Source organism: Cryptomeria japonica, chromosome 2, assembly GCF_030272615.1.
Source record: "Cryptomeria japonica chromosome 2, Sugi_1.0, whole genome shotgun sequence".
In the NCBI taxonomy this organism is placed as follows: Eukaryota; Viridiplantae; Streptophyta; class Pinopsida; order Cupressales; family Cupressaceae; genus Cryptomeria; species Cryptomeria japonica.
The window spans coordinates 635,954,069-636,098,247 of record NC_081406.1 but is presented as its reverse complement, the minus strand read 5'-3'; the positions used below and the strand labels follow the sequence as shown (position 1 = coordinate 636,098,247).

At 36.1% G+C, this 144,179-nt stretch overlaps 2 protein-coding genes across 4 annotated transcripts; one reads left to right on the top strand and one right to left on the bottom strand.

Moving 5' to 3' along the window:
* Nucleotides 1-40,224: 40,224 nt before the first annotated feature.
* On the bottom strand, nucleotides 40,225-101,072 carry LOC131055568 (fatty-acid-binding protein 2). 3 transcript variants are annotated; one of them, XM_057990037.2, is made up of 11 exons: nucleotides 100,823-101,068; nucleotides 80,773-81,395; nucleotides 80,400-80,640; nucleotides 68,797-68,872; nucleotides 68,580-68,682; nucleotides 67,290-67,358; nucleotides 41,614-41,650; nucleotides 41,407-41,481; nucleotides 41,164-41,215; nucleotides 41,015-41,059; nucleotides 40,225-40,862 (listed from the first exon to the last, which is right to left on the bottom strand). In XM_057990037.2, the coding sequence occupies exons 2-11, from the start codon at nucleotides 81,303-81,305 to the stop codon at nucleotides 40,765-40,767; spliced, it is 1,329 nt and encodes a 442-aa protein (XP_057846020.1). In that variant the 5' UTR covers nucleotides 81,306-81,395; nucleotides 100,823-101,068; the 3' UTR covers nucleotides 40,225-40,764. The 3 variants fall into 3 exon arrangements, 2 of the variants coding, with proteins under 2 accessions (XP_057846020.1, XP_057846027.1); XR_009108397.2 differs by lacking the exon at nucleotides 40,225-40,862 and having other exon boundaries at nucleotides 41,407-41,474; nucleotides 100,823-101,070; XM_057990044.2 differs by lacking the exons at nucleotides 40,225-40,862; nucleotides 41,015-41,059; nucleotides 41,164-41,215; nucleotides 41,407-41,481; nucleotides 41,614-41,650 and adding an exon at nucleotides 44,834-45,040 and having other exon boundaries at nucleotides 100,823-101,072.
* Nucleotides 101,073-107,479: 6,407 nt separating this feature from the next.
* Nucleotides 107,480-136,494, top strand: LOC131869017 (pentatricopeptide repeat-containing protein At5g39710-like). Its single transcript, XM_059215714.1, has 3 exons — nucleotides 107,480-107,554; nucleotides 108,024-108,441; nucleotides 135,986-136,494. Exons 1-3 carry the CDS (start codon nucleotides 107,480-107,482, stop codon nucleotides 136,492-136,494), a joined length of 1,002 nt encoding a protein of 333 aa, XP_059071697.1.
* Nucleotides 136,495-144,179: the final 7,685 nt, after the last annotated feature.

Here is a 144,179-nt window from a genome sequence, read left to right as displayed (position 1 = left end):
AAATCAAGATGCACATAAATCATTAAACTAGACTACTATCTCGCTACCACATGAGGCATACTCCATTGCCAAGTGACTCTCGCAAGGTGACAGGGGTAGGCAGAGAATACACACCCCGCCATCCCATGAGGCATAGTTGCACATCATAGAGACTGAGCAAGGTAAGAAACCATTATTCTTAATATCGGTAACCGCTACCCCACGAGGCATAATCCTTTGCCAAATGACTCTCACGGGGCTAGGGGGTAGGCATAGAATACACACCCCGCCATCCCGCAAGGGTTAGTTGCACATCATCAAGACTGAGTGGTGTAATAAATCATTCTTCTTAACATCTATCCCGCTACCCCACGAGGCATACACCATTTCCAAATGACTCTCATGGGGCGACAGGGGTAGCATAGAATACACACCCCACCATCTCACAAGGCATAGTTGCACATCATAGAGACTAAGTGGGGTTAGAAACCATTTTTCTTAACATAGATCCTACTACCCCATGAGGCATACTCCATTTTCAAATGCACATCATAGAGACAGAGAGAGGTAAGAAACCATTCTTCTTAATATCTATCCTGCTCTCGCGGGGTGATGGGGGTAGGCACAGAATACACACCCCACCATCACACGGGGCTTAGTTGCACATCATAAAGACTGAGAGGGGTAATAAACCATGTGTCTTAACATCTATCCTTCTACCTCGTGATGCATACTCCATTACCAAATGAATTTCATGGGGAAACAAGGGTAGGCATAAAATACCCACCCCGCCATCCTACCTAAGAGACATGTTCCACATAAATACTCTCACCACATGTTTTTTAAAAATGTTGTGGATTTGTACATCTTAATCACACATTGAAAATAATATAAACTAATATCAATGTTACACATTGCACCTTACTCAGGTGCAAGTGCTAGTTATAGCTCATATGGGCAGATGTCTAGGCACTATTTGAGGTTGCATACTCTAAAGTTGACATCAGACATAGCACCAATACATTGCATATTTCCTAATTCATAATCAGAAACAACAATCATTCTATTCCATTGTAGGTGATAGAAGAAGATTAGCAACATATTATTATCACCATATTAGACACAATGCTCCATAATATTATTGCTATCAGCAAGAAGAAGATCATAGCATACATTTCACATTGACACGCCAAGAAGAGCAAAGATCTCTCTATACTTCTACGAATAGGAACATCCATAATTCACACAATTCCTCAAGTCATACCTGATACAATAGTAATCTACCATACTAACCACACACACACACACACACGCACACACACACATATATCATATAATATTTTAAATAGAATTGATACATTATCAGTCTAGTAAGGATTTGTTATCAGAAAAATTAATATTTCATAAGAATTTAGAGTTTTGTAAAAAGGAGTTTCTTAAAATTGATTTTTGAAGTCCATTGTCCCATATTTCTGAATATTAACATTAAGGGACATTACAACTGACTAGTAGGGTGTCATGCCCCGCCATGAGGCCCAAAGGAATTAAACAAATAATGCAATGAAAACATGAATAATTTTTTTATATATATAGATTACATTACACATGTTTAGAGATATATACAACAAGATGAATAATGATACACACTTAACAACTAGCACCCATCATCAAGGCCCCATAACAATTTAACTCAAGGTTGAACATCATCCAAAAAAACCCAACAATAAACTTCTATACAAATTACCACATTGTTCATTACATAGATACAAGGTACATATTACATGGTTGAAGAATTTACATAAGATCATCAAATACATTACAATGGAACCAAGATGATACAAATCTCCAAGAGTCCCATGATGGGATGAATAAATAAATCAAGTACAATAATAACAGTCTTCAATATTTTCATGAGCCTCCTCGAACATGTAGCTAGTGGAGCCAAAACCCAATGGGTGTGAATAGCACTCCACCCAACCATGTGGTACCAATAGGTCCACCCCCCGCACTAGGAGGTATCAGTCAGACCCACAAGGCGAAAGCAAACATACAAAGGTACCAATCATGAACCACAAGAGAATACACAAAGATATACTCACAAGAGACTCACAAGAGAATCCACAAGATAGAGTATGCAAGGACTCACAAGAGAATCGATAAAACAGAATTCCACCAAAGGCTTACAATAGTAATGTAAAAGAAGACACCAAAGTCAATAACCCACACCTAGAGGCCCAAAGAAATCCACAAAAGGATAAACCAACATAAGTTAACCACCACTTTTGGAGTTCCATAAACAATCCACGGAAGGAATCAAAAGATGCAAGTTACCACTAGGTAGCAATAGGGAAGAGTGTCATCACTAGGTTGTCATGGGTTACCCTGGTAGGTCTTCACTGTTGGCAATTGACACTCATTGGATTCATATGTTGTCATTGATGGCAATAATATTCTATAGAAGGCATATATTGTCATATATCGGCATTTAAGGCATATACCGACAGATACCGGCATTGGAGGCATACACCGACAGATACCGACATTGGAGTAATCAGGGTCATCGCCGACACTAGCATCCAGCACTTCAGTGAAGCCGACATCAGTTTGGGATCCGAAAAGTTTTATTTGTAAAATCATTTTGTAATTATTGTATAGGGCCAACATTGAATATCTTTTGTAATGTAAGCTGATATAAGGCATATTGTTTGTAAAGAGTATATAAGTCGGTTTACTAGGTCATTTTGATATATGACAAGTAGAATATTGTGATGCGAAGGATATGTATGTAGGTCATTTGTATGTGAAATTTATATCATGCAATGATCAATAGATGGTTTTTAAAGCATTCTTGGAGGAAAGGAGATACTAGTAAAAGGGTTCAGGGTTTATGAACCGGTACAAAATAGAGCTATAACTGGAACTCTTTTTGGCATTGCAGATGCATTTTGTGAGTTCACCATTACTGTTTTATCTCAGCAGAAGCTTGTAGTCAGTGAGAATCTTTCGTGTTAAGAAGTGTGCTCTAAGAAATGTGTCTTCCTACATGTGCAGGTCCCCATGCTATGTAATATCTTTCATATGGCTAGTGAATTGATATTGTGGGTCACAAATCCCACCATAGTTTTTCCTCTTCAAGGCTTTCCATGTATAAATTCAGTGTGTTATGGTGTTCATTCATGTGGCTGGTTTATTTACTTCATGTTATATGTTTCTTCATTTACTGGTTTACATGTGTATGTTGTAATAAGGTAAAATCTTATATTACCGGCAGAACATTGATTCCCCCCCCCCCTCTCAGTGTTCTTGGATTCCAACATTCACTAGGTCTCAGCCCCCATCCTAGGTTACCCCGGTAACCTCTCCCAACCTTGGGGCCCCATACAAACACTAGTGGACCACACCAACCTTTCGAAGGGACAAGATTGGTGGAAGCCATTCACGACCCTTCTCTACTTACCTCAGCCCTATATAAGCACCTGAGCATAAGAGAGGCAACAAGAATTAATCTTTATTAATGTTATCTAGCTACCCACCCAAGTTCATTATTTAATGTTATCACTTGACTACAAAACTCTTATTGAGTTACCCTACCGACCACTTTGGGTCTCAGCCCCCAATGAAAGCCACTCCCCCTTAACTTGCACCTAGGAAACAAAATTCATCACAAGGTCTAAGACAACCAAAACACCAAGAGTCTAGACCCCTCTACCATAGAAAAGTTAGTTGGCTTGCTAGATCAAGATAGCATACATGGAGTATCCAAGGTAGGCTTGGAAACACCATCTAGCTTCAAATCAGACAAGGCTTGAACTCTTAACATCAAAAGAGAAGCATGACTATACATTTAAAAAAACATAAACTCCCCTCCTAAGTCTCTGGAATTCAAACACATAAAACCACACATCTGAGTATCCCCACCATGAAAGACAAGAATCAAGCAAAGTATCATAACGCCAACATAAGAAGATCCAACATAACAAAACATCGAAAAGGCCATAATACCATCTATACTTCAAATTAATATTAATTTAAAGAACTTGAGATCTAACCAATATAACTCATTTTATCCCTAATATTTGCACCATAGAACTAACGTATCATTATTCAAACATTTAAGAAAGTGTAATCATTCCTAAGATTACTAACATTAGGTGTTCATCAGCATATTATAGTCCTAAACCAAACTTATCCACATGATTGTTTAATCAAATAATATAACATAAGGATAAATCAAAATACATTTACTCTTCTCACAAATACATCCGATTACCAAATATATCTATTTTAACTATGTACAAATATTAATTCGCAAAATATATCTCTATACTCAACTCCAATTTTCTTAAATCTAATTATATCTACTCTTATCCATCACTACCAACTATATTAATCCTAACTATATTTATCCAGAACGTATCCCTTTTAAACATTATGTTATCTAAACAACATTTACCAAACTATAGAAGTATATATATTCTATTAAATATTTGACCTAAATTAAAATACATATTGTTGGTTAACAGATTTGTCCTTCGTAAATACCTTTTCAAAATGACTCCCAAATGCCCAAATTGAAAGATAAAAACAAGAACCAACAGTTGAGTCACTTGCAATGGTGAGTGCAAGTGCTCTCTAAATTTTGATATGAAGGTACAGCTCCCTTCGTTGGATAAAAATGTATATTTTCTGAATATGCTTTTAACTAGAAAGCAATAAAGGCAACTAACATCTGCTCATAGCCATGACATAGATGCGAATAGAAGATTTATAATGAAGTGAATGAATATAAATAAAACACGGTTTAATTACCCACACCCACGAAAATACCCTTTCCAATAGAATCAAAATGCCCTGGACTTTGATCGAGTCTCTCTCATGCCTCAAAGGACAAGGGGGGTTAGAAAACCCAAGCAAAGAGCTAACAACAGATTTCTTTCCAACATACAAATTATTTCTGAAATCAAAGTTTCAGAATTAAATGCATATACACATTTTTATGTAATAGAAAAGGCAATGAAAGGTAATTACAAGAGAAACAAGGCTCATAATAACCAAAAGAAAATATTGACAGATACGCAGATCGGCAAATCTTCTTTATTTGATCAATGCCAAAATGTGTGCTCATAGACTAAACACTATTGAAAAATAAAACTGTGTGGTCCAGAAAACTACATTGCCCTCTCTTTTTAACAGCAAAAAAGAAAAAGAAAAAAAAGCCTTGCTCTTTTCTTTCATTACATATATATAGCCTCTCTTTTTTTAAAGAGACTTTCGGTTACCAGTAACTGATTCTTGAAAAGATTATTAATTATTCTTTTCTTTTATCTTCTTCCCAACAACTCTTCTTTTTTTTAGCTCCAAATCTTTTATCCTTCATTCCTTTATAAGAAATATTTGTAGAAAATTTAAATTAAACACATCTAATTATGTGTTGATAGTTGGACATATTTTTTATATCTCAAGGATAAATTATTACCTGGATCTCCATTTCAAAAGAGTCCCCACCGTGAGCTTCTAAGAATTTTTTATAGACTCGTACTCATAGATCAATAACTTTAACACAATAATATTTTTCCAATTGCTCCAGTGAGGATTTAGAAAACTAGGTTTTATAAAAGATATCAAAAATTTAGTGCGATCCAACAATTGAATTGATAGTTATGTCCCCCGCACAGAGACTGATTTTTTTGTCTAAAAATAAAGACTCGAAAAATTCATGGTTACAGGTTGCATTGAAAACTACAAACAATATACATGCCAATGTTATTGGATTATTGAACTCACTGAATTTTGAACTCACACACTCTGAACCTACATCTGTTTAATCTGATGAATCTCTGAACTCTGAATTTGAACCTCTAAAATTGAACCTACGAACCTTGAACTTTAAACCTGCGAACCTTGAACCTGTGAACCTTGAACCTTGAACCTGCGGGGTTCAATTAGAAGGTTCAAAATTATAGACTTTGCCCACAATATGCTTCATTTGTCACTTTGTCTTCATATTTAGCTGCGCGTTGAACCTTTGAACCTTGAACCTTGAACCAAAGAAGGTTCAAAGTTCAAGTTCAATGACCAAAAATTATAAAGACCATACACTCATAAAAACTAAAGTTGCGATACAACCCGCTCTAGTTCAACTTGAACTTTGAACTTTGCAGAGGTTCAACCGACAAGTTTAGTTCAAGCAAAACTTCAATGAGATAAAAAGCAAGACTTACACAAGCCCTAACTAAATGAACACTCCTTATTTTGAGGACGTAGGAGACATAGTGCAAGTGAAAATATGGAGGGTAACACATATAAAAATGTATCAGCATTAACAAAATAAAGAATTGATCTGATAATATATATATATATATTATTCCACATAGAAATCAAGAAGAATTTATTTATTTTAAATACCACATTAAATAATTAACAAACTGTTATTTTTTAAATAACTTAGCAGACCACGCTAATGCCGAGATAGGGGTGGAGGTTTACCACCATGGTCACCCCACGGTGGTGGTGGAAATCCCACCACCCTGGGTGGGCTCACCACCACCATGGGAAATCCCATGAGTGGGTGGGATTACCCACCACCGTGGGTGCCCACGACACCCCCACATGCACCCATACAGAAACAATGCGCATAATTTTTTTAAAAAATAGAGTTCAGTAAAAATAATACATTTGAGTGTGTGTGTGTGTATATATATATATATATAGACAAAAAATCACAAAGGAATACACAGCGAAGAACATTGATAATTTCACAAATCCATGAATCCAAAAGAAAAACAGATTCACCAAAAATAAGATATTTTTCTTCAAATATAAAAGAAATCTTCTCATCACAGTAAATCAAATAGGCAAATTTTCATACAAAAAGAAAAGGATAATTTGCATGCAAGAAGTGAATCAAAACCCCAACCTTTTTACGTTCTCCGGAAAAAAAGGCAAAAGCAATAATCGCATAACACCAACCTAGAGAGCTCTGATTCAGAAATTTCAGCAACAAACTTCCAATACCCATTCCTCTTTCCATATTTTCGATTTAATCCAAAAGCTTCATCAAATTCTATCAACTCCTTCGTTGATTTCCCCTTCAACAATTTTTCCCCCAAATTTTTATATAAATACCCCCATAACCAGAGAAGAACCAAAAATGCAAAGAGAGAGAGAGAGAGAGAGAGAGAGAGAGAGAGAGAGAGAGAGAGAGAGAGAGAGAGAGAGAGAGAGAGAGAGAATTTCACGGCAAAACAAAAAGCATTTTCCTTCTCCCAATTTTTCAAAGATAAGCTTTTCCCACAAAATGTAACTCCCAAATGCAAGCAAGATTCTCGCCATAAAATCATTAATTATATGTTTATTATTTTGTATCTCCCACAAACACCCAAATAATTTAAAACTAAATTAAATAAATATTAATCTGCCTTATGAATTTAATTTCCAAAACACAATAAAATTCAAATAATTAATTTTCCTTTTTAATAAATTATAGATTAAATCATTTACTAATTTAATTAACCAAATATAATAATGCATAATTTTCAACTATATAAATTTATTTACCATTTATACTTAATTTCCTATAATTAATATTATTATTTTTCGCTAACAAAATATTACACCAACACAAGGGTAAGGGACTGAGACTAACCAACTCAAAATACCAACAGGACTAACTTTAACATAGCTGACTAACAAGGAACCGGGGTGCCTAACAGGGGTCTAACTGATATCTCTCTTTTCCACTTTACCATTGGGTTGTAGAGCACGCTCAAACCCGAAGATTCGGGTGGAGTCGATGCTCGGTACCTGACACATATACATCTAACATGAATAGGCACACCGATGGAAGAGAGTCGTGACAGTCTGTGTCCCTTCGAAGTGGGTGATGGAAGATCATCCCCTCGCACCCCATACAAACTTATACCCATACAAGTAGACGAACACAAGAAATAACTCATACATAAAGTAGATATGTCTGTATATGTTTGTCCAAGGTCACTACTTAATCATATCATCTAACATCTTATTCTAGAACCATGATAAAAAATCATCACATTAGAGAGTATCATCCAGTCATATAAGCCACAGAAGAATTCAACCAAAGTCAAGATAGGTTAAACAGAGCCTAACTGAGGGAGGGGCATTACATAGGGAACATGTAAATGAGGATATGATGGATGCCCCTTACCCACCTATTCCATGCTCCAAATGTAAGGATAAAAGGAAGAAGCTCATAGAGGATGGATTAACAAAATGCCTCATGAATTCTTGTGATTTAAGGTAGGTAATAAAAGAAAGGAATATTTTTTGGTGTAAATAAATATTCATTATGGATACTATTACACTTTACTTAAGTTAACTTAGGATAATGCATCTCTTCGCAGTTTGGATTTGAGACACTTAGGGAGGTGTGCACATAGGGATAGAGCTTGTAGGAGAAATTCCACTTTTTGTGGTCTTGTTTTGTTGTTACACTCCACATTCGGTGGGTCATTGTTAGAATATTTAATCTTTACTTGGCTTAGGTTTATTTATATTTAGTTTAGGATATTCCATTGGAATTCCTACATGTAATTTGTCCTCTAGTACATGTGTGAGGACAAGTCATTTCTTTTTTTTTCCTTTATTAAGGAATATTAGATTTCTTCCATAAGAGGATGTGCACACATGGCACACACATTTTATGAATGGTGGCATTCATAGATTTGGGAGTTATTTTGTAACTCCTCTCCTCATCTCTATTTAAGAGATGCATGTCTCCTCTCTCATTTCTTCTTAATGAAATTATTGTAAAGAGCTTCTTGCTCTCTCTCACACATTTTAGGCATTGCCTCATTCATAATATCACAAGGGGTTTTTCTTTGCTTTTCCCCTTTCAAAATTTCTTGTGCCTCCTTCTTCACATTTGGGTGATTGCTCCAAGGTTTTTTGCATTTCTCTTGGTAACATTTACTTTATCAATAAACTTACTTGGATTTTATTATTCTTTCCTTGCTCCTGTATTTCCTTTCATGGTATCAGAGCAGGTTTCTAATCCTTGTTTTAAGTTGACATTGATGAAGGTTACCATTCTGTGGAGTTCACCTTGTTGGAGGCATTCTTGAGAGGAGAAGAAGTTTTTTTTTCTAATATTTTCCATTGTGCAGGTTTTGGTTTCAGATTTTAATTTTTTTTTCAAACTTGTTAACAAGTTTGCCTGCAGATTTAATCTTTTATTCTAGTTTTTTTTATTAAAAAAAGAAAAGCTTTGGAAGGCTAGCCGCCAAAGTTTCTGGTTTTTTTTATTGTGAATAGTTTGGAAGGTTTACCGCCAAACTCAACCTCCTTAATCTGTTTGGTCGGCTTGCCGCCAAAACTGATTTATTATCCACCAATACATTCTCTGTTTATTTGCAGGTTCTAACAGGGTTCTAACATTCCTCTTCTTGCAGGGTTTTGATAAGGAAAAAATTCATATTGTTTACTTCATTTAATCTCTGTGTAACATCTCCTTTATATTTACGTTAAATTTCAATATCTGATTTATCTCTATAATATATACGCATCATTCTCTGTAATATCAATATTTGTGTTTTATCTCTGTTTTATAAATGATATTTGGTGGAGACTAAGTATTTGATCTCCCTTCCATCAGCATGAAACCAAATCCATAGTCCAGTTCATCCATACCCCGTACAGATCCATGTAACCAAACTTTCAATCACAGTTTCGTTCTCTCATTGCAAATCAACATTATTCTCCCTCAAAGATTTCACATTTGCACTTGTGATTTTTTTTCATACCCTTTCTTGCTTCGATAATCCTCTGTCTCAGTTATTGGTCACAATAGCTGTGCATGCATCATTATCAGCCAACCTCTTTGCATTTACTGATAATCAATGGGAATTTAGCTAGTTCAAGATTATCATCACCTCTAATCCTTCTCATTGTAACGTCTCTGCTTTGATTTTTAACGTCTCTGCTCTGAATTTTAACGTCTCTGTCTTTCTACATATTCTTTTTCGTTATAAACGTTTATTTTATTCTAACTTTTATCTGCCTAATTGTAACATGTTTCATTCAATTTACCTTCGTTGAATAAAATTTATATTCTTCTTTGATATTATCATCCTTTAACCCTCACGGATCTTTAAAAGTTTGAAACTTTTATAAAGTTTTTTTTAACATATAAAACGTTTCAAAACTTACATTGTGAAGTTTATAAAAATTTTAATTTTTTTTCCATATTCAACGAGTTTTAAGTTTATTCAAAAGTTTATAAAACTTTTAATATATACAAAGTTTTAAAAGTTTATGATTTTTTTTAAAATAAAGTTTTTAATATAAATAGTTTTATTTTGTTATTATGCAGATTTAAAGTTTTTTTAATACAAAGTTTTCTCAAATAAATTTTTTTTAAATTCAATTTTGTTATTAAAGATTTGAAAATAACATTTTTTGTTAAATAATTTTTAAATTGTTATTTAAAAAAAAAAAAGTTATTATTGAAATTTAGTTCAATTTTAATCAAAGAGGTTAATTTTTTTTTTTTTCATTTTAATCCAAGAGGGCATTTTTTTTACCAATCATACTTTGTCCTTTATCTTGCTATCATGTCTACTTTAATTCCTGAAAGTAAATTAAATAGCACTAATTATCATTCATGGAAAACACATATTTCTTTTATTTTTCGTTTCAAACACCTTTTGGATGTTGCAACTGATAAAACCTTTGAGCCCGCTACAACTACTCCTCAAGCCGACCAAAATAGATGGAAGGCTCAAAATGAGGAAGCACTTGGTTTAAGTGGTATTTCAATGGTTCCTGATTTGTATGTTTTAATTGGAAATTGTACAAAAGCGTATGAAACTTGGGAAATTTTAAAAACAACTTATGATAGCTCAAATGAATCCCGAAAAATTCAGCTTCAAGATCAACTCAAAGATCTCAAGTATACGGATTTTAAAACTATGGATGAATTCTTATTAAAATTTGATTCTGTTAATAGTCAATTAACTGGTTTAGGAGTTACTCTAGGTGATTTATGTTTAATTTATCTTATTCTAAAAAAATGTCTTCCTCGTCAATTTCAACAATTTATTACGAATATTCATGCTCAACTTGCTATTCCTAACTTAGCTACTCAATTAAATTATGATATTTTTCATAATTTATTACATCAAGAGGAAGCTAAATTAATTCAATTTGGTACTCTTAAAAATAGTGAACATGCTTTTATGTCTAAAAACCAAAATCATAATAATAATTTTAGATCCGATAATAATAATCATAATAATAATAATAATCACAAATCTTCTAATTATCAATCTCATTCTAAATCCTATCATAACAATTCTCATAATAATAATCATAATAATGCGTACAATAATCAAAAGAATAATTCTCAAACAAGACCCCATTGCACATATTGTGGGAAAGATGGACATATTACTAATAATTGTTTTAAGAAGCAAAATGGTAAAAAGCCCATGAACCAAAATAATCAAAATAATCAACAACATAAACCTCATTATAAGAAAGGTAATAATAATGGTAATTCATCTCGTCGTGAATTTACATGTACTTATAATGTTTCTCAACCACTTGAGTGGATTATTGATTCTGGTGCATCTCAACATGTTACCTCTCATAAAGAATGTTTTGAATTTTTGCATCCTAACACTTCTAATATTCCTGTTCAATTAGCTAATAATCATAGTTGCAAAGTTGAAGCTATTGGTGATGTGAATGTTCCTAATGGGAAATTACATGATGTTCTTTATGTTCCTGAATTAAAATCAAATTTGATTTCAGTTCCTAAACTTTGTCAAGATTATAAGATTAACTTTTATAGGGCCATATGTTATATCATTGATCCCAAAACTAATCATGTTATTGCTACTGCTAAAATAGATAGTGATAACTTATTCAAGTTCTATGAATTTGCTCCTCCAAAGTATTCCTTGCTTACTACTGTTGATTTTACTATATGGCATGAAAGACTTGGCCATCTCAATTCTGATTATATTTCATTGATGCAAAAAGCAAATATGGTTGGTGGATTGCCTCCTATTGTTCCTTCTCAAATTGTTTGCAATGGTTGCATGAGTGGTAAGATGCATAGGGAACCCTTTCCTCATGGTCAATCTTGGAGGGCATATACTAAATTGCATTTAGTTCATAGTGATCTCTTGGGTCCCATGGAGAATCCCTCCATCCAAGGTTCAAAGTATGCTCTTACCTTTGTTGATGATTTTTCAAGGAGAACATGGATATATTTCCTTCATAGTAAGGATCAAGTGCTTGATGTGTTTACTGAATTTCATATGTTTGTAGAAAGGCAATCTGGTTCTAAAATTAAGATTCTTCGTACTGACAATGGAAGAGAATATGTCAATAATGCATTTAATGCTTGTTTGAAATCTTTTAGAATTAAACATGAGCTTATCGTTCCTTATACACCACAACAAAATGGTGTGGCGGAATGGAAGCATAGGACCATTGTGGAAATGGCAAGATGTTTATTGCATGCTGAAAGTATGGATTACAAGTTTTGGGCTGAAGCTATGGCTTGTGCAACTTATTTAATTAATAGAACACCTACCAAAGTCTTAAAGGATAAAACTCCTAAAGAAGCTTGGTCTAGTAGAAAGCCCAATTTGCAGAATTTAAGAATTTTTGGTTCCATAGCTTATGTTCACAAACCTAAGGAGAAAAGAAAAAAATGAGATGCTAAATCTTCTCCTTTTATTTTTGTTGGTTATGATGAAAATACAAAAGGTTATAGAGTTTACAATCCTATTACTAACAAGGTAAAAGTTGCAAGAGATGTTTGTATTGCAGAAAAAGGCATTCATGATTGTTCTAAAGTGGAGGATGATGAACTTGCTCAAAGCAAAGTTGTGCTTGTGGAGGACCAACCTCCTTCTCTTAACCCTACTCCTAATGCATCTCTTTCTATTCCTTCTAGTGATAGTGATGATGATAATAATAACTCTACTCCTCATGAATCTTCTTCTAGTGATGAATCCATTACTTCTAAAAGAAGATCTAAATGGTTTAAATCTTTAATTCAAGATAGTGATGAATACTTAGCTAGAATGGATAGACTTCAAGCTAGAAGAGTTAATTATTGTAATTATGCTTTAATGACTACTATTATGAATTCTAATGATCCTAAAACATTTGATCAAGCTAAAAATCAACCACATTGGCAAAAAGCAATGAAGGAAGAATATGATACTTTAATTTCTAACCAAACTTGGGACTTAGTTCCCTTGCCTCATGGTAAAAATCTTGTTTTTTGCAAGTGGCTTTATAAAACCAAATTGAATGCTAATAATCAAGTTAGTAAATTTAAAGCTAGATTAGTTGCTAGAGGTTTTTCTCAAATTGAAGGCTTAGATTATACTGAAACTTTTGCTCATGTTGCTAAAATGCCTACAATTAAACTTGTGCTTGCTTTAGCTTCTAGAATGAATTGGCCTATTCACCAAATGGATGTTAAAAGTGTTTTTCTTAATGGTGATTTACATGAGGAAATTTATATGTCTCAACCTCCTGGTTTTATTAAAGAAGGTAATGCACACTTAGTTTGTAAATTAAAGAAATCAATTTATGGATTAAAATCTCCTAGGGAGTGGTATTCAAAGATTAATGCATTCTTTCTTTCTCAAGGCTTTATTAGAAGTAAAAATGATCCTAACTTGTATATTAAACATAGTGAAGATGATATTATCATTATTATCTTGTATGTAGATGATTTGATTCTTACTTCAAGCTCCAATACTTTGATTTCTGATATTAAGTTTCAACTTAATCAAAAATTTCAAATGACTGATTTAGGTCTTTTAACTTATTTCTTACGAATGCAAATTTGGCAAACCTCTAAAGGAATTTTCTTATCTCAAAGAAAATATGCTCAAGATCGCATAGATAAGTTTAACATGAATGATGTTCACCATGTTTCAATTCCTATTGAATTAGGCACTAAGTTAATGCTTAATATGCAAACTCCTCTTGTTGATCCTACTTTGTATAGACAATTAGTTAGAAGTTTGAATTATTTAACCCTTACTAGGCCAGATATTGCTTATAGTGTTGGTTTGGTTTCAAGATTCATGTCTAAACCTCAACAAACACACTTTAAAGTTGATAAAAGAATTTTAAGATATATTAAAGGAACTATTAATGTAGGTTTGTTTTATGATGCAAATTCTGATTTTACTTTAAAAGGTTTTACTGATTCCGATCTAGGTGGAGATCCCAATGATGGGAAATCTACTTGTGGTTATTGTTTTTTTGTTGGTTCAGGAGCAATTTCTTGGAATAGTAAAAAGCAACAATCTACCTCTCTTGGATCCACTGAAGCTGAGTACAAAGGATGCACTAATGCTTCTAAAGAAGTCTTGTGGCTTAGAAGACTACTTGAAGATTTGGGTCTACCTCAACACGAACTGACTCCATTATATTGTGACAACCAAAGTGCCATTGCCTTGGCTAAAAATCCAGTTTTCCATTCAAGGACAAAACACATTTCTCTCCAACACCACTTTATTAGAGAACAAATTGAAGACAAGCAAGTTTCACTCCTCTATTGCAAGGGGGAAGACCAAGTTGCAGATATTTTGACCAAGCCACTTTGTAAAGAAAAGTTCCAATTTCATTGTAAAAATATTGGATTGCAACCCGTTGAAGGGTTTGATGTAAACTCCCCAAGTAAAGCTTAAGGGGGGGTGTTAGAATATTTAATCTTTACTTGGCTTAGGTTTATTTGTATTTAGTTTAGGATATTCCATTGGAATTCCTACATGTAATTTGTCCTCTAGTACATGTGTGAGGACAAGTCATTTCTTTTATTTTCCTTTATTAAGGAATAATAGATTTCCTCCATAAGAGGATGTGGACACATGGCACGCACATTTTATGAATGGTGGCATTCATAGATTTGGGAGTTACTTTGTAACTCCTCTCCTCATCTCTATTTAAGAGATGTCTCCTCTCTCATTTCTTCTTAATGAAATCATTGTAAAGAGCTTCTTGCTCTCTCTCTCACATTTTAGGCATTGCCTCATTCATAATATCACAAGGGGTTTTTCTTTGCTTTTCCCCTTTCAAAAGTTCTTGTGCCTCCTTCTTCACATTTGGGTGATTGCTCCAAAGTTTTTTGCATTTCTCTTGGTAACATTTACTTTATCAATAAACTTACTTGGATTTTATTATTCTTTCCTTGCTCTTGTATTTCCTTTCAGTCATCCACCTCTTGTGGAATATTATATTATTTCTCCTACCTACCCCTAGTATTTCTTACCTACCCTTGTTTCTCATTGAGCCACATGTCATGATTGTGTGCTCGTACATCCATATGGCCTTGCCTATATAAGCAGGCCTATATTCATTGTATTGGTTAATCCAATTGATCATTTGCATATTGATGAGAATACAGTTTGTTCTTGTCATTCTATTATCTCTCTTTTTATGCTTTTCATTGTGCCCTTGATCTTGGCAAAATCCTACATGGTATCAGAGCCATTGGGGCTTCATTGATTGGTTTTTGGAGACATCGTGGAAGACTTCTATTTTCAGATCTGAGGAACTACCCTTTTTGGAGGCATCTTGGAGCATTTTCGACCTCACCATCGCGTCTGGGAGGTCATTTCCATAAAAATTGAATATAAATTCGACCATTTTTGGCAAAGATTTTTGGGGGTGGAGGAATCTTTTGCCCAATTTGGGCGGTACGGTACGGAATTTCGAATCCAAAAAAAATATATTATTTTTTTCTTTGAAAATTTTTCTAGTTTTTGAAAAGTTCTTTTGAAAAAAAAAAATTTTTAAAAAGGCGAAGGGGATTTTTTTTCAAAAAATAAATAAATAAATAAAATAGAAAAATTTATTTTGGGGGGTCCATAAACCCCCCCCGTCCCGCCGTATCGTTTTCTGCAGGCATTGCAGGTTGTGCAGCACTAGCTCAGGCCACCGGCGACTCCCGCACAGGCTCCGGCAGCCCCCGAAGTCACCGGTTCCGGCAACTTAGCAGCCACCGCCAACAGTGCCCGACGCTGCCCACAGTCGCCGCCCACCACTGTCGACTCCGCACCCAACCCTGTCGTGTTCTGCGTGCCGCCGCCCAGCTCCTGCGTTGCCCTACTCCCACGTTGTCAGGACCCCATTGGCCGTCGCCCACACTCGCTACTGGAGCCTCCCGCCGGCCCTCCGGCAGCCACCGTCGGCCCTCAGGTAGCCCTTCCAACCACCGCTTTCCGGTCGCCGCCAAAATTTTCCAACTGCCGTCAAACTTTTTCGGGAATGGACTGGCAGATTTCTGACGACCGCCAACAATCAGCGCCTAGTCAATTTTTTGGAAATTCACAAACCCCTCTCTATTGAGCTGTTTGGTTTTTTGGGCCAAATTTGGAGGCTCATAACTTGCTCAATTTTTCTCCTTTTTGGGTACAATTTTTTTTTATTTTGGCTAATTTTTTATGCTCTTCTCAGTGGTGTGGTTATTTTCTGGTTTTTGTGCACATGTTTTTTAGAATTTTTGGATTCTCTTAGTTGTACCTGTCCAATCCCCAATTCTGCAACTTCAAAGGCCTCGTTTGAGCTCATACGACCTCCTTTTCAGGTGCCATTTTTTTTAAAGTGCATGTTTTTTCATCTACTTTCATAATCTATGATCATATTTCAGAGATTTTGAATAGAAGTTATACTTTTAGATATTGGTCTTATTTGGAATATTTGGTACTTGTAATTTGCTTGGATCTTAGTTTAGATCTCTTGCATTATTAGTTTGAGTCTCTTTTGGTCTCATTGAGGCAGTTGTAAAATTGAAATTAGAAGCCCACTTTGCCATTTTTTACAAGTGGCCCACTGTATACGCACTAAGTATAAAGTGTCAAAATCATCACTTTTGGGGGGGTTCTTTGATTGAGTGAATTTGGGGGGGTGTCTTCCGTGATTGTGCCTCTCTTTCCTTGTGCTCTTTCATTTTTGTTGCAATGAGTCCTCATAAATTTCCACCTTTAACTCCACATAATTATGCATCATGGAAAATTAAAGTATGGAGCAAATTAACGGAAAAAGGTCTCACGCATTACATAGATGGAACAATAGTAGCACCACCTGATCCTAAGGCTGATCCTAATACTCAGTTAGAATGGCTCACTAAGAATTGCATGGCTCTTGGAACTTTGTGCAAGTATGTATCAGATGACCTCATCTTTCACATTGAGAAGTGCACAACAATCAAATAGGCTTGGGATATGTTTCAAAAATTATATGGTCAAGTTGATGAAATCAGAGGTTACAAAATTGACAATGAGCTCACCAACTTGGATCCCAAGAGTTTTGATATAATCCAAGATTGTCACCAAAACAAATGAGCTAAGAGCAAAGCTTAAGGAATGTGGAATTGACAAAAAGGATGCTCAGTTAATATTCAACTTGTTGGACAAGCTTGCACTAGAATATGCAGCATTTGTGTCTAGCTTCCAAACTCATCATTTGACAGTGGGGAGTTCCTATGTTATACCTTCATTTGATGCTTTCACAGAAAAGTTGATATTGGAACAATCTAGGTTGTTGAACATGGGGCTTCTCAAGTCTTCAAAGTCCAAGGCTTTGGTGGCTAATCAAGGGAATCAAGGAGGTCAAGGCAGAGATTCCAACAAGAAGAAGAAGCACTCTAAGTCAAAGCCACAACAGGAAAAAGGACAATCATCATCTCCATCACAAGGTGATTTTTCATCCTCTTCCAAGAAGGGGACACCACTTAAGAAGGATAAACCAACTTGTGCATATTGCAAGAAGTATGGTCATGATGAGCATCGATGCCACATAAAACAAGTTGATGAGTTAACTAATCTTCTTAAGAAAAATAACATCAACTTGCCATCCGCCTACACAAAGAAGGATTCATCTCCTTCCTCTTCCTCACATTCTAAGGGAAAAGGGCAAGCATTTGTGGCTACAACAGGTTCTTCACAACAATGGATACTTGACTCGGGTGCCTCATATCACATGGGTTCTACAAAGGAGCAGATTTCTTCATTGGAGCCTTCTAAGGTACCTCACATTTACATAGGTGATGATACACAAGTAGAGGTTGAAGGGAAAGGTTCAGTTGACATGGATGATGGAACTTTTGAGAATGTTCTCTATGTTCCTAACTTGTCTACTAACCTTCTCTCTATCTACCAAATCACACACTATGGAAATGGGAAAAAGGTTGAGTTTACACCAAATTTAGTTGTGATAAAGGAACTTGATGATGATGTCTTGGTAGCAGTGGGACAAGTCCATGACAACTCAAGGCTTTATTCATTCTCCCACTTTGTGCCAAGTTCGCCTTCTAGGGCCTTGCTTACTCATTCAAATTCTGAAAGTAAGCTATGGCATGAGCGGTTTGGTCACCTCAACTACCGCTATCTTCAGCAGCTAAGCACTAAAGACATGGTCACAGGTCTACCTCGAATCAGTTTTTCAGAGGGTGTATGTTCAGATTGTTCCATGGGCAAGCATCCCAAGGAGAAGTTTGATAAGGGGAAAGCTTGGAGAGCTTTGGAAGTTCTTCAACTTGTTCACAGTGATGTAGCGGGTCCATTTCCAGCACCTTCATTTAGCAAGGCCCGCTATGTCATCACCTTCATTGATGACTACTCCCGCTTCACTTGGGTCTACTTTCTCATTCATAAGAGTGAAGTATTTGACAAGTTTCAAGACTTCAACACTCGTATGGAGAAGCAATCCGGGAAAGTGGTCAAGATTCTTCATACAGATAATGGAAGGGAATATGTGAACAAGAGACTTGAGGATTTTTGTACACTTGAGGGAATTGATCTTCAGCATTCTGTTACATACACTCCACAGCAGAGCGGAGTTGCAGAACGCAAGAATCAAACTCTCAAAGAAATGGCTAGTTGTATGATACATTCACGTTCTCTTGATCCCGCCTTTTGGGTAGAGGCTATCAGTTGTGCCACACACATCCAGAATTAGGTTCCTCACAAAGCTTTGCAAGGTATTACTCCTTTTGAAGCTTGGGCTAGTAGGAAACCAATTGTGAGACATTTCAGAGTCTTTGGGTGTCCAGCATGGGCTCGCATACCTTCACAGAAACGCAAGGCATTGGAAACTCAGAGTCGGCCTTGCATATTTGTTGGATATCCTGAGGGTGGTAAGGCATATAGATTGATGGATCCTGAGATACATGAGGTGTTCATTGAGAGGAGTGTTCACTTTGAGGAAATCTCTCCTAGCTTAGCCTCTCTACCTCCTCCACCTTCCTCCATTGTGGATAGTGATGCTAGTGATTTAGATGATGAGACTCCTTCAACTTCGACTCGCAAGGTTACACCTCTGCAGGGTCCACTTGTAGTTGAGGAGCCTTGTTATCCACCTCCACCTAGACCTCGTTGGTCTTGACAGACACTTGAGTCCGCAGGTTCTCTTGTTGGGGATCCTTCAGATACACGAAGAACTTGATCACAACATCAGGATCTTCCAAATGCATTCATTGCTACCGCTTCTGATCCATAGACATTTAGGGAAGCATCAGGGGTTCCTGAGTGGGACCAAGCTATGGAGGAGGAGTATAGTTCCTTGATGAGGAACAACACATGGGATTTAGTCCATCTCCCTAAGGGGAGAAAGATGGTTTGATGTAAGTGGATCTATCAGACCAAGTTTGCAGCGGATGGTAGTGTGGATAAGTACAAGGCTCGGCTTCTTGCGAAGGTTTCTCCCAGGTAGCAGGTGTTGACTATACTGAGACCTTTGCGCTCATAGCCAAGATGAACTCCATTCGCTTGACACTTGCTATTGTTTCAGCTCATGGTTAGGTTGTACATCAGATGGATGTGAAGAGTGCTTTTCTTCATGGTGATCTTGATGAGGAGATTTATGTGGAGCAGCCACAGGGTTTCATCCAGGATACTTCCTTGGTTTGCAGACTAAGGAAATCTCTCTATGGCCTTAAGCAGGCCCCCATGGCTTGGTATGCAAGGATGGATTCCTTTCTTCTCTCCGCAGGGTTCACCAGGTGTCATTCTGATACGAATGTCTACATTTTGTGATAGGATGACTCTCACTTGATACTTGTGCTCTATGTTGATGACCTGATCATTACAGGGAGTATTGCATCCATCATTAGCAGAATCAAATCTGCTTTGCATGACTGATTTGCTATGACTGACTTGGGTCTTTTGCACTACTTTCTTGGGATAGAGATTTCACAATCACCTTTCGGGATTACACTATCGCAGCCCAAGTATGCTTTTGATCTACTTGCACGCTTTCATATGGCTGATTGTAAGCCTGCCCTGACTCCCTTTCTTTCAAGAGTCAAGCTTGAGGCTCAGTGTTCTTCTCCACCAATTGATGCCACTTTGTATCATCAGCTTGTGGGTAGTCTCATCTACTTGACCCATACACGCCCTGATATTTCATTTGCAGTTGGCATGGTTTCCCACTTCATGTAGGAACCACATGAACTTCATTGGAAAGCTACCAAATGCATCCTTCATTACATCCAGGGTACACATCATTATGGGATTCACTATGTAGCAGGCACAAGACTTCGCCTGGTTGGTTACACAGACTCCGATTGGGCTAGCGATCTTGATGATCATAAGTCTACTTCCGGTTACAGTTTTCACCTTGGTTCAGGCCCCATTTGTTGGCAGAGCAAGAAGCAACATGCTATTGCTCTTTCTTCAACTAAGGCTGAGTATCGAGGCGTTGTTAACGTAGCGACTGAGACCATTTGGCTCCAACAGATTCTCACAGAGTTTGGGTTCACCACTCCATGGCCGATAGTTCTACATTGCGACAATTAGAGTGCTATTGCAATCTTGAAGAACCCGGTCCAACACCAGTGGACCAAACACATCGAGATTCATATGCACTATATCTGAGAGCTGATTCAGGAGCAGGTCATTGATTTGCAGTATTGTCCTACAGCGGAGCAGATTGCTGACATATTCATCAAACTTTTCACCGAGAGTAAGTTCCCGCAGTTGTGAGCTCTCTTGGGGGTGCGGGATGTGTCATTATGGGGGTCAGCTGACTTCTCCTTCCTCTCTTATGGGGGGGGGGGACTTTTTCCTCTTTGAGGTTTTGTCCATCTTCTTTCAGAGTCTTTTGTACATTCATCTCTCTTTTGGGGGGGAGTTTTTCCCACTGGGTTTTCTGTTACTACTTATCAAATTGCCATTAGTTTCATATCCAAAGTCATACTATATATTCTAGTCAGTTAGTATTACTGAATCATGCAGTCGGTACACTCAGAGAAGTCGGTATGAACAGTCTAGTTGGTTACAGAAGAAAGCAGTCACAGAATGCAGTATTCACCGAGCTGTTTACCGAGTAAAGTTTCATGGCTACCGAGTGGTAAAGTTAACTCACCGAGTTGATATTCACCGAGTGAAACGTTTTACCAGATACATTGAACCTGGACATGCACATGAAAACGTGTTACAACATCAAGGCACATCTAACCGTTTTTGCATTGGGAATTGCACTATGAGATTGTGTATGATTACAAGATCAATCTAACCAATGAGATATTTTGTTTAGTTATTCATTCAAAGAATCTTTTGTAAGATCAAAGCAATGAATCAGATCACCGCTGTAAGAGATCTATTTATACAGCATGATTCTAGGGTTAGATATATGAGATGCAATAAGAGATAACAGAGTGTATGCATGAAGGAAGATTGTTACAGAGACACGGAGAGGTCACCAAGAAGGTTATCAATGAACAGTCGAAGAACAGAGTAAACAGAAGGGTTTACCGAGTTTCATTATGGGTTACCGAGGTATGCTACAAGCTAGGTAATCTTATTCAGAGCACATAGAATCTGCTTTAGCATTTCAGATGTAAAGTTGCAGATATTTGTAATGATTTTATTGTAATATTTTGAAGTTGTAAGAGAAACCTTTAACAGGGTAAAAGACTCTAACCAAGTCTATAAATTGTAAATCCTTTAGCCAGGTGCTACACTTATATAGTGTTGTAAAAATCCTTTAGTAAGGTAGATCTAATTGATCTTGATACTCCTAACAGGGTAAGCTATCAGAAATAGCTAAATGTAGCTCTAACCGAGCATTCTTTATTATTGCAGTAGTGAAGTTGTGGGTGCCATCCCCACTGCAGTTTTTCTCTCTAACCAAGAGTTTCTGCATGACCAAAATATATGTGTTATGGAGTGAAGCATGTATGATTGTTATCTGTTGATTATAGTTTTATTTTATGTTACTACACTATTCTGTCTATGTATAACAGTAAGGTTATTATCAGAGAAAAGTTTTGGAGTATTGATTCACCCCTCCCTTCTCAGTACATTAGCTTTCTATATTGGACCTAACATTTTCTCCCTTTCTTCATTTGTGAGAGATTGTTTTGCATAGTTTTGCTTGCATTTGTACATGGGTACCTATCATGGCCTAGTCATCGGGACCCATCTTGCATTGTTTACTTGAGTCTTCATTTCCCTAAGTTGCACTTAAGGGAGGGTGTTGGTGTAAATAAATATTCATTATGTATATTATTACACTTTACTTAAGTTAACTTAGGATAATGCATCTCTTCGCAGTTTGGATTTGAGACACTTAGGGATGTGTGCACATAGGGATAGAGCTTGTAGGAGAAATTCCACCTTTTGTGGTCTTGTTTTGTTGTTACACTCCACATTCGGTGGGTCATCCACCTCTTTTGGAATATTATATTATTTCTCCTACCTACCCCTAGTATTTCTTACCTACCCTTGTTTTTCATTGAGTCACATATCATGATTGTGTGCTCGTACATCCATATGGCCTTGCTTATATAAGCAAGCCTATATTCATTGTATTGGTTAATCCAGTTGATCATTTGAATATTGATGAGAATACAGTTTGTTCTTGTCATTCTATTATCTCTCTTTTTATGCTTTTCATTGTGCCCTTCATCTTGGCAAAATCCTACAATATTGCCTATAAAAAATTCAATGTCAATGATTCAATGATTAGAAATTATGGTGATAGTTAGAGCTCTTTGGAGCACTTTGGTTTCATGCTACCATGATTTATTGATTCTCTCAAGATATAACCTTGTACTTGTTTCTATTATTTTGCCCTTGTTGGATTGTTCTATGGGTGTGGTCGACCTCTTTTTGCCTTACAACTTGTTCCATCATGTAATCCTTTGTGGACTACCAAGGTTCAATGTTATTTATAGATTACTCTCTCTCTCTCTCTCTCTCTCTCTCTCTCTCTCTCTCTCTGTGTGTGTGTGTGTGTTATATGTATATACATATATATATATTATATATATGTATATATATATATGTATGCTTATATGTATATATGTGTTTATGGTGAAAATGGATAAATAATATTGGAAGACTAAATGAATTCAACCACAAAACCCTAGCCTAACAACAACAAAGATCCACCATAACATATGAAGATTACCTAAGACAATGCAAATCAAATGAAATCACAAAGATTATACCATCACATGTCCAATAGGGTTTGAATCTCCATTCTTCCTATCTCCATTGATCTTACTTGATATATTTGCTCTCAGATTTTATGTGTGCACAAGAGCTCAACAAAGAACGAAAATGTGGTTGCAAGTAGGCTTGATCACATATGAAAGTTCGAAAGCATAAAGTAGTCGGGTAGGGTTTGATAATGAAGGAAGCATCTCCTTATATAGAAGACACTATAAGAAATGGAGGGATAATATTGAGAGGTGTAAAAGATAAATGGTCGGCTATGATTAGAGGGTAGGTAGAGAAAATAAGAAAATAATGAGAGGGTAGGTAGTGTAGGAATTAAGAGATGAATGACATGTGTCATGAGCAGAAAAAGGCTAATGAATTAATTAAATAAATAAAGATTTATTTAATTAATAGAGGAAGTGGGATCAATTAAATAAATAAGATATTTATTTAATTTAGGAAAATGGTAATTTAAATAAATAAAGGTATTTATTTAAATGAGAAATAAGGCTAGAAGAGGATAAATGAGTTAATTAAATAAATAAATATTCATTTAATTAATAGAAGAATGAGGCTAAGATAATTAAATAAATAAAGATATTTATTTAATTAGATTGGACAATTTTAGGTGTCTACATTTTTCCCCTCTTTGAGACAATGCAGCTTGTTGCGTTGTTTCAAAGAAGATAATATGAATTGATACAAAGTTGCCCCAAGATGGGAATGATATGCCCCCTCGAGAGATTGGATGAAAATATTTGAAAATATCGTAGACAATCTCTCGATAAGAAAGAAAGGCTAGAATGGACTGACCGGATAAGATAGAGTGACAGAGTCATGGGATAAAGAAGACTGACTCGAGAGACTAGGGCTAGGGTAGTCTATAAGATAGACTATGAGGGGAAAACATCCTCATTGTCATCCACACATCCAAGAGATCAGAGTGCAGAGAGAGCATAGAGCAGTAGTAGTCAGCAGTGATGGAATTGGTTCACAGATTCGATCGCGTTCGTCGATATTAGAGGCCAACAGATGCAGGAGATCCGGTAAGTACTGCAAAACCTCCTTGTACTTTGCCTCATTAATTGTTGTCATTAATGCACGCTAGGTAGTGTAATAAATGCACTTTAGATATGTCAAGCTGGGGCAAAAAACGCTAAGGTGCATCTGTGCTGGTGTCAGGCACATCTATGAATGCAATAGCGTTTATGTCAAAAATGTGTGTTTATGTCTTCTAGGTCGAATCAACAGTTTTGTGATGAACATACACTGTCAATTGGATAAACTACTGAGAGGATACACTCAAGCAGGTCCTCTAAGGAACACTAGGATAGCGGATAGGGCTAGGATTGACAATTATGTGATAGAACATATGTTGCCAATCAGGAAACTACTCAAGAGGATACACTCAAGCAGAGGCCCTAGGATAGAATAGATCAAGGCACTTTGTGATAAACAGGGAGTACCAAGACATAGTACTTTGTGATGAACAGGGAGTACTAAAAAGAGCAGCACTTTGTGATGAACAGGGAGTGCAAATATGAGCAGCACTTTGTGATGAACATGGAGTGCAAATATGAGCAGCACTTTGTGATGAACAGGGAGTGCAAAACACGTAGTACTTTGTGATGAACAAGGAGTACATAGGATAGATAGCAACACTTTGTGATGAATAGGGAGTGCCACTAGGATAGAATACCATAAGCACTAGGATAAAAAAGCAGCATTTTGTGATGAACAGGGAATGCCACTTTGACTAACATAGCTGATTTGCTAGACTGCAGGAGTACCTACCTATGTTGGAGTCACGGGAGAGATTCCCATCAACTCAGAGTTTATGACCGGAGCTGACATTTGAGGATAGGGAAACAATTGAGTTTATGGGCTTGCGACATATTCTGTATGTGCCTGAGTTTCGGGCGAACATGGGGTTGCTGACTGCGCTGACTGAGAGATGGCACTCAGAAACTTGCAATTTTCATTTGCCGATGGGTGAGATGACAGTCACCTTAGAGGATGTTTACAGGATTCTGAGGATACCGATCGATGGAGAGTCAGTACCCTATGATCGAGACGGAGACAGGGATGCACTGACACAAGTGTTCCATGATCTGGGATTGGAGATGAGGGCTGGACACGTGGCATGGGACACAATGACACAGACTGGATTAGCACTACCAGCAGTACTAGCAAGAGTGATTAGTGGGTTCCTATGTCTGGATAAGGCGACATGAGGATTGGTTGTGGGATGGGGGGGGACTATTCAGCGCTATACAGAGGGTGAGATAGAACTGAGGGCAGGGAGGCAGGCAATAGAGGACACAGGGGCCGGATACGCCTATGTTCTGCGAATCGGGGAGGAGATAGGCTACTGGAGAAACCTATACTATGGAGAAGTGCCACCAGAGCATCGGGATAGGAGCTTCCATAGACTATCACGGACTGCGACAACCACTGGAGGGAGAGATAGGAGACAGACGTCTAGCAGTGGGGTCATGGGTCCTCCACCACCACCAGATAGAGGGGACAGGAGAGATTATCCTAGGGTGGGTCCTTCCAGGGCTCAGACTTCGTTGAGGCCAGGTGGCTCCGAGAGAGGGAGTTCATCATAGCCTTAGAGGGCTCCCTATGTATCATTTTTGTACCATTTTGTATGATGACACCTTCGGTGATTGTAGCCATATGATTTTGACATCATTGTATCATGACACTTATGATTATATATATATATATATATATAATCATATATATATATATATATATATATGAGATTCATCCTTGTGGCAGCTATATGCATGTGTACCTATGTGATGAGATGTTTCATGATGTATGTTTCTATGTGATGGTTATGATATGGATGCAAATATGTACATAATGAAATGCAATATTTTTATTCTTTTATGTTTTTATATGTTATGCCAATGCAAATGTGAATGTATGAAATGCAGATGAATATGATAATGCAAATAACTATGTACATGATGAAAATGTAAGATATGCTAACATGTGTTGTGTGCAGGATGTGATGCAATTGTGATATCTATATGTATGAATGAAATGCTTATATGTGGTAATGCAGGTGCAACTACATGAAATGCAAATATTTTTGGCGTGTCATTATACTCGGTCATGTGATAGCAGGCTACACGGACTCAAGAAGAACTATGGAAGTCAATCAAAAAAGGGGGATGAAAGATAGAAGATATGAAAGTGAATGAGCTTCTTGTGCGTTATCATCATTGAGCTTTATTATGGCAAGTAGGTTATGACAATCGAGGCATATGTTTGACCTAAAAAGTCATTGTACCCATTTGCATGGAGATCAGACAATTGCAAACAAGGAATGCCCCAGTTCATACTAGACTCACAGTGTCCTCATATCCTTGGACAAGTCATAGCATTACTAAGAGACAATCCACAAACAGCAAAATAAAAATAGGTGACGATATCCCATCCTCACCTTTCTAGTCAACAACATCCTGGAGATAAAATATCTAGTCAGAGACATCTCAGAAAAGCTAAAAGACATGTCACCAAAAAATAAAAAGAAAAAGAAAACCAAGACTCAAAACCAACATCCATTGTAGTCCTCAAGTTTAGTGTCTCTTGTCATTTGTATAAGTCTATTTGATTATGGTCACAATGTTTACTTTCACAAAAGGATAGATAATACTGAACCATAATGTTGTCTGAGTCTGTTGAAAGATTTGATTTGTTGAAGCCCTTTCCTGCTTGTCTCATCTGAAACTGACTGAATCCATGAAACTGATACTTTATTGCAGAGAATATGAAACTTTATTACAGACTGGTGATGCAAATGTTGCTTTATTGTGGATTGTGCACAGATAGACTGAAGAAAACTGGAAGAATTTGTACTCCTCATAACAGGTGATGCTCTCAGTTCCACACCCGTCACGAGACGTAGGATTTGCCTTAGCCACAGATGGGAGCTGATTTATTATGGATGGAAAAGGGTGAACATGAATGTTTATTATGAATGGCTAACCAATCTTAGGTAGATCAATAACAGCCCATGATGAGAATGGGTAAGTTTGTTATGAATGAATAGGTCGTGAGTGTGTGTAAAGTGAAAGGATGAGATGGAATCCTAAAGGAGGGAGGAGCAATGTCCCTACACATGGCATCGGTGACCCGGTTTTCACCATGGTACTTGCCTAGGGCGTTGTTACTACTTATCAAGTTGTCATTAGTTTTATGCTCAAAGTTATTCTATATACTCTAGTCAGTTACTACTACCGAGATATTCAGTCCGTATGCACAGTCTAGTCGGTTACAGAAGAAATTAGTCTCAGAGCATAGTATACACCGAGCTATCTATCGAGTATCATTCCATGTCTACTGAGCACCAAAGATGACACACCGAGTTGATATACACCAAGTGAAACGTGTTACCAAATTCATTGAACCTGGACATACATATCAAAACATGTTACAAGATCGAGGCACATAGAACCGTTATCACATTGGAAATTGCACTTAAAGATTGTGTATTATTTTGAGGTCATCTAACCAATGAAATATTTTGCATGGTTATTCATTCGATAAAACATGTTTGTAAGATCGAAGCAATGAATGGATCACCGACATAAGAGTTCTATTTATACAGCATGAGTTAAGAATTAAAAAGGTGTGTGCATGAGTGTAAGAAGACTGTTACAGAGACATAGAGGTCACCGAGAAGGTTTTCAGAGAACAGTCAAAGAACAGAGTAAACAGAAGGGTTTACCGAGTTACTATATGGGTTACCGAGGTATGCTATAAGCAAGGTAATCTGTTCTAAGCACATAGAATTTGCTATAACATTCCAGATGTAAAGTTGTAGATATTTGTAATGATTTATTGTAATATTTTGAAGTTGTAAGAGAAACCTTTAACAAGGTAAAAGACTCTAATCAAGTCTATAAATTGTAAAGCCTCTAACCAGGTGCAGCATTTAGTTTAAGTGTTGTAAAATCCTTTAGCAAGGTAGATCTAACAGATCTTGTTACTCCTAATAGGGTAAGCTATCAGAAATAGCTAAACATGTAGCTCTAACCGAGCACTCTTTATTATTGCAGTAGTGAAGTTGTGGGTGCCATCCCCACAGCAGTTTTTCTCTCTAACCAAGAGTTTCTGCGTAACCAAAATATATGTGTTATGGAGTGAATCATGTATGATTGTTACCTATTTGTTTTAGCTTTATATGTTACTGCACTATTCAGTTTATGCATAACAGTAAAGATATTGTTGAAGAAAAATTTTGAAGTACTGATTCACCCCTCCCCTCTCAGTACATTAGCTTTCCATATTGGGCCTAACAATTGGTATCAGAGCTTGAATCTTGGAAAAGGATTTAACTGCCTAAAGAGAAAGATCTTATCAATGGAAGGCTACAAACAATCTCGGAGGATTGTGTATCTGCAAGAAGAGTTGGATCATGCTAATCAAGTGATTGCAGACATGCAAAGGCAAATGCAAAAATCTCTGAAAGTGAGAAGAAGATTATCTGATGATTTGCAAGACTCTCAAGAGTTAGTGGAACAAATTGAGACATCATCTGAGAATAGTATATCTGAAGAAACTGAAGAAATCATGGAGTATTGAAAGAAAAAAACAAAGCATTGGTTGATCAACTAAAAGCAATGAAAAGAGAACATGAACATTTCAGCACACAGATGACTGAAAATATTGATGCATTAAGGACAGCCAAGGATAAAGTAAGAGATCTACAAAGAGAGAAACAACAACTTGAAGTCTTAGTATCTGATCAGAATGATGAAATCACAAGGTTGACTGGAATTCAACAAAATCTGTCAGATCAACTAGGTTATGCACATCATGAAGCAATTCTGAAGGATGATGAGAATCAAGCATTGAAACTTGAAGTGTCAAGGTTAACCGATGAGCTTGAAACAAAGAAGAAATCCAAAGAAACACTGAAGAAGAGTTATGAAGCATCAAAGATGTTGGATGAGAAATTGAATACAAGAAGACCCAACAAAGATGCAGGACTCGGTTACAAAGGAAAAGACTCTACCGAGAAGGGAATTCATACTACCGAGAGAGGAGAATCATCAAAGTAAGCTGAAAATAAGAAGAACATCAAAACAAAGAAGCCTATTTGCAACTACTGTGGAAATCAAGGTCACACTGCCAACATGTACCAAATCAGAAAAGGTAAGCAACCAAATGTCACTAAGTCCAAAGGTTATTGTTACAATTGCAATAAATATGGTCACACATCTAATCAATGTAGGACAAAGTCTGTAAACAATTATCACAAGGCAAAAATAGGGTTTTGTAAAAACTGCAATAGATATCGACATAGTACCGAGAAGTGTTGGTTTAAGCAAAAGAACTATATGTGGTCTGCACACCGAGCAAATGCTAGAGGTTACTGAACTCACACAGATCCTAACCGACAGTATTTTGCAGTACCATGGGATTACAATACAAGGATATGGTGTGAATGTTGTGGAAGATATGGACATATAAGTGCCAACTGTTTTATAAGGTTTGGGATGAACAACTGAAGATCATGGAGAAATCTTGGTATGGCATGTTTTCATTGTCACAAAGTTGGACACTTAGCTAGAGATTGCAGAGATCAATCTAGAAAAGACACTGAGGAAATAAAAGAAAAATTAAAGATGATTTGGAAAAAGAAGGAAATTGTGTCAAATGAAGAAAGCACCTTACCTACCGAGTTAGGTGCTCCTATTCCAAATTAATCGGTAAAGGTATGAAGGGACTGCATTATCTCAAAGTTAAATCTTAATAGTTCCTATTTTATTATATACTTAATTCAAATCTGCATAATTAAGATGTAATAGTAAGTTTGAAATTCTATCAAAGTCTTTTGAAGCACTTTACAGGAAACCTGTCAAGTCGGTGAATACAGGAAGTCTGTCAAGTCGGTAAATGAAGGAAGTTTGGTTACTTGGTTAAAGCGGAAAAAGGAAAAAAAGTTAAAGTGGAACCAAGTGCATTTAATGTTTTTGACCTAACTTGCACGGAGCCCGATAAGGCATATTGTGTACTTAAAAGCATTTTCGCGGTCATATTGTTGAAGAAAAGTTTTGAAGTACTGATTCACCCCTCCTCTCTCAGTACATTAGCTTTCCATATTGGGCCTAACAGGTGCCACCGAAGTGGTTTTCACCATTGGATGAATTTTTCTTTTTACTGTTTTTTTATTTTTTCAATTTTTTTGTGTCACAAGGTGCCTGTTTGCCAGGTTTTCACCAAGTAACGATTTTTTTTTTTAATGATTTTTTTGTATTTTGAATTTTATTTTTTTTTTTAATTTTGAATTAGGATACTCTGAAGAGCTATGTGTAAAACCTGCGAAGGTGCATGTTGTTCATAGGATCCTCCAAAGGTTCACCCTCTGTGGTTGAGAGTTGATATGCATCGGATCCATAGGTTGTTGTGATGATGTAAGGACCAAGCCAATTCGGTTCAAACTTTCCCTTCTTCTCTCTATCTTGCTGATTTTTGGAATTTTCTTTGAGAACTAAGTCACCTACCTCAAATGTGCGAGGCTTTACCTTGTGATTGCAATTGTGTCGTTCCTTGACTAAATGATGTGTACCTCGAGTGATTGTCTTCCTTGATAAAGGAACTGAGATAGAATTACTAATATGTGGACTACGTAGGCCCGTATGCGTGTCACCTAAAGAAGTTTGGGCATCCCTAATAACAAAGTCTCACGAGGAAGCTCCTTTAAAGGTCCATGATGTATCGCCAGAAGGGAAAGGATGTGTGGAACAAGTGGATGAGTTATGAAGGCTTATGATTGTGAAAAGAAGTGAAAGTAGGATGGTATGATGGAGACTTAGGATCAACAAGTATGCTTTTTGACTTAAAATTGTAGAAATTTTGCCCCCAGTTATTTTGATATTAGGGGAGATCAACTCTTGTTCTTTTTGCTTCATAGGATTTTTATCCTTACTTTGATTTTGGCAAAATCCAATAGCTTTTGATTTTGATTTGGACTAAAGGACTTCTCTTTATTTTTTACTTTTGGATTTTTCTATTCATAGCTTGATTTTTCATCCCCAATTAGTAAGGGATTTTGTAATTCTTGTTGATCCAAGTCTAGGAGCAGAGTGGAAATGGAATGAGTGGATGATATGGTAAGGCTATGTGAGCTCTCAAGAGGGCTAGCGATACACTCAATAGATTCTTTGTTGGAACCACTCTTAGAACTATTGATATCAAGAGTTGCTTGCACCACTAGAGGAGATTTGTATTCAGACTTAGTAGCCACAACACTAGGTGGTTCACACCCAATTCCTTGGCATTGCAAATTGTTTATAGATCATTCTTGTCGACTGAATACCTTAGGAGATAGTGGGAGTTGATCAACATGAAAGATATACTCACCACATCCCATGTCTTTAAACTTGAACTTTTCTTTTATCTCTGTTTGTTTTGATGTCGAAGGTTTCAAGGACTCTAGATCCACATACGTTGAGGATGGAGTTGCTTCTCTATTAACTGGAATTATTATTTCTGATCTAGGTCGCAGATTATTGCAATATATGAATGGATTTGGGTCAGCTTTGACAGTCACTTGAACTCCATTGTGTGGAAACTTGATACATCGATGATATGTAGATGGGACTGCGCTCATCTCATGAATCCATGGACGTCCTAGCAATATGTTGTATGTGAGATCTAGGTCTAGGACTTGACAAACCACATCCTTCATAACTGGCCCAACTCTGAGAGGTAAGGTGATTGTGCCCTTGGATGAGCACTCTTCGTCATCATATGCCTTTATGGTAATTTTGTTTGTAGCATTCACAACTTTTTCAGAATATCCCGATTGTTTAATTGTACTCAATGTACATATGTTTAGACCTGCTCCTCCATCTATCAGGACTCGTTTTATTTGATGTTTGTGTAGGAAGGCTTCAATGTGTAAAGGTGCATTATGTGGTTGGCTCATGGAGGCGTCGTTAGCTTATGTGAATGTAAGGGAGTGTGGAACAGAAAGGTATCCCGCCATGGCTTGAAACTGGTCCACGTTCAGATCAGTAGGAACAGAAGTGTCTCTCAAGATTTTGTCAAGAATGGCTTTATGTGTGGGGGATATGCGTAAGAGCTCGAGGATGAAGATAAGTGCGGGTGTCTTCCCTAACTATTCTACAAGGTCATACTCAGGTTTAGTTGATGAGGAAGCGGTGTTTTTAGCTGGAGCACCTTGCAAGGTGAATTTACCTCGACGAGTTGTGACATTACATTCAGAGGTAGGTTTGGAAGAAGATCCAATGCCTTTTAGGAAAATCTTGGGTCTTTGGGTAGGATTCTTAGGCATTTTGTCCTTGATGATAATAGTAGAGACATAATTGTCCATCGATATGTGATTGATAGTTGAATCATATTTATAGGATGCTCTGGTATAGTTGTTCTGCTCATCTGTGGCTTTAGCTTTTCCCTTGTCATGTTTTGGGAATGGTTCTTTAAACATTTCATGTTCTTGATTGGATGAGTGTCGTTCAATCTCAATGTCACCTCTATCAATGAGATCTTGTATGATGTTCTTCAGTCGATGACATTTTCCTGTTTTATGGCCCTTGCTTTTGTGATATTCGCAATATTCATTGTCATTCCACCAATTTGGTTTGACCTTTGGCTCATATGGAGGCATATATGGAATTGTTATTATCTTGTTTGCCACTAGCTTCTTGAAAGCTGACTCAAGTGGTTCTCCCAATGGGGTGTACTTCCTTCGTGATTTGGAAGTTGTTTGAGTATTCACTTGATTGTTTGTAGAGCTTGATCACGAAAAAACGATTTTGGGTCGTACTATATTGGCATCAACAACACCATCATTGACTGTGTTCTTGGTTTTATTCCAAAATCTTGGCTTGTCTTTTCCTTTAAAGTCTTCTTTATTTTCTTTGAATATCTTAATTATTATTGTTCAATTAGGACCTTTTTCTGTCGCTAAGCCTTTTTCAATGACGTCCTTGAAGGTGGACAAACGAGCTTTTCTTAAGTCATAACCAATGTCTTTATTAACATTTTGGGTGAACATCTCTACCATTTGTTTTTGTGGAATTTCACAAGAGCATCTGCTGGCTAGATTCCTCTATCTTTGTAAAAATGATGAAAAACATTCTTCATCCTTTTGTTTGGTGTTGCACAAAGTAGTGACTGATATGTCTGTCTCTATGTTGTATGAGAAATGTTGGATAAAAGCCTCTGCTAAATCACCCCATCACTTAATTTCAGGTGGGAGTTGGGAGAACCATTCCATAGCTTGATCACCTAAGCTCTGTGAGAATAATCTCATCAAATACGTCTCTTATGATGCTACCTCAATGCAAGCTGTGAAAATTTGTCTTATATGTGCCTTAGGATCCCCTTTTCCTCTGTACTTATCAAACTTAGGTGTCACAAAGTGTGTAGGAAATGGAGGCATTGAAATGCTTTTGTCAAATGGATAGGGACACATGTCTCTCATTGTGTAAGTTGGCTTCGGTGCATTTATGTCTGTTTTCTTTTGTAAGTCCTTAATTTGTTGTTCCAAATTGTTCTTAGGTGGAGATCGACTTCTTGGACCATACCCCATGCTTGAACCATCGAGTGGAGGAGGAGCATACTGCATATATGGATGGTATTGGTCATACACATTTCATATGGAGGAGGTCTATAATGATGTTGTATATAAGGACCACCTGGTATAGAGTCGTGATGAGGAATGGAATATATGTTTTGTCCATGTATACCATACTCTACAGGCATGTCATGAGTTTGTTCTAATGTGTTTCCCCCAAATTTGATGTGGGGTTTCCCTATGTTCAAATTTTGAACATGCCTTTGGATATCCAATTGCTCTGGTGGTTGGTCCTTAGAATTAGCATGTGATTGAGTATATTTTTCTGCATAAGACTTCCATAATGGTCTGCGGAGGTGAGTATCATATGCTTGACCATGTGTGTATGGGACCTATGGTTTTTGAAACAAAGATGATGGTGATTCAGGCACAAGATGTGGTCCTCTATTGCCTCCACTATTAGGCCTCCTTTGATCCATGTTGAGGTGAGGTTTTTGCAAAGGTCGATTTTTCATTATTTGAGACATGTCAAAATCATGAGGGATCTTGGCTCCACTTTGTGCCATCACTTGTAAGAAGTATTGGCTATCTCTCCTCATTATTTCCTCAACCAATTGATTGAAACGGGGACCCATAATGGAGTCTTCCACTTCTGCTGAATGTACTGAAATGTTGTCCATATTGTCATTGTGTGTCATTGTTGTTTGTAGTGTCCATGTTCTCAACATTTGGAATGTTTCTATAGGCATCCATGTCAAGTAATGTGGTATGATCAGAATTGAAAAAGACATCATTGTCATATTCATAAGAACTCATGTTTGCGGATTCTTGAGCCTCTTTTGATTCTCTCCTAGATTTTTGGGAACGAGTTTCAACCATGAACTAAGTCTTGACCAAGATGTGATAGACTAGATGAAAATGGAAAGAGTATGGAAGACCAAGACTCGGATAGAATGTAAATGAATCTGAGGTGTACTCGCAATGTCCAAAGTGTAAGACCAAGTATGTATGTAGTAGAGTAGGTGTGACTTCCAAAGAGATGATAGTTTCTCTTGATGAGGCAAGTTGACCTTGACTCTAAGTAAGACCAAATGAGACCCAAAGGTGATAGACCTTGATGAGGGACCACTTAGCAAACTGTTGGTGTATGTAATGTGTTGACAAAGTATGATGAGGACAAGCAAGTGACCTTTTGACTCAAGTTTAGACAAACATGAATGTAATGTAAGGTGTAAAGCAATTGTGAGACCCAAAGACAGGTTGAATTCTAGATGAAAACCTGAAGAGATAGCTTAGGAAGCTTAAGAATTCTAAAACTGATTGCTCTTGTTTATTGGACTTTAAATTTTTCCAATTTGTGAAGTTGTTTTGTTGTGACCAAATCTGAAATTTTGACTATATTTCTGTGACAAGAGGACACAATGTTGATGAAGACTCAATGTTTGCAAGTGTTTAGGCTCAAAAATTACTCAAAGAAAAGTGTGTTGTTTGATGTAAAATTGTTTTGCATACACTTGAAGACACAAAAGACACAATGTTTTGATGTTTGGTCTTAAATGTTTGATAGTTCAAAATAAGACAAGCACAATTCTTATGGTTGGCCAGGACAATAGTTGTTGATCCCACATGAGGCTACGTTATTCAGAGCGGATACTTGGATGCTTGACCCCACTGGCTCCACCCTCAGCACTCACTTCTCGGGGCAGCTAAGCATCAGTCCCCACGAAAAACTCCCGTGGCGAACTTTGTATCTCTACTAAGAACCGTATGTGTGTGGGTTGCTCTAGAGGTCTGACCTCTTGCCCCAGCAACTAGAAGGATTTTGGCTTCTAAAACAAAAAGGTGCTAGTAAGGGCATCCGCTCGTGTGGCCATACATGCGGCACTTTCATCTTTATAAATACAGAAGGCTCCCAGCTGGTAGGGGTTACGCCCTACAACTGATCAAATAAATTTGATCAAACGGGTTTATGGGGAGACATAGTGTCGGTATGAACTAATCAGCACACGTTACCTATGGCTTTCACCATGGATACAATTGTTTATAGTGGTTCGGAAGAGGATGGTTTTTCCTCGCTACCACTTGGTTTGTTCTCTCCTCACTAGTAGTCCTAATGACCACACGGGGAGACAGACCCTCTAAAGATTAAACAAAAAGAGCCTATTCCCCAAGACACAAAAAACACTGGTTCAATTTTAGTGCACCAATTGAAGTGTTTGATAATCTATGAAAACAAGGCACACAATAAAGATCAAAAGAAAATCCTTGTCAAGGTCCTGCAACAAAGATTTGTTAGTAGTTTGGGTTGTTTCAAATGATTACCCCTTCCTGCAAGCACACAAGTTAGGTAAATTTTAGATCCAAAAAGACTTTGTGAAATAGGGGCCTTCAACAATGCGTTTTTTTGACCAATTCAAAGATCTAATTCATTATTAAAAAAACCACCTATAAAATTTCAAGAAATTTCTAGAAATGTAAGAAAATCCAAAAAATTTGCTAATTTGCTCCAAAAATTATTTTTTATGAAAAATCATAAAAAATTCAAATAAAATGCAAAATCAATCCAACAAACCTGAAATTTTTACTGGACACTCCTAATGAGCTTACAAACCTTTATAAAAAAATTCCTGCAAAATTTCCAAGCAGTTTGTGAGATATGAGCAAAATAATACAAAACCCTAATTTTCAAAGATCCGATTTTTTAGGAATGATTTTGCATCAAAATTAAAATCACAAAGAACAGATCCTGTGTATAATTCTGAGAGATTTCCAAAAATGTAAGAAAATCTGAAAAATTTGCTAATTTTCTTTCAAAATTATTTTTTTATGAAAATACATAAAAAAATTCATAGGAACTTCAAATATGCTCCAAAACATTTTTACTGAGCACCTTTGATAATGTTATTGACCTTCGAAAAAAAAATTATGCCACAATTCAAAGTCGTTTGTGAGATCTGATCAAAATAATGAAAAACTCTAATTTTTAAAGATCTGATTTTTAAGGAAATATTTTGCATCAAAATTAAAATCACAAAGAACAGATCCTGTGTATAATTATGAGAGATTTCCAAAAATGTAAGAAAATCCAAAAAATTCACTCATTTGCTCTCAAAATTATTTTTTTATGAAAAATCATAAAAAATTCAGAGAAAATGAACATGTGCTCCAAAAATTTTGAATTTTGGATTGAGAGCTCTTGATACTATCTTAAACCTAACAACAAAATTTTATGCAAAAAATCCAAACCGTTTGTGAGATCGGATCAAATCTCTCCAAGATCTTGATTTTGTGTCCAAAACCTTAGCATCACAAGGTTATTCTCCAAATTGTTTTACAAAACAGCAATATAAACCTGCAAAAAAACACAGATCTAAAAAAAATCCTTGTCCCACGGGGCGTGCCAAAATGTTTATGGTGAAAGTGGATAAACAATATTGAAAGACTAAATGAATTCAACCACAAAACCCTAGCCTAACAACAACAAAGATCCACCATAACATACGAAGATTACCTAAGACAATGCAAATCAAATGAAATCTCAAAGATTATACCATCACATGTCCAATAGGGTTTGAATCTCCATTCTTCCTATCTCCATTGATCTTGCTCTCCCAGATTTTATGTGTGCACAAAAGCTCAACAAAGAACGGAAATGTGGTTGCAAGTAGGCTTGATCGCATATGAAAGTTCGAAAGCATAGAGTAGTCGGGTAGGGTTTGATAATGAAGGAAGCATCTCCTTATATAGAAGACACTATAAGAAATTGAGGGATAATATTGAGAGGTGTAAAAGATAAATGGTCGGCTATGATTAGAGGGTAGGTAGAGAAAATAAGAAAATAATGAGAGAGTAGGTAGTGCAGGAATTAAGAGATGAATGACATGTGTCATGGGTAGAAAAAAGATAATGAATTAATTAAATAAATAAAGATTTATTTAATTAATAGAGGAAGTGTGATCAATTAAATAAATAAGATATTTATTTAATTTAGAAAAAGGGTAATTTAAATAAATAAAAATATTTATTTAAATGAGAAATAAAGCTAGAAGAGGATAAATGAGTTAATTAAATAAATAAATATTCATTTAATTAATAGAAGAATTAAGCTAAGATAATTAAATAAATAAAATTAGACTAAACAATTTTAGGTGTTTACAATATGTATACACATATATGTATACATATACATATATATACACACACGTATACATATACATATGCATATGCATACACACACATACACATACATATTATATGTGTGTGTGTGTGTGTGTACTCCTAAATTATAGCACATGCAATTGTTTCCAACAAAGTTTTACTCTTTGATTGATGCTTGTCTAAACAATGGGATATGTTTATTTTACAATGGAAATGCATGTGCAGAATGTAACATCAAAGAAATATTTTAGGTTCTCGACAAACCAATGATCTAATAGGTGTACCCACATTGAGGCTATAAAGATTTCTTATTTCATGATTTGTAGATAGTATTTGAAGTTCATACCTCCTTTAGATTATAAAACAGTGGATTCAAGCTATAATTATGTTTTGTCAAGAGATTGGTGGCAAACATATCTCTATCACTATTGTTTTTATGACATACCAAACGTACAATTAATCAAAAATTTACAAAGTCATTTGATTCCATGGAAATAACTAAAAAACAAGGGACGCAATGCATCAAGTTCTTGCCAATAGTGTTGAGAGAGAGAGAGAGAGAGAGAGAGAGAGAGAGAGAGAGAGAGAGAGATGTTCAGAAGGGGAGAGTAAAAGGGACAGGAAGAAATAGAAATAAAAAAAAGGGGATATAATGAGAGAGGAGGAGATGGAGAGATAGAAAGATAATAATATAGGAGGTGATATATAGAGAGTAGGGATAAGTAGATATATACATAGAGAGGGGGAGAGAAAAAGAGATAGGGAAGGAATGGAGAGAATAAGAAAGAGATTGTAGATAATGAAACATAGATAAAGAGGGAGAGGTGAGATTTAAAGAAAGGGATAGAGAGCAAATAGTTAGAAATAAAAATAGAGATAGAGAGATAGAGATAGGGGGAGAAACAAAGAATTTGTGAATGAATAGTATTAGTTATAAAACGATTTGAAATATATTTATTAGTTGCAAATGACATTCTAGGTATTTGCATGAAATGAACTAAAAAGTTATTAATAAATATTAAAAAGAGATACCTATATTTAATTAAAGAATATGAAAAAATGATACAAATAATATTTTATATTCTAGATATTATGTTAAAATTATAATATATTTTTATTAAATAATGTATATTATTAAGCATGATATATAATAATAAATATAAATCTTATTTATATAAAACATAAATAAATAATAAAGATATCATATATCTAGCATAAATAAAATATAATGTTAAATGAAAAAAATATAGTAGTTAAAATTATATCAAAAAGTATATAATACTAAATTGAATTTATTTAGAATATTATATTGTATGTAATAATAAAATATAAAAAATTTAAACTATATATAATTAAAGAAAGTTAAACAATATCTTATCTCCTTTCTTTTTAATCATCATCTAAAATTAAATATTTAAATCTTAAAATTTAACTTAAATAATTTAAATCTATTTAATTAAATTTATTATTCAAATAAAAACATTTATTTTGCATCTTTTATTTCTTACAAAATAAAGTAAAAACATATTTAAATATTTATAATATCTATATATCTATCCTGGAAAAAAAAATTATCTTAAATTTACTTTATCTTTATTCTTTGTTATTTTTTATAATATTATATTTTAAATCAAATTAAAACATAAAACAAAATCTTCAAATAATATTATTGGATTTTACATAAGCCTTTACTAAAAAAGGTGTTCTTCCCACCAAATAATTAATAAAAGCCGCAAATATAATTGAATTTATTTTTTTTTAGTAAAATTGAATTTTCTATTTGTACAACCTGAATTGATCTAGTGGTGGAGAACTTGTGCTCTTGATTTTTCAAATCCCACAAAGAGGTAGGGTATGTACACCTTATTGTCTTCGACCTTAAAAAGTTGAATTGAATGAAAATTAAATTATTTACCCACTATTTTCAATATGAACTGATAGAAATTACAAAATAAAAAAATAAAAATAAAATTAAAAAACAAAACAAAACAAAACAAAAACAAAAAAACAAAAAAAAAACCATCTTTTTATAAATATGTAATACTAATTGATTCATCCTCACGAATGCCTCGACAGGAACTAATAATATTACAACAATATTAAATGTAATGAGGAACTGTTGTATTTGGTACAATTGATACTGCCAAATGGAAGGTAATGACATTTTTTCTGCTTTATATTCACAGATGTAGTCAGTACCCTCCTAGACGATCTCTTCTTGCCAAATCAAAATACAAGAGAAATACAGTTTTGTCGACAAATTTGAAGGACGAAAAATCACTTGGATGGCAAATATGCTGGTGCACATAACATGTATCTGAATTCTCTTCACCTGATATTTGATGACATAATATTCGATTGAACAGGCAATTGTTTGTCTTCTAAAGATATTAATCTCACCACAAATAGTCCAGTATTGAATGTTTGTGTCCGTTCCATTAATGCATGGTAAATACCAAATATATGATGGACTCTATTTTATTAGGGATGAAAGACATGCCTTTTTAGCACCAAAATTGCACCCCTCGTAATCTTGAATTGAACTTCGCTACAAAATTGGAAAAAATTACCATTCAAGAATATGAGAAAAACGTATTAACATTTTTGAAGAACAAGACCAATATTGTCCCCAATTTCTTGCTTTGCTTTCGATGAAACGGGACCTTCTCCGACATACATTTCAAAAAATGCTCCTGTATAAGCATCAGATAGACAACAGAATCTTACATGATTATGTTAAAAAATCATTTGGGGAGAGACAGTTTGATCAACCAGACCAAGGAAAAGAAATTGCTAAGATTGACTGAACGAAATTCTCAGGCATGAAAAGAAGTAGAAAACTCACTACAGAGGTCACGGCTATAGATTGTGCCGAGTTCCTTGCCATCAACTGCAAGGTGCCACGAATTGTATTTAGCATTCACTTAAATATGGGAAGCAGGTCATCCATATCAAACAATCCTTCAAACTGCAATACCACAATAAATTACTTACTGTCTGTCCTTAGGTGTCCTCCTGGCAACCGATGAAAATCAATAGTTGTTCCCTGCAAGTCAAAGCATCATTGCTTGTCTCTTAGAAGTGAAATCCATTAAAATAAATAAGTAAAATGTACCTTTTTCATATTAGGAAAACAACAAATAAGAATGAACAGGAATAGCTGATTTCACATTGTCCTTTAATGTAAAAGAAAAGTAAGAGCTAAGAATCAACAGAAAGAGCTGAATTCAAAATTACCGGGGATAGCGAAATATCTTTCGAAAAATAATCACAAAACGCATTCAATCCATCATCATCTGCCACTCCTTTTATCTTGATTGTAACAGTCAAACAAATTTAAATTATATTCAGACTGGAAATATGAATACAAATCATATCAAGATTGTATTTACAATTATGCATAAATTTGACCACACAAATCTGAACAATTATCTTCCATTTTACCCGTTTTAAACGACTTTGCAAGGCACATTTGAAAGCACTGCCATCCATCAAACATTTCGAGTGTCAATGTTTTTAGTTTATTACTGAAATACCGAGTTTGATCTTTACTTTCTAGAAACACAAAGCAGTATCTATAAAATGATAGGAAAATTCTAAAAATTTAAAAGCTGCTCAACAAACACACTAAATTTTGCGTCAAAACCCAATATACTAACCGATGAATCAAATAGAAACCAGACTTTCTTAACTTGGGGACAAAAGATAGTCATGTTTGTTTTACTTTATATGGAATTTAGAATAAATAATTATACGATATCCAGCCATAATTGAAAACAGGAAACAGTTGAAAAGAAATGCATTTATGATTTATCAAAATAAAATCAATTTATAGTTACACAGATACTACATGCTTACTTTTCAAAAACATAAAGCTTTTAAAGGATTCATACTATGAGGAATACTTGTTGGTTAAGAGTTGGAATATCTCTTTACTTTGTAGAAATAGCAAGCAGTATCTATTAAATTATGGAAAAAATTAAAAAAAATTCAAATTAAAGATAAATAAAAATTTTGAGAGCTGCTCAACTCACACACTAAGTTTTGAGTCAAAACCCCAATATACTAGTCAATAAATCAAATAGACACCATACTTTGTTGAATTGGGAACAAAACATAATCATGTTTGTTTTACTTTATGTTGAATTTAGCATAAATAATTATATGATATCCCGCAATAATTGAAAATAGGAAACAATTGAAAAGAAAAGCATTTATCAAAATAAAGTAAGTTTATCGTTATATAGATAATATGTTGGGGTTAAGGTGTCTCAACCTTTGCAAATCCTAACATTGATTATGCATTTATTTATTTATTATTTGCCTACAAAATGTCTAGTCATCTAGTGGGACCCACATGCTTGGTGGTTCCTTCTTGGCAATGACTGTATGACACATGTTGCACATATGGAGATAGGCATCCCACTTTGAGGATCTTGACAAGTGGCAGCCTATGATAGATTCTATGACATATTGGACAAGTGGCAGGAGATACCTTTTGCATAGAGAAGGTGGGTGCCCAAGTTGGGTTATGACGAGTTGTAAGAGAATAGGTTAATATTAGTCATTTATGACGGATTCTCTTACAGCTTTAAGTGTTGTAAATTATGATGTTTGTAAGATGCGTAATAGCATCTAACATATGCGTAATAGCATCTAACAGACCTCGAAATAGTAAATTTTGGGTGGCTAACTTAGGAGGTTTGAATGGGGAGTCATTTGGAGGTGTACATGTGTCATTTGCATGCTTTTTGGTGGCCGAAAAATAGAGCCAAATGCTTTGCACGACCCCATCTTGTGACTTCATCTAGAAGCTTCCTTTGCTGTTGTATTTCTCTATAAAAGGTAGCCTTGGAGAGTATTAGTTATGTTGTTTGCAGGGGAAGTGTTCTACTACCAGAATTAATCCAAATTGTGGGTTGTCAGTTGTAGACTATTGTTGAAGAAGCTAAATGCTATATTGTATTGTAAGAATTTGTCTATTGGAATACAAAGTGTTGTGCTTTTGGAGTGTGAGGTTTTTCACTTGAAAGGGTTTTCCCTATGATATATGTTGTGTTTATTGTGTTGATCTTTATGCATGTCTATTATCTATTTGTGAATGTGTTTCTGATATTGTAATAGAAGATTTGTAAAGAAAATTTGCACTATCTCCTCCACTAGATTAATGTTAGGAAGCATCTTCCGCACCTTAGCTTCCTTTCATAATATATGCTTACTTTTCAGAAACATAAAACTTTAAAAGGATTCATACTATGAGGAATACATGTTTGTTAAGAGTTGACTTTCTTCTTTGACGGCACTCGTATGGTATATTTCTTGGAACCTGATTATTACATTACTTATACTGTTTAGCATAGACACAAACATCAGAGGCTCCTGTGAGATGTTGCAACTTAGTTATGTCTCTCTGAATTTAATTGTACCCATTGGAACTTGAAGGAAATCCCAATAGGAATCTCTGAATGCTGTAAATCTGATTGACTGTTAGTTTCATAAGGAAAAGGAATCTAACGATGTAGCAAAACGTTTAAATATACGAATGTAGTTGGATATCATCCAAAGTATTTGCATGATAAAACTTAATGCATAATTTGACTGAACCAAGCAACATACTCATTGTATGCATATTTATTTTACAAGTTCAGGAAAACAGCCAACCATCATTGTTGGAAGTGTTAGTTTTCATGATCAGATTATCCACAATAAACAGAAAACTAAAGTTGCACAGTAAAGCATACAAATAGAGAATCACACAACACAAGACTACCCTGGGAAAACCTCCCTCTTGGAGGAAAAACCCAGCAACAAATCAGATCTAGACCCTTTTATTAATTGTAGAATACAATGTCAATAAAGATCAGATTACTTATCTGATATAACTGTCAACCTAGGGCAGAATTAGAGTTACAGTCGTAACCCAGCTAGGGCACAATGTAACAGCAGAAGATAGCAGACTTATCAGCATACAACTTCCAGCTCTTCGTAGTTCTTCACTGAAGATTGCAGACCTAATGATGTTTGTGGACCTTCAAGAGGAACTCGCTATCCTCTTCAATGTATTCACTGTCCAAGATCGCATGTATGGCAAATGCTGATGGCAGAAGTAATTCGTTGATATTCAGAGGTGGTTCACTTGCCTTCAATGAATATTCGCTAACCTCCAGATCTTGCAGAGCTAACTTCACTTTGATGATGATAAAACTGAATGATGAATACATACAAATGAATCTCTATTTGTATGTGGCATGGAGACCAATTCAAGTCAGCTTTACCTTAAGTTTTGTGCCAAGATTTAATTGCAATTATAAGGCTTACACGTTGCCTTAAGTCTTGCCCTATTTTGGCATCTTAATAATGATTAAGTTATATTGCAAGGGGAGCGCACCTATTTAGGACCACACGTTACATGAAGTGATATAGGGTCGGCTCTATAATATGATGAACATGTTTCATGTTGCTTGGCGTGTAGGAGATAAAGGGCCCAGCCCTATTCGAGTTTGTGCACATAGAGATAGGGCCCAGCCCTAGTTACACGCTTCCTTAATGAAGCAGGGCCCAGCCCATATAAGGATTCAAATGATGCCTTAAGGCAATCCGAATCCTATTTATTTTCCTAACCTAGTTACAAAATCAACACTCCCTCTTAACTAGGGAGGAAAATAAATACATAACCAAATTCACATGGACAAACCCACGGCATGAATATTTACAAGGTTTAGGATTAGGGCCCAACCCTAATAGTTCAATCAATATACAATTCGTGATTTGATCACGCAATTACATTACAATGAACCTTTACATGATCTTCTCTAGCAATGCCTGCAGAGGAAGAAGCCAACGCTTCATAAGTTCACACTTTCTTGGGAACCTGCATATAACACCATTATCTTTCATCATGCACATCCACAGAGGATGAAAGAGACTTTTCCATATGCACACCTGCAATAATTAATACTCAAAGATATATATAACCATATAACATAAATCATGCACAACCGCAGAGGATACATAAACTTCTCCCAGAGAAGGACAATCTGTCACCTTGCACACCGCAGAGGGTGAACTCACCTTGCACTCTGCAGAGGGTGAGAGAAACCTGCCACCTTGCACTCCGCAGAGGGTGAGCGAGAACTATCACCTTGCACTCCGCAGAGGGTGAGCGAGAACTACCACCTTGCACTCCGCAGAGGGTGGATGATACACCCAGTGTATCATGGTTAGTATCGTCATAAATAAACATTTTGCAATAGACAAGGAATATACATTAGATATATATTATCAATTCCTCTATTAAAACATTATGATTAGAACCCAAGAATGAAATTGAGATATTAAAAGATATCAAGACTCCCTCTAAAACCCTATCTAAATAAAGAATTCACAGACCTGATGATTCATTCTTACTTACGAAGTGGACCCAAAGCATCTTAAAAGAGAGAGATGAAAGGTAGACTTTCATAATTAGTCCGATGACAAGATCTGATTGAGGGAGGGCTTCTCAGGTCATGCATGAAAGCTTTCTTCAGAGAGACATAATCTGAAAACATTATCTTCAAGAGTAGACATTAGGTTACCTTAGAGACATGATATAGTAAAACAAAACACCAACCCTTACAAACCCTCAACACACAAATTCAGACATATAGATAGAAGAAATTTACCTATACTCGGATCCTAATAGTTAATGCACATCCATATATATACATGTTGACGTGTATTTTGTACACAATCAAACACAGAATAAAATACCTAAAGGTACCTTATCCTCTCTTGAGTAAAGCCTCCGAATGCTGAAGATGTCGCGAAAAGGATCAATCGGGATGACTTCAAGGTTCTTGTAGGCTTTACTCAAGAGAGGATAAGGTACCTTTAGGTATTTTATTCTGTGTTTGATTGTGTACAAAATACACGTCAACAGAATTGCCGCTAGAAGGAGGGCTGAGCATTTGAAAGTCCAATCTTGTCAAGTCACATCGCATTTGAAGAAATTTTCCAGAGCTTTTTACCCTCCTCCACGCTCGATAGAATTGAAGGAGTGCCTGACAACGAACACGAACTCTTGAATCCAAGGAAGATCAGTGGAAAGCTTTTTCTCAAACACTCGACGGAAGGTGATCGTTGGGTCGTCAGTTGGACTTACGCGAGAAGAAATCAAGCTGGAACCAGTTGAGCTTTCAAGTTGAATCTGAGATAGTCAAGATCTCTCTTATTCCAGAAAATCCAAAAAAAGTGAAAAATAGAAAATCCAAAAAAGTGAAAAATAGAAAATCCAAAAAAATCAAAAAATCGAAAAATCAAAAAGAAAAGATTTCTCAATGGAGCGGCAACAGTTTCACGAGGAGCAACAAGTCGATTTTCCTAAACTTTGGTGGAGATTAGATACACAACTTTATCCACGCAGATTGTCAGAGTTTGCAAGACCAGGGCAGTGTCGAATCCACGAGACAGAGGAACATGATGAAATGCATTGCTTGAAGTACTTATCAAGGATGGAATCGGCAACGCAGGGAAAAATCTTCTTTTGGGATGTCCCCAGGCCAGAAACAGAAGAAGGCAACTTTAGTGTCCCAGAGACTAAAGATCCACTTCTAAGCTTCATGTGGATGATCGAGAGTCAACTCATTTTGGATGGTGAAATGCGTCTTGAAAACATATTGCTACCATTGTGGTGTAGAATTCACAACTCACCTCACTCTGAATTTACTTGCTCAGTATGTGAAATGGCTATCAATCAAGTCAGAAACCAGTTTGGAATGCCAACTTTGCCCGAGGAAGAATGTATTATGAACAAATCTTGGGGTGCACATCTCGCAGCCGAATTCAGGAGAACCTCTGAACAGTGCATTGCTCCAACATCTGAATGTGAGAAGGATCAAGTGTACGTTGATGATACCAATGCACTTGAGGAACAATGTATAGATAGCCCGCCATGCCTTGCACCTGAAAAGGAATATCATGAAACAAAAGTTGAAGAATTAGTTGAGAGTACTCAAGCAGTGATAAAGGAAGATCCAGGAGTTGAACAAGCGATCAAAGGAGAGGACGATTCATTCCTTGAGGAATTCTCACTTATGCTACAAAAGGAAATCCTTGAGATTGAATTGCAAGAGGTCTCAAATGGCATTCTTAAAAGGGACAATCAAGAACTACAAATTATCGTAAGTGAGCCCAAGTATGAAGAACAATTCAAAGGGGCGCTTGAAGATTTCATCACCATTATGCTATTTGAGAAAGTGTTGAAGGATCTTGTAGAGGAAACACAAATAGAATCACTGCCAAATTTTTTTCAAGATAAGCCAGTTATTGTAAGTGATATGATCCATCATCAACTCCGACCTCCCGAGACTATGCTTGAAGGAGAAAGGCCACCTAAGATTATCTTTGATCCACTAGAGGAGATGTTTGAAGCTCAATCCCTCAAGGAGACTCTCATTTTTGAAGATATGATAACAAAATTTCATGAAGATGCTTGGTTTATGCAAGATGTCTCAGTGAAAACAGAGAATCTTGAGCTATTCAAAGGGGCGCTGAGCTTGTTTCAGGAATTTCCAAATCAAGATCAACATGTTGTGGATGCTCGTGGAATAGTTCATCATCAATGGCGACCTCCTGAAGCAGCTGGTGACCTCGCTTCCAACAATACAGTTCCGTCTGAGCCTGAAATATGCCAGGTTGTTTCTTTCCTTAATCCTAGCCTTGAAAGTTATTATGATTTTGATTATGGGGATTTTGGGAAAACAACTTGCATTTGGATTGATCATGGTCCTAACGAATTACCCCAGTTGATCATTTTGAGTGAAAACTTGCTTGAGTATGAGAAATGCGTGGTGAGAGTTTGCCTTTCTGTGTTTAAGGATGAATTTGCCCGACTGAGAACCATCACGTTTGCCATGCTCCTGTTGCACAACCTGAGAAATCATGTAAAGTCATGTATATATTTTGCTTCTTTGAGTTGTGTCGAGTCTAGGACTCTTGTATATAGGTTTAGAGTAGGTTTTCTTTTCGTGTTTTTAGATTAGAGGTCTTTTGAGCCTTGTTCTTAATTTGCCTTGAGTCATTTGACTCATGATCTAGTGTGGCTCAGGTAGTTTAGTTGTTTGCTTTCTTTAGTTTGCTTTTGGTGTGCGCTTTAGTTTAGTTTGCTTTGAGTCAGTCCGTTGGTTGGTTTGCTTTAGTTTAGGTGTCTTGAGTAGGAGCCTCCATCTTGTGAGAAAGGCGTTTGTGTTGTTGCTCACACACTGGCAACATCCTGGATCTTATGTTAGACTCATTTCTTAGATATCTATTCATGAAGTGCTTGGAATCCGAGGTTGTTCCTCTTCAGCTTTATCATCTGATCAGGACCTGTATTTGACTTGGAAGGGAATCATTTTCTGTGTCTTGATGCCGACATCTGTTGATTACTATATCTTCACACATTAATAGACTCCGAGTCATTATGGTTTTCAGGCAAAGCTGTGATTGGTGAAAAATCTAAAATCTGGCTTCAGCGCCACCGCAATCCTCAAACCCTAGTAAGCTTCACTGCTTACGAGCCAAAGGAATTGACGGAATGAAAAAGCGATATCAAAAGGAAAAAATGAGAAAATGAAAGAGAAAAAATAAAAATAAAAAATGAAATGAAATGAAATATCAAAATTGGCTAAGGGGAATATGCGAGTAACTCCATCGGGGCTATAGACGCCTGGCTGGCAATGGAGCAATGTTCGTGAGCTTGCGGCGATAACCTCGTCGGGACTATGGACGTCTGGCTGGCAGCGAGGCTCTATCCAGGATGCTTTTGAAGTTCAGATAAACTATGTAGCCGATCACAGGGGAACCTGAAAGTCATAGTTGTCTTGTCGAGAGGAATGAATACACTTGCACACACCTGGGTAATCAAAGACTAAGTGTCTAGATCCGGTCAAAGATTCTCCTTCTACTTTGAGTACATTTTCTAATCTCTTGATGAGCTAGGTTGAATTTTCCGGAGATTCTAGGTGTCGATTGAGTCTTTATCTCTGAAATGTTTCAGGAACATTTATTCAAGGTGGCGCTAGATGTTGTGACCATTTCACACATCGCCCCATTGCAAATGGGGACCCTTTCTTTTTTGCTTTTTAGGGTTTGTTTTTTGGTCTTTTAGGGTTTTGTTAGTTAGCCTTTGCATTTTGAGTGTCGCCCAGGGGATCACATGGATAAGCAAGTCCGGCTTGAGTGATGTCCTGATCCTGAAATTTGGCTAAGTTTGAAAGTCCTGATCCTGAAATTTGACTAAGTCTGGAAACTGAAAAACCTCCAAAAACTAGATTTTGCAATATAACTCCTGGAGGTCTGAAACCACTCTCAAACATCCTGAAAGTATATATGGAATATAACTTAAAGTATAAGAAAGGAGAAACATAGAAGGAAATGTCACTTATACTTGAAGGTCAAATTCGCTTCTGTCCCTCACTGAAGGACCAGAGCGATTTTCTTTAGATACACATTTTTAGACCTTTTTTGGGCATTAACTTTTATTCATAGCCTGAAGTAAGGTGAAATCTTCCCTAGCAAAGAAATTTTGGGATGAAAATTGTAGTGATTTGGCCTTGAGGACAAAAATCGCTCCTGTCCCTCACTGAAGGACCGGAGCTTGAATTCCAATTTCGCATTATCCTTGCAAGATTTAAGTGGTTTTGCGATTTGAGGAGGTCAAGGGAAGTATGTTTTGCCCGTTGAATATAACTTAAGTACGCCACAATGAAGAAAATCGGCCTAAGTAACAAAATCGCTCCTGTCCCTCTCCAAGGAACCAAGGTGATTGGCTAGGGCGCTCCTGTCCCTCTCCAAGGGACCAGAGCGATTTTCCCTCAAGACAAGATTCGGGCAAGAGAAAAACAAGTTTTACATTTGAGGTGGGTGAAGGAAGACGCGATCAATCCGTTGAAGATAATTTTGGAAGCTAGCAAAACACAAGTGAGCTTATAAATGCAAAATCGCTCCTGTCCCTCTCCAAGGGACCAGGGCGAAATATACATTGTCAAGTCTTCCCCTCCAAATTTGGATGAGTCCAAGTCAAGACACAAGGTCAAAATGATATTTAAAGTGCTTCAAGAGGGTACGAGATTGCAAAGACCACCAAATCGATGAAAATTGGCTAGGGCACTCTTGTCCCTCTCCAAGGGACCAGAGCGAAATGTTCAATATGCCTAATAGCCTAACGATTGAAATACCATTTCTCATTTTCACGACTTAAGCAAAATGGAGAAAGCATGTTTTGTGCCTTAAAGGGTAATTCAAGGACGATGAGATCAAGAATTTGCACAATCAACTAAATGGCGCTCCTGTCCTTCACTCAAGGATCAGGGCGAAAATCTTGGGAAAGCACGTTTTTGCCTTGAAGAAGCGGGTTGAACATGCATAGAAGAGATGAACGAAGGTCATTGCTTACCTCCAAACTTGATCTGGCGATCTAAAGGACAAAGACCAAGGACAAAAGATGAAATCGCTCCTGTCCCTCACCAGGGGACCAGGGCGAAAATGCTTTAAAGTGCACTCATTTCAAAGATCGAATAAATTGAACTCAAAATTCTAAGTAAAAATGCCATCTTGGACGTCAAAAATGAGGTCTTGGACGTAAAAAACAAGAAGTGTGAGGTCCAAAGGGTATAGGCGCTCCTGTCCCTCTCCAAGGGACCAGAGCGATCTTGTTGATATCTATTATTTTCCCATGCTTGGGTGCCAATATCCTTCAAATCGCACTAAATGCCAAATTCGATAAAACCTTGAAATATTTTGAAATTAAATTGACATTTAATGATGGCGCATGGCATTTAATAATTAATTTTGAGCCTTAAAATCGAAATTTTTAATTATAAAGGCATTTGAAATTAATTATTAATTTAAAATCAAAAAAGAGGGTGCTTGGGGTATTATCTATTATTTTTTGCAAAGTCGGCCTCTTTCTTTTTATTAATTTTATCTATTTTGGGGCCTATTTCACCAAGTCGGCCCATGGAAATAAAATGGTGAGTGCTCTATATATTTGGGGTGTGTTTTTCATTATTCAAATCATTCACTCATTGTTTCAAGTGCGATTTGGAGAAGCAAGGAAGGAGGTGCGAAATCTAGCTTGTGTGGAGCGAATTTCTACCAAGAGTGGAGACTAAGGAGGGCGAAATTCATATTGAAGGCTATTGGAGAGGTGAATTTCTTGCTGGATTGGAGGATAATTTCCAGATTTTTGAAGACATTTGAAGGCGAATTTCCAGATCTTGAAGAAGCTAGCTAAAGGAGGCACAATTTTATCCAAGGGAGAGCTTTGATCTACGCTTTGCCTATCAAAATTCATCTATTTTTACATCATTTCTTAGAGTTAATTCTCAAGTGGAGGTATGGCGTAATCACCTTGGCACCATTTTTTGAAGATTTAAATTTTGCTTTGAAAATCCTAAATTAGGAAATGATAACTCAAGATTTATCATGAAGTTTCCTAATTAAAATCTTGAATCTTCCTTTTAAAGTTTAATTTTTAGATTTCAAGATATATTACTAATTTTGAAATGTTGTGTAGGTATCAAGATGGCGACTCCAAGCTCGAAAGATCTACAAGTCGGAAGACTCTCCTCAAGGAAAATCAAGCCAGATCAAGGACGATCAAGCAAGGACAAGGACGACCTTCTTCGCTCCAGCCTAGCATCGACAAGGACGGCCTTCTTTGGACTAACATCATCAAGGGCGACTTCTCCAATCCAGTATTCCAAGGCGAGGTACATCAATCATCCTGCACATCAAGGACACAAGAAGTTAGAACAAGGGTTCGTTGAAGAAGCAGATAGTTCCAGATGAATTAATTAAAGCTAGCTTCTCAACAACATCAAGTTGAATATCTACCAAGTTACGAGTGTCAGATAAGGTGGCATCCTAGTCATCACTTTTCCAGTCAGTGTGGTCCACCTCAACATGTCCAGATTCAATGTACCTAACTCATGGAAGGTGGCACAAACTTCGATGTACCTACCCCGGCTATTCATTGGTGGAATTTTCCAGAGAGGACATGTGTCCAAGCAATACAATTTTATCATTGGTCAAGCATTAAATGTTATGTAATGGTTGTAACAAACCCTAATTAGGGTTTTCATTGTAAAATCTTGGCCATTGATCTCGAATTGATCTTAGCCATCGAATTGTATTGAGGGCACTATATAAGCCCTAGCATTTCATTTGTGGAGGCATTAGAAATAGAATAGAAATAGTTGGAAGCAGTTAGTAGATAGAGAGTAGTTAGAAGGTGATTAGCTAGTTGATAGAATAGCAATTAGAGTAGAGTAGAGAGAGAAGGCAAAGATTGTTGCCAAGATGTTGTTGTAAAAGACTTGTAAACTTCATTGAAGAAATGGTGAAATTTATGGGTCGATTCGACAATTTGCATGGTCTTTATACTTCTCATATTTGATTTCATGTTATTAGATGAGTGGAAGAAATGTGCTTGATTGATGGTGAAATTCGTATATCCATACTACTAGCAATTTGTTGATTGCAGACTTGCCTTGCGTAGTCAACTGGAATCGTTCAGCTTAAGCCTAACTTCAATTATCGCTTCTTCATTGATATGCATCAGCGTGATGGTGTCTATGCCTGCAGTGATGATTTGAACATCATAAAGCTTTCCTTCGAAGATCGCACTAGCCTTGTGGAGATGGTCCAGCGATGTCAAAACAAGACTTACTTAGAATTTCATCAAGGATCATTCATTGCTCCTACATTCTTAGTGTTAGAATTAGATCCTTTCCTCACCCTCATCTTTTTTCCTTTTTTTTCAAATCAGAGGCAGTAAAATCCTGTGTTCCAGCAATATTCAAAGTAGATCAGACGTTCAATTATCAAATGTAAGTCCCCTTGTGATTCCAGCAAATCACATCATACCACAGAGAGCTTATCCACACGTAGAGATCCTACATCAAAGAACCTTGGAGTCATCCTGATTGATCCTTTCTCGTGACATCTTCAGCAATCAGAGGCTTTATTCAAGAGAGGATAAGGTACCCTTGGGTATTTTATTCTGTGTTAGGCAGTGTACAAAATACACGTCAACAATACACTATCACTATTCAACCATGAATACATTGAATATATAAGTGATAGCAGGTATATGATAGCAGAAATATAAGGATGACAACAAGTATCAAAATAAGGTAAGTTTTAAGGTAGCTTCAAATCACCTACAACTTCACTTACCTATCTCCCTTGAAATAAGTTGAGATTCATCACCTTTGAAGGTTCTAAGATACTAAGAGGATGAGGAAACCATTGATGCAGATGAAGGACCTTGACTGTGCATGTAATCATCTGAAAACCCTAGATCTGCACTTAGAAGTCCAAGCTATAAATCTGATCATTGCACATGCAAACTTGGCTCTGATACCATGTTAGTTTTCATGATCAGATTATCCACAATAAACAGAAAACTAAAGTTGCACAGTAAAGCATACAAATAGAGAAGCACACAACACAAGACTACCCTGGGAAAACCTCCCTCTTGGAGGAAAAACCCAGCAACAAATCAGATCTAGATCCTTTTATTAATTGTAGAATACAATGTCAATAAAGATCAAATTACTTATCTGATATAACTGTCAACCTAGGGCAGAATTAGAGTTACAGTTGTAACCCAGCTAGGGCACAATGTAACAGCAGAAGATAGCAGACTTATCAGCATACAACTTCCAGCTCTTCGTAGTTCTTCACTGAAGATTGCAGACCTAATGATGTTTGTGGACCTTAAGAGGAACTCGCTATCCTCTTCAATGTATTCACTGTCCAAGATCGCATGTATGGCAAATGTTGATGGCAGAAGTAATTCGTTGATCTTCAGAGGTGGTTCACTTGCCTTCAATGAATATTCGCTAACCTCCAGATCTTGCAGAGCTAACTTCACTTTGATGATGATAAAACTGAATGATGAATACATACAAATGAATCTCTATTTGTATGTGGCGTGGAGACCAATTCAAGTCGGCTTTACCTTAAGTTTTGTGCCAAGATTTAATTGCAATTATAAGGCTTACACGTTGCCTTAAGTCTTGCCCTATTTTGGCATCTTAATAATGATTAAGTTATATTGCAAGGGGAGCGCACCTATTTAGGACCACACGTTACATGAAGTGATATAGGGTTGGCCCTATAATATGATGAACATGTTTCATGCTGCTTGGCGTGTAGGAGATAAAGGGCCCAGCCCTATTCAAGTTTGTGCACATAAAGATAGGGCCCAGCCCTAGTTACACGTTTCCTTAATGAAGCAGGGCCCAGCCCATATAAGGATTCAGATGATGCCTTAAGGCAATCCGAATCCTATTTATTTTCCTAACCTAGTTACAAAATCAACAGGAAGCTGACATAAGTCCTTAATTGTGAGGAAGCAACAAGGGATTTATTCTGGCTTGTAGGTTAGTAACAGAAGCAAGCTAACAAGTCAAGTCCTCCTGTATGGTAGTTCAAGTACGTGAGGATATTAAGGCATAGCCAAGTTCAAATCCTTGTGATGAACAAGTGCTGAAAATTCTCATGGGAAGGGTGTTTTGCTAATGTGATTTTGCATATCTAGATTTGTTAGTTGCTATCTCAAATGCCGAGTATGATTATATGGAGAAGAGTTTGACATGGGAAAAGTCAAGTGCAGGTGTGGGATTCTAAGTGTTCCTATACATAACCATGTGTAGAACTAGTAATAATATGGAGTTTTTCCATTCACAAATTTGAACATCCAAGTGCTCTGTATTACATGCAATTGAATATTTTCCTCGCAAGGCATTATTTGCACATATGTGTTGACCCTTTTTTCTATATATTCCTTTGTTTTCAAACTCATTCCCTTCATTTGTTTACACATATTTTTGAACCACACCAATTTTATTTTATAACCAGCAAAGAGAGCTCTTTGACACCAACAGCGCTTAGTTTAGTTATCTGTTACAAGGGAGCTTTCCCTTCCAATTGAAGAAATATTTTTACCTTACACGTTGTGTAATGTCCCTACCAAAATATTTCACCCAACTTGCAATCTTACTGATTTCCCATTTATAGACGAGTCATTAAATAGTTGGCAGACATTAAACCATTCAATTTCTTGAGTTTTGTGCTTAGAAACAACTGCATATATCTTTCATAATCATAGAAAAATTTACAAACAATTGGTGTGCAGCACACCAATTGTTTGTAAATTCACCGTTTATATATATATGAATTCCATGACTGATTTACAAGCCAAAATACAACAATTATCAATATTTTTAATCTCTGGCCAACAATTGATAAAGAAACATTCTGTCGATCAATTGTCATGTAAATTGAATACTAGGTGAAATGATACCCGGAATGTTTTATGGCAAAAGCATGATGTCAACGTTGCCCTATGTTGTAGAATGGCTGAAGCATTTACCTGAAATCAATGTGCTACTACTACAGATGAAATTTGAGGCTATTTCCACTTTGCTGCAGCAAAATTCAGACTGGTACAATCCTGTTAATGGCTGGCATTCTCACTAGAAGTCTGCTGGAACATGGTGGCCTACTGTAGGGGTGATGTGGTCAGCAATAGCAATGAACCGAGTCCAAAAATCAGATTCCTAAGTGCTGTGCCTCCCTTCACAAAACTCACACACCCTCTCTTTGATGTACGTACCTCTTATGAACAATAATAAGTATGATCAGATTTGATTTCAAACCATGAAATACTATGGCCTACAAAAATAAATAAATTAAATTGTATACCAACGCTGCCAGTACTCAATCTTCTCTTGTTATCCCAATATGATTTGCATGAAAATCATCTTTTCAATCCCTCTAAACCGAATTATTCCAACACAATAAGTCTTGTCCCTAGCGTTCAGATAAATCTTACGATTGAGATGGCTAAAGTGGCATGAAGTCCATCTTCAAGGGTTTACCCACTCTTTGCCATGTTCTGCAATGTCCCCACTTTCTAGGATGTCATCCAGATGCACAGTTTCACCTGTTAACCCACCTCCGCACGTGAATCCAGTGGTTAAAAGGTGATGGAGTGTGCAAGGAGGCCCCATACTTAGTCATTTATTTGGCCTTGGCAAGTTTATAAGGTGTAAACTTTATAATACTTAGTCATTTATTTGGCCTTGGCAAGTTTATAAGGTGTAAACTTTATAATATTACATTATAAGTCACTTTTTCTAAAATTGGAAATATTTTATAAAGTGACTTTATGAGGAGGGTGAACTAATGCTAATATTATATTATAAAGTTACTTTTACCTTAAGTGGTAATAATACATTAAAGTGACTTTGTAAAAGATGTTTATAAAGTAACTTTATAAGAAAGGGGATTAATCAAGTTAATGATGAATTATAACATCACCCCTTGGGCTCCACTTTCTAGACAAAATTAAGGAATAAACTTTAATTTAATAATGGCCCCAACTCATGATAATGGAACCCTCAAGCTGAGCACCCAACAGGAATTGGAGGAAGATTTTTTGGCATTATTGTTATTCATTTTTTTGGAGAATACTTTTCATCAGCAGGTCTACAACGTGGTTGACAGAGATCTGAGAGCAGATTGGAGACGAAAACCTCCATCTTTTGTGACAGGACGTGTAGCCCCTTTCACTAATTCAGCATTTGGACACACAAAGAACTTCATTTCAGGCCATTGGGGGCCAAAAAATCAGAAGTTTGCAGGGTTAGACAGCAATTACAGGGCTTTTACATCAGGTCTGAGCATAATTGGATGATCTCACCAGCAATTCAGACTTTATTCCAGCAAATCATACAATTCCCAGCTGAGCCATACATCAAATTCTTGCCTGGAGTTTGTAGAAAATAAGTACAAGGGTTTTAAGTCTGCAATTTGCATTGTTTTTCATTGTTGGCAATAAGAAATAATATATTAGTGGTTATTTTGGAGAAATAAGGTCTTCTGTGATCAGCATATTCAATAATTCAGGGAAATTCTTCATTCCTGGAGGGCCACGCCTGGCAAGGAGTCAAAATTCCACCTGGATCTGCATAATTCTTCATCAATTGTTTTTAGTAATTCATTCTAAGGTCAATAAAGTCAATTGGAGTTGTCAGTACATTTAGGAAGCTCCTATTTCATCATATATTGAATTCCAGTCAAATAAGGAGGCTCAACTAGGCAGGCTCAAGACACCTGGTATGCAAATTTGCTCATTAAGTGGAAATGAAAAGTTATTCTTGATTTATTACATTGCTGTTGTAAAAATCAGAAGTCTGATTTTAATTCTCAGTATTAGTTTAATTTCATTTTTTGCATTTAATTCCATTAGGCATCATTCAAAAACCCTCAAAAACGCATAAAAACCAAGAAACCTCATCAAAACCAAAAAAATTATACCGCTGGTCAAAGATTCAGTTGAGACAAAACAATCAGTTTTGTGCCAACCCCTAGTTGACATCTTTCATGTTCACATTCGAAAGCTCATTCCTTCGAGTCGCAATAAAGTTTTGGCAACAGTAGGCCTAACAGAAATACCTTCTATGTTGTGACATTAGGCCCCATGTGGTCTTGATCTCAACCTTTGTGCTTTTCAAATATGCTTCTTTATTCTTCACACAACACCTCTTCTTAAGAATTGGTCACATCCCATCTTATACAACCCACTGACTAATTGGAATGTTTCAACCTTTGATGTCAACTGCTTCACTTGATCAATTACATAAGCCTCAATAAGGAAGATGTGGACAAGAACTCTGTAAGGTTCTCATACCACATGTAAACTATAGCAATCTTGAATAGGTGCACATTTAAGATGCCCTCGTTTATCCCTTTAGGTGATTCTTTGGGCTTTATAATAAAGAGCTAGTTTGTACTTTGCAATGACATGACTCTTCAAGTCATACAATGATTTTAAATGTGAACTTTTGAAGCAGCATTAACCATCTACTCACCTAACCCTAAATGATGGGCTTGTTCATTAGATACGACAATGCTTGATGTTTAAAGTAGAATGTAAAAGTGTTGCCCATAAGTAATGCTAGAACTTTTACACCAAAAACAACATGCTAAGAACTTTTCTTAATGTTGTGGTATAATTTCTCTATTTTCCCAACAATAGTTTGCTAGCAAAGAACACCAATGATCCAACCCTTGGGTTCCTACCTATGCCAAGGTAGTAACAATACATAAATTGGAAGCATTTACATGCACGTGGAATTTGTTGTCCCAATTTAGCCACACAAGAATAGATCAACTTACAAGGAGTACCTTTAGTTCCTTTAAGACTTGTTCCTATCATTAGACTATATGAATTGAACTCCCTTGTTAGCACATCCAAGGGGTGCAAACTTGGGCAAATTTTTAATGAACCATCTAGGATTCTATAGTACCTAGAATTGCTCAAGAATGATCTTATCCTCATGATGTCCTTTGGTGCTTTCATCTTCACAACCACCCATATCTTATCGAGGCTTGTTTTTAGTCCAATATTGCAGACACTATTTTCGAGAAGCATTCCTTGTGGCATCATGAATTTACCCTTCTTTGAATTAGCACCAATTGTTGGCTCTCTACATTCCTGCATACACTTCATCAAGGATTTTAGGTGTGTTTCCTAGTCATTGTAAGTTGTTCAATAATCCAAGAAAGCTTTGAAATTGCTTGAAGACATCTTATCCTAAGTTGCAAGGTTCGTTGAGTTCTTTGCTTGGTACTGGTCTAGGTCGTTTTGGGTTCAGGTCATAGTTCGGTTTGCCTTTGGGTCTGGCCAAGGTTCATACCCAGGCAAGCTGGTTCGTCCAGGGTGAACTTGGACACCTAGGTGCCCAAATTTACATTTGTTTTTGTAATTTATAGCAATGAGTTCAGACTTGCAGATTTGTGTGATTGTTTTGCAAGTTATCATGCAGGTTTAAGAATTAAAATTATTAAGAACAACAATAGACAATTGATAGATTTATTCAATTTTTTTATGTCTGAAGCAAGATAAAACAGAGCAGCAAACTATTGAGTTCTGACCTCTTATTTGTTAACCTTATACAATGTACTAGAGCAATACTCAATCACAACAGCAAAATACCTATGCATTAGCTCATTCTGATTTACAATCCTTGGCTTATGAAAAGCAACAAAAATATTCAGTTTCCTGAGCTCACTTTCTTGACTGCTCGTTCTTCTTCTTCATCATCATCTTCAACGGCATCAGTCGTTTTCGAGAAAGACTTTTGCTGTTATTCTTGACTTGCAATTAGTCTTTCATCTTCTTAGAAGAAGAATCCATTAGATGATTTAAACTTAGTATAAAGTTCCAATTGTTGCAAGTTGAATTTTGAAACAATGACACGTGAACTTGAAAATGAACTATGATCATGATGTTATGATTAAAAGTTTATGCTGGTTTTGTTGTTTATATGATATTATGTTGCATTCTAATCTTAATCCATGCTTATATATATGTGTGTGTTTTTTTACTAACAAACCCAAACGAACTCAAATCCCATTTCAAAATTTTGCCCTACCAGTGAACAGTTCTTCAAACCCAAACTTGAACCCGAACCTGAACCGGCAACTTAGATCTTATCAAATACATGTAAGATGATCCTCTGAAATGTAATCAAAGCATTTAAATATAGGTCTTTAGCTTGTCTTCCTTAGCTATATTTATCTAGTTGTATCCGAGGAAGCCATCCATAAAGGACTAAATTTCATGTCTAGTCACTTATTAGAATATGGAGCCTATGAATGAAATAGGAAACGAGTCTTTCATTGTGACTGCATTCAGAGTTCTAAAATCTACATGAATCCAGACTCAAACTTGGTGAAAATTCACCAAACTGTTTTTTAATTCAGACACTTGGGCTCGCGAAAATCTTAGCCAAAACTCAACAATACATGTAATTAAAAAAACATATAATATATTAATGAATGTTTAAATTGTATTTTTTGAAATTTCGAGTTCATTATCTCAAATTTTCACTGACTTGGTCAGTTTCAACACTCAAAACTTTGCAAGTAGAAAAAGAAGACTCATTGATCTTGATTAACACTCGGATCTGCAAGTTCTCACCAAGACTAATCAAGCCTCAACAAACTAGATCTTCCATTACTATTAGAAGAATAAAAAAGAAATTAGCATAAGAGCTAGCATATCTAAGAAATAATACCCAAAAACTATTTTGGAGGGAACTTCAATCAAGGAAAAAGCAAATAGAGAATAACATAATAGCCACTCAATGGTTTGAATATGCAAAACAATTGTATGAGAATGAGTCAAGGTGAGATCCCCCCACAGGTCAACTTAATAATGAAATTAATCACTTTACAAGAGGTTTGGTATTAATAAATTGGGTGCAGGGAAGGCTAATGACATGGTTGTGCTCCAGGCTAACTATCTAAATTGTGTGATGAAAATCCTCACCCCTCAAATTATGAAAATATTCAACACTATCATTCTTCATGAGTTTCCAAAAGATTGGATTACCAACTTAGCAATGCCTCTCTTTAAGAGTGGAGATGTTAACAATCCTTCCAATTACAAATCACCATGATCAATCATTTGTTTGCAAAGTTGTTTGGAAGCTGTAATGTCCCCATTTGGGATTTACCATCATTTATCTTGAAACGACATTTTTTACTTAAAGTGGGAGTTGTAATATATTAATAAATATACTTTATCAAATTAAATATACTTTCTTATAATTTTTAGCTTAAAATTCTAAGAATAGTTCAGGGGATAGACTTATCTTGATAGCTTCTTGTGAGTCAATAAAATGAAGTCTTCTATACAATTTTCTTCATACTAATCTGCTAATCTATTTCTCCTTCAATTAATTATGACTTCATAACAAATCACCACCTTAGTAAAAGCATTGTTGCAACCAATGTTAACATCATTCCACGTGGAGTTACTTGTACTATATTCTCTTTTACAATACATGTCTCCAACGAGCTGAGCTTCCCTATTATACATACGAATGTGCCCATATTAGATAGCTTTCTTGTTTAAGATCTTATGCCGATGCACTTAGTTTCTTCATAGCTCTTTTCAGCATACCCAGTTGACAATGATTGGCAGCTACCTTGTCTCCTTCTACAATGGCAGTAATCAAACCTGCGACTTGCTTCTCCTTTACTTCCCACTTGTTTATTGATACTTGGTCAAATGCTCGACTGGAGCAATCCAATCAATATGAGAGATAAGAAAATAAAATTGATTCCCTTAATCACACCTCATGTTATTATGGTAACTTCTTCCTTGATTAAGACCGATGGTCCTTAGTGAACAATTAATTGTTATTTCTTCATGATGATCACTGGATAGAGACTTGTTGGTTAATGATTATTCACAACCAGTCCGTCGGTTTATGCAAGGTATCTTCTTTGTGGCATGGCATCTACTGATCGATGTAATGTCTTTGTGGTATTTAAGACAATCAATGAATGTCGTAATGATACTCTTCCTTTCCTTAACTCCTTCATAATGACACGATTGCCCATATATATGGAGTCAATCGATGGGGGTGTCTATTCGCTGAGAGAGTCACGTCGAGCATTGTCGCATCAGTCCAATAAACTTATCGATTATTATCATTAGTTAATGCAATCAGTGTGGTCAATCCTTAACCATGCTCGATATCATCCTTAGATGGAAATAGATAATCAATACTTATTGTTTCAATGGCAACATATTCTCAGATCCTCCGTAATTGTCTGTCCCAGTCCGATATGAAGACGTTGTCACGTGGTATGATTGTGTATCCGGCTGTCTCTTCTACAACTTCGTCTCTTTCAAAGACTTCACGAAGTTGATCCCTTGTGTCAGGAGTGGGGACATCACAGTTTCCCCCTCTTGATTTTGCTTGTCCTCAAGCAATATATTGTCTTTTGTTTTCCTGCATCAAAATTAGTGACACAATATATATATATATATATATATCAAAGTAATGTTAATTATACCTGACTGAGGGGTTCAATGCCTTGAGCCCTGCCCAATTTGGCTTCCTTGAGCCTTTTTGGAAACAAGCCTTCTCTGGGTCATTTTGTCCTATTGGCTTCCTTGAGCCATCTTATGTGAACTCACTTTCTTTGAGTCATTTGCCCAATAGACTTCCTTGAGTCCTAATACATAGAGAGGATTGACCTTCTTTGTGTCATCCTCCTCACCTAAGGTCCTGGCTTCCTTGAGCCAAGCTGCCCACATTGGCTTCCTTAAGCCCTTACACTTAGAGAGGATTGACCTTCTTTGTGTCATCCTACTCATTTAGGGTGTTGGCTTCCTTGAGCCTAGCTGCCCATATTGACTTCCTTGAGCCTTGCACTTAGAGAGGATTGACCTTCTTTGTGTCATCCTACTCATCTAGGGCATTGGCTTCCTTGAGCCTAGCTGTCCATATTGGCTTCCTTGAGCCTTACACTTAGAGAGGATTGACCTTCTTTGTGTCATCCTACTCATCTAGGCAGGGTGTTGGCTTCCTTGAGCCATGTCGCCCCCCTCATGGGCTTCCTTGAGCCTTTATACTTAGAGAGGATTGACCTTCTTTGTGTCATCCTTCTCATCTAGGCAGGGTGTTGGCTTCCTTGAGCCGTGTCGCCCCCCTCATGGGCTTCCTTGAGCCTTTATACTTAGAGAGGATTGACCTTCTTTGTGCCATCCTACTCATCTAGGCAGGGTGTTGGCTTCCTTGAGCCATGTCGCCCCCCTCATGGGCTTCCTTGAGCCTTTTCTTCCCCAAGTATCTACTTGGCAGCCATTAGCTTGACCACCATTCTCACTTCCCTCTTTCTTGGTTATTGTAACCACAATGCTTACTCCTTAAGGTAATGTCTTTAAGGTTCTAACTGTTCTAGAATGGACCCCATCATGAGTGATTCTTTCATTCCAGTTTTTTACTTTCATTTCATATTAACTCTTTTGGCAATTCAATTCATGATCTATACATTCTTAAATATAGTTGTCTTTGATATGTTGATGATGATCTTCCAATTTGCAACTAGCTCCAATTGCTCTTCCAAGTGTGATGATGACCATGTAATGAACTCGTTGCCATTGTTGCTATGTGATGATGGACCATGTAATGAACTTGTTGCCATTGTTGCTATGTCTAATAGAATCAAAGATGTTTTTAAAGTGTTGCTCTCGATTTGTCTTTTTACCCTGCAGGATGACAGGATCATGCTCTGATACCACTATGATGTCCCCATTTGGGATTTACCATCATTTATCCTGAAACAACATTTTTTACTTAAAGTGAGAGTTGTAATATATTAATAATTATACTTTATCAAAATTAAATATATTTTCTTATAATTTTTAGCTTAAAATTCTAAGAATAGTTCAGGGGATAGACTTATCTTGATAGCTTCTTATGAGTAAATGATACTTAATCACAATCTGGAAAATAGTCAATAAAATGAAGTCTTCTATACAATTTTCTTCATACTAATCTGCTGATCTATTTCTCCTTCAATTAATTATGACTTCATAACAAATCACCACCTTAGTAAAAGCATTGTTGCAACCAATGTTAACATCATTCCACATGGAGTTACTTGTACTATGTTCTCTTTTACAATCCATGTCTCCAACAAGCTGAGCTTCCCTATTATACATACAAATGTGCCCATATTAGATAGCTTTCTTGTTTAAGATCTTATGCCAATGCACTTAGTTTCTTCATAGCTCTTTTTAGCATACCCGGTTGACAATGATTGGTGGCTATCTTGTCTCCTTTACAATGGCGGTAATCAAACCTGCGACTTGTTTCTCCTTTACTTCCCACTTGTTTATTGATACTTGGTCAAATGCCCGACTGGAGCAATCCAATCCATATGAGAGATAAGAAAATAAAACTGATTCCCTTAATCACACCTCCTCATGTTATTATGGTAACTTCTTCCTTGATTAAGACCGATGGTCCTTAGTGAACAATTAATTGTTATTTCTTCATGATGATCACTGGATAGAGACTTGTTGGTTAATGATTATTCACAACCAGTCCGTCGGTTTATAGAAGGTATCTTCTTTGTGGCATGGCATCTACTGATCGCTGTAATGTCTTTGAGTTTGTGGTATTTAAGGCAATCAATGAATGTCGTAATGATACTCCTCCTTTTCTTAACCCCTTCGTAATGACACGATTGCCCATATATATGGAGTCAATCGATGGGGGTGTCTATTTGCTGAGATAGTCACGTTGATCATTGTCGCATCTCTCCAATAAACTTATCAATTATTATCATTAGTTAATGCAATCGGTGTGGTCAATCCTTAACCATGCTCGATATCATCCTTAGATGGAAATCGATAATCAATACTTATTGTTTCAATGGCATCATATTCTCAGGTCCTCCGTAATTGTCTGTCCCAGTCCGATATGAAGACGCTGTCATGTGGTATGACTCTATATCCGGCTGTCTCTTCTACAACTTCGTCTCTTTCAGAGACTTCACGAAGTTGATCCCTTGTATCAGGAGTGGGAACATCACAGAAGCATAGTTGAACAAAAAATCAGCAAATGGGTCCAAGAAAAAGAAAAGAGAGCAAAAGGGCAAGTAAGTTTCAAGCTAAAGCACTCGATTATTGATCATGGAAACACCTTGAGGCATATCATTGAAAAAGTCTGGAACAGAAAGAGGAAGCTTATAGTTGTTTTTTGGACTTAAAGAAGACTTTTGACATGGTTCCCAAGGATATAAGTTAATTGTGTAGAATAAAGGATCTTAGTATCCCAATGTGCAATTTAGTGCAATTGTCCATAGGCTCTATGAAGAGGTTCGAATAAAAATTAAAACTCAAGCAAGCATTTCAAAAAAGTTTTGGGAGCAACATTGGAGTTGAGAAAGCTTGCCGAATTTCTTCTACTCTTTTTGGCTTGTATATCAACAAACTTAAAGAATGGTTCTATTTGCAAGGTGGGGATGGTATTCTTCTAGGAGAATATGTTGTCAAGCTTCTTTTGTACACCAGCAATCTTAATTTGATTGCTAGGTTCACCCAAGGCTTGCAAGAGGACCTATATGCGCTTTGGCACATTTGTAAAGAAATGTGTATGCAAATCAACACTAGGAAGACCAAGATTATGATCTTACCCAATAACAAAGAATATCAAGTTGATTTTTATTTTGAAGGAAAATTTCTATAAGTAACAAAGTACAAATACCTTGGGATTGACTTCAACAGGAATCTTAGTTTGAAAACTTGTAGAAGGAAGAGAACTTTGGGAAGTTGGAAAGTACTTTCTCCCTTTCAAATTAGATGTAGAGAGGAGGAGGAAAACTATTAAAATTTTATTTGGTCTACTAATAATTCCGGTGGTGCTTTATGGGCACGAAATATGGGCTAGCGACACTTCAAACACCAAGAAGCAGTAATAGAAAAAATTCAAAAACACAAGATCAAATATCTTATTGAAACCATTACTATGGTGTCTCTTAAAATATCTGAAAAAAATAGAGCAAATAGATGGCCCAAGGTTGTCTCTAAAGATTTTTTGTGTAAGAGAAATAACTAATAAGTCATTGATGAAGCAAAACATCAAGTGGGTGAGCAAATGGCACATTCACTTGAATGCATGTCCCAAACTTAGGAAAGAAATAATGGAGTTTGGCGTAGATAAGTTTCACAAGTCCATGTGGGAAATGTTAATAGCGAGGAGAAGAATTATTACGTTGAGAAATTTAAACCCATTTCCAAATGTCAACAAAAGGCCTATATAGGGGCCACTATCCCTTTGAAAGTAAACATTCTCATAGTTCAGTTAAGGACTAACTTACATTGTCTGCAGTGTGAAATAGGTTGATGGAAAAAGCCAAAAAAAACATATGAGGAGACACAGTTTATGTTGTTTGCATAGCTGGGGCAATGAAAACAGAAACACTTATTTTGAAATATAAAAAGCTTACAATGATATCTAGGCATATTAAGTAAAGTAATTTAGCAGCAGCTTAATATCTGTTCACAAGGAATTCGCTGAGAAAATGGGGGAGTTCATTATTAAATTTAATAGCAGAAGATCAGCACTTCAGAAAGCATAAATTGCAGGGTCCACTGTCCCATAGGCTTTCTTTGGCCTCGTGGATGCTGAAAATCTTCTATTCTATTAAGTGGAAAAACATAAAAGAAATTACTTATTGTTTTGGTACCATATTAAATCCTTTTTAATCTTCATATTTCTCATCTGAATTCTACACCCCTTTTTAGAGATGTATATCTTATTATAAGTTTGCTGAATTTATTAAGCTCTATTTAAAAACATTAAATAGCATCTTCTTGCAATATGGGATGCTAAATCAGTGATCTATGTAATAATCTTTCCATTAATTACCATGACCTACATTATTAGTAAAATTATGGATATTGGGTCTTCAGGTTTTGCTCAAGATTCGATCTTCATCCCTAATGATATTATTCCCATGTTGTTTGTGCTGATCTACTATAGAGAATTTAACGAGCCACAGTAAAGAGTTTAACAAGCTTGCTAATCTAGTGTAAGCTGGTTATAATAACTCAGCGGCTCTGCAACTATATTGCTAGCATCCCAAGACAATTAAAAAATAAAAAATTTAATTGGAAACAGTGATTGTAAAAAGGAATCTTACTGTTAAGATTTAACATTCTAAAAACTTTAGTTGATACATGTGGATACACATTTAAAATGATGTTTATTGGGGAAAATAATAACACTTTCATTTGTTACTTGGATCAACTATGTATCAGTAAATGTCGTGGCCATACCTTATAGAATAGAATTCTACTTTCAGATTAAGTCTCCAGAAAATATTCATATTTTGCTACCCAGAATCTATTGACATACGTTAATTGCATTATCCATAGTGTCCTCGGTCCACTATAATTTCAAGTATTTTGCCTTGCTTGTTTATTTCTTCTCTGAAGGATCTTTCTAAATAGCTTTTTAATTATTCTCTAATGGATCTCTGTAACCAGAACAACATTTTGTGTTGGAAGGGCAAAACAATATGTATTACATAAACTGATATTTTGTATAAAATAATTTTGATTTCTTTTTTCCTGGATAAAAAGGCAAACATCATAAATGTTTAAACCCCTTACTCTCAACATGAAGAAGTTAAGCAAATTTACTGCATTTCTTTCACACATTTTATAATTAAATGCTGCAAATTGACCAGAAAAGTTGTGGCATACTTACGTCTGCACCATACCAAGTTTTAGTCCTTTTAAATGTACCACAAGTCGGACCGTCATCCACATATCCTGTCTACAATAAATAAAATAATTGACAGAGAGATATAAAAGGATTTACTAAAAAGACCAAGTCCATAACAATTCATTGAGAACAGTATGAAAACTAGTGAAAATTGAAATGGTAAGCAACTTATTCATCATCCTCAATGATAAATTAAGCTGCAAGTTAATTATATTGGTAATTTACTAATTAACATGAATTAAAGTTGACTAAACCAGTGCCCTTGTTCTATGTGTATTTTGAAAACCATTGATCAAGTGGAATATCTAAGGAATCAAGGTCCACTATCAAAAACTGAAAATCCCTAAAGAGGATATGAGACAGCTCGCAGCTTGGGGTAATTGTTCAAATAAATTAAATGGAAAACTGGAGATCAGAAAGATATGAAAAATTGAAAATAGAATAACAGACATTTTGACAGTGCTCCTCAAGGACACGTCCCCTGCCATTTTTGCCCCCATCCCCTATAGGGGAGATTTCAGGTATTCAGGGACATGTAGGAAACAACCCCCCATCATTCAGGACACGTAGGACATGTAGGTTGGATTGTGCATGTGTCTAACTTTTCCCACCTATAGCATAGTGCTTTGTACAACAAATACATTATATATCTATAAAAATGGATATGGTTTGACGATGATTCAATATTCCTAAACTATCTTAAACGTCTAACCTTCATAGAGATACTCATGGGATTACATAGTAAACAAGCAATATCAACTTAAACAACACAGATAACAATGCATACCAGAAATACCTGATGAATTAAATCCCAGAAATAATAATACAGATAACAATACATACCAGATACAACAGTAAAATATATCTTTATTCGCACATAAAATTATTATAGAGAATAAGACCAGAGATGGTCAGCCAAGGATTACAATTGATCCGACTCCCTCCTCCTTCCTTAACATACACAATATATTTAAAGGACCCAACGGTTGCCAAGAGGAACACAACCATCAACCAACCAAAGCTTATAACTACCCGAGAGTGACAACTCACTTAATACAAACACATTGACAAATAACCAATATTATCAAACATAACAATAGGCATTGTACGCAACTACATAGTGCTCTGTACAACGAAAACATTATATATCTACAAAAATGAATATGGTTTGATGATGATTCAATATTCCTAAACTATCTTAAATGTCTAACCTTCGTAGGGATATTCATGGGAATACATAGTAAACAAGCAATATCAACATAAACAACACACCTCAATAGGTCTTCAAAAAATTCAGGTCGATTCTTCAATTCTTCAGGTGGCACATTAAAATATTTTTGCTGAAGCTTGTTACATAGACAATCAAGCTGAACATCTAACAAGAAAGACGAATATTATCAACATTTTCAATGACATTGGGGACATTCTTCAATTAGCAAAGAAGTGGATGTTCCACAAAAAACAAACAATTGAATCATTAAGTACTTACATAAGCCAAATGCATATACTTTTATTGACTTAACTTTCGCAATTGTTGTACTACGAGAACCAACCCCAACAAGCACCTAGAAAGGAACAAAAGAATCAACTCCATTAGTCTGATATAGTAGGCATTGATGCAAGTAGCCAAACAAGAAATGAATTTAGAAGAAAATAATAGTAATGCCCAACATGATCAAAAACCTTCCATAAAACATTTCCAACACCTCAAGAGAGTATCAAAGTTGATTCCATCTTCATTGTAAACTCACAAAGCTTGAAACAAGCCTAAACAAATATGAAATGCACCTAAAAGATAAAAGACACTACTACAAGATTTACAATTGTTAAAACTAGAATATTATCTTCCCCTATTTAATCCCATTCTGAGTTCTAGCCAAACCTGTCATCCAAAGAAGTGTTTGCTCCATATGGAATCATCTAGAAGGTGTTTGCCTATGTCACATAGATGTAATGTCCCTTCTTCGTCCTACGCAATTGGAGAAAATAGCCTATTTTATTCCCGTAGGCTAATTTGTAGAATTGAATAAGGGAATATTTTTTATTAATTAAATTAAGCAACCTTAATGATTGCAGGTGACTTTATTTAATTAAATTTTATTAAGTGAATAAGTTAACCAGCCAAAATTAATTAATTTCCCCATTGTTTTTTGCTTGGTCATTGCTAAAAGACCCTCATTTATTATGGGACTTACGTTCTCCTAGTTAAATCTAGCTCCAAGTAAATTGAAAAAAATGTTTATATCCTTTGTCCCCATTATTATCTTATTTACTTTAGCCCTTATTTTTAGCCCTTATTTTTAGCTCCTAAGAGATATAGCTTTGATAGCATCTCCATTTATTTTTATCTTCACTTAATTGATTTGAAGGTTTACATTATAATTATTAGGGTTTTCTTGCAGTTTCTCATCAAACAAGATCAAGTTCTTCTCGAGGTTCCTAGCTCAATGCTTTCAAATAATAGCTTTCGTTTTCCCAATAGATTTGAACAACTTTTGGCAAGCATTAGCACACATGTACCACATGGTAGAGTGTATTGCATTATATTCTTGACCAAATATTATTACATTCCTTATTATCTTAGAGTCGTTTACACAATTTCTATCTTAGAATAGAGCAGTGTTAAGTTTGGAAAGACCTTCCCCCATCTTAGCTATGTTCCTCATCTTAACTTGAAACTTTATCAACATCAACAAAACTGTGATTAGATAAAGTAAGGTCTGACAATGACAATATTGTTTTTACCATGAGTTCTATAAGTAAAATAAGATTCTTGTTCAAATAGAATCTATTAACTCTAGTGTAGACTTTCTTTGCTCCACTCTAGTTATTACACTAAGTGTACCAAAGAATTTTAATATTAGCCTGAACCATTATTTAATGGATCTCTAATATTGAGGAATTTTTTATCTTGCTCTAAATAATCTTTCATTTCCTTTCCAGCAAAATCTGATGCCTCCATTTTTTTATCACACTCATTTTCTGCCATGTCAAATTTATACAACCTTGATAACAATGGGTATTTTCCCTCTCTATTCTTCTTACTCCTGGTACCAGGTTTCGTTTTTCGCTTCAAAATTTTCAATTCCTTGCATAGAATTGTTTTACCATGTGGTTCACTTTCCTTGTTTCCCTCTCTTCAATTTTTGTTCTTAGAGTGTCTTCTTTTGGCCTTAAGTTTACCACTTCCAACTTTTATCTTTTCAGACCATCTAGATACCTAGTTTGACAATTTTGTGTACTAGTCTCTAGTTCAGCTATCTTTTGGTGGATCTGAACTTCTTGGGAGACAAAGGCATAATAAGGCTGCCAGGCTCCATATTATAGGGTTCTTAATGATCACTAGTCATGGCAATATCAAAATTTATGGCTTCACTTACAGGTTTCTCATTAGAGGCATAAATACCTCATATTCAGTGGATGGCTTTGATTCATTTCTACTAGGATTGGCATCCGCCACACCAATATCTTTATTTCTGACAAGTTTATAGGTTCGTTAGTATTCTTCTCAGAATCTCAGGGGCTTTTCTATTAGAATCCGGTTTAGATTTTGGTGGAACTAATAAATGACAATCCTCTTTATATTCTTCACACAATTCCTAGGAGGAATTCAAAGTGTATATAGTTGCTGTTTGAAATGTTTGGAAGCATTCAAAATAGGGTCAGATATATTTTAATAAAAACTGAGCAATATTTAATACTGAACTGCTGTAAGTAAATTTCTGTGCAATATTATTCTAAGCAACAATGCAAGTATTATATAAAATTTATCTGTGATCATATTTAAGCAATATCAAGTATAAAAAGAAAGTTGTAAAGATTTGAAAGTGGATGCTATGAAAATTATTTAGAGAGATCACTTTAAATAAATGGAAATAAAACCCAGGACAATTGAAATGTAATTGTTTGACGAAATGCTTGTGCACCAAACACTGAAAATTGCAACAAAAAAATTGGCTTAAAATTTATTGCAATAGAGATGTGTCTCCTAGCATTTTATAAGTGCCCTGGTACCAAGGACACGGGCACCTCATAAATTTCCTCCACCATCCCTTGACACTCTCACTTGACACATGAAACATCTGAGAAACACATGAAACGACTCAGAAATGTCAGGACGATTGGGGATGTCAAATGATTATTCCCCAACCATCACAAGGGAAGTTAGTCATCCCCCCTTCAAGAATGTTAAAAATATTTTAAAATTCACCTAATTTGAATTAAAAATAAATATAAAAATTTTGTGCCATGTTGGTTCCATGCGACACTCAACCCTAAATGCACAAACAATGGTCTCTTGTCTGATGCAAACCACATTTTGCAACCCTAATAGATTTCCAGAGTTTGAAGGGGAAAAAAATGATGATTGTTTGTAGAGCAGGGAAGCTAACAAACCAAAACCAAAGTAGTAGAGTGCAACATCAATGAGCACCAAGGAGAAGATGAGCAGTTGCAGAGGTAAGTGTGGATTATTTTTTCTAATTCTTTTGCAAAGTTTAAAGGTTAAAAATGATTATTTCCTTTTTTAACATTTTAATTTGCACTTAATTCTATTTTTTTCACAAAACATCAACAGCAGCAGTTACAGTGGTGAGCATGAAATGGAAGATAGAAGAAGAAGAGCTTGTGATGGGGATTCACCAAGGTTTATGCAAAAGGCCCTTTCAACCCCTCTAAAGTTCATCTACACTTTGTAATAGCTACAAACAAAAATAAAAAAGAAATATTCAAGGGGGGGCAGTGTTTGGTTGTGTCATATTTGAAACAAGGATTTTGAAGGGAGCTACACAGAGTTATATAGTCATATTTTGGACATTACAAGACAAGGATTAGGGTTTATCCACAAATAAGTACAACTAAGAAAGCAAAGGTGAATAGGTTATTTAAGGAGGGCAAAGCAAGGTTTAAGCATATGCCAATGCCAATAGAGTCTACACAATCTATTATACCATCAATGATTGCTAATGGTGATGTTTCTACAAGAGGAAAGAGGAAAACTAGAGCTGAGGAGAGTCAAATATAGTTGCAAGTATGTTCAATATGCACATTTTATTTGTTGATTCCATCCGATTTCATGGGGACTTGCTCCTTATTTCAAGCAAATGTTAAAAGATGCAATTTTGTTGGTCCCTCACTTACCCCCTTGGAGGACATAAACTATGCACTATCCTACTTGATAACAAATTTTATAAGGTGAATTTGGTGATGGAGGACATTAAGGAGACTTGATTAAGGATGAACTGCTCTATTATCATAGATGGGTGGACCAAAATTAGACATCAACCACTCATCAACATCATAATCATGTATAGATAGCTCTTATCATTCATCAACATCATAATCATGTATAGATAGCTTTTATTTTCTTAGAGTTGTTAGTTGTTCAAGAAAGCACAAGGATGTGAACTTCCAATTTCAAATTGTGAGAGAAGCCATTAAGGAGGTTTGGGCCTCAAATGTTGTATGGGTGGTCATTGACGCAACACGTGCAAATTAGCTAGCACTATGGTGGAGGTTGCTTACAAGCCATCTTTTGAACCCCATAGTGTGTTCATGTGTCAAAGAACACATTGAGAAACATAAGATAGATGGATGAAGTCATTAGTAGTAGAAGCTAGAGATATTCATATATTCATTACATCCACCACAACTCACTTGCTCTCTTCAAGGCTTTTTTTTAGAAAGAATTCGTCAAACCTATGAGGGCTAAATATGTTCATTTTTTAGAGGTGATGCTTGAGTTGCAAAAGCCTATATAGTTGATGATGGGTAGTCCAAAGTGGGGTAGATGGCTTGATTTGAACATTGCAAAAGGAAAAGTTGTGGAACAAAAAACCTTTGATGATGCTTAGTAACCCACTATAAGGTAAGAAAATTTCTTGTTTTATTATTATGAAATTATTAATTTATCGATGTTTGTAACTTGATAATATTATTCATCTTTGTATTAGCATTCACTTTTTGTCATTTGAGTTTTATATAATTTTAATTTTTTTGAATTTTTTGTTTACAAATATCTTTGCTCTTTAATCTCACCTATTATACATGTCATTATATATGCTAATACAAACTCTACTAGACTTGGAGAGATCTACGAGATATTTGACAACATGCTAGGGCAAATAAAGGAAGCAATGCATAACATGGATCTTAATTGGTATTATATGAGTAGCATATCAAACCCATTGTAATGCAGCAATGGAACATTATGAACATCTCACTTCATATGGTAGCCTATGCACCAAGGACTAGGAGAGTGTCTCATTCTTATAATGAAGAGTGAAAGAATGGTTAATAAAAGCTTTTTAAAGATGTTTTCACAAGAGGAGGCAACTTCTCTTCAAACACAATCGCTTGCTTTTGATAATCTTTGCAACCCAATATTCAGCAAACCAAAGGTGAAGGCAAATAGAGCTACATTAGTTCAATCCAACCCTATTGGAGAGTGGACACAGCATGGCAAGGATGCACCAAAATTGAGGATGTTTATCACTCACCTCCTTTCACGAGTTGCTAGTTCCTCTATTGTAGAGAGGAATTGGTTCATGTACAACTTCATAGACTCGATCTAGAAGACCAAGCTTACCTCTCAACAAGCAAAGACATTGGTGGCCATGCATAGTGCCTTGCAACTTTAAGATCAGCAAACTTTACAAAAGGATGTTGACCCAAAAGCTGCCACACAAATTGACAAGGAGGAAGTATCGTAGGGATTGGTGGGTATTCTATTGGATGAGGCAACAACTGTTATTGGCAACAAATGAAATTCAAGGCTTGATTTTGAATTGAGGCCATGTTGTGTTTGTTGAAACTATATTACATCTTAGTATATTAGTATAGTTAGTAGGTAGTAAATAAATATTAGTATTTAATCGCATTGTTAGAATAGCTAATTTATTATGTTATGTGCAAGAAGTTTCCCATTAGTTGGTTGCGGTGGATACTATATGTAGAGGCTTAGATGAAGCCAAATGAGATATATTGTAATATTCATTACAAACAAATGATATTTCATTTGTGTTGTTCTGTGCAAACATGGTGTAGTTTCTTAAGTTTTTCCTAGAAAATTCAATAAGGTATCAAAGCAGGTCAATCATTGATGATCACAATGAAAGAAATATGGGAGTTTGTTGAAAGTGGCTGCCTCGTCAATATCAATTATTCTTCACACAAGATTGAATTTTATGCATTTAGTGGTCTTGGAGACAGGTGCCAAGAGAGATTATTCAAAAATGAAATAGGAAACAGCAAACGAAGTTGCTGCAATTCTAGATAAGCAAACAATATTAACATGTCTTGAGAATAGAAGGATAGCGCAAGAGATGGTACTAATATGAATTTGTTTGCTTTTATCTTTGATGAATGTCTGCTAATCGAATCAACTTCTTTTATTTATTTTTAATTATTCTAAAGCAGTAATAGTTAGAGGAATGTCATACAGAAAAGAGATTTTTTTTAGGCAGCCAAGGAAAAATTATTTTAATTTTTGTAAATTTTATGTGAGCAATTACTTTAACAATGGAGGAAAAGTGAATGATAAAAAAGAGTTTTCTTTTTGTTGTGAATGAATGATTTTAATAACGTCCATGAGGCCAAAGAAGTGTATGGGACCCAAGAGCGGCACACAACTCCTCAACACAGAAGCCCTATTAAATTTGTAGTCTCCTCATAAGATTAGATCTTCTATAGTAAATTTTCATGATGAGATTTACAATTTTAGCCAGCCTTGCCTCTTCAAACAAGGTACTAAAATTATCAACTAGCAAGGTGTCTTCATAGCTGGCATGAATGCCTCTATACACTATGCACTCCATGATGAAGTGCCATTCTGTCTCCACTGTTCCTTTGTTGCAAAATCGACATTCTTTTTTCCCATTCCTCTTTGTTAGGTACCACACCTATCTACCAGTTTCACATCTAAGATGATGAGAGCTAGTCCTTAATTGGGCTATCAACATTTTTGCTTTCCACTTAATATTTGCTGCTTTAGGGGCATTTTCCTCATGATCCTCCACGAGGTTAAATTCTTTGATATAGTAAACTTACTTTTGTCCCATTTGTGTTGTCCATATGGTGTTCCTGAATTTTTTTCTCACATGTTCTTTATTTCCTTATTTGTGTTTGGATATTCATGCATATTAGCATCCCATTTGTCATTTTGTTTCATCCATGTGTTCTTGTTGTCATTGATATCAACCTATCTTGTGTTAACCTGTCTTTTATATGCAAGAAACTTATGTTCAGTGCTGAAAGTTTAGGTGTTGATGAAGATGTAATGGTGTTTTTGGAAGTTTGGTATGGTGGAAGTTTCTATATGCAAGAAACAATATTTTATGTCTTAGTGGAAGAATGTCTTGCATTCCTCTGGATTGTGAAGACTATGTACCATGGTTCTAAATATAATGTTTATGTTCTATGTGTTTTTCTCAATCAGGTTTGCAGTTGCTCTATGGCTTAATTGGCTGACCTGATTACTATTGTTTCTAATAGTGAGATTGTTTGTCAGAACAAGTCCGGAAAAGATCTAGTGGCTTCCGAATATGTGGATTCAAGTGTTGCAGTTTGGAGGATTTGTTCATGTGGTCTATGAAGTGTTCCAATTCAGTTGTCAAGTGGCAACTTGATTGGCAAGTGAAGTTATGATGTTCTGAGTTCCAGGTGTCAACTATTCTGGTCTCCAGCTAACTGTGATGTTGTATTCTGCTTGGATCATATTATATTATAGAGGAAGATATAAACATCACTGACCATTTCAACTCTTCACGAGGTTATTGTCATCATCCTTCATAGATTGTGTTGGTTCACTGAGGAGTTTGATGTTGTCGTTCTATAATTCTTTATGACTTTATTATGTTCTAATGTGGATAAGAAGACTAATAATGAGGAAACCATCTTATTTATAAGACTTCACAGTTTCCAATCTTTATTCCTAACTATAATTACTTAGGGATTCAGGACTGCCACCCCTAAACATAAACTTATTAAAGGTTAGCTTTAAACTAAGATGGGGACATCACATAGGTGGTACACAACACATTTAAAGAACCGGACGGTTTCCAAGAGGAACACAACCGTCAACCAAACAACACTTATAACTACCCAAGAGTGACAACCCACTTAATACAAACAATTAATACAAGCGTTTCCCAACTAAGTTTGTTGTGGAAATCAAGGCCAAGATATTTGTATTCATCCACTATTTCCAACAGGTTGCCTTCAATGAGAAAGTTAATTTGTTTCTTTTTTTTTGCAATAAGAAGATCGTTATTTTGGTTTTACCAAGGTTTACTTGTATCCAAATCTCCTGACAAAAGATTTCAAGAGCCCTCAAGAGTTTTCTCGGGCTATGAGCTGTTTTTGTAATTCATATGAGATTATCTGCGTATATGAGCAACTTTACTACATACTTAGCCAACTGAAATCCCTCCCCACCAACCTTGTCTATCCACTCTTCCAGTTTAACAATGTATAGCCCAAACAATGTTGAAGAAAGCAGGTTACCTTGTTTGATGCCAATATGACAGCCAAAGCACTCTAAAATTCCCTCATTGGTTCTAATTTTAGCCCTGACCTGATCATAAAATCTATGGACAGCCATTCTCAGCACATTTGGAAATCCCAATTCCTCCATCCTCTTCCACAACTTGCCCTGTGGTATCATGTCAAAGGCTTTTTAAAGTCTACAAAGCAGCAAAAAGCCTCGTCACCTTGGATGTTCAATGTTTTTACAATCAAGAACCTAAGGGTAACACCATGATCAATAGTGGAGTGTGTATGTGAAATAAAAGGCATTTGGATTTCACATGCAGTGGGTTGTATTTGTAGATAGTTGAGCATGTCTCAGTTCACTCATTTGGATGGATGATTAGGAAATCCGAAAACATGTTCAGTTATGTGTTTAGTTTGTGATGCTTGGCAAGTTGTGTGAATGTCCTTAATTAGCAGGTGTTTATTATGGCTACTTTTTCCAGTCAAATACCAATGTTTCTACCTTTGTTCAGAGTGATGTAATAAGGGGGGGAAATGTCAAAATTATATTGCATCTTAGTATATTAGTATAGTCAGTAGGTAATAAATAAATCTTAGTGTTACTTCAGACTGTCAGAATAACAAGTGATGTTACAATACTTAGTTTATTATGTTATTTGCAGTACGTTTCCAATTACTTGGTTGGGGTGATTACCATATGTAAAGGCTTCTATAAACCCAAATAAGAAATCTAGTAATACTCACTTCGAGTAAATAATATTCCATTTGTGTTGTTCTCTGCAAATGGTGTAGTTTGATCATTTTGTTCCTAGAGTTTCAATATGGTACCATAGCAGGCCAATTACTAAATATTAGTAGTAAGTATTATTAATATTGAAAGTGGCTGGCTCACCAATAAAGGCTAGTAGGGTCTATATACCTTTGCAAAAGATTGAATTTTATGCATTGAGCAGTGTAGAAGACATGTGCTAAGAGAGAGATTATTGAAGAATGAAATAGGAGATAACAAAGAAAGTTCCTGCTATTCTAGATAAGCAACCAATATTAATATGCCTTGAGAATATAAGGATGGCACATGCTGGCATGAATTTTTTTGCTTTTATCTTTGAAGAATGTTTCCTATATGTATCACCTTCTTTTATATATTTTTAAATGCTCTCAAGCAGCAATAGTTAGAGGAATGTCATACAGCAAAGAATTTGTTTTTGGCAGCCAAGAAAGACGAGGGTTTTTTTTTAAGTTTCGTGGGGTTTTTATATTCGTTGCATATATATTATGAAATAAAGGCATTCAGATTTTGCATGTGGGTTGTACTGGTAGGTAGTTGACTATGTCTCGGTTCACATGTATTGATGGATGGTCAGAACATCCAGTGATATGTTCAGTCAGGTGCACCCTGGTTAGTTTGTGATGCCTCGCAAGTTGTTTGTATGTCCTTGTTCCATCAGATTTTTATTTCAGCTACTGTTTCCAGTCTAAGACAAGTGTTCCTGCCATTGTTCAGATTGATGTAATAAGTGGTGGATGTTGGAATTAAATTGCATCTTAGTATATTAATATAGTAAGTAGGTAATGGATAAATGTAATAATTACATCACATTGCAAGAAATAACGAATGATGCTAGAATACTTACTTTTTAATGTTATGAGAAGAAGTTTCCAACTGGTTGGGATGGTTACTATATGTGAAAGTTTCTATAAAGGCAAATGACAAATCCTGTAATATTCACTTCAAAAAATAATATTTGATTTGCTTCATTCTTTGCAAAAAAGGTGTAGTCTTAGCATTTTGTTCCTGGCAAATTCAATAGTGTTACTTCAGTTTGCAATTCGATTCTACAATATCTGGCCATGTCTCAATACTTCTTGAGCCCATAAAGGGATTCTAGAATACCTAGTTTGCTGCCTCATTGAGCTTATTAATGAGCAATGTCTCACATATGTGTCAATCCATGAACTCTCAGCTCTTTTTTGCCAATTTTAGAGATAGATAGCTAAAGAAATCAGAAAGGTGAGATATATGGTCAGTTTTTTTACCATAACAGATGAAGACTATTTGAACAAAGTTAGAGGAAGCGTGTGTGAGGATTTGAGGACAGTATGGGCCTCAAATATTATATTAAATTGTATCATTACCTAAGTTGCACAAATTTCATGAACAGATACAATTTCAGACACAAAAGTGCCTTCAAAAACACAAGCTCCCAATCACCCAGAAATGGGGAAATGCTACACACTACGGCCAACATAGAACAAATCTATAAAAATAGAAAATAAGCAAAGGTGAATGATCTTTTGCTTAAGAAAATGATCCATGTCCCAGGTGATATTGGATTTGCTACACTTTAAATTTGCTGAAATATCAACGTATTCTAAGCAGAATCAAATTATGAAAAAAAATGGAGCCAAAAGTAACATGGATCCACAGATCAGACAAAACAAATAAGACTGAAACAAAGGTTTATTAATTTTTGTGAATAACTTTCTCTTGAACAATATGAACAACTATCTATCTTCTTTATCTAGCTAAAAAGGAAAAATTTCACATTTGTAGTAAAATCGTCGAAGACAACAGAACTATTATCGAAGATGAAATGGCTTTTTTCTTACTTGTGACCTTTTATCTCCCACTTGAACATCTCAGGGCGTTGCTACCCCCAAGGAAAGGGTACAAGGTTGATGCTTAAGAGATCTAATACCAATGCCATTGAGGACTAGCGGAGATGTTAATGTTTGAGCTGATACTGGATGGAGTCTGGTATGACTAATTAGAAGCTAAGTCTAACACCAATGTTTGCCATGGATTTTGATTTGCCACCTGAACCAGAAAGAAAATTGGAATCACTTGGAACTTGAAGAATAGTTCCCTTGCTACTTAAAATCCTTAGTAACCAAAGACCATGTTGTCTCTAAATTTTCAAAAAGAATAATGAGTTACAAAGAACAAAGAGGGTCTTTCGTTTAGGCTTCTTCATTGCTTTTAGAGTTTTTTATATTTAAGGTTGTGTGATACCCACACAGTCCCCAAAAGGCAGAAACTAGTCCTATTTCAGGCCAATTCTGCTCTACTCAAGAAGAACATGCTGACATCTTCAACAAGCCTCTTGGACATGTGAAGTTTGAAACATTTCAAGGTTATCTCATTAGTACTTTAAAATTATGATGTAATAAGGGGAAAATGTTGGAATATTACACTATTGTCTACTCGTATGCTATTTGTTTGATTTGTTATTGTTTGTTATCATCTTTTAGGATACGTGTGAATAGTTTGTTATTTGTTATGGAACTCATGAGTGCCATTTAAAGCACACAATTCACTGCTCTTCACATGTATAAATTCCCATGTCATAATACAAATGTATCAGTCTATTGCATTTTGATCTCTGATAGCACAATAGCTTGAAATTTGACTTTGAGAAGACTCCATAGGCTAGTACCATATTTTATCACTTGCTGATAGTTTCTAGTATGTAATCTTGTTTGGCTTGATTCCAATTGCTGAGAATCCCTCAAAAAACTTAAAAATTAATTGGCATCATGCAACTACAATGTTAAAATAAAACATTTAAATGTGCAGATGGTTATGGTAGCATGTAAATTTACCTGGGATATCAGACTTGTGTTGCCACTTCCAGACTCAGTACTGACCAGACCTGCTGGAAAGTTTATGCCAGTCCTGGGCTCAACTACCTGTCTGAAACTTCCATTTGTCTTCTTTGTTAGATGTGGCATATTGTGTTCTTCAATATGTTCCACTCTGCAATAACTTTGTACAGATTCTTCTCTCCCTTTCATGATTTTTGCAGTTGTATCTTCAATTGGAATAGCCAATAATTTGGAGGATCTTCAATCCCTCAATCAAATTATTAAAGAAAAAAAAATCAGCTTTCTAATTATGCCATCACAGAGTAGACAACTAGCAAGCCTGCTAAGAAGATAGATCCTTGTGGTAATTAACAATCAAAACTAAACTTACAAATTATTCAACAGAGGAACAAATGCAGCTGCAAGAACGAATACAGGAAAAGGTGGATAATGTTGAAATCCACTCCATCGATTTCTCAACATGAGTGGGGTAACTCTTTCCAGAATAAATGAAAGTGTACCTGCTTTGCCTATGTGACTGGCTTGTGTTTCTCGCACATTTCCTTTACCAAAATCAAATACAGAAAAAAATTGATGGAAACAATACCATTTCCTATGATTAGATTCTTGCAACCAATCTGATTTCCTACAATTGGCAGCAGGGTCACTATTGCTCCTTTTCATCAAACATAAAAATAATCCATCTGTCATATGGGATAAAGATGCACGAGCTAGTCCAGTACCTAGATTACCATGGACATAGACCTGGTCAGATGGATAAGGAGCACTGTCAAAAATTAAGCTGCTAAGTCCCAACCATCTCTCACTGATATAACTAAATGGTGAACGTGACTCAGCTGCAGAGATAAATGGATCTCCACCATGGTGACCCAGATTAGAAAAAACCAGCCAACTGTTCTGCATGTTGTTTTAGATACAAAGCAACTACAAAATTGTGAGCTCGTTACAGATAAAAACTTGGATCATAGGCACATCAAAAAGACTCTGATTAGCCTGCAGAAGAAAATGAAAAAAATGGATGTTAGTATATTATTATTCTGCATATTACTGATGTTCAAAACAGAGAGTATATTCAGGATTTAATATAAAAACATTTGCTTTTAAACTCTGAATAAATAGTGCAAGAAGAGCAAACATTGTGATGCTTGTGCATTGTTACTTAAAACTAATCTTATGTCCATTAGCTGTAGATAAATCAAGTTTTTCCGGTTACTCCAGCAGCTTTATAAAGCTCTGGACTTTCAGTGATATTAAACAAAGCATAAAAGACAAGCTAATAAGGAATATTAAAGACTGTGCCTATTATGTCCGAAGAATAAGTTCGCTGATAAACCTAAAGTCTATTTTTTTGCAACTTTTCCCATATGCCAATGGGGTGGAGGACAAATGGAAATTAACTAAATAATTAAATTAAATTAAATTGTTCAAAAGTAGTTTTAAGTTATAAATTAAAGGAGAAGTTATATTTAATTATTTAGAAGGTCGTCATAACTGATCATATAAGTATTGCTAGACCCAAGGTGCAAAAAGATGAGTTTAAAAAGGACAATTTATATTTCTATAACTTCGAAGGAATAATTGTCAAAAAGAAAATAATATTATTTTATTTCCTCAAAAAAATTATAGAAAGAATAAATGTTTTTGAAAAGGGTCTTCTTACTCATTTGAACAGTTTTATTTCTCAAGAATTAACATGCATTTTTCTTTCTTGTCAGTGAGCTTCATCAGATAAAGATTTCTAGTTTTCAATTTTGGGTGTCAGGTATTCAGAGATTTTAAAAGTTCAATTGTTTGTTTCAGTCATTGGTATCAGTTTTTGGTTTGAAGGTGATTTATTAATAATATTGCAAACTATCCATGTTTAGGAGAGCTAATTTTTAAGCACAAGCTATGTCATTCTACCTGTTCGTACACCCGCAAATTTCCTAGTTGATTATTTGCTGTTAAATGTAATTGATAGCACTGACATTCCAACCAGATTTTTTATTGTGAAGAGGCCATACTTCTATACCCAGGCATGCCATACCGCTACAAGCTTTGTCATATCTTTGCAGTTCATTTTTACCAGGCCATATAGGCTATTTTCAAACCTAGCCGTACAAAATAATTTCTGATTACATTTTGGATGGCGTTGCAGCATCTATTTCCAGTTATGGCATATCGTATACTACCTTTTCCTTCGGCCATACTGTTGAATTTTGTCATTGATGTCAATATTTCAGTGCAGATTGTTTTTGAATGTTTTTGTTTGTTCAGATAATCGATTTCCTTAGTTCAGTTTGTGACATCTGTATTTTGTTGGTCGCCTCTATGCTCTGTTTAATCACTTTTTCTTTCCCCTTCAGTTTGTGCCAACTGTGGAGCAGTTTTAATAGGGATTTGCAGAACTGTTTTTTTTATTCTCTGAAAGTGCTGGCAGGGACGTTTTTCTGTGCTCACAGAGGATCAAATTGATTCACGCCACAGAGACTGAAATGATTGTTGCTTCTCAGAAACGCACTTCTTCAGGTCGACATGTAGTGAGGTGTTGTTTCTTTTCACAAGGCATTAAAACTAAAACGCTGGAGATGGACGTTTTTGCAGATGTGGTGGTCGTGGTAATTCTGTATGTGGAGGTTTTTTTTAAAAATGCAAGTTAAAAATAATGTTTTGAAGCATGCGTTTTTTTCGGTGAAAAAGGAATATCGTATGAGTTTGAATGCTGAATGTATATTATTTTCGGCGATTGGTTTTTGTATGTGCATGGTGTGTGAATAAGAAAGAGGTCGATATGTCTTAAAAAGGACCTTTTTGTAGTTCTTATTCTCCGTTGATCGAAAAATTTGTAGATTGTTATATGATATGGATAGTTGAGGTACAAGCAGTGCAGCATCTACATTGTGTATGGCCTTGAGATACTATCAAATCTGAAGATGAAAGTAACTCTAGTGATTTGAAGAGTCAATATCAGGTATTGTAGTGAGCGACAAGGGAAGATTAATGAACTCAGTCGAACAGCCGGTTATAGCATAGAAATTTGATTTTATAGTTAAAACCACTTTGTTCTGATAAGAATGTATGATATCTTCAAAGGGTGTAGAAGTAATCTAACTGAGTGGATTTTCTATTAGCTGAAGTTTGAGATGAAGAGTGGAGTAAGCCTATGTGTGTAGCATTGGTTCATAAGAGAAAAAGACTCATATCTGTAACTGTGATACTTCGAAGTGGTTTTACATCATGTCCTATTTCAGAGAAAAGCTTTGCTGAAAGTTAATTGTGTCTTAAGTGTTTTATAGACTTCAGTATAAAATAGTGGTCTTATTTGTAATTTCTATGAAATCTGGTAATTGTTCTCATTGAGTTGGAGCTATACTTAGGGGTTGAAGCCTCTTTTGTTCTGAAGTTGGTGCTTTGTACATGAGTTGCAGCTGACTGTTGTACTTGGGTTGCTGCCCAGTTGTTTTTATGAAAGTATATGTTGCCGTGGTTTTTCACCCTGTTGGGTTTTCCACAAGATAAATCTTGTGTTCTATGTGTGTCATTTGCTTAAACTCTCTTATTTGTATGTATTTGTTCTTAATAGGTTTATGACATACTAATTCAGCCCCCTCACCCCCCCTCTCAATATCTTTGTTTTGTTTATCAATTGGTATCAGAGCAGGTCATCTTCTGTCAAAGCTTGAAAGCCTGAAGATATGATCATGATAGTTTAATATGAGTGCCCTAGAAGGTCTAGCAACCAATAGAGCTCCCTTGTTTGATGGGTCAAACTATGCCCTAGAAGGTCTAGCAACCAATAGAGCTCCCTTGTTTGATGGGTCAAACTATGCATTTTGGTGTGTTCGTATGAAAACTTATATCATGTCTCTAGGTTTTGATGTTTGGATGAGTCTTTTTTAATAGTTACACTCCTCCTTCTAACCCACCCACTAATGCTGATGGAAAGAAGGCCTTTGAAAACAATGCCAAGGCCATGAATGCAATTTTATGTGGGTTGTTTGAGTCAGAGTTTGTCAAGGTCATGCATTGTGAGTCAATCCAAGCTATGTGGGAAAATTTGCAAAATGCTTATGAAGGAGATGAGAAAGTCAAAAATGCAAAACTTCAAATGCATAGAATGTTGTTTAAAGGTCTCAAAATGCGAGAGGAGAGCATTGCAGCATATTTCTTAAGAGTAGATGAAGTGGTCAATTCCTTGAAATGTTTGGGAGAGAAGTTGGATGATAAAGTTGTTGTTCCAAAAATATTAAGATTGCTGCCCTTAAGATTTGATGCTAAAGTTTCAGCGATTGAAGAGATGGCTAAACTTGATAAGCTTACGATTGATAAGTTGCATGGGATCCTGACAGCTTATGAAATGAGAACGAATGCTGAAGAATCTTCAAAAAGGGAAACTGCCTTCAAAGTATTGAAGAAGGGTAAAGAGAAAAGTCCTGCATCTAGTGACAATTCAAAGGAAGAAAGTGATGGTGACGAAGCTATTTTGCAAGAAAATCTAGGAAAAGTTCTAGTAAGCTTAAACGCAAGTTGTCTTTCACTTGTTTTAACTGCGGAAAGAAAGAACATTTTGCTTCAAAATGTCCTTATGAGAAAGAAGAGGGCAGCTGTTATGAAAATGAACACAAAAACACCAAGAAGAAATTCTTGAAGAAAGGCAAAAAATTTCGCTTCTCCAAACGAAGTCTCTATTCGAAAAGGGAAAGCAGCTCATTAGAAGCTAGTGAAGGAGAATCACTAAATGATGAAGTTCTTTTCATGGCTGTAGAAGAAGCTTTGTATGAAAATGACGAAGAAGTTGAAGTTGATTTGGAACAAGAACTTATTTCTGCCCTCAATGAAATTAAGAAGCTTAGAAAGAAGAAACAAAGTCTAAAAGTGCTACTACAAGAGGAAGGTAACAAAGTTTCTAAAAAATTATTGCATTAGAGCTTGCTGAAAAACTAATTGAAGATCTTAAAGTGCAGATTGAAGAAGCTAAAAAGATTGAAGAAGAACTTAGAAAACAACTCAAGGATAAAGAGCTCATCTGTGAAAAGCTTGAGAATGAAGTTGTTTCATTGAGAAAGTTTGAAAAATCCTCACAGCAATTTAGTAATGAGAACACCTTTCAAAAAGGTACTATGACTCTGGATGGTCTGTTGAGTTTTCAAATACAGTCTCTTGACAAGAGTGGAGTTGGCCATGATGAAGGTCAATGTTCTAAATCCTCTGAAGGTGAACAACAGAAGCCTAATGTTGGGTCTAATCCTAAAAACAGAAATGGTAATAAGTTTTCTCTTGCTGGACAAACTCATTTGACTAGACCTAACAATGCTTATTTCTATGCTTATCGCTTTTCTTGCTATTATTTTGGTCACAAAGTAGTGAATTGCAGAATATTTCCTAGAAGAAATTTCAGTTTTGTGAATCAAAATCCTTTTGCTCCTCTGAGAAATTATAATATTGTTTGTTATAAGTGCAATAAAATTGGTCATTTTGCAAAATTTTGTAAGAATGTTTTGACAGATTCATCTAAAAAGATGGATACAAAAGGGAAAGCAAAGGAGAATGTCAAAGTTTGGAGGAAAAAGGAGAAGTCAAGTTCAGAAATGTCTTTAGTTGTGCAAACTGCCTTTTTAGCAAAATATGAGAAAGACATCTAGTATGTTGATAGTGGTTGTTCCAAGCATATGAATGGTGACAAGAACAAATTTTAGTCCCTTAGAAGAATGAACGGAGGTAAAGTCAGATTTGTAGTTAACTCTTCAGCAAGAGTTGCAGGTATAGATACTCTTGTCTTAAATGATGGAGAAACTAAAGTTGAGAATGTCTTGTATGTTAGAGGTTTGAAGCATAACCTGTTGAGTGTCAGTCAATTATGTGATCGAGGATATTATCTTGTTTTTAATTCAAACTGTTGTGTGATAAGTAAAAGTGGAAAGCATCTTGCTAATGCAACTAGAGTAGAAAATAATCTATATATTCCTGATGATTCTAATGATGAAAAGTGTTGTTTGAGACAGCTTGATGAAACTGGGTTGTGAAACAGAAGACTTGGGCATATGAGTTTTGATAAATTGGTTCAAATCAGCAAGAAAGAGGTTGTTAGAGACTGTCAAATCTTGAAAAACCAGCAAACATTGTTTGCAAAGATTGTCAAATGGGTGAGAAAACTAGAACAAGTTTTAAATCTAAAGACTTATCCAGTACTAAACCACTTGAGTTAGTCCATACTGACCTATGTGGACCTACTAGGACAGCAAGTTTACAAAGTAACAAATATTGTATGTTGTTGATAGATGATTTTTCTCGCATGACTTGGGTTAACTTTTTGAAAGAGAAATCTGAAGCTTTAGAAAAATTTAAAGCTTTTAAGTTTTTAGTTGAGAATGAAAGCGATTTGAAAATAAAGTGTTTACGTTCTGATAATGGTTGTGAATTCACTTCTAACAAGTTTGTCAATTTTTGTGAGAACAGTTCAAGAAATGGCTCGTAGCATGATGAATGAGGCCAAAGTGAGTGATGCATTTTGGAGAGAGGTTGTTCATACAGCAGTTTATATTCAAAATAGAAGTTTGTTGAGAGCAAAGCATAATAAAACTCCCTATGAGCTATGGAAAGGTAAACCAGCAACTGTAAGGTATTTTAAAAAATTTGGTGGCCCCTGTTTTATAAAAAGAGATGATGATAACCTTGGTAAATTTAATCCTAGATCAGATGAAGGTATCTTTTTGGGCTATTCATCAAAAAGTAAAGCTTATAGATGTTTTAATAGAAGGTTGCATAAGACTGTAGAAAGTGTCAATGTTAAAGTTCATGAGCTTACTAACACTAGTGGAAAGAATGGAAATGGTGATAGTAGTGTTCAAAATGAGGAAACAGGAAGTGTTGTTCACCCTTCATCTTCACACTCACAAGCTGGGACAGCAAGTAGCAATGCACAAAGTAGTCCTAAGAATGCTCAATATGAAGGAACAAATGCCTTTCCTTCCTCTAGTTTGCAGTTTGGAACAACAAGTACTCATTTTGAAAATGAATCAGAAAATGATCATGGTAAAACTAATTTTAAGACTCCTATGTTTGTGCAAAGAAACCAACATGTTGATCAAATCTTACCTGAAACTAGAACAAGAGCTGGTAGAAGGAATGTTAATTATTTTGAAAATGAAGATGTCTCCTTGCTATCTATGTTTGAACCTAAGTGTTTTGAAGAAGCAGCTGAAGATAAGCACTAGATAGCTGCCATGAAGGAGGAACTTGACCAAATACAGAAAAGTGAGGCATGGGAGCTTGTCCCTAGACCCAAGGATAAAAATGTGATAGGCACAAAATGGGTCTTTAGGAACAAGTTAAATGAAGAAGGTCAAGTAGTAAGAAATAAAGCACGGTTAGTATGCAAAAGGTATGCTCAAGCAAAAGGTATAGATTATGATGAGACTTTTGCTCCTGTAGCACGTCTTGAGGCAATTAGATTATTTTTGGCTTTTGCTTCCTTCAAAGGTTTTAAAGTGTTTCAGATAGATGTAAAATCTGCTTTTCTAAATGGCAGTTTGAGTGAGGATGTATATATTGAACAGCCTAATGGATTTGCTTTGTCTGACAAATATGACTATGTATGCAAGCTGAAAAAGGCACCATATAGGCTTAAACAGGCTCCATGTGCATGGTATGACAGTTTGGATAAGTAATTGCAGCAGCAAGGCTTTAACAAAGGAGTTGCAGACAGCAACCTTTATGTGAAAGAAGAAGGTAAACATATGTTGATTGTTGTGGTTTATGTGGATGATCTGATCATTGGCAGTGATTGTGTAGCTATGTGCAACGAATTTGCAGCCAATATGAAGAAAGAGTTTGAAATGTATATGCTAGGAGAGTTGTCTTTCTTTCTGGGTTTGCAAATACATCAAACTAAAAAAGGTATGTTTATTTCACAAACTAAATATATAAGAGAAATGCTTAAAAGGTTCAGAATGGAAGATTGTCATCCAGTTAGTACACCTATGGTGACAGGGTGTAAACTTAGTAAAGAAGATTAATCTCCTAATGTAAATCAAACATATTACAGGTCTATGGTAGGCAGCTTGCTTTATGTTACACCTACTAGACCTGACATTATGCAGGCAATTAGATATGTGGCAAGGTTTCAAGATACACCTAAAGACACTCATGTGAAAGCAATAAAGGGGATTTTTAAATATCTTAAGGGTACAATGAATTTTGGCTTGTTACGCCGAAGGCGTTCCCTATATGAGATAAACAAGTTGAAATTTAAAATCTATGGTTGCAAGTTAAAGAAAACCAATGCAAGACCATCTGAGAAATCACGTCTGTTCATTATTTTTTCCTGGCTGCTTTCTTTTAACCAAAGGTGTTTGTATTTCATTGTTTGTTGTGCACTTGCGTTATTTTTGTTGTTGTTGAAGAGACGTGCGTCTGTCAATGCATGGACAAGATGATTTACATCCATCAAATCACATTCATTTTCCAGCAGATAGCCTCCACTGCTCTCTACTTGGCGGTCACCTCACTCAGCTTGCTCAGACCAATAGTTGGAGCAATCAATGTACGAAACATTATTGTGTACCCTAGAATTGTTCGAAGAGAATGGTGTCATGTAGATTTAAGTTGATTTTGGTGGCGTTGTCATCTCTTCTACCCATGTTTCCATCGATATTTTTTACAATGGAAAATGAATAAAAACAATGCAAGACGATCAAGAATATATTGTCCGTTGATCGCTTTGCCGCTAACTTTCACCGTTTTTGTTTTATGCCAGCTTACCGTCAGTCTATGCCCGTACTCTGCCCATCAAAATGTATGTTATGCTTTGACATGAAATTGAAATTTAAACATAGGTAGCAGATAAAACTGAAACTCAAATATCCGTACGACTTTGACAGAGTCAGATGTCGTATACTCATTGCCGAACTTCTGGAAACGTCAAGATCTGCAATTATAGCCCCAAATTCCTAGTCCAACAAAATGGTTTTGGATTTCACATGCTTGTACAATACTGCAGGGGAGCAATTTTGATGCATATATCTGAGTCCACAAGCTATGCCAAGAGTAATCTTATAATGCATCGACCATCACTGGGTCTAATCACCATGCAGACAACCAAACAAAAAAACTGCCATCGGCAATGAACTTGTATATCAACAGCTTGAAGTCGGAATCTCTACTTGAATGTAATAGAGAAACTTGTAAGATATTGGTATGCTCTTCATGGTCACCTTTTCTCTTAAAATTACCTTCTGACCTTGTAAACTTTTCCAACTTCTCATGTCTGTTGTTATGTGTAAAGAAAAACATTTACTAACACATCACATGCCAGCGACTCCATTCAAGGTGAGAATCGCCCTTCCACGAATGCTCTTTTCAAAGACCCCTCTTTCTCAGGGCTTTCCTCATTCAAACTAATTCTAACACTGAATGCCTCTAACCATTGTGAAAGTCCGCCATTAAAAAGCTGTGTGAGCGGAACAGTAACAGCTTTTGGGACATTTGATTTCTAAAAGTCCCTTGCCTACACCTCTGCGATTACCAGTGCGATTTCCTTCTCCAGAATCAGATAATAAGATAAGCCAAGCCAAACAGAAACAGAAACAGAGATTTGGTGGAAAAAGATATCCGGGCTTTTCTATCGATAATGCTAGCGAAGAATTGAAAGGGGCAGACTGTACATTTTTGCGAGTTAATGGGAAGGATTTGGGTTCCAGCCTCGCGACATCCGAGAAGAAGCCCTGCAAATGCCACGTGTGTCAGCATATAATTCCTTCAATTGAACAGATGGCTCTTGTGCAAATGTTGCCAAGAAAACGTTTGTATTGATGGTAGAAAAAGTTGTCTGTTAACATGAAAAAGTGTGCCGGCAATTTCGAGATATGGTTAAATGTAAACCATGGCCACGTCAAACCGGTTAAATGTAGTAACGGTCATTTGAATTTCTTCAATGCACCGACAATTTCTATACCCACATCCTATCCTAGGACTAAGACCAAAGTAACATGTGGAGATCAAATTGTTTCTTTGGGTGAATATCTATAGTTGAGTTGTAAAAAACAATCAATCATGTGATGTCATATCAGCTCCACAAGTATGAGTCTCTTATGCATGACTATTGGTCTCATCATCTTTTTGGGCTATCACTTCTCCATTGACACCTTGTTTCACATAAAACATCATTTGATAAATGGCTTACCAATTGACCTTATGTACTACACAAAAAGTATGCAAAAAATATACTATCTTCTATTTTTTATTTATTTAATTTAATATCATTTGTAATAATCGAAATAATATAGATTTTAGTTAAAAATTAAATTTATGAATAATGCATTGATACAATAGAAGAACTTAGATTAAATTAAACTGAATGGTTGGATAGAAAATCAAAGCTAATGTCAATTCATTTTAGAATGTGATTATCAACACAAAAAATCATTAAAAGGGTGCACGCTTGTATGGAATTTATGATGACTTGACCTCATAATGTATGGTCATAAGGTTGTATGTTAAACTAAAGCAAGACAAACATGAATATAAGAACCAAACATGTCATAGTGTAATTTAAGACTCCCAAAGGTGAGAAATAAGTACAAACAACAGAAGTGAGAAAGAAGATACAATAGATCAATTACAACGAAGTCAAACCAATAAATATTATTTGACATCATACATATTCAATGAAAAATGATACCTTTTATACAATTGCTAAGTAGCTTCCCCCCTTGGCATTCTCTCAACAAAATTCCTCAAATGTTTTATGTTTTTAGAAGTATAACTGGATGAGGGCACCAAATGACAATTCCTATGTGTCAAAAAAAACAAATTGAGGTTATGCATGTCAACTACAAATAATTTGATATTTTGTTAAAAATATTACTATTCGTTAAAAGATTTACCAAAGGTATAGCCACCATACTAGGTGTCAACCTATGTCAACATATTCGTTGATGAGTTAGTTACAATTTGGCCCACACATATCTCTCTTTGTCTCCCTCTATATCTCTATATCTCTTTTTTTCTCTATCTCTTTAGCTTTATCTTTATCTCTCCCTCTACATCTATATTTTTCTTCATTTGTAACCCTCTTTCTCTCTTAGTTTATCTTCGTTTCTAACTCTATCTTCTTCATTCCCCCCCCCCCCCCACCTCTCTCTCTCTCTCTACATGTCTCATTTTCTTTATCTATCAATCTCTCTTAACATAACATGAGCCTCCTAGAAATGAATTTCAATTATCTTTTTGATTCAAAGGTTTCATTTCACTTATGTTTGGTAAAATGAATGCATAGTTGATTTTAATCCATCATTTCTTCATTGAGACCATTTTTGCATAAACAACACCATTTTCTAAGTGACCTACCAATTGACCATATCTACTATACAAATATAATCAAAATAGATAAAAAAATCATGATTGGCCTTCTATGTCTCTTCGGCGTACCTATTGCACACCAAGGTGCAATTGCTAGTGGTATCCTCAATGTCAAGATTTTACACTAACAGCATACACTAATGCAGATTGGGGAGGTTCAATAGATGACAGAAAGAGCACGAGCGATGGTGTTTTCTTTCTTGGTGGCTGTCTTGTTTTTTGGTTAAGCTAAAAACAAGCTTCTATTTCTCTGTCTACAGCTGAAGTAGAGTACATTGCAACTGTATCTTGTTGTACACGGCTTATTTGGATGAAACACACTTTGCAAAATTTCAAGGTTGAGTATGCTAATCCTATTTCTATTTTCTGCGATAATACTAGTGCTATCAGTATTTCAAAAAATCCAGTTCTGCACTCTTGAACTAAACATTTTCAATTAAGTATCATTTTTTGTGAGAACAGGTTGCTAATCAAGCTGTTAAGTTGGAATGTGTCTACTAAAGAACAGGTTGTTGATGCGTTTACCAAGCCACTACCAAAAGAAACATTTGAGTTTCTCAAGCAGAAGGTGGATGTGATTTCACTTCAACATTGATTTTCAAGATGGACTCAGGGGGAGTTCTTAAGCTACATTTTATGCCCTACTCTAAAGTTCACAATTTTGTTTCAGTCATTGATGTCAAAGGGGTAGCAATGCGACAGGGGGAGCTTCATGCTTTCTTGTTTCGTTCAATTTTGATTGCCATCAATGACAGGGGGAGATTGTTGAATTTTGTCAATGATGTCAATATTTCAGTGCAGATTGTTTTTGAATGTTTTTGTTTGTTCAGATGATTGATTTCATTAGTTCAGTTTGTGACATCTGTATTTTGTTGGTCACCCCTATGTTCTATTTAATCACTGTTTCTTTCCCCTTCAATTTGTGCCAACTGTGGAGTAATTTTCACAAGGATTTGCAAAGCCATTTTTTTAATTCTCTGAAAGTGCTCACAAGGACGTTTTTTTGTGCTCACGCAAGACTGAATTGATTCATGCCACAGAGACCAATTCTTAAATTATTCACGCCACGGAGACTAAAATCATTGTTGCTTCTCAGAAACGCACTTCTTCGGGTTGACATGTAGTGAGGTGTTGTTTCTTTTCACAAGGCATTAAACCTGAATTGCTGGAGATGAGCATTTTTTCAGATGTGGCGGTAATTGTGTATGTGGCAGTTTTTTTTTAAAACACAAGTTAAAAATAATGTTTTGAAGCATGCATTTTTTTCAGTGAAAAAGGAATATTGTATGAGTTTCAATGCTGAATGTATATTATTTTTGGCAATTGGTTTTTGTATGTGCATGGTGAGTGAAAAAGACAGAAGTCGATATGTCTTAAAAAGGACCTTTTTGTAGTTCTTCATTCTCCGTTGATCAAAAAATTTGTAGATTGCTATACGATATGGATAGTTGAGGTACAAGCAGTGCAGCGTCTACATTGTGTATGGCCTTGAGATGCTATCAAATCTGAAGATGAAAGTAACTCTAGTGATTTGAAGAGTCAATATCAGGTACTGTAGAGAGTGACAAGTGCAGATTAATGAACTCAGTCGAACAGCCGGTCATAGCGTAGAAATTTGAATTTATTGTTAGTATCGCTTTGTTCTAATATATGAATACATGATATCTTCAAAGGGTAGACGTAATCTGACTGAGTGGATTTTCTATTAGCTGAAGTTTGAGATGAAGAGTGGAGTAAGCCTGTGTGTATGGTATTGGTTCATAAGAGAAAAAGATTCATATATATAACTATGATAGAAGTGGTTTTACATTATGTCCTATTTCAGAGAAGCTTTGTTGAAAGTTCATTGTGTCTTAAGCGTTTTATACACTTCAGTATAAAACGGTGGTCTTATTTGCAATTTCTTTGAAATCTGGAAATTGTTCTCATTGAGTTGGAGCTCTACTTAGGGGTTGAAGCCTCTTTTGTTCTAAAGTTGGTGCTTTGTACGTGAGTTGCAGCTCACTGTTGTACTTGGGTTGGTGCCTAGTTGTTTTTATGAAAGTATATGTTGTCGTGATTTTTCACCCTGTTGGGTTTTCTGTGAGATAAATCATGTGTTCTATGTGTGTCATTTGCTTAAACTCTCTTATTTGTTTGTATTTGTTCCCATACATAAATTTTATGAGGGATTTCCAACTATTGCTCAAACTGAGGCCATGGTATCTATTTAAATTTTGTTTAAAATATCTATTTCAGTACTTCTTTAATTTTGTGGCAGTGTTCCACGGGGATGCATCCCCCCCTTTTTGGCCACATCTCCCTGAGGGGGACGTCCCCGGGACAGGGGGACGGTGACGCGATGTCCCCCGCCGTCCCGCCACCGCCACCCAATCACTGCCGGAGACGTGGAGACGTGGAGACATCTCCTTGGGAGACATCTAGGCATCTCCCCATCCTTCGAGAGACGTGCAGACGTCTCTCGAGGGACAGGGAGACGCCCAGACGTCTCCCGTCGCCCCCACGTATATGCAGTGTTTAAAATTTAAATTTAAAAATAAGTCACTTTTTGGGGGGTTAAGGGGTAACCCTAATTGGACGTGGGCCAATAGAAAAATAACACCCAACGCTTTTAGAAAATAATAAAAGTATTTTTGGCCTCGCAGGGCGCTGCCCCTCAACCCCGCCCTGTATCGCGACAGGGAATGCGCAAGGGGTGCTGCCCCTTGACCCCAACTTGGGGGCGCTGCCCCCAAACCCCCGTTGAAAAATATAAGGGGAAACCGCACCAATAGAAGTAGGGAAAATTTAACCTCCGAGTCTAATTAGGCTCCATATAACAACACAATTAGCATTGAAGAAATCTTGGTATTTAGATTTACTAATTTAGTATTTCAAATTTCCTATAGTCTCATTTGAAATGTAATTCTTATATTGTAATACTATCATACATCTTTTCAAAACTAGTTTTTCAAGTACTATATGTATATGTATAACTATATCAGCACCACCCCCCACCGTCGTCCCCAAACTTAGGCCCTTGGTCCCCCCGTCCCGGAAACGCGTCCCCCCGTCCCCAACACCTGTGGAACACTGTTTTGTGGTTATCACCATGATCAACTTTAGCAAGTAACCAAATATATTTCATATAAAAGTGATGTTTGAGTTTCATAGAGTGCCTCACCATCACAAACATTCTGCTTCAATTGGGAAATAATATCGGCAAAATTTTCTTTCAACCTCACTTGCACCGATTAAGGCATTTTTCCAATGCATTGCTTCCCTCATAAACATGGGATCTAAAAACTTCCATGTAGAATTTTGGGTTTAGTGGGTCATTTGCACTGTCCAACGTGACTCTAAGAGTGTCCAATACAATTAGAATGATCATGCTGCATTTCTTCATTTAAGTTTTTGCCAAGTTATCCGTAACTGTGAGATTTTGCCAACAAATAAGAGAGAACAAAATAGATGATAGAAATAAATTGTATTCTATCAAGATGAAAAATATGATCAACTGAATCATTAAGCATTACATACAATGAATATAAGCTTGCTTATATAGGCAAGGCTATATGGATATGTGAGCACACAAACATGACATGTGGCTCAATAAGAAACAAGGGTAGCTAGGAAATAGGTGTGGGTGGGTAGGAGAAATAATATAATAGTCCACATGAGGTGGATCACCCACTGAATGTGGAGTGTAACAACAAGATCAACACCATAAAAGGTGGAAATTCTCCTACACACACTATCCCAATGTGGCACAAACACCCAAGTGTCTCATACCCAAACTATTATGAAATGCATTTCCTAAGTAAACTTAAGTAAAGTGTAATAATATCCATGATGAATAATTATTTACATCAACACCCCCCCTTAAGTGCAACTTGGGGGAATGCACTTAAGTCTACAATGCAACTAAGCAATGCAAGATGGGTCCCAGCTACTAAGCCAGGTTAGGTACCCATGTACAAATGCGAATGCATGAAAACCAATGCAATGAAATCTCTCACAAAGTGGAGAAAGAGAGAAAAACCCAATGGGAAAAAACCCTCCCCCAAAAGAGAGATGAAAAACATACAAGAGAAATCTCACAGAAGAATGTGAAGGACAAAACCCCATGTGAGGAAAAAGTCCCCCCCATTTGAGAGAAGAAGAGAAGCTAGGAAGCCCCCCCTCAATGTGGAATCTGCACCAATGATAGAAGCTCGATGTATGAAGAAACTACTCCATGAACGTCGAACAACATGCCTCCCCTTAGGAAGAAACAAAACCAAAGGTGTATCCATGAAGTCTCCCCAATCATGAAGGGAAGATGTATGAAGAAAACTCATGATGAAAGGAATCTCTGAAAACTGCTCAAGTGTCCCCGTGTCGATGCTGAAAGATACCCCCTCCAAAAGTGGTAAACTGTGCCACACTGCTGTAAAAGGCACTCCAAGATCTAGTGGAGATGGATGTAGAACATGTCCCAAAGACTCACATGTCTCCTCAAAAGATAAAGAGACCTCCTCCAACTGTTGTACATAAGTATCCACAATCATGTCAACCTCGAAAGAATGATCATGTAGAGAATGAACAAGAGGGTCAGAGTGTTCCCTCGCAACAATCGAAGAAGGATCACCTTCATCAAAGAGAAGATGAATGTCATCAATGATGTTCCCCAAATCTGCAATGTAGGATTCCACAAACAAACCTGCAATGTCTGTCAAGTAATCATCCCATGAATCTGAAGCTGGAAGACAAGGAATATCCTGCTGCACTGAATCACATGAAGGCAAAACTGTCGCACTATCTGCATCATCAGGTGCAATAGGTGATGTGATATCAATATGAGGAGATGAAATACAAGACTCAAGAACGGGTTCACATGTGAGAATCCCCATGTTCAAGTGTCCAAAGTTCTCCTCAAAAACTGAACCATCACAAGAAGTGTGATCATCATGTGTAGAATCATCAAATGTGAAATCATCATCATCAGCAAAATCTGAAAAGGAGTATAACCGAGATGCATGATCAACCACCCCAGTCGCAATGATAGCTCTAGTCTCCAAGTCTCTAATGAAAACTGACTCAGGTGTGAACTCCACAACTCTCTTAGTTGCGCATGTGTGATTTGATAGATAGAAAGGAAATTGTTTGTCAAGTGGGGTACACACAACACATTATTGAAGGAGTTATCCCCAATGTCAATAGATCCTTTCCCAATCATATCCATGTATGTATGATTGCCCATCAAAATTTGTGGCATGGTGCAAGGCTCAAATGTAGAGAACATAGACTGCGAAGATGCCATATGATGAGAAGCCCCTGAATCTAGAAGCCATCTCTCTGAATCATGACTGATAGTAGCACATAGAGTTTTTCCTTTTCTTGTCCCAAAAGAGTGAGTCTTCCCACTTGTAGAAGCCATGAATGCTTGCCCTTTTCCTTTTGAATGTGAGGGAGTGGAAGTTGATGAATCATCCTTCTTGTAGACATTAGGCAAATCAATGTTATGTTTTTTGATGATATGTGTTAGCTCATAAATCTTCTTAGAATGGCAACGATGCTCCTCATGACCCAACTTTTTACAATAGGCACAAGTAGGTCTCTCCCTCTTTGGTGAGTTATCCCTCTTGGAAGAGGATGAATCTCCTTGTTGTGGAGAAGATGGTGCTTTGTCCTTAGGCTTTGACTGTCATTTCTTCTTGTTTGAGTTGTCATTTCCTTGATTTCCTTTGTTCCTTTGATTTGCCACTAATGCTTGAGACTTAGAAGCCTTAAGAATGCCCATGCTTATCAACTTAGTTTGTTCCATCATCAACATTTCATTGAAAGCATCAAATGTAAGCATTGTGTAGCTTGAACCCATTGTCATCCTATGGGTTTGGAAACTAGAAACAAATGTTGCATATTCTTGTGGAAGCTTGCCTATCAAGTTGAATATCAATTGAGCATCCTTCTTATCAATGCCACAATCTTTGAGTTGTGCCCTCAACTCATTTGCCTTAGTGACATAATCTTGTATAGTATCAAAGTTCTTGGGATCTAACATGGTGAGATCACTATCAATTTGATATCCCCTAATCTCATCAACTTGACCATACAAGTCTTGAAACTTTTGCCAAGCATCCTTGATTAGAGTACACTTCTCAATATGAAAAATGAGATCCTTTGATACATACTTTCTTAAGGTACCCATTGCCATGATATTTTTAGTGAGCCAATCCAAGTGACCAACTGGATCAAACTTAGGATCAGAGAGAGCAACAATAGTTCCATCAATATAATGAGTTAGTCCTTTTTCCATAAGTTTACTCCATGCATCAATTTTCCAAGTAGCATAATTATGAGGAGTTGAGAGAGGACACTTAGCAGAACCCATTGCAGCAAAAAGGAAGGAACACAAGAGCACAAAAGCACAAGATACACCCCCCCAAATTCACTCAATCAAGAAACCCCCCAAAATGGTGATTTTGGCACTTTATACTTAGTGCATATACAATGAGCCACTTGCAAAACAAGGCAAAGTGGACTTCTAATTTCAATTTACAACTTCTCAAAATGAGATCTAAGAGACTTCAACAAATACTGCTAGTGATCTAAACTGAGATCCAAGCAAAATGCAAGTACCAAATATGCCAAAAAAGGCCAAATACTGAAAGTACAATTTCTACTTAAAATCACTGCAAACATATGGCAGATTATGAAGGTAAATGAAAAAATATGTACTTTAAAAAAAACGGCACCTGAAAAGGAGTCCATATGAGCCCGAACGAAGCCTCCAAAGTTGTAAAAATCGGGATTTCACGATTTCTAAAAAACCTATATCCAAAAATTAGGAAACTCTTGCACCACTGTACAGATCACGGAATTCTACCCCAAAACAAAAAAAAATTGCTCGAAAAAACGAGTCCAGATGAGTGAGATATCGCTATTTGAAAAATGCCTGCAAAATTATAATTTCTGGAAAATTTCCGTCGCAGCGTCAAACTTCAAATGCCTCTAGATTTGACCTCCGAAGTCCGATTTGGATGAAACAAAAGGCAAAACTGACTTTCTTGGACCTCCTCAATCCAATGATGACCTCAGATTTGACCCATCAAGCTTCAATAAAAACCTACAATAGAAAGATCCAAAATGCAAACCCCAAATAGCATCAAATTTCTCTCAATTAGCAAACCAATGACACTCTAATGGCTCTGATACCATGTGAGATTTTGCCAAGATCAAGAGGCAATGGAAAGCACAAATAAGAGAGAACAAAATAGATGATAGAAATAAACTGTATTCTATCAAGATAAAAAATATAATCAACTAGATCATTAAGCATTACATACAATAAATATAAGCCTGCTTATATAGGCAAGGCTATATAGATATGTGAGCACACAAAAATTACATGTGGCTCAATAAGAAACAAGGGTAGGTAGGAAATAGGTGTGGGTAGGTAGGAGAAATAATATAATAGTCCACATGAGGTGGATCACCCACTGAATGTGGAGTGTAACAACAAGATCAACACCATAAAAGGTGGAAATTCTCCTACACACACTATCCCAATGTGGCACAAACACCCAAGTGTCTCATACCCAAACTATTATGAAATGCATTTCCTAAGTAAACTTAAGTAAAGTGTAATAATATCCGTGATGAATAATTATTTACACCAACAGTAACCCCTCGTATGTTATGAAATTTGACCATCAATCTCCATTCTTCCACCTTTTTGGGTGCTTTCTCTAATCCTTAATCTCTTTGTGCCTTTGCTTTTCCGATTGCTCGTCAAATTTGTCTTCCTTAGTACCCACTCACTTTAAGAATCCCTCAAACATATTACATTTCCTATATCAAATTCTCTTTGTCCGAAATTCTTAAAAACCTAATTGCTAGAGCCTAGGGCAGTCAATAGTGCCATCTTTGAAGATGGGTAGTGATTTGAACTGCTATTAATATGCAAATTTATATGTGCTTTTTTCCTATATCACTAAAAAGAGAGGACCAATCTGCTTTCTTTGTACCAGCACATCCAAAAAGAATGCTAGCCTTCTCCTCCTCTAAGTTGAATTCTAAGATTCTAGACTGTCCACTAATTAGGTCCAAATTTTCTCCAACGTTTCTTTCCCATGTGGCCGGCAAGAAATTACGTCGTCTACAAATGTGGAACTCCAAAGAGACAGCCCCATCCTTTCTTCGCAAAATCTTCCATGAAAGATTTTTCACTGCACATGATAAGATGCGTTTGCCATGAGGCTAAGCTCGAGATATATTTTACATTTTATATGTTGTGAGCTTTACCCTCGGGAAGCGAAAAGAAACGCTCTAACAGGTTTAATAGATGGAAGTGAGACGTTGAGAATTTTCTTTACATCTGTCAAAAGAGTTTCCAGGATTCCAGGATACTTTTCGCTAATTAATATCCAATAACCAAACTTAAAGCAATCAAAAAATCTTTAGCAATTTTCATATAAAATCACATAAAGTTACTATACATTCAACGATATATGCATGTATGATGTACCAATCAACCTATAAGATGTAGCCTGCCATACTATATTTCAAAATATTTTTCTCTCTTAATTTTTTCCGGAAACAAATAAACAATTAAAAATTGCAGCAAATAATAGTTCTTGAAAAGCCTTCGAAAAGGAAGCAGGAACGTCTCAAAAGTGATATTCTTTCTTTACATCTTTTTAGAAAAACTTTCGCACTCGTGTGTTCTTAGGCATCTACAACCATTGGCGCTCTCTCTAATGCCATGGAGTATACTGCTCTCGTGACCATAATTAAAAACAGTTTATTCGATACGACCAATTTCAATAAAATTCGTCTGCTGCATCAAACTGTTGCGATGTGAAAGCTCTAGATTTTACCAAGGGCAAAAGTATCACACAGAATACCGTTGACGATTTCAAAGTTCAGCAACAATTTTGTTTAATGTGAGAAAGAAGAATCCAAACCACACGATCTTCGGAGAAAACAAAACAAGAAAACGACGGGAACATGTTTTAAAGAAGAAAATTTGTGTATGGATCTTTAATATTAAAATGAACAACGATATTAACAATTTCTCGTGAAAATACAGAATGTGTACAGGTATGGTGGGCGATATTTACCGAGTGAAAAGTTGGAATTGCAATGCAATTCACACTTGTGGAGATTCGAACCGGAGACTTGCGCCTTGGCGCTACTTTCTTTACAGAGGAAGAAAGCAGCGTAATTCCGAAATATGCTCTCACCTATTTGAATGCTGTCTTGCAATAATCCGAATATTCTTGAGTAGTTAGGCGGCCCCCACGAAAAGCCCTAAATAGGGTTCAAGGACTGCTACAGCGTTGACCAAGACCTTTCAATGACTCGATAAAGTTGGAATAGGGGAGAGACCCCACGGGGTCTTTTACGTGCTAAAGTACATGGGTGGTTAGGGATTCATTGAGGTGCGTCTCTATGTGTTCAGATTTTGTACTAATAATCAATTTTTTTAAACCTATAAATGAATGAGAGAAAATTTGACCTTATTCGGCTTAAAATCTGATTATAATATGCATATTAATTGAAAACATTAAGTATCAAGTACGACCATATAGTTCACCAGTTGTTCATAACACTGATAGGTATTGTCGTGCACAGCAATGGGCCCCATGTAGAATTTGTGCGTGTCCACATGAGCAAAATGTAAGGATAAGATTTACGCTTATCTAAGGCCTACCATCATACTTACAAACAAAAGTCTCAACAATAGACTGCCACGTAAACAACCCTCGACACAAAAGAGGGCCACCATTGGTAACTATGCCCTACACCTAAGACCATGTATGACTACGATAAGATGTCCAAGGCCACACGTTTTTTGGGCCCTTTGTCCCATGTATCTAGCTCTCCAACACACCAACTAGTCACCTCACCGCACATCTATTTGTCACTTCACCGCCTCTCTCACCTGCATCCACAGCAAAAATAGCATAAGGCCACCATTTTTCATTAAAAACCAACAACTCAAACATAAATGGCGAAATCAAATTAACATTGCAAATACAATCCAAACTCAAACTTTGAAATTGCAAGAGTACAAACATTAAAGAGGCCACACCGACAAGTTTTGCATTTAAATCACACAAAGAGCAATGAAATAATATCATTTGACTCACAAAGAAGACATAGAAGCCATCAAATTGGAGAAGGAAGACACAAAAGGCATCAAAAAATTCGAAACAGACATAGCAAGCATCCAAGTATGTATTTTCTTCCAATTTATAACTGCTCTTATTGTTAAACCCTGTCTTCCCCCTTACTATTGTAGATGCTCTTATTTATTTTCTTCCAATTTACAACTTCTCCTATTTTTTTAAATCGTCATGGTTGAGTTTTTGCTTCATTTCATTTTGTTCTATTCAGTTCCCTTCATCCATTACTATCTACTTTTACAGTGTTTCATGTTTTCATGTTCATTTCACCTTCTATTGTTTCCTTCATCTTCATTTTCTTTTCAATTTTACAAACCCTCACATTGTTTACAAACTCTTATATTCATTTATGTAAACCCTATATGTTTTCAAGTTATAGATGTGCTTCCCTACACGTTCATTCTTTTTTCCATTAGTTCCTTCAATTTATTTTCCTGCTCAGTTTATGCTTACCCTTATTGTTTTACATCCTTATGTTTTATTTAGATCCCTTCTCTCAATCCTTACATATTCATTTTGTTCCCTTCAGCGGTCCAATTTAAGGCCTTCATTATCTTAATACTGCATTGTTTTATTTATTGCATATAACCTTCATTGTTTCATTTCTATTGAATCCTATGTTGTGATTTCACATTTTCTATTTTAAAGTTTGGACATTAATGTTTTATGTTCTCATTTCTACTAAATCTTATGTATGTGATTTGTAGAAACCCTTACTATTTTCAACTTTTACAATGCCTTCTATTCATTTTTTTAAACCCTATCTGTTTTCAATTTTTTATGTTCTCTCATACACGTTCCTTTCATGTACCATTTTTTCATTCAATTTCATTTCCTCTTCAGATTATGCTTACCATAACTATTTTACAACCTTGCGATTCATTTAGGCCCCTTCACACAATACTTACAGATTCATTTTGTTCATTTCAACTTAACAAATTGGTGCCTGTATTTTCATAATGGTTTATCTACCAATTTACTGCACCTAACCTTAAACAGTTTCATTTATATATGTATGTGATTTTACATTTTCTGCTCTCTAGCTTCCCTTACTGTTATCATGTTTACACGTTCTTTCCACTATTTTGATTTGTGTTTCATTGTTTCCTTTACAGTATTTACAACCCTTATTGTTTTCACAACCTCATCGTTTATTTGCCTTTCCTATCCCTATTTGTTTTACATCCTCGTGATTTGTTCACATCCTTCATCCACGTCCTCATTCTATGACTTGTTTGTAGATTAAGAGGGGAGATCAGAGGACGAAGCCTGTTGTAAAGAAAAGAGCATCAACGAGATTGTCGAGCCATAAGAGAGGAGTCGGGTCCCCCCATCCACTGAAGATGTCGACCCAATTATGACTACCCCATAGCCTCTAGCATCGGCTGAGGAGGCTACTCCATCTCAGGGAGAGGATATTCCATCTGAGAGGCCTCCTACAGTTATGTTGCCATAGAAGTGGTGCTCTGCACAAGACATGAAAAGGGCACTCAAAGATGTCGAGGACAACGATATGTCTATCAAGGCAGCATCTAAAAAATGGGGCATCCCAACAACCACACTATCCAAATGGATAGGTGGTCTCGTAACCACCTCCAAGAAAGGTCCACTAACAATCCTCACCCCTCATGAAGAGAACCTGATAGTCGAATGGTGCAAGGAGATGGTATCAGTTGGACTGGAGATTGTCAATTTGAAGGTAGAGGTCGGTCAAATTTGCCAAACTAGACCCAACCCTTTCAAGAACGGGCTTCTCGGTGAGTCTTAGTGGTTAGGTTTTAAGAGCAAACATCTGGAACTCACTTTGCAGACTATTGAAGGTCTTGACAAAGACAGGGCACTTAACCTTAGACTTGTTGTCTCTTCTTTCTAAGAGACACTCTCAAAAGCGTATTCTGCAAATCCATCACATATGGAATTGTGATGAAATAGGCGTCCAAGCAGGAAAAAATGGGGCCATGAGGGTTCTAGTTAGAAGAGGAAGTAGGAGCGTATCCTACATCATTCCCAAGAGTCAAGAATGGATCACCATTCTATGTTGTGTTAATGTTGTTAGCCAAAGCATTCGAGGATTCTACTTGTTTAAGGGGAAGTGACAGTTACATAATTGCATATTTAAGTACAAACTAGGTGCTTGCATGGTAGCTCAGCCACATGCTTGGATGAAAATGGAACTCTTCCTCAATTGGCTTCACCATTTTGCACAGTTTGTGCTAGGGGGGCTCTCAACCACGAATAGGCACTTGCTGATCTTTGATGGTCATGGTAGTCATGTTGCACTTGCAACAATCCAAGAAGTCGGAATGCTAGGCATTGACCTACTAACATTGCCTACTCACACATCTCATAGACTTCAGCCCCCAGATTTCAGCGTCTTTTCTCCTTTCAATACATACTTCAACATGAACGTGCATCAGGGCTAGCAAGATACCCGAATGTGGAAATCTGAAGGGCAGAACTTGCTAAGCTAGGCAGCAAATCATTGTCAAAAGCACTGACAGTCTCAAACATAAAAGCAGGATTCAAGATGACTTTAATATGGCCCCTCAACCACCATGCACTCATTGAGGACATGCAGCCCAACACCACATTTGAAATAAATGATGGTGAGGAAGCTTCTACAGTGCAAAACATACTTAGCTTATCAGGCATTGTTGTGTCAACTAAAGAGGTTGCAGAAAATATTGCTCACAACACCCAATCTAAATCAAATGCAGAAACAAACACTAATGAACCACCTCAACAAATGGTGGAAAGTCGAGTGGAAAATAGTGGGGACGGTCTTAGTCTTCCCTCTGAGCCAATACCACCTACTTGAGTAGTAGAAGGTGCTATCAACCTAGGAATTGACATTGAGGGCCAGGATGAGCAAGGGACTTTTAGTTTCCCCACCACCACCAACCCTACCATGTGAGGTGGTGCATTACTATGTTGATTGTGCAATTGATGCAGAATGTACACAAGAAACTGAATTTGGTGCCAATGATGTGGATGCCAACATAGCCTCCCAAGATAATGGCACGCAAACTTCTCAATTAGAACCATTAATTAGTAGATTCCTAAAACTTCCTGTGCACATTGTCAACCAAAAGCATCAAAAGAAGGTTGATAAAGGTATCTAGTTGAGCCGCAAATCTTAGCTACTCACATCAGATGACTACGTAAACCTTGCAATGCTAGAGGAGCAGAAGAAGAAAGACATCGAGGAAACCAAAATCAGAAAGAAAGAACAAATTGAGCAAAATAAGGCAGCTAGTCTTTGGCAAAGGAAAAGAAGGAACATGATAGAATCGAAAGGGAAATTGCACGTCAAGAGAAGGATAAGCAAAGAGAGCATCAAAAGAGGGAGAAGGAAGCCAGGAAAGTGCAGGACAACGAACTCAAGGAGCAAGAGGCAGAAAAAAGGGTCATCCACGATAAGGCAAGGGATCTAGAAATGAAAGGCAGTTAATTGTGTGTGAAAAGTGGACTTGTATATGTATCTGGAATACACAACACTTCAATAAGTCATTAGATGCATGGTTAGTAAATCAATCAACAATGAATAATAAACCATCACAAAGCGACCTATTGCCTTCTAGTAGATGCGAGTTTAGTCTTGCTCTTAGATTTTCATGTGCAATACCAGTAACTAGACGACACCTAAACGAAGGATTTAATCTATATGAGTATGAAATTGAGCTAAAAGAATGCAAGATTTAAGCTAGATATGCATGATTAATCTAACATGATTTAAGCAATATTAAGCTAGATGACTTAATAAGTATGCAATAACTAATATGTAATATCTTAATGCACAAATCTCAATGAACCTAGAGCAAAAACATCATGATAACAATATGTTCTCCAGGATCCTTGATTAGGAGATGAGAGCCTGAATTTATAGAAAATTCAGAAAGAAACGAACGACTGAGATCAAATGATGATGAGTAGTCAAGATTTTCCCAGAAGAAGCACAATCCAAGTGAATTGATGTGATTGGTTGTTTTTCTTAGTTTTAAATGAAATTAAACTAAAATTAAAGTAAAATCAGAAGAAAAAAAATTGATTTATTCTCTATTTCATTCAATTTTGAGATTTAATTATTTAATTGCTTTCTTTGAGATTTTTTTAATTTTTAATTTGATTTTCAAGATTATCTCTATTTGATTTATTTTTAATTTTTAATTCTTTTTTCCCAATTAATTCCTTTTTTGATGATTTAATGGAAAATTATTTTATTTAATTAAATATAGTAGGATATTCAATAAAATAAATAAAATAATTGTTTAAAAATGATTTACTTGAAATGATTAATTAATTAAATATTTATTTAATTAATTTAGAGTGATTAATTTGACATGTGTCATTGATGATTTAAGAAATTAATTGTGTGCTCAAGATTAATTTAATTGCCTTTGGTTAGGACCTTGGTGATGTTGTCGAGATTAGGGGATCATGATTTAGGTGACCATTTTTTAGGGTATTACATTTGTCCCTCTTTGAATTAATGTGCGAGCAACACGTTGGTTCAAAGAACAATTGATGTCTAGGAGATACCAGTTCTGAACTTGATTGATCACTAACCAGATGATGAGCGAGGTATTCAATTTGTTTCGAAGCGATGAAACTGAACAGAGTTGATTAAAGCAATATTGATCCCAAACTTGATTGAACTAGGACCAATGAAGAGCAAAAACATCGAACTTGAACTTGATGGATCAAGAAGCGGATCTTACTGATCTAGAACTGATTGAACTAGACCGATCTTGAACTTGATGGATCAAGACGTGATGAGCAAAGATAAACTATTCAGCTTGATTTGATGCGATGAAACTGAACACCTGCTTAGATTGAGTGTGTGATCAAAGATACTCTTTATACCCTTGATTGAGTTTAAACGAATAATCAGCTCGATGAAAAGTGATGAAAATGATTAACGTTTAAGAGATTGATTCAGATGAAGACAATATCAGGTTGATTTGATGCGACGAAACTGATATGCCCCTAGAGATTGATTTGATCTAGATGATCGAGAAATCTCAACTTGATATGAAGCGATGAAGTTTAGATGCCCCTAGCGATAAGGTCTTGTTTGGTGTTCCGTAAAGATTAGCTGCTCGTCTTGTAATGAAGATTTTGAAAGAAATTTTTGACTTTGAGGATGTGATCACTGATGATGATGTCATGAGTATGCCCCCTCGGGAGCGAAATCGAAAGATTGACAGGTTTCGTAGTGATTTTAAGCAATTTGATAAAAAGATGAAGCGATCAATGATTTGAGCGCAAAGAATGATTCAGAGGGCCAATTGAATATTTAGCGTTGATTGATGAGAAATTAAGTGCAAATTGAAGAAAAGAATGAGCAATTGATGAAAGCGTTAAGTGGTCACAATTGTGTGAAATTGACTAGGAAGATGATCTCGAATTTCGATTTCGATCCCAAAAATGGAATTAGGATGGACAAATTAGCTTAGGGTACAGTTTTCACATCCATCAGAGCAAGTTTGAAAATTAGAGTTTAGGCTATATAAGGGGTTCCTATGTCATTTTCAATTTGTTTTAACCTCCCAAAGTTTGAAATTTTAAAAAGCCCTCTGCGAAGAAAAAATGGCCATTTTGATCCAAGAGCATCGATTTGAGCGCCAGAGACGACATAATCGACCACGGAACTATGACCCAGCGGTAAGTGATCTATCTTAGACCTGTGCATTTCTTGAATTTTGAATTTTTGTTGATTTTTTTTTGCATTTTATTTTCGCGCAAAGTCAGTTTGCCTCGTTTTGTCGTGCGGTGAGACACCATTTCTCGTACAACAAACTATCTCTTTAGCGTTTTGTTGTATGGTCATATAGGGTTTGTCATCTGATGTGGTCCCATGTCTCGTACGAGATTGTTTTTGGGTGCCCATTATATCGTGCGATATGTGATGTTTTATCATATGAAGATAATTTATCATGCAAAGTGTAATCTTTACTCGTACGAGTTTCTGCTTGTCTTGTGAAAACTCGTATGGAAAACAACAAGCATTTTTTAGGGTCGAAACATGAATTTTTTATTTGGCATTTTGCATATTTGGATTTGCGAGTATTTTTTACACATTTTGGGTGCAATGTGGATTACGTGCTGACCATTTGTAAGTTTGATTTTGTAGATTCTATTTTTGGATATCCTATTTCGGTGTGTACATCTGTCGAGGATGAGGCTAGTTTGTGGTTTATCAGGTGCAAATAGAGAACATATTGATTTGTGTGGTTTTAGGTACCTTTTACATATGTCAGATATCCGTGTGAATCAAGGGATGTTGACTGCGTTAGTAGAGCGGTTTCATTCAAAGAATAACACCTTCCATTTACCAGTTGGAGAGATGATGATTGCACCAGAGGATGTGTATAGGATTCTGAGGATTCTATTTGTTGGAGACAAGTTTGACTATGATTCTACTCAGCGACCGGGTGTCTTAGCATTGAGACAAATATTTCATGATGAGACCGTTCTGGAGTGTGCTATCACTTGGGATGATATGATGAGTAGATACAATGATCAATATCCTCTGGCATGCGTTCTAGCAGGTATTATCGGATGTTTTGTTATGCCTGGTAGAGGACAATAGGGTTTTCTTTGTGGTTGGGCTAGGATGCTTGAGAGACTGTTGACCCAACCTAAGAGATTAGGGTGGGGATCGTGTTTGCTTGCCCATATGTATCATGAGATGCACGAGATTGTGTATCAAGAGGGTAAGAGCATGGCAACAGGGGTTTTAGTTTTACAGACATGGGCATGGGAGCACATCCCAGTATATAGGCCTATAGTTGATGATTCGAGAGAGGCACACCAACCTATTGTGTATTGTTATTTAGGTTATGTTACTCAGCCCCATCTGGGCAAGACGAACTATTGGAGGAGGCAATTGGATGATTTGATCATTGTAGTATGGATAGCATATAGGGGTCTAGAGTTATGGAATGATTGATGAGCGTAGAGGAAGGACATGTTCATGACTCAACCTCTCATGGCTGACCAGTGTCTATCATTGAGCAGTTTGTAGTATCCAGGGTGATGAGGCAATATGGGAGACCACAGGGTATATCCTAGGAGTTTATAACTTATGCCCGGTATGGAGAGGAGGAGAGACGAGGATGGGCACCAAGGCTATCATGTGTGCTGAGCATGCAAGAGCTAGTAGGGTTACAGCGACAAAGGTGGGATTACCTAGAGGATGTAGCAGATGCGGGGGTATTGCCCCGATACAGAGATTGGTTTCAGAGACATCCTTTTCCTCAGTTTACGGATCCCGGAGAGCATGCACCTCTTATAGAGGAGACTGAGGATGAGGCACCAACACATGCACAGGTACCAAGTCAGGTACAAGGATAGGGACAAGGGTAGGTGCATGGAAAGAGAGCAGAGGTACCTAGGCGAGCAGGAGGTGATCTCGAGGCTAGTAGCAGCAGGGTACCAGCTGGAGCTAGACAACAATAGAGAGGGGAGGGTGGATCTCTAGGAATTGTTGGGGTTGAGGTTGGCGGTGCTAGGGAAGTAGAGGGAGGAGGTGAGGAGGAGAGAGTGGCTCCTAGGCAGGTGAGGCAGCAGAGGGATGAGCAGAGGTACCAGATGTAGTACATTCATTGAGATCAAGGTTGGCAGGTTTGTAGTCACAGTTGACAGTGGCGCAGACGCAGCTGGCAGAGCAAGACCGACAGCTTGCAGAGGTCAGAGCAGAGTGTGATCGACAGCTCGCTGAGGTGAGAGCAGAGCGTGATTGACAGCTTGTTGAGGTCAGAGCAGAGCGGGATGCACTTCAGTGAGAGGTGTTACGTCAGACGAGTCGGGCAGCGTAGTATGTTGTTGCTTATAGTGTAGCGGTCCTAGTAGCACAACAGGTTGTTCCATATTCTCAATTTATGGCTCGATCTGAGGGAGCGAGGGCACCCAAATAGGACATTGGTCAATAGGCACCACCTTCTCCACCTGGCGATGAGGGAGAGGCAGAGAGCTAGATTTTTATAGCTCCTAGATTTTCTTATATGCCCCATTTTTGTAGCCTATATGATTCTTTCTCCAATGAGACATTGTATATGACAGTGGATATCATTTGTACTCTGAGACACTAATATTATGATGATATATACGAGATCTTGATTTGATTTCGTCGTACTTGTGTTGATTGATTATGAGATGTCTTTGTGTATGCTTTATTCTATATGTATGCATATCTTTTTAGTATGGATGTATGTAATGCAGATGAATATGAATGTTTGTTTTTTTGTTTCTTTTTCATATGAATGATGAAAATGAGTAATTAGTAATGCAAATATTTAGTTTTTCATACAATAATATGAATGCAAATAAGTAATAATGAAATGTATGGATCTATATAAGATGCTTATGTATCCAGCTAACATATCAATACACAAGTACTCGATCAGAAAAATGATGATGAAAAAGAGACCACTTAGCTGAGAAATGATGATGCTTCAAACTCTCATTCAAAAGATAAAGAGATCATTGTTATCATGCCAAAATAACTTTAAATGCATAAAATTCAGAATAAATGCAACCTAAACCTAGTCATTGGATTTGGTATACTTAATTTTCATCACTGAGCATTTTACAAACACAATAGACAAAATAGAGTTCCTTTCTTTTCATATGCAATATTAATTATCATTTCTGCAATGACCCTTTTTTTTCGTTCATATCCTTGGATAGATTACGTATTCATCTGTATTGTACATTAAAGAAATTCCCTCAAAATAGACAAAGAAATGGCTCCAACCTCCATGTAGCATACAAATAAGCGGAGTCGAGGTATGTGTGGCAATTTAACCTTGATGTGAAGGCACTTATCACAGACACCTAGTTGATTTAGATATTTCCAGATCATCGGATTCATTCCTACAAGCAGAAAACAAAGAAAAGTATTATGCCCCCAATCCTTGCTTCTCTTAGTCAAGATAGACTTCCTTGAGTTACTCAGAGGGAATAATAATCAAAAGCCAATGTAAAATGCAACACACAAAGAAAATTTCATGCATATCTCAAACAGTTTAGTGATTGTTGTCAGTAGTCTTGTTTTGCTTGTTTACTCAGTGATAAAACTCTTCATTAGTTAAGAGACAGGTGACTGACTCAGAGTGGATGACCAGGTACCACTGATAGAAAGATGACTTGGTTGATACTTCTTAGGACATGTAAATTGCTTAGTTGATTACCCTAAGACTAGGACATGGATGGGTTTCAAGTCATGAGGGTTTGATGGGACCAGATATGGGATAGACTAGCCTAGTCTATGCTCCTTGATCCTTTCCTTGGATCACCAGGTGTTCCAACCACACCATAGGGCCTCTAGGACTTCCCTTGCTTGAGGAGTCCCCTGACCTTGCCCAATCCACCCACCAACAACCTATGATACTTCTCCCAAGGTCACACCTACTCACAAGCTTCAAAAACCCTCACATAGGCTAATAAGAGTTTAGCTCCTCCTACACCTTCTTAGGTCCTAGCAAGGATAGGACAGGTCTTTGACATATTTTTCCATCCATTCATGTTCCCCCAAGAGGTTTTGACCTTCCTATTTGTTACCGATCTCACTATTTTGCTTCTTTCCTACAAAACAGGGCTACAAGGAATGTGCCCAATTAGGCCTCCATTTTGGACTTTTAGGGCTCCCTCTTGCAAACGATGCTCAAAATTGTGAAACTTCCCAAAGGGATTTCTATTCATTTGGAAAAGGCTTGAATATTTTCCTGGTTTTGGGTCTCCAAGTGTTCGTACACTGCCCTAGGTGAATTTAGGGGTTTTTGAGGGTTTTTAGGCCTGCCAGGGTCACAGTGATGGTTTGCTGTCTTTACCACCTTATCTGGATTGGTGGAAGCTCCTCCTTCTCACCAATGGTGCTCCACACACCCCTCTACAACTCCTCCAAAGGGTGCCTCCTTCCTTGTCCCACCTTGCCCTCTTGGACCTCTGCAACCTCAACCCTTCCTAGCCGGGCACAGTCCAGTCTCGCCTAAGAGTGGGTCTTTGAAAGACTTTCCTGCATCTTCAGGGGCCCTACTTCCTATGAGGTACTGTATAGGGTCTTCCCTCCTATTCCCCATGGTTTCATGGTGTTTCCACAATGGGGATAGGAGTTGTCAACCCATTTACACAAAACAGTCCAAAACTGGACAGTGAAAGAGTAACTTCACAAAATATTTACAAAACACACAAAACCTGCACAATAAACCTAACCTAAGTGCTCAAAATGAAATTATAAACACAATGCAAGACTCTCAACACCGTTTAGTTTGTAAAACAATCCATTGTCAACCTGTTAATGCTCCATTTGTGCCGACTGGCAACAAAAACATAGTCACAGTCAAGGTCTTTTCCCTTGGGCCATACAATCTGACATCCAACCCATCTTTTTAGGGTTTGAAACAATATATAATGTATTTGCCTCAATTTGTGTGCCAAAGTTAGGGTTCTCCACACCAAGCTAAGGTTATTACCTATTAGGTGGAAAAGTTGCATGACAACTTTTTGCAACTTTTGAGCAACTTTTGCAATGTTGTTTTTCTTGACTTTTGGGCCTACATTGGGCTATCCTATGGACACAACCATGCTAAAAGGACCCCAAACTCATCAATGGAACACATACCCTCTACTCCATAAGAAAACTCAACCTAGACTTGTGAACCTAAGACCTGAACTAGGACCTAAACAAGACCAATGAGCTCTTGGCTCTTATTACATTTACATGGCTTCTTAAAGAAGCAAAATTCCAAGAAAAATCAAATGGAAGAAGACCTTAGAAGGGTGCTCCTGCACCAGGGTTCCAAAAGAACCAAGGATGCCACAAAAGTGACTAAAAGTTATGTACAAGCGAAAGCAAAGATGTAGGAAATCGAGAATAAAAATGAAAAATGTAAAATTTGCGTTGATAGATGGAGCGCTTGAGTACAAGAGGCTTTACCAGGTTTTCACCTGCTTGGCAAAGCATCTTTTATTTTTTATTTTTTTTAGGACATTTTAGGACTTTTAGGATTTTCTCAGGGCATTTTAGTTGTACAAATTGTTGAGCAGAGAATTTTAAGTGAATAATTTCTTCAAGTGGATGGTGTTGATTAGTTCACGGAGTTATTCTCTTTTGATGTTGAGAGTTGATAGGCACCAGAGCCAAAGACTACAGTAACGATGTAGGGACCCAACCAGTTGGGTTCAAACTTCCCTTTGTTGTCTCGAAACTGTTGATTTTTAAGATTTTCTCTCAGAACAAGGTCACCAACCTGAAAATATCTTTGTCAAACTTTTTTGTTATAACCTCTAGACATTCCCTTTTGATACGCTCTCAGATGATCAAATGTCACTTGTCGACGTTCATCTAGCAACTCGAGTTCTTGCAATCTAAATATTTTGTAGTCTTCATCAGTAACAAGACCTTGCAAAGAAACTCTCAAAGACGGTATTTCCACCTCAATAGGTAAGATTGCTTCAGACCCATACACCAAAGAAAAAGGTGTAGCCCGAGTAGGTGTTTTGATACTTGTTCTATAAGCCCATAGTGCAGGATTGAGCTGCAGATGCCAATCCTTTCCATATTTATTTAATGTTCTGTGTAAGATAGTCAATAGATTTTTGTTAGATGTTTTAGCTTGTCCATTACCTTGAGGGTAGTATATGGATGACCGGTACTATTTTATTTTGATTTTTTCACATAAATTCATCTAGATCTTTGTTTTTGAACTGCCCTCCATTGTGAGTCACAATGGAAGAAGGTATCCCATACCTACAGATGATATAGTTAAGGATGAATAGAACTACTTGTTTACCTATTGCTTTGATGAGCGAAACCACTTCTACCCACTCAGTGAAGTACTCAGTGGCAGTTATAATAAACTTGTGTCCGTTAGATGATGTAGGATATATTTGACTAATGAGATCAAATGCCCATTATTGAGAAGGCCAATGTGTAATGAAGGGTATGAGATCCCTTGCTGGAGTGTGTATGAGATTTCCATGTAGCTAACACTTCTCACAAGTCTTAGAAAATTTTATAGCATCTTTATCCATATTTGGCCAGTAGTAGCCAGCCCTTAGTAGTTTTCGAGCTAAATTTAGATCATTTGAATGAGATCCACAAATACCTTCATGGACTTCGGATAATGCGCGTTGGGACTCTTCAGTTTCTAGACACCTAAGAAAAGTACTATCCAAACCTTGCCTAAATAGATCATTAGAGATGATGATGTACCGTGAAGCATTTTGGATTAGGTTCCCTTTCTCATTACGGGTAAGATTAGCAGGGATAACTTGGTCACGCAGGTAAGAGTAAATGTGGTTGTAGTAAGATGAGTCATGTCCAATAATAGAACAGACCATTTGGGACTCAGGAGAATCATAGGCAGGATAATGTAACTCTTCCACTAGGAATTCAAAGCGAAAATTAGATTCCTTTAGCTGTGGTATAGACGCCAAGGTGGCCATAGCATTTGCTGCTCTATTTGGTGATCTAGGAATTTGATGAAATGATACAAAGGTACAGTATTTATTAAGATCATCAACCATTCTCTTATAAGGCGTTAGTTTCTCATCTCTAGTCTAATATATATTATTGATTTAGTTGATAATCAGTTGGGAGTCTTCATAGATGTGTAATTCAACAACCTTCCATTCGATAGCCAGCTTGACCCCATTTACCAAAGATTCATACTCTGCAATATTGTTTGTGCAAGGGAAGAAAATCTTGTAAGTTTTTGGGATTGAATATTTTTGAGGAGTAATAAAAATTATTCCAGCACCAGAACCATGTTGAGTGAAAGATCCATCAAAGAACATCTTCCATGATCGTTGAGTAAGGTACTTGATGGATTCATCTAGAAATTCTATGTGCAAAGGTTGATTGTCTTCAAGTGGAGCATCAACAAGTTGATCTGTAATGACCTATCCTTTGATGGCTTTGCATTCTACATATTCAATATCAAATTCTGTAAGAACCATGACCCATTTAGCCAGTCTTCCTATAAGTGTTGCTTTGCTAAGAAGGTATTTGAGCGGATCAATCTTAGCCACCAACTTAATAGAATGTGCTCACATGCAGTGTCTTAATTTTATGTGATAAAAAGACTAATGCCAAACAAGCTTTTTTTGTGACAGTATAGTTCATCTCATAGGACACCAAGGTCTTGCTAATATAATATATAGCTCGTTCTTTTTTATTTTCATCCTCTTGTGCCAGAAGTGCCCCCAGTGATGTATCGGTAGCTGATATGTATAGAATCAATGGTTTACCTTGGATTGGTGGCATCAATATAGGTTGATTAGAAAGATAGTCTTGATTTGTTTTAGATGTTGTTCACAATCTTCATCCCAGTTGTATTTGACTCCTTTTCGTAATGCCTTTGTGAATGATTGAGATTTATCTTCTAGCTGAGAAATAAAGTGTCTTATTGATTGGAGGCATCCTTGTAAACTTCTCATTTGACTGATATTCTTTGGAGGTGGCATTTTCATTATGGCTTGGACCTTTTCAGGATCAACCTCAATTCCTTTCTTTGAAATAATGTAACCAAGCAATTTCCTTGATGTCACTCTGAATGCACACTTTTTAGGATTTAGCCGAAGCTTGAATCTTTCCATCCTATCTAGTATGAGGCCCAGTTCTTGGATATGTGTGGATCTCTTCATGGTTTTTACTAGGGTGTCATCAACATAATCTTCCATGTTTTTGTGCATCAAATTATGGAAGATGGTGGTTACTTCTCTTTGGTAAGTTGCTCCTGCATTCTTTAGTCTAAATGGCATGACATTCCAGTAAAAGGTTCCCCATGCACATGTGAAGGTTGTCTTTTCTTGATCCTCAGGAGCTATCTTGATCTAATTATAACCAGAGAATCCATCCATTAATGAGTACATCTCATATCCAACAGTCATAGCTATTATCATATCAATGTTGGGAAATGAAAAATTGTCTTTCAGACACGCTTTGTTGAGATCCCTGCAGTCTATGCAAACCCTAATAGATTTGTCTACCTTTGATACAGGTACTATGTTTGATATCCATTATGCATAATCTATTTCTCTGATAAATCTAGCTTTGAGCAATTTTTCTAGCTCAACCTTGACTAATAGTGCCACATGAGGATGCATCTTACGAAGTTTTTGCTTGACTGGTTTAACTCCTTGTGTAATAGAGAGATGATGCATGATGAGATCAAGATCTAGGCCTGGCATATCGGAGTATGTCCATGCAAAGTTGATCTTATTTTCTAAAAAGAGGTTGTTGAAATCTTTTAACTCTTCTGCTGATAGTGATTGAGCTAAATGGATGATATGTGGTGTCTCTTGACTTCCAATATTTATTGATTGAGTTGGTTCAATCAATATTGAAGACGTTTCTTGGAAGTGACTTGGCAACATATCAAGTATCTCACCCTCAGGTGCCTCTGAGAGGTTTTCACCCTTAGGTACATCCTTTATTTTTACTTTTCTTTGTTCAGACGCCACCACAATGTGGTTTTCGTCATCAAAACTTTTATTTTTCTTTTTTATTTTATTTTTGCGACTGAGATACTTGATGTTTGTCTCAGTCATGTTCTCACTTTACTCACTAGTGGAAGAGTCCATTGGTTCAACTGCATTAAGATAGCAGGCTAATGTGTAGTCATTGGCGAAGGTAGGTATATTCAAGTGAAGAGTACATTCAATCAATTCAGGATGTACCAAGGATAAAGTTTTAATAGGTTTAAGGGAGTTCACAGTATTATCATCATAACTTCAGACCGACAAGTCGAGTTCCAGAAAACTACCTTGCGTAGGTGTCGAGACTAGGAAGAGTTACAACACGATTATCAAAGTGCATGTTAATATTCAGTGGACCTAACCCAATAGACCTACTCCTAGCATCGTCCCCTACTTCAGACTGGACTATAGATCGTGGTGTGACAGTAACAGGGTCAACAGACAGAATCTCAACATTCATGACGGAGTAGTCATAATTTGATGTTGAATAGGTATTGTCATAAATAGAACTTATATCAGAGTTATCAGAGTCATAAGATGAAGTTTCTGACTCTTCTTCAAGTGATTGAGTAAAAGTATGCATAGTATCAATATTTACATCTTTGATGTTGCAAGTTCCTTCATGATTTAGTTCATTGATCACTTGTATTTGACATACATGTTGACATAACCTTGATGTTTTTGTTAGTCTCTGTCATCTTTTCCATTCGACTTCCTCTAGACTAATAACTGGCCCTACTTCTGTAGCTTCTAATTCTTCTTTTGTAGTTCCATACCTGATCTGTTCTATCTCATTAAAGGGATATAGTAGGTGAAGAATTTGCTTGTGCTCTTCCTTCTTTCAACTGTTGTTCATAGTCTTCATGTCTTTTTAGTTTGATTTCCTCTATTTTCTTTTGCAACTTTAAGCTAATTACCTCTTGTTCTTCATCTATGATATCACTAGATTCTTCGAGAGTTTCTATAGTAGACGTATCTAAGAGATGGTCTAGACCCCATTCATACTCATTCGAGTCAGTTCTGAATCATCTATTTGTTGTCTACATGTATATACGACCAGAATGTTTAGTGGTGCAAACAACTCTTTAATTCCTTCGATTTCTTCTCTCATGTCTTCTGGGATTTCCACTTCTTGTAGTATTATTTCTGATACAATTGGAAATTAATTACCAACTGCTTCTTCTCTCTTGATTTCCAATTCTTCTTGTTTATTTTCATACTCTTCCTGAGTTTGTTGAGTATTGATTTCCTGTGATGTTGAAGGTAGTATCTTTTTCCTCCACTTGGGTTGATGGTGAGAAGTATGTTTCTGATCTGATGACTTTCTTGGATTTTATCCGAGTCCAACTTTATCATTTGTAGACTTATTTTGTAGCTAAATATGTTCAACAATACCTTCTTGACGCTTGTCTAGAGGATCGATACTTGAATATCCCATGCGTTGAATCATCTTATAGCCTAGACCATACTGTGTCGGGGAAATTTCATAGTCATATTTCTTTGTTTGTACTATCTTCTTTGAAAAGCCATTTGAGAACAACATCCTCTTCTTTTTCATCTGCAAGGGAAGTAGAGGACTATACAAAGAGACCATCATAAATGACATTTGGAGTTGAAGTTTGTGGCTTCATAACCTCTTATGGTTTTCTCGATTGTCTTGGCGATGGAGGAAGAGACATTAGTGAAAGTACAGGTTCTATTTTGTATCCATCCATGCCAATATCTGTGATTTTCAATTTCTTTTCTAAATCTTTCATCAAATTTTTCAAACTTTCAGCTATAGAGGCTGCTCTGTTATGAGGAACAAAAGCATCAGTACTCTGCATTAACGCATTTCATGTATAGCTTGTATCACCAGGAATACTGACTTCAACTCTGTTATAAGGAAATTTCAAGCACTGATGATATGTAGATGGTACTGTGTTCATTTCGTGAATCCATGGTCTACCCAGTAAGATGTTGTATGAAAGAGGAAGGTCGAGCACCTGAAAGACAACATCTCTTTCTATAGGTCCTACCTTGATTGGTAATAGTACCAGACCTGTAGAGGTTCTTTCTTCCTCATCATAAGCTTTGATTGTTATTTTCTCTATTGGATCAATGACATTTTCAGAAAATCCCAGCTGTGTCAGTAAATTATAGATACAAATATTCAACCCAGTGCCTCCATCTATCAAAACACGTTTGTCTCGGTGTTTGTGAATCATATCTTCGATGTGTAATGGTTAGTTATGCGGGTGATTTAGTGAGTTGTCATCTTCTTCAGAGAAAGTGAGGTAATGAGGTGAAGTTAGGTGACCCACCATGGATTGAAACCGATCTACATCCAAATCTTTTAGGACATTAGTAGTGAGTAAAGCTTTGTCCAGGATCTCTCTATGAGCAGAAGAGATCTTAAGCAGTTAAAAAATGGAGATTTGAGCATTAGTTCTTTTCAATTGTTTGACAATGCTATAACCAGGAGAGGATGATGAAGCCAGTTGTTTATATTTAGTCGTGATTGTATCTGGTTGTTTGTTTGAAGAAGTCAATAGGTTTGATGTTGTTTGAGCAGAAGTTGAGGAACTAGCTCCTTGGAGAGTAACCTTCTTTTGAGCACGAGTCACAACATTTGCAGTTTGTGCTTGATTTTGTTTATCTTTGATTATGATCACATTGCAATATTCAGGTTGGGAAGGTTCAATCATGTTGATCACGTTGTCATTGTAAGTATAGGTGTAATTGACTTAGGCACCTCCCTTTGATTTTAAGGAATCACCTTGTTCATAAGTAGGTAAGGGATCTTTAAAAGCTTTGTGATCAGCATTAGTCGTGTGATTTCCAACAATGATTTTGCTAGCATCGATGAGGTCTTGAATTTCATGTTTGAGCTTCATGTAGTTGTTTGTTGTATGACCCTTGTTTTGATGGTATTCATAGTATTCGTTTTCCCTCCACCACTTGGGTTTAACTTCTTGATCATATGGTCTAGAATTGTCTGGCAATGTTATCAGGTCATTTGCCAATAAAGTTTTAAAAGTTGATTGATATGATTCGTCCAAAGGAATGAAATCGCGTTTAGGCTTTGAAAGCCAAGGTTTCTCTTTAAACCATTCTTTTGATTTTTTTGGAGGATTTTTTGCTGCAGTTTCAACTGCTTTGAGTGCTTGTGTGCCACTAGCCAGGTTAAATATTGTGGATTTTGATTTTGATTTAACAGTGTCTACCACTCCATCATTAACAACGTTTCTATTGTTATCTTTGTCGTATTTCCAGTATTTGTTCTTTTCTTTAGAACTAGAACCTTGTTGTGTTTCTTTCCAAAGTGATATATCTCCTTTCTTTATAAGCACATCTTCCATTCTGAGGGCACTATCTACCATTTTGTTGAATGAAGGGTAAACTTGCATTTGGATACTGTATTTCAATTCAGGGATCAAGTTATTGATGAAGATATCCATCTTCTCAGAATTTGGAATAGGTCATGAATATCTAAAGAACATCTTTCTCCAATGTTGAAGAAAAGTGAGAAAGGGCTCTCCTATTTTTTGTTTGGTATTGCAAATCTTGATCATAGTGAATGGACGATGAATGTTATAGGAGTATTGTTGTAAAAACAATTCAATTAATTCCTCAAAAATTTTGATTCCCATAGGTAGGCTTGAAAACCATTCCATAGCTTGTCCTCCTAAACTCCTCGAGAAAAGGCGCATGAGATATGTTTTTTTGTGCATGAACTCCATACATAAAGGACAAATTCTCTTGCATGATCTTGAGGATCTGCATTTCCATCATATTTGTCAAACTTAGGAATATCCACTCTTGAAGGAAATGGAGGCATGTAAAGGTTTTTGTCAAATGGAAATGGGCATATTGTGTCCAGAGAGTATTGTTTTGATGATTTATCCTTATTTTTCAGTTATCTGATTTCAGTCTGTAATGCTTGCAATTGTTTGTTTACCAGCACTAAAGGTGTCTCTTCCTCTTTAGTGATAAGGGTTTCAATGTCACAATCAATAGGAATTTTGGCGTGTTGCTTTACTAGCTCTAGAAAATGCTCTTCCTTTTCTCTAGACATGATGATCTTCATCATCTTTCGGAAATGTTTATCATTTAGGTATTTATTTATAACAGTTTCTGTAGGTTTAGAGGCTTCAAAATCACTTGATGAGGAATCACTATCAGTAGCATGGGTGTTGAGGTTGTCATAAGTATCGTGTTTATCAGCTTGTCTTTCTTTCCTTGCTCCAGACATGGTGGGAGATAAGGGTTGATAAAAAATTGGTAGATTTGATGATGAAGGCTTATTAGAGACAAGTTCTTCTACAAAGAATGGATTGTCATTTGATGAAAAGGATGGTCCTTTACCTTTGTCAGTTTTCTTGCGAGAACTTCTAGTTTGAACAGGTATTTATGACTGATATGACCAAGAGTTGGATGTTATGCAGAAGTCAAGATCAAATTGAAGCTAGTTTTTTGTTTGACATAGTGATTGAGAGAAGTAATAGAGATTTAGTCTGGTTTCAGGAAAGATCTATCATGTGTAAGACGTAATCTAAGCAACTTAGGTTTGATAAGTAGTTGATTGAACTAGCTGAGAGACGATCGACAAAATCGTGCAACACAACGATAGGGTACAAAATCAAGATTATTTATGCTCAGGATTATGATGACCAGTTTTATGCTCGTTGTAGACTAATTTAGGCAAGTTTGACTATTCTAGACTAACAAAATCAGGAATTCATACGGCAAAGTTTACAGACCCAGATGACAGTTTAGCAACTCCTGAATGATAAAGACAATTCCTCGTATGAGTTGGTGCCTAAATTCGTACGACGGGTTGGTGGCCTCCATATGATATTTTTTTAAACCTCGTACGATAGTTTATAAAGAGCCAGATGACAAACTGAGAGGATCAATGAAGTTTCGTACGATAATAATTATGTAGTAGAACGACAATTCAACAGACTTCTACGACAAAGGGCTAGACAAAGATGAGATTCTGATAGACAGAGTTTCAATGACTGATGAAGACCAGTTTTTGATAAGGACTGAGTTTTTTTATCACCGAGTATTTGATTTGTTTTCTCCAGTTTTAGTTTCAAGGATGAAGACATAGTAACCACGCAAGATGTATAGTGACTTCAATCACAACACGCTAACCCTACGGAAGTTGGCTTAGAGAAGAAAATATTTGCTTGTTGACTTAGGTACACACTCAATAGCTAATCAGAATATGGTCATTGAGTCATGTAATGGATTCTCAGTGTCATATTAGCCGACTCCAAATGCTAATGGGGGCACGATATGGCAAGTATCTTGGGAGAGTTACTGGTGCAGGAGCACATAGCTTTTAACCGGTTTGTTGATGCATTTTCAAAATTTTGGTGTGATAGTCCATCTTTTGGATTAGTGTTTTAATAATGGACTACTTAGAGGTCCACATGTGTGTTTGATAGTCATTTGAAGGATGATTGTCACCTAGGTTGTTTGTTTTCTCAAATTTGGCCTATGAGCCCTTGTAAGCCTAAAATGGCATAAATTTGCATTATGATGTAAAATATCTTGTAAAGATTCATTAGGAATTTATGAATGTCATTTTGATGTTAGGGAGTCATCCTAGGATGTTTAGTATGAGTAGAAATGCATAAAATGCAAAAAAGCACATTTGAGCAAAAGTTGTCATTGTTGCTTGACAACTTTTTGCAACTTTTTGAACAACTTTGCATTTTTGAGCAAATCGGTGGTTAGGAAACTGATGAAGAGTTGGTTATGACCAAAATGGCATATTAAATTCTCTTTGAATGATTGTACATAGGTTTTGAATATCTTTGAGCATGTTTGAATAGAATTTGAAGACAATTTCCAGATTTTACCTTGTATTTTCTCATTTTTGGAACAACAGTCCGTACATAATAGATTGATCTTGCTTCTATTATTTCACGGTGGTCTTGTCTATGATATTGTATTGCTAAGGAGGTGTTTGAATCTTTCCTTAGTGCAAGTTTGAGGTGTGTTTATAAATTGTCTCTTATTGTACTGCTCTCGGTCTGAGCAAGGGTTCAAGAGCCCAATCATGGTTCCAACTTGAAATCCCTTGAGTTTTTCTCAATGACCCTTGTTATTCAAGTCATGGAACTCTTTTACAGTGTATATATGTTTTGTAATTGCCTAGAAGTTATTAGGAAGCAACTTTTTTCCATTTTGTAAGCGAGCTCTACCATAGCCCGATTAGGAATATGATTGTCAATTGTGTATTTGCTTACAGGGATGAGAAGTTGTGAATGTGCCAAGTGTTTGGAATGGAAGTGTGATGCAGGAAACAGTCTCAGTGAAAAGGTGGATATGTGATAGGGTGTAGAAGCCATCAAAAACTTTTGAAGAAGTCTGCTAACTCCTAAACCCTCAAAAGTGTCATTTTTGGGATCCGTACCAGTATGGACATACTAGTACGGACATACCAGATTGCCTACTCTAGTGGATCCAAAAGTTTTTCCAAAAGGGTACTCAGATCACCAAAGGTGTTGGAAGGTTCTTTGAGTTATTTTTGATTAATTGCCCAAAAACTAGCAAGGTAGGGCTAATTGGGGCTCTAGGGCTACTAGGCCTAGAAAATAGGAGAAAGAGGGAGCGATGGGAAAATGATGGGAAGACAATTGAAGAACCACTTGAATGTAATGGAAACACCTATAAGACACCCCCTAAAACCTCTACAAGTACATGTTGGAGGTTTGGATAGTTTAGTGGTTGGATTTACCCTTGTGAATCTCAATCATGCTTGAAGCAACTATTGAGCACAAATTGATAGGGAGCACTCCAACAGAGTTTGGGTGTTTGATTTGTTAATGAAAAAGTGAAGAGTGATAGGATCCAACTAAAACATCATTCAACTACCTATTGAGCAAGGTGTGACTCTCTTTGAGAACCCCTCCCCATCAGTTACTATCTCTCTTGCACAAAGATTATCCCCCTTTCGGAGGTGAATCGGGTAGCCTCTCTCTTATAGTTCTTAGTCAGGAATTCCATTTGAAATTACTCCTTGAAGTCACACAAGCATGATTGAGGCCTATAGCCCGACAAGGTACCGAAACAAGTTGTAGTAAGGTAAACGTGATTGAGATCGCGATGCCCTACAAAATGCTTGATATGAGAGATCTCACAAAGAGAAAACTTAAATAATCCCATCCTCTGAGACTTTAATCACCAGAGGCCTATTTATTATACTGAGTTGGATTTATTAGGTCCAGCTATACTCACTTGGGTCATTCTCATAGGGTGATTACTTTTTCCCACTGTGACAGGCCCGCTAAAGGTACACAAATCTCAAAACTTAGAAAAAGCTTCGAGGGTCTAGATTTTTGATTGTCTGTAAAATAAAAGAGCATACTCTCCTACCTCTCAGATTTCTCTTCAAGCATAAAAGACAGATTTGTTCATTAACAGATAGCAATTTAAGTGCCTAAAAATAAATGAACTTTAAAGAATAAATGATGTTTGGTCGATTCTTTTTAGGCAACCTGCAAGAACAATGCATTAGTAGTCATTTTGCTTTTGATTCTTTGACATACATATGTTCGATTGGGGTATTCTTTGACAAGCGTTCTAGAGAAAACCAATTAGGTTGTGAAAAATCTCAGGCAGACAGAAGACAGACTAGGGTTAGCGTTAGCGTCAGTAAAATCCAAATTTCATTCACGAAAAACCCTTAAAAGTATATTGTTTTTGAAATGATAAAACAAAAATTCATACGACAGGCTATACCTTCCTGAATGATAAAACACATAATCAAATATACAAAGTAGAAACTCGTACGAGTATTCCTGCTGACCCGAACGATAAAAGCCTGAACTTGATAGAACTTTGTACAATGCATAATAGATACTCGTACGATATTTTGTAGAGGCTTGTATGGACGAAACCTGAGAAATAAAAAAAAGAAGATTTTGAGGCTGAAAGATTAAATTCTGAGCCCCACGGTGGGTGCCAAAAATGTGTGTGTGAAAAGTGGACTTGTATCTATATCTGGAATACACAATACTTCAATAAGTCATTAATTGCATGGTTAGTAAATCAATCAACAATGAATAATAAACCATCACAAAGGGACCTATTGCCTTCTAGTAGATGCGAGTTTAGTCTTGCTCTCAGATTTCCATATGCAATACCAGTGACTAGACGACATCTAAACGAAGGATTTAATCTATATGAGTATGAAATTGAGCTAAATGAATGCAATATTTAAGCTAGATGTGCATGATTAATCTAACATGATTTAAGCAATATTAAGCTAGATGATTTAATAAGTATGCAATAACTAATATGTAATATCTTAATGCATAGACCTCAATGAACCTAGAGCAAAAACAACATGATAACAATATATTCTCCAGGATCCTTGATTAGGAGATGAGAAACTGAATTTATAGAAAATTCAAAAAGAAACTAACGACTGAGATCAAATGATGATGAGCGGTCAAGATTTCCCAAAAGAAGCACAATCCAAGTGAATTGATGTGATTGGCTGCTTTTCTTAGTTTTAAAGGAAATTGAACTAAAATTAAAGTAAAATCAGAAAAAAAAAAATTGATTTATTCTCTATTTCATTCAATTTTGAGATTTAATTGTTTTAATTGCTTTCTTTGAGAATTTTTTAATTTTTAATTTGATTTTCAAGATCATCTCCATTTGATTTCTTTTCAATTTTTAATTCTTTTTTCCCAATTAATTCCTTTTTTGAATATGTAATGGCAAATTGATTTATTTAATTAAATATAGTAGGATATTCAATAAAATAAATAAGATAATTGTTTAAAAATGATTTACTTGAAATGATTAATTAATTAAATATTTATTTAATTAATTCAGAGTAATTAATTTGCCACGTGTCATTGATGATTTAAGAAATTAATTGTGTGATCAAGATTAATTTAATTGCCTTTGGTTAGGACCTTGGTGATGTTGTCGAGATTAGGGGCCCATGGTTTAGGTGACCATTTTTAGGGTATTACATTAACCAGTACATCAAATCCAACTGCTCCCTTTCCTGAAAATTATCCTATATTATGGGATTTAATTGACATGAACCTTCCCAACTTTATAAATGCAACGAACTCTCCAACTAGCTCATTACCCCTTGACTTATCTGCTCCTATGAGTTTTATTTCAGGCATCCCACCACCAATTATGAGAATGCATATTGCACATCATCTCCAAGTTAACACAGTAGCAATGGATATGGCAGTCCAACCCCAAGCCAAGTGACTAGCACTTAACTACCAATATCAGGGGCTGAGAACATGCTTCTCATTGCATCCCCAAGGGTCCAACCTGCATCACCTGCTTCTTCTTTTCCTATTTGGTTTGCATGATATATACCGTGGACAATGGACAATGGATCCATCTTTGTTTTTGTTGGTTTTAAGACCTATAGTACTTGATGTGAGTGGCATCAACTACAATTATCGCAACTTTTTTTGTTTTATTCCAAATGATTTATATAGTGGACAGTGGACAATGTATACATCCTTACTTTTTTTGCTTTTATTTGTATATGCAAAAACGACTATATGTACAACTGAAATCAATAGTGCAATTACGAGTTTCCAATACTACAATAGTGTAAATAATGTGTTTTGAATGTTGCATTTTGGCAATTATGTGTTATTAATAGTGCAAAAATGCAACTTCAATATTACATGTCGTGTATATATGTGTTACCAATACTACAATGCTGGAATAGCGCAATATTGTAATTTCAATATTGCAATAATGCAGTAACATATCCTTAAAAACTTCCATGACATAACCTATAGATGGACTGAAAAAACCATGCTTAACACCTAAAAAGAAAATGGACATCCCATCAATGAAGGCACAATGTTCTCAATCCATGGGCACTGCAAATGGTCTGACTTGGTGTTCTCACTTCTTTGTCACACTGAACATGTTAACATGATCAACGATAATAAAATCTACCATGGGCATACATATTTGCATTTCAGGTGTAGGCATGGTGTTCTCAATCCATCTAAATTGCAGTCATCTCGACCTATCTTATCAATACTGCAATAGTGCAAAAAATGTGTTTTGAACGGTGCAATAATGCAATTACGTTCTACCAATACTACACTACTGCAATATTGCAATATTGCATCTCATGCAATTATGTGTTACCAATACTATAATACTGCAATGGTGCATTATTGTCTTTACAAACCATTGCAATAATGCATGGACACCTTCTTGACCAACTTTTCCATTTTTACCACCCCACGCCACCCTACGCTCTTTCTCTTACTCACATTAACTTTGAATCGATTCACCTTACCGCCATGACATAGGTCACCCTTCTCAATCAAGATGGCATTGAATGCACCTACTTTTAAGCCTTTCCTTCCCAACTTTCCTTTTGTTTTTTCCCACTTCTAGTTCTCGAGTCTTAGAGAGTACAAAGCAAATTGTGTTCACCCAACCATCAAAACATGCTCACCTTAGCTACCACTATCCCTTCCACTATGAATCAGTAGTGCAATGAGAACACACAACCATTTGAAGGTCTATTGGTGTTGATTTGTGTTGCACGACTCACCTATTCATTTTGAATGGTTGAGTGCAACACAATTCAACAACAAAAAGGATTCATATAGTAGCATGCCCTCATTGATAAGACCAAATACCAATGTGGTATGTGATTTTGTATAAGTATTAGAAGATGTTATAAGTGTTGTCATAATGCCTATAATTGTAATTGAACTCATCTACACTTTACATGTTTACGATCTCACGCACATATTGACCCCACTCCCCTAGGCATTTGTAGGGCCATGTCTATGAAATATCTCAAACTAAGAATCAATATAATTGAGATGCTCCCATGTTGAGGAAAAAGAATGATATGAAACATGTAAACAAACCACGAGGATGTAAATCAACTTAATAAACAAATATGCAACATATCTGAATATACACAAACATGTAACATAATGCAACATAACTAAATATCTCTGAATTGATAGAATGCAACATCGTTCAATACACAACTAAAGATTTCCTATGATGTAATGATGTAAAACATCGTTCTTTGTCATGCAACATAACTGAAAATGTAAAGTACTAAGTACTAAGGGTCTCACAGAGTATGACTAAGTTTACATACAACATTATTTGAAAGTTTTTATAGTATTACATTATGTTGCATTTGTACAATTCAGTCTAAATTGGTACAATACAACATAATTGAATACTATATAACGTTTTGTATGATGTTAGGATGTAAAACACGGCCAAATCATACTCACTTTAAACACTACCAAATTACAATCATAGGAGCTACATGTATGCATAGGTATATATTAATGTATAATTTATAAGAAACTAAATAAACAATGTTAATGTGAAGCAGTAAGGTTCTCTATATTTGTGGGTTCTTTTGGACTATTCAAGATAGGGCATGCACATAAAGGCTCTCAGATCATAAAAACCATATTTTATTATGCAAGTTTGTACATTATGCGAAAGCATTTTTAATACTAAATTATGTTTCATATTTACAAATCATACTAAATTGGCAGAATGAAACATAATTTTGTACTAAAAATGGTTTTATATGATGAAAATATTACAATTAAATTTTGGTATGTATCCACAATTCTATCAGACATGGAAGAATGCTACATAATTGAATGCCATGTGGACCCCATAACCTTATTTTTTTGCCCTCCATCTGGATTGCTGATTAGACAAGCCACTTGTATTATTTTTTTGCCATTTATGTTGTGTTTGCCACATGTTCTAACCTCATTTGTCCACCATGTCAAAAAACGCCCCAAATTGTGCGTTGTCCAAAACATGCGCATGCCCACCTTGTAAGCCTACCCCTACAATATCCTGTATCTGTTAGGGTGGATGCGTGGAATCCAATCGCATGGCCACCTTAATGACTGACACAAAATAGAATTAAAATTACAATTGAAATTCCAATTGCATTTCTAACTGCAATTGGAAGTCGAATTGGAACCCCAATTGGAATTCCAATGATACTTGTTTGTCCAATTGGAATCCCAATTACATTTGAGTTTGGACAAGAAATTTGTGTATATGTTCATATATGTATGGACACATACATATATTGAGATACATTAAATTGATTGTAAATTGACTATAAATATTGAAGTGCATATGAACACGTGGCCACCTTAAGAACCAACAAAAAATAGAAAATTAATAGTCATTATAGTCATTATCGAACATGAAACTATCCCTAAATGTTCACATGCATATCCTTACAAGATTAAACCATATTCTCAATTATTTATTTATATTTTTAAAGCCAATTGGGCAAGGGTTGGATAATATAAATAATCTCAAAAAGAGAACCTCAATTTGTTTAATTTCAAAGATAAATTGAATATTTGTGGCCTTGATCTTGTGATCAAATAGTGGACATTGAATAGAGTTTAGCCTTTAGTGGAGGATTCTATTTTTTATGACATCTTAAAAAAAGGCTCTTACAAGAGGACTAAAAATTGGAATTCCAATTATCATTGGACATTGTATCTATATGGACATTGTACCTAGATGGACATTGTATCCATAGAAGGGGCCATACAAATAAATATTTTGGCCCTCAATAACTACATTAAAAGACTAGCATATTATAAAAGAATTAACATTTCAACAAATTTGCTATCTGCCTAATATATAAAGCTAAATGTTATTAAATTATGGCTTTCAAAAGCCTTTCCCATCTGTAATAACTATAAATTGACTGTAAATATACATATATTGAGCTGCAGTAAATAGACTATAAATTGACTATAAATATTGAGCTGCATTTGAACACATGGCCACCTTAATAACCAACACAAATAGAATTACAATTACAATTGGAATTCCAAATGCAATTCCAATTGTATTGGAGCCCCAATTGGAATTCCAATGATAAATTGTTTGTCCAATTAGAATCCCAATTACAATTGAGTTTGGACAAGGAATTTGTGTTTGTGTGTATAATAGTGTGCGTGTGATCCACGGTGTAGAGAGAATTAGCTAATAACAAGCAGTCACGTGTGACCATTTGGAAATCCAAAAGACTAATAAGGCAAGGTTGGGATGACTAAAAATCATAACATGTGAACCTCACGTGACAATGAAATTATGCACAGATAAAAGACACCTAGGATAGTGAGAAGAATAAGGCATGATGGAAGGTCAAATTTGAAGTCCCCCAAAAAGGCTGCGGTTAGATTCATGAGATGCAGACCTCAAAAAATAGCAAGTGGTCTAATAACAAATCCTGACCGAATCCAATTTGATATTTAGGAGGACAATGGAGAAAAACGTTATCCAAGGGCTCATATTTAGGTAAATGTGCAGAAAAGACAGGGGGGCGATGGCATGTCCATAAATTAGGACAAAAGTAGAGGAAATCCACACAAGTTTAGGTAGTGGTAATTGTGAAGAAGCCCATAACACAAAAATGGCAGAAGTGTTTGGGGTGAAGTGCATATGTGCATCACAAGTGGTAACTAATGAGACACTTGAGGCGCAGGTTGAAAGATTATTTCAGAAAGTTGAGGAGAAGGAGAAAATGACAGTGATCCAGATTTTGGGTGTCGATTTCTGGTCAAATGAGCACGTCCATGATGGGCAAGTGTATGAGAGTTTGTTTGATCCCATAGTTCAAATTTTGGGACATGATGTGTAGACATATGGCATTGTCCATTGTATGGTTAGAGAGGAAAATGCTATAGGCATGAAGATGGCCTTAGAAACTTTAGAAACTGTCCCTGAATCAGGTATAATGGTAGGATATTTTGATCTCAATGTGGAAGGGAAAAAAAACAAAAATGGAAAAGGCTTGGAGGCTTTTCAAAAATGGTGTGGGAAAAGCGTACAATCTAGATGAGTTTGATGCTTTCATGGAATCAAACAAGGATGTTCTCCCTGGACAAATGATAGGTAGGGTAAAAGAAATGTGGGAGGACATTAAATATCTGTATCACTAAATTCCCCATATGTTAGACTTATCAGTAGTTATGTGTTAGACTTATGTGGTAGTTATATATTCATGACTGCACTATGAGCAGTTTATGAGACTCTATATTAGCAGTTTTTGTATGCTATGAAGCGTATGAGACTCTATATGAGCAATCTATGAGACTCTATATGAGCACTTTACGAGACTCTGTATTAGTAGTTTATGTTTTTGTTTATGTTTTTGGAATGGCTCAATTTGTTTATGTTAATAATAATTCTCTTATTAATACAACATTTAACTATGTTTCTGTTAATAGTAATTGTCATGTAAATACAATAGTTTGGGATGTTTTTGTTTTATGTTTATGTTTATATTTATGTTAAAAACCAATTCTTCTATGTTCAAAAGTAAAATGTATAATGTTGATAGTAATTACCTTATTACTACAACAATTAACCATAACAATGAACCCTTATTAATTGTTATGGTAAAATGTTGGTAGTAATTCTCATATTACTACAACAGATAACCATAACAATGAACCCTTATTAATTGTTATGGTAAACTGTTGCTAGTAATTCTCATATTACTACAATAGATAACCATAACAATGAACCCTTATTTCATCCAGAGTGCCAAACCTAAACATACTATTTAAAATAAAGGAAAACAAGTGTGTTCCAATGTTTCCATTTTGTGCACCTATCTATTGGGTAATTCTATCATTCCCACAAAGCCTTTCTACCAATTCTATCCCCTAACCTTAAATTGGTGGATAATTATGTACCCCCTAAAACCCTTGTCCTCACTCCTCCCCCCCTTTCTCTTATACAAATTCAATAACATAAAATTAGACAAAAAAAAAAAATTCTACTTATACATTGATATATATATCTAAAATTGGACATGTTGGAACCGACAGTTCGTGATCACGATGAACAAAATGAGAAAATGGCCACGCGAAAACATTTGATTGAATGAGTAACAATTTTTTCGCCAACGGGAAAAATGTTGCCCTAATAAAACCGTAGGGAATATTGAAAAACCGAGGTAGGATTTTCTAGGGACCCCTCTTGTTGCCCCATAGGTTCAAACGGATCATTCGCAGGTGCCACGGATTCTAAGTTAGGGCCCATCAAAGTTTGACAATTTTTAGCACTTAGGGTGCTCAAGGGACGACGTCGGTAGGGTATGACCCCAAGCGTTCGACCGAGTGGGGGGGAAAAATAGGAGAATGCATAGGGTAATAATGCCTAACTAGACATGTCAGAACCGACTGTTCATGATCACGATGAGCAAAATGAGAAATTGGCCACGCGACAACATTTGATTGAATGAGACTGACGATTTTTTTGCCAACTGAAAAAATGTTGCCGTAATAAAACCGTAGGGAATATTAAAAAACCAAGATAGGCTTTTGTAGGGACCCCTCTCATGGCCCTGTAGGTTCAAATGGATCATTCGCAGGTGCCACGGATTCTGAGTTAGGGCCTGTCAAAGTTTGACAAATTTTAGTAGTTAGGATGCTCAAGGGATGACGTCGGTAGGGTATGACCCCGAGCGTTCGACTGAGTTGGGAGGGGGGGATAGGAGCATGCATAGGGTAATAGTGACTAACTAGACATGTCAGAACCGACGGTTTGTGATCACAATGAGCAGAACGAGATCACGACGAGCAAAATAATCTTGACCAATTTTGCCAATATGAGTAACCTATGAGTAGACATAACAAATATTGGTCTAGATGACCTTATTACATAAAAAATGATTATATTTCACCTTATTTACATTGAGAATCCATCAAAACACTTGTCTTCCAAATTTGACCCCGTGGAGGCCTGATGAGCAAGGAGGTCATTAAATTTGGTGAAGTTGCCAAAGGCAACCAAATTTAACACTTACGATTTATATGAAATGATTATATATAATCTGAAGATTATGCAAACAACACTTACGATGAAATGAAATGAATTGTATTGTTCATTAAATAACCATCATTAACCATTGTTAATTATTGGATTGAAGATTAAAGTTTAAAATGATAACACCATGCACACATGAGCAACAATTTATATGATCAAATATCAACTTATATATATATATATATATATATATATATATAATGAAAATGTCAAATGATTACAAATGTATGTCCATATACAAGATATATATGCTAACTAGACATGTAAGCATCCCAAAACTATCTATAACATCCTAAGCCACTGATGGATATCAAAATTGATCCTCTTTGCCGCACTGCTCGGCTTTGAAGGATTCTGCACAAGAAAAAACAAACCATGATTAAGATTAGTTATATTATATAACTCACATTCAAAAAGTTAACATAAAAATGAATTATAATTGAACTATTCTTGTTTGCCTCATCTCCATGTTTTCTCTTCGGCTTTGGAGGACTCTTGATGTATGTCTTCGGTAGAGGAGGTATGTTTTCAATAATTTCATACACAACCTACACATGTTCACAAACATGACATTGATACAAGTTAGCATATAATTGTCATTGATAATAATGAATTATATTTACTAAACACAAAATAAAATATACACACATGTACTTGAGGCATGTCTTCTTCTTCTTCTTCTTCTTCTTCTTCTTCATCTTCAGGTATAGTGGGCATAGTCAACAAGGATGTGAAGCCAAGAATTGTCTGTACATATACACAACAAGTATGTGAAACTATCAATCTATGTTTAGACGTGTATAATCATTATAAGTTATTTAATCTATTAATTCAATCATATTTGCATTCAATTACCTTTCCCTTGTCTCCACTGCACTACCAGATCCTGAATCACACAGCCTCGCACTCATGCTACTTGTGCCCTACAAGAGTAAAATAAGACATACATGCAAGTTACTACATAATCTAATTAATACCAATATAAATAATGAGCATGTATGTACAATAAAATACAAACGATTAGGTGCAATAATATATGTACTATAAAGCTATCAAGGCCAAATGAAATGGCCATCAAGGTGCCCTCCTTGATCTGTGTCAACTCCTCCTCTGTCATCAACTGTTAAATAGATCATGTAAATAAAAATTAGTACTTAATATTATCTAGATTATAAATATTCATTTAAAATGTAGAATGAAATATGAAAATAAAAATCTTACCACTACATCATCAATGTATGATGAAGGTGTCTCCTCGCCTCTAGCATGTGAGGACTATCCAGGGTATCCTCTAGTCCCTCTCATAACATCTGGTGCATCATGCATCTCATGCACCTCATAATTTGTAGTGTATGCAGGAGGATCAATAGGCTGTCTAACTGGACCCAAGCATAGGTGCCCACACATGACACAACTACACAAATGTGTGGAGCCGAGGAGGACGTGTCAGCGCCACCGGATGCACCGCTACCATCAAAAGTAGGCAGAGGTACTGCCCCAGCTTGAGAAACCAAAAGGCTACTCAAAGAGTGAATAGTTGATATGGTCTGTGATGCCGCCTCATAGATGATATCTGGATGCTACACTAGAGGTGGGGGTTTAACAGGAGGAGGGGGGACATATGGGCCCTGGACTACTCTGACTGCCCCAGGTCTATTTTGGGGCATACCTAAACCCACACCCTAGAAAGATTGGATGTCAAATTAGTTCACATGTTTTCCTAAAACAAACTCAGCATACAATTTTTTGATGAAGTAGAAGGGGACATCAAGATTGTTGTTGGGTGGTTTATCGAAAACTATCCACCAACGATCCCAAATTTTTTTCACAATATCATCATTTGTGCATCATTTAATAGAAAGTTTTATTTTTTAGGGGTCTACGAGTTGACCAGTGTGGGGATTCACAAACAATGCGGCGATAGCGGCTTTAGATATCTCGCGATCTTTGATCTCCTTATAGGACAAGCCATCTGCATATTGTTCCCTCATAAAATATCACCACAAAAGAGGGACATTGTGCTCCTGAGTGATGATTTCTATACTCTTTATGGTGGATGTGAGGGGATCAAACATTGGGTTCAGGCGAGGGATCCTACAATGGACATCTGCAATCCCCCTCAATTGGTTCAAATTTTATGCAATTAAATCTTGAATTGAGGGGGGGTTTAGCAAAGGAGGGTTTTGTGTAGGAGGGTTTGGTTGTTGCGGTTGTGGTTGATCAATGTTTTCACTGTTATCCCCCATTTTTAACTTAATTGAATGTAAACAATTGAATTTAGTTAACAAATTTGAACAAATTTGTATTTGATTTAAAAAAACCTAGTTTTCATGAAAAAACATATTTTGAATGAAAAAACAAATAAACATTAAAAAATGCAAAAAATTGAATGAAAATGATGAAAAACAATAAAAATCCTACCTTTTATTGGATTTTTTTGCAAATTTGGGTCACAAAATCGGATATCGGATTTGATAAAATTCACGTAGCCCATGGTTGAAAAATAACCCACGGGCTGTCACAGTCCACTTTTGTTGTCTCAGAAAATCGGATATCCGATAAAATCGGATATCCAATTTTTATAGTTAAATTATATTAAAATAACATTATATTAGATTATATTAGATTATATATTATGTATTATATAATATATAATATATAATATATTATTATATATATTATATATTATATAATATAATATAATATAATATATAATACGTATTATATTATATATTATATTATTATATAATACATAATATATAATATATAATATAATATAATATAATATATATTATTATATTATATTATATATTATGTATTATTATATTAATATATATTATTATATTATATTATATATTATGTATTATTATATAATATAATACGTATTATATAATATATTATATTATATTATATTATATATCATATAATATATAATTTAATATAATAATATATTATATATTATATAATATATAATGTAATATAATAATATTATATAATATATAATGTAATATAATAATATTATATATTACATATTATATAATATATAATTTATTTTTTATTTTAAAATTACCTATAAAAATCTGATAACTGATATTCTCGAATATCCGATTTCATCAGATATTCGATTTGCCTAGGTGTTTACCATGCCAAGGTGTACTGACACCCAGGCCAAGCAAAAAGTGAACATGTTTTTTTGCATTTTTAGGCGATTGGAAAAGGTTATTTTTTTCACATCGCCACTTTTTGGCCCCCCATGATCCTGCACTAATCACTATATTTATACTAATCTGATATATGACCTTTACAAGGTTGGAAACACAGGCAAAGGCTACAATTTGTTTGTACACATGATGGAGTTTGGTCCTCTACCCAATGAAGTGACATTTAATGCAATTATTGATGGACTGTGCAAAAATGGCAAGATGGATAAGGCATGGGATTGTTTTCATATCATGTCCAAAAACAGTTTACAACCAAATGTAATTACTTATAGTTCTTTGATATGTGGACTTTGCAAACTACATGAGGTGGATAAGGCTCAAAAGTTGTTCAAAGAGATGCTAAGGAGAGGTTGCTCCCTAGATGTTGTTACCTACAACATTATAATTGATGGTTTGATTCAGAGTAACAGGGAAAAGGAAGTATTTACACTTCTTTCTGACATGGAAAACAAGGGACATCCTCCTAATGTGATTACATAGAGTACACTGATATGTGCATTTTGTAGAACAGGAGACATGAAAATGGCAGGGAAGATGTTAGAGGAAATGGAAACGAGGAATTTGAAACCTAATGAAGTGGCATACACCACAATCATTGTTGGTTTGTGTAAGGCAGGAGATATTTCTAGAGCTCATTCACTCATGAATAAGATGCTCGATGAAGGCTTGACTCCTAGTGCAATCACTTATAGTTGTCTAATTGATGCCCATTGCAAAATTGGTGAAATAGATAAGGCCTTGAAGCATTTTTCAAACATGAAAGCGGTTGGTATTTCTCCAATTGTTGAAACCTATAATATATTGATTGATTTTTTCTGCAAGGAAAACAAACTTGACATGGTTTTCTCAATGTTGAATGAGATGATAATAAAGGATTTGGTTCTAGATGTTTTTACTTACGACAACTTATTCCACGACTTCAAGCAAAGACATGATCGTGTAAAAACATTTTGGTTGATGGATCAGATGAAGAAAGAAGGATGTGCTCCAAGTGATGCAATTGTCGGGACACTTAACTAGCTGGTTGATGTTGGTGAACAGAAAAAATTAAGTGACTTTGTAAATGATAATTCTTTTATCCCTTCTAAAGGAGCATAACTCACATGTCGTGGTAAGGGCTTGCCATATCTTTGGAGTGTCTGTCATTTTCAGGTTATTGTATCTAGAGTTGCTCTAGAGGGTGCTCTGCTAATTAAAAAAATTAGTTGTGAGTTACAACAATCCAGAGTTTTGAGCTTCTGTTTCAAGAGATGGCTTATGCTTCAATTTTTATTTTTATTTTTTTAAATTATTTATTTATTTTTCTGTAAATGATATCTTATTCTATGCTGACTTTTTAATATGCTCCTATAAAAGAATCCTAATGAGCAAAATATTATGCTTGGGTGAAGTTTAGTATGGGTATATCTAGCTTTAGGGAATCAAACATGATATTTGAAAATAGAAAGCAAATCATCATTGTCAAAAGTCAGTATATCTTGGCATGGATGCATTGTATGTCTTTATACTTTTATTTATAACTAAATTGATTGGTGTACCTTTGTAATTTTGTATTCTTATCTGAAATTTTTTCAGCAAAAGCCAAGTGCGGCCATTCTTATTATTTACATCATCTTTGTTTGAGAGAAAACAAAATTGAAACCTTTTTTTTTTACAATTAAGTAGTCTAGTTTTGAAGTGTCCATATTTTGACGAGTAATATTATCTTTGAGTTGTAATGTTTATGGAATTTTTTTTTCTTGTATCAATATTTTGGATCACCCTCTTCGATTCATTATCAAAAAGAGATTTTTCTAGTAGATTTTAAATCTAGATTCTTATAAAAAGAATAGAGGAGAGCATAACACATAAAAATGAAATTGTCACATTCTCATACACCATATTTTATTTATGTGTTAATTGTCTAATGATATAATTTGGACTAAGATAAAGACTCTAATGCGTGAAATTTTTGAACCCTTGTACAGAGTCAATGAATTATGCTATAGACTTAATATTATTTTTGGTAGAAAATCAATTTTACTTAAAGAAAGTTAATTCCAAATTTTACAAAGGGATTTCTAAAGAACGTCATTTATCAAAATAAGCTAGGCTCATAAGGGGTTATTACAAAACCATTTAATAACATTACCAAAATTATAACTCCAACCAAGATATGTCATGCCCTTTCTTATCCAATTACATTTTTTCTAACATATCATCTCGAATAAGCTTTAATTTTTTTGTGATTTAATAGGATCCAAATCTCCCTAATCGACAACATTCTAATTATTTTTCTCTCAAAAGACCATTTTGTCAAACAATCAACCACCTTGTTCTATTATATATAGTGTTAGAATCCAAGAACATTGAGAGGGGGGGAGGGGGGTGAATTAGTGTTCTACCAGAATGTTCAATTTTAACCTTATTAAAACATGCATTCACCAAATGGTATACCGACACATATAGAATTGAAAGAAGTAAAGCAACCAATAACCCAATCGAACAAATGAACACTATAACAAATAGAATTATACATGGAAAAACTCAAAGAGGAAAAACCACGGTGGGATTTGTGACCCACAATATCAATCCACTAGCCATATGAAAAGATATTACAAAATATATGGGCCTGCACTTGCAGGAAGGCTTACAACCTAGAGCACACTGCTCAATCACAAAAGGAGCCTCATTGACTACATACAAATCTAGAGTACAATCCAAAGAAATGATTGAGCTGCAATGATAGCATCTTCTATGCCTGAATATAGTTCCAGTTAAGCTTTGTCTATTCCGGTATGAAACCCTAAACCCTTACCGGAATACCCCTTACATAAACTTCACATTACAAGACATTATTATATTCTCCTATCCTTCCATATTCCATATCCTACATCTTACATATTCCATATTCTACATCCTTCGTATTTTAAAATGATCTAACCAACTGACCTATATACCCCTTTACAATTCATCATACCTTATGTCGGCTTATAAAGATAATTACAATATGAATATACATGTAGGCTCAATAACATAAACACATGAATATAAAAAACAATTGTCGATGTTGGATCTCCCAAATGATGTTGGCCTCCAATACCGATAACCTGAATGTGAACCATGTCGGCTTGCATTGCTGATAACCAAAGAATTCCTTCCAACTTGTTGGTGCCAGTGAAGTGTCTATCGGTACGCAACTAATCCAAAATTTGAAGTCGGAACAAGATGCCATGTTGCCATCAATGACAACATATTGAAACCAACCAATTGAGTGTCAATTTCCAACAATCTCCCCCTTTGGCATTGATGGAAACACTCATGTGAAAAATGAGCATGGTTTCCATCTGTCAATTTCATCCTGAGCCTACTCCCCCTAAGCTGAATATTCATCAATGATCATAATAAATAATACTCCATATCTCCCGAATATTTTTCACCTATACTCCCTCTTTGACATCAATGCAAAAAATACCAAAAACTAGGATGAAGAATGAAAGACTGTAAAATGAATCTCCTAAAATACCTTACGGGAGCTGAATATATTTGAAAATATCCAGATAGGTGATGAGGAGGTAGAATAGAAGTTGGTCTTCTTTGAGGTTGGTGGGCTTTTGTTCCCAATGTTCTTCCCAAATCAATCCCTAGGCACAAATGGGATTCTTCTAAACCTTTCTCCTATCTCCTCCTCTCTATTCAACACTGCTTGCACCCTATTATATTGGATACCACTCCTCCTTACCTTCCATGCTAAGGCATTCAAGTCTGAAATGAGGTCCTCTTGAGTGTCACCAAAAATGAACAAGTTTGGTTGTCCAACTGGCTGAATCTCCTCTCTTCCAAGAATGGGCAACTATTGGAGAACCATGGTTTACCTAATCTTATTTGCCCCTTTAAGGATTTAAATCATATTAATCTATTGATTGAGCATCTAGATAGGTCTGCAAAGTATGATGACTGTCCTTCACCTTTCAAGAATGAAAATTTCCAAATTGGATGCAAAGAACGTTGGTTTACTCAAGGCAACTTCTAGGTTCAAATGGTCATTTTGATCAAATGAATTAATGGAATGCTGAGGAGATTGTAGTAGGGTGTCTTAGGTCTTAACTTATCAGTTTTGATGATTTAAAACCATCACTTACTCCTCCTTCCTTACCGATTTCATGAAATTGTCAAATTTGCTCCAAAAAGGCTACTAGAATTAGCCCTAGTTTTTAATGAAAATTGTTCACCCTGCTCAATCTGTTAAACTTCATGACAAACCCTTGGAGATGTGATCAATTGATGATGTAAAATCAAATATTTTTTCTATGGCAAGTATTGTACGGACTGTTTGAGGACTGTCCCACAAAATGGGCATTTTTCAAGGGTTTTTGAGGGTTCTAGTGAGGGTTTGCAATTTACAAGTCTTCCTCATGATAGTAGACCAATTTAAATGCTTCAAACCTTAATACAACATATACAAAACACTTTCAAGGATTTAGACCTCATCTACTAATATTGTCATTATGTCAAACAAATGTCATATTGCTGCATTTTCTCAGAAATAACAGTCTAAAGGACTGGGACAACGATGTTTTCAAGGTTTTGCATACTTTGTTAACATTAATAAAGCAAATACAATGAAAGTATATCACATATGGATGCAACAATGTCTTGACAGTAGTTGGAGCAACCTGCAAACAAGTAGGAAAGGATTTTTTTCTTGACTGTTGGTCATTTACCCGCCTTACTGCACTTTGACAGTATCAAAACAATTATAACTTTCTTTCTTTGTTTGATTTACTTCCTCAATCTGTCCATGGCCTCCAAATAGGTGTTAATGGCATGATAGAATAATGCATATAACCTCTCCAAAGAGCTTGTAAGTTTGAACACTCAAAAGGATGCCACAAAGTATGACAACATTATATGACTGTGACAAAGAGTACACTGTTCTAGGATCCTTATTTAGGTCCTTTACAATCAAATTGTGTAACTTGTCATATTAACATGAAAACCACTTTGAAAATACATTTCCATGATGCAATAAAGAGGAATCCATCATTCCACACTATCCACTAGGGAGGTTGGCAATGAGGTTTTATCCATGAAACAGTGACACACTGTTTTTACAATCTGATTACACCTTTGCTTCTTGCAACCAACCAAGTCATGAGAGAGAAAAGGATGGTAAAATACAATTAAGACTCTTGCCAACTCAAGTCTTCTTCAACATATCAAAGTACAGTGCTATGAACAACAAAGTACCATTCAAACAACTTTAAGGATACCCAAGCCAAGTTGCTCACTCCACATACTTGCCATGGGTTTACAAACACCTGTGCATAGTTAGAAAAGGAAAATAGATGTATGATACAGTATGTACAGAGGGTCCAACAAATTTCCTCAAAGCCATGGATGAAAAGACCTTGAAGAAACTAGTTGGACCATGAAAGACCTTCCATTTGAACCACAAAACAATGCCTTTCCTAAGAGTATTTCAAATAAAACTTGTTCCAATCACTACTAAAACATCAAAGGAGATCACATCAATCAAAAACAGGAGCAGTACGGACTCATGGAGCCATGGTACGGACTGTACTCTAAAAAGTGCAGAAAACTAGTTAAAAACTCACAAAATACAAGCACAAACAAGTATTTCTCTTATTTTTCCAACATGAACTGCACATACAATGATTGGAACATGGTTTTTATATATGTGCCAACTTTTTGAAGCCTTTGTATGGACAGGTACAGGCTGGAACTAACCAAAACCACCAAAAGTCATTTTTTGCACTTTTTGACAGCTTTTTGACAACTTTTGTTGCTCAAAAAGTTGCATTTTGACTCCCGGTGACTTGGCACTCAAACCAATGACTCAACATCATTAGAAACACTAAATAAACATTCTCTAATGCCTTTCAAGGCTTTACAACATCAAAAATTCAAAAATGCTCATTTGGACCCAAAATTGACAATTTTTGGCCCACTGAGAAAAAAAACAAAATCTTGGAAACTCTTAACACAAATGAGTTCCAAACCTTATTACACCACAAAACAAACCTATTAAACCTACTAGAATAATAAAATAAACACACATGCTTAATTTGCAATAAAATGTTATACCTGCTAGGATTTGAGCATTCAGGTGCTCAGGTGCTCCTGCACCAATAGGCCTGCTCCAAAATCTCTAGATACGTATCCCAACGTCATTTGAAAGTGTCGTAAATAGATACAAGTCCATTTAGCATATAAGCATATGACTCTTTCTCATTAAGCTCTGCCGGTGTTGGCTTACCAACCATATCTATACACTCCTTATGTACACTTAATGAATCCAACTGGGGACTCACCAAACCTCTAAGAACTCCAACTCTCCTTATGATTTTATCGTTTTCCCTCTCAAGAGCTAAAAATCGGGCTTCCAAAACCAAAATTTGACCATCTATAGATGTAGTTAAAGAATTTGATCCATCAAAAGAATTAACTATACCTACAATCTCTTCGTGAATATCCTTAATCATTTTATCTGTCTCAGCTGTGAGTAAACTTGTATTACAACATACTCTATAAATATTAGTACACTTCCTTAATGCATTATCTATCAACTTCAACTTATCATTAATCTCCTTCCTCTCAGGCTCAATCATTTGATCAAATGCAACTCTCTTTGCCTGTGTAAATCTCTCCAGTACCTGTCGATTTGATATTTGTTGTAAATACTGAAAGTCCTTTGAAATGTTCTCTGTGATTTTCTTAAGCTTGCAGGATGGGCTTGCTTCTTTGTCAAACTTTCACTTTGGGACAAGTCTATGCAAAACAATGATTTTCTGTGCATCCATCATCATGAGATCAGTAGAACTCATATCCGTTATGATTTTATTTTCAACCTGCGAGGTGTCAATTGACAACAATGATGGACTCATAAATGGTTTCCTATCGGATTCCCCTTTCTTCTCCTTTGATGGTTTAACCTTTATAGCTTCCTCACTTGCATTGGTTGCTTCCCCACTTGGTGCAGTCTTAGTTACTGTCGGTTTCTCCTTTCTTCTCCTTTCATCTTTCCTAGGTTAATCAAGAATTCATCCAACATCCAACCACATAGATCTAACTTCTCATTATCCCTCATCATTTGATGAGCTGCATAAATGCACAAGCTAGAAACAGAATTCAGTCGGTTTGATTGTGTTACCTTGTAACCAATGACCATGCTTCCAAATCTGATATCTCCATCGGTGATAGTACTAATTCTCATTGATCGCTTGTATGATGTTGCACTAGTGATCTTGTTGACCAGATCATTAGAAACCTTCTTCTCAGGACATTTTCCAACCTTCGATAAACCAGTGATTGCCTGAATGGCCTCCTTTGAAATCTTATACAATTTGTCTAACCAGATAAAATATCCATGCACTCCACTCAAAACATATCTAATAATCTCATCTTCAAATTTTGGAATATCTAGAATGTCGGTAAACCCTAGATCCACAATATGCTGGTATTTGGGCTTAATATTTATTGAATCTCCCATTAACTCATTCATGTACATGCTCTTAATATCAGTTGTTCCCAAATTCTCAATATGATAGTGAATGTAATCTCTAACATCTTTGATGTACATGACTCATTCTGAGAGACGGGAAAAAGTGCCAACCGAATAATCCAGGGTAGCAATATGCAGATATCGCTTGAAAATAGGCATGGGACGGTCCTTGACCTCAACAACAGTACGATTTGCAATACACATAGGTTTAGATGATGATCCCGCTTCCATGATGAAAGATAAATACTTGTGAATAGATGCCGGTGAAAAACCCTAAAGACCTCTTCCAATCACTGGTGAAATCGCTCAAGAAGATATCGATCGCTCTGAATCACCTTAGACTTCCTCTCAATCACTCTGAATGCAAAGTGATAAAAAATAAAGTGAATTCATTCTTTTAACCTCCAAAATACCTTAATCTATCATTGATATGAATGACTTCTGGTGGAAGATACCGGATCTCAATCAAACATCTCCATGTTGAATAAGCATCTCCAATGTCTGAAACATCTTCCAGAACCTCTTCCCGGGGCATATGCACTATCTTCATGAATTTTTCCTACCCCTAAGGCACCTGCATTAGTTACCGTATGAACTTCTTGCTGGTGCAGGAGCAACCTCCTCTACCAGTTGAGTAACCAATGCATTTCCATCTGTTGATTGTTTTTCTGACTTCATGACCCATCTCTAGGTATGATCTTGTTGGATTTCATTAACCTTATCTTTCCCTTTCTCATTTGATCCTTCATTACCAATTGGTGGATTTCTGCTTCTACAGAACTTAGCAATATGTTCAACCTCATTACATGCATAACATGTAACATTGTTCTTTTGAATTGCTTTGCTAAAAATGGTATAATTGATTGACCTGCACTGATTAGCCATATGTCCAAATCTTCCACATGCAAAACATTTAACATTAATTTTGTACTTTTGTCTTATGACCATACTTATTACATTTAGAACATTGATCGGGAGCAGAATCAGGGTTCTGATTTGCTTTATTTCTAAATTGCCTAGCCATGTGACCAATTTTATTACAAACAAAGAATCTACCATTAAATTTATAAGCATTAAACTGGCTTACTAGTGCCTTATGGTTTTGATCTTCATTTGTAGTACCAAAATTATGTCCTTATTCAAATCCAAGTCCACTGGAATCTCCATACTTTCATTGTCTTTTCAATAATTCATCAAGTTG

What these genes read in the sequence shown, in the direction of transcription:
- LOC131055568 (XM_057990037.2), bottom strand. Translation starts at nt 81,305, where the DNA reads ATGCAGAACAGTTGGCTGGTTTTTTCTAATCTGGGTCACCATGGTGGA. An exon ending in AGGACACCTAAGGACAGACA is followed by an intron (nt 41,060 to 41,163) that starts GTAAGTAATTTA and finishes GGCACCTTGCAG; the next exon opens with TTGATGGCAAGGAACTCGGC. An exon ending in CTATAGCCGTGACCTCTGTA is followed by an intron (nt 40,863 to 41,014) that starts GTGAGTTTTCTA and finishes ATGCTTATACAG; the next exon opens with GAGCATTTTTTGAAATGTAT.
- LOC131869017 (XM_059215714.1), top strand. Translation starts at nt 107,480, where the DNA reads ATGGCCATTTTGATCCAAGAGCATCGATTTGAGCGCCAGAGACGACAT. An exon ending in CACGGAACTATGACCCAGCG is followed by an intron (nt 107,555 to 108,023) that starts GTAAGTGATCTA and finishes TTGATTTTGTAG; the next exon opens with ATTCTATTTTTGGATATCCT. An exon ending in TCTGGCATGCGTTCTAGCAG is followed by an intron (nt 108,442 to 135,985) that starts GTATTATCGGAT and finishes TTTGTAGAACAG; the next exon opens with GAGACATGAAAATGGCAGGG.